The following is a 144,179-nucleotide window of genomic DNA, read 5'->3' on the forward strand; positions in this document are numbered from 1 at the left end:
ACCTAGTCGGGTAAGCATCTGACTCTTGACTTTGATTTAGGTCATGATCTCAGGGTTGTGAGATCAAGCCTGGCCTCAGCTTGAGGTTTAGTTTGCTTAAAGATTCTCCCTCTCCCTCTACCGCTCTCCCATCCTTGCTCATACTCCCACTCTTGCTCTCTCTTTCTCTCTCAAAACAAAACAAAGCAAAACAAAACTCATGGCAAGTACTATTTTTTCCCCATTTCACAGGTGAAGTAACTGAGACTCAGACAAATTAAGTTGCATGGTTTCACAGAAAGTAAATAACTGCCAGCTTTTGAAGCCCAGGCTGAACTATTTCCCCAACACTATACAGTAGCTAGGGCAGCATCAGCTGTGTGGACAGTAACAGCCCAGTTTGGGGCCATGGTTGTGTTTGCTGCAGACCTCCCAGCAAGAGTGTCAGGTTGGAACAGGATTCAGCTGGGGTTCAGCCAGGTTTTTTGGATCCCTGGGGAATCATAAAGTAAATCATAAAGTAAAATGGAGAAGCCCATCATGTAAAGTGGATGTGGATGAAAGGGTGCATGTAGCTCACTGGGATAAGAAAACCCAGGACCCACTTACAGGCAGGAGGAAATGTGGGTGTTAAGGCAGCCAAGTGAATTCAAGACTGGACATACTGATAGAATGAGGCAGTGATGTCCTTGCTCCAGTCAAGAGTAATGTGGCAATGCCCAGAGCTGATTGCAAGTCATGATCTTAAAGAGTCACAGCCAGAAAAGGCTGAGGCGGCTGCAGGATCTGACAGGTACCACTTTAGAAGCTCTATCTTGCATTGCCACAACCACACCTCCAGTCATGTCTTTCTAGAAGGCAGATGCAATCATCTTCTGCTCTATTAACAGACTGGCTTGTAGAGAGATAAAATGATCCACAGTACAAAACCAGGTTTGAGGCCAAATAAATCTGGGTTCAGAACACAGTGCTGTCACTGTTTCTGGGCAAGTAACTCCCCTCGATATGTGTTGCTAAAGTTACCACCTTCCATAGTTGCTTGAAGATTAGTATGACTGCTAACTCTGGGAAACGAACTAGGGGTGGTAGAAGGGGAGGAGGGCGGGGGGTGGGAGTGAATGGGTGACGGGCACTGGGGGTTATTCTGTATGTTAGTAAATTGAACACCAATAAAAAATAAATTAAAAAAAAGAAGATTAGTATGAGTATAAAATAAATATTTGACACACTGTAAGTTCTCAATAAATAGTGATGATAATTTTTATTGTTGTTCACATTCCAGTATGATTTCTACTTGCCTTGAAGCTTCAGGCCTAATATTATTCATTTCAGATATGGTCTGCAGGAATGTGCCTTCACAGTGGCCCACTTCTGACCTCAGACAGACTGCTCCGTTAGCCTAGCTGTCAATTCAGAATATTTGACTGTAACACACAGACACAATACTACTCAATGAATTATTGTTCCAGCTTTTAATTTTGTGGTTTCAAAATAATTGTGCTTTTTGCTCTTACCCATTTCTACCTCCCATTTCATGAGCTATTCTGGACCATCTTGCCCTGGTGGCTCACTTCCATCAGCCTAAACACTTTGAACAGCTACAGCTCATTGGGCCAGGATGCTCCTTAAACTTCTTGAGTTTCCAGGCCATTGGCTGGTACTACTCCCTCCACTTTATTATACTGATGGTATTATTATTATTATGTTTTCTTCTCAACCACAATTCTGCTGATGGCATTCCATCCTGTTCTATACCATCTAGGGAATGAGAGTATGCTCTGAATGCCAGCCCTCCACCATCAGGGGATATAGACACCCAGGCTCCAACAGGAAACTGTGATCACATTGTTGCACGTTAGCTCTTTAGATGTGGCTGGATAAACATGCTTGTCTTAATCCAGGCTTTGTTTCCCAACCCTGGTCAGTCTTGAGACCAAAAACAAAACAAAACAAAACAAAACAAAACCCAGTATAAGAAACTAGGTTTGGAAGAAACTCAGATTCTCAGATTCCCTGACTTCTAATCAAGTACTACTCATGAATTCTTCATTCTTCTTACCTGTTGACAAGGAAACAGCCTTCATCTAGGAACAACATAGTCTTTTATAAATCATCCGTATTTCTAGAAAAAAAAAAAAAATGGCAGCCACTCTCATGGGTCCCTATTTTAGGGTAAAGTGCTTATTCATCAATTTCATTGATTTCTTTGGGCCCTCTGTTGCTTTTATCTTTCAAGTTTACCTCCATTGCTCTTTCCATGGCCCTTTTGATGGATAAAACAAGACATCAACGCAGCTGGGAAATCACCCTCTGACCTAGCTAACCCATTTCTCTGAAAAAACTTTATAATCCACCAGGACTCCACCTGAGGCTTACATTGCCTATCTGAGGCTTATATTGACTCTACTCTCCACCAACTCAGTCTCCCTTGTCTCACTCCTGATTCCAAGCTTCCTACTGCCTCCCCATCAAACACCTTCTCTCACCAGCAGAACCCAAAATATTGGGTCCTACAAGGTAGCAAGAAGCAGGAACATCATGAGGATGGGCTGAATCCATTCCTGGGCCTCTCCTTCTGATCCTGAGGATTCCTTATTAGAGTCTGAATGCTGTCTTCTTTTCTCTTCTCCCTGGGCTTATAGTCTCTCACTGGCCCACTGACAGGTACCACTTTAGAAGCTCTATCTTGCATTGCCACAACCACACCTGTCTCTGTCCCCACAGAGAAAGAGAAGAAGGAGGAGTGATAAGGTTGATTCTGCCTCAGTGAAAAATAAACAGAATTACCTTCTCTCAGGAAAGACCAAAACTATCAGTCATGTAGACTGGCCAGCACAAATTTGACCAGAGGCTCAAATCGTACAATGTAAACTAAAAGTTTCCAAATCCAATCATTCAAAAATTGGAGGTTCTGGAGACAATAAACCCACAGTCTCATATGCCCATACATGTCCTGAGCTTGAGTCGTGGACAAGATGAGATTGTACCCTTGGGCAGAACTACTATGTCATGGATGGCATGGAGCCTTGGGGGAGGGCTCAAGTTCAATGCACTGGTTCTCCATAGGCAAGACTGGTGAACAGGCTTCTTGCATGGAGGGGTCCAGATTGTGTCAAATCTAGCATATGTACCCACATCCCTGATTCAGAATCAAGTTTTCCAGTTTTAGTAGTGTAATGGGTATTCATTGCCCATGAGGAATATGGAGCAGACCAAGAATCTCTTGGTCTTAGAAAAAGATACTACGGGAGGCTTGTTATTGCCAGTTGAGCCCACGACTTCTCCGTTCTCGACTGGGAATTAATACTCGAACAGATAAAAAGACACAGATTTTATTAAAATGTCACAACAAGGGGGATCTCTGGGTGGCTCAGTGGTTTAGCGCCTGCCTTTGGCCCAGGGCACGATCCTGGAGTCCCGGGATCCTTTAGACAAGAGTCCCATGTCAGGCTCCCTGCATGGAGCCTGCGTCTCCCTCTGCCTGTGTCTCTGCCTCTCTCTCTCTCTGTGTCTATCGTGAATAAATAAATAAATAAAATCTTAAAAATAAAATAAAATAAATAAAATAAATAAATAAAATAAAATAAAATAAAATAAAATAAAATAAAATAAAATAAAATAATAAAAAATGTCACAACAAGGGCAGCCCCAGTGGCTCAGCAGTTTAGCACCGCCCTCAGTCCAGGGCATGATCCTGGAGACCTGGGATCGAGTCCCACGTCAGGCTCCCTGCATGGAGCCTGCTTCTCCCTCTGCCTGTGTCTCTGCCTCTCTCTCTCTCTCTCTCTCTGTGTCTCATGAATAAATAATAAAATAAAATCTTAAAAAAAAAGTCACAACAACAACAAAGCAAATTCTATGATGACTACCATTTATATCATGGGAAATTAAGCTCAAAAACAATAACAAACCGGCCTTAGGTCATACAACCATAAATAATGCGACTAGGAATATAGCAGAAGTCTGTCTTTCCCAAAGTACAGGGTGATGACCACTGTTTCACTGTCTAGTAAACTATATCCTGGGTAATTTGGATATTGTGCTTAACAAAAGAGTTATGATCAAGAAAATAGAAGGAAGCTGAATATCTTATCACCTCTGTATTTCGAGAAGACCAATTATGATATCAGGGAGGCCAGTGGTCCGTGAGACATAGTTTGGGAAATCCTGTCCTTCAAAATACCAATTCCATATAATTAGGCTACCAGGAAGGGGTGCTAAGTAAGGTCTGTGTCTACTCTGAATACGGAACAGGTTGATGGGGAGGAATATAGTGTTAATGAGAGCAACTACCATGTATTCCCTCTCCACTCTGTGTAGGTGGCATGTTATAAATATTAACTTATTTAGTTTTCACAATTACTATAGATCAAACATCAGTATTCCCATTTGCAGATAAGAAATGGAGGATAACTCAAGAATTTAGGTAACATGCTGAGCATCACAGATAAATAAAGAGTAGGGCTTATACATTAACACCTTCCTTGCATCCCCCTCAGCCTATCCCCAGCCCACAGATTCCTACTGCTTTCCCATCAGGATTTTCCTTCACCCTGGTTAGTTTGCTGGATAGAGTTCTAGAAGATCTGGTGCATCTAAATAGATGCTCATACTCTGAAGCATGGCCCTAGAACCTGCAAACGGGGATTCTAAGATAGGAGATCTTGGTGACAGAAGGCCACACAAGGTCAGAAGGAAAATAACGAAATCCCCCCAAATATTACTATACCTGTCCCTGACCTCTGTTTTGTTCTTGATGGCTTTTATAAAGCAGCAAACCATCCCAAACAGAAATATTTTTATAAAATGAGATTCCCATGCTTCAGAAATAAGTAAATCATTTCAAGTACTCTTTAATTCCTGTGCTGATCCTTTAGACAAGCTTTTATAACATTGGGAAGTGTAATTACTAAGATCTGTCATAAAATGCATTAAAGGCACCACTAGTGACATTATTTCCCATTTCCTAGCTTTGGTCTCTTTCTCCACTTTCTTTCTCATTTGCCAGCACCCCCACCTAGCACTTTAATTTCTTCACTTTTATTTCAACTCTTTCTGAATTTCCATAGGCTCTCCTCTGGTGGAGTCTGAGCAGCAGGTCCATCCCATCCTACAATCATGAATGGTGTGTGTAGGAAACAGGCAAAGTGTGAGGCACTCAGAGGCGGGACCATTCTGGGCCCACCAGAAAAAGACAAACCAGAACTGATTACACACACTGACAATGAGAAATCTCAGAAGCCCACCAGAGACTGGAGGCAGCACAGAGTTTAGACAAGTGGGAACTGTGACCACCTAAGGCTGCAGGGACAGAGGTTATGTCACAGAGCCCAGAGGCTAAGATCACCAGATAGAAGTTAGAACCACAATAGGCCTGTTCATTGGGCACTGAAGCCACTGCCAGAAATGCCATCAAAGGCAAACAGAGAGAGAGGAGGAGAAATACCTTGGCTTCTTCCTTCTTCCCAAACCCCACTTCCCCCAAGCCTCCCATTGTCTGAAGCCAGTTAAATGCCAGCTGCCATGGGACCTAGGAAATGCAGCCAACATTGTATTTCTGTTTTTTTTTTTTTTTAAGCTCCTCTTTTATATTCTGAGAGGCTCATTTCCTTGAAAACTAGAATTTTCCAGCAGTAACATTTTAATTTAAATAATCTCCCCTTGGATGACAGCAAGCCGTAGGGACACAATGTTTTATTCGAGCTCAGTGGGGCTTAGCAAGGGGATCAAGTTTGTACAGAGAACCACTGAAGACCATACAGAGCCCCCAGCATCTCAGCCTGGGGGATGTAAGTGTGAAGGATCAGGGATGGGGCCGAACCGCTCTAGTATCTACATCTACTCCACTTTCTTTTCCTCTTTGCTTTGTCTGTCCTCCTATCAAGTAAGTACAGTGGGAAAAGCAGGACAGCATGCTCATGTCCTAGCACCAGGTTTATCATATTCTACTATTCACCTCTTCATAATAATACTAATAGCTACCAATTATTGGGAACATTCTGTGTAAATTTCACTGTAGGAGGAAGGCACTGCTATCATCTTCCACTTACTAATGAGGAAACTGAAGCCCTGGGTGATTACGTTGCTTTCCTGGCCTGAGGACCTTGTAAGTGGTGAAAGCAGGCTGTATTTGAGCCCATTCCTCCCTGACTCCAAAGCGCAACCAATAAGCTCTACTGCTTCCTCCTCCCCATGCGACAGGAGGCGAGGTGCTTACAACGTCTGAGTTTGCGTTAAATGAGGACGATCCATATTGACCTTGCTGGCTTTCACCAAATGGCTGGGATTCCCAAAGTAGATAATGTAAGTGAAAATGTTTTGAAAACTCTTAAGATTCCCTTGCTTTACATCCTATTATTTCCACTTCTGCTTCTAGCAGGCACTGTCTGGTTCCTTAAGTCTCTCCATGTGGGGCTCAGCTACTATTTTTGGCCTGCCAAGCTGTTTTCGTTTTTCACCAGAATGCATGCTCCATTTGGGTAATGGGAACAGATGTGACAATGGGAACAAAACTCCTACCAGCCACGTTCTAACCCAAACATCCCAGAAGCGGCTTCCAGAACTCATCTCCTCACGTCTGCTCCTGGACAGGGAAATGTGAGAACACAAAGCTCTGCTTCACTGTCTTTTACTAGCCTTGATCATTTCTGATAAGTGCTCCTGGTAATCACTTTTCCTTTCCACAGCTTTGAGTTCTGGTGTGTTGTCCATATTATATTAATAAAGGTCCACAGGGAAAGGGTGATTTGTCGGAGGTTAAGAAATAATTGTAAGAAAATGTTTTGACATTATGTTAATGCCTGTCAGTGTATTATCCCCAATTTAAAGTTAATCACCAAAATTATATTGCAATTTCAAAAATGTAATGAAATAAGATTTGTTGAGGTGTGAATAATAAAGAAACCAAGAGCCTAGAGCTAAAATAGAAGTAAACTTCTCGTTTAACTCTTTTGTGGTTTCCTGCCAAGGGGCAAAGAAATGGTGATTTGGGGCCTGTGGATCTTGGCAAAAAAAATGGATTCACAATCCAGAAAAAAACAAGAGGTCTTTGTCTACAAGGCAATACAACCAAGTATTGAAATAGAAAATTGAAATTTAAATCTGGGTCAAAAGGGTTCCAAAAATCTGGATGTTTGTCATTATGTGGGCAAGATATTTAGACACTTGATAAATTATTCAATTTTCTTATAAAATGCTGGTATCTTGCCCGGTCTCTGACTTTATGCTTACAATGGCCTGTCAAACTTTTCTGCTTGGGTACCCGGCCACCACCTTGAAATCAAACCAACCTTCTCACATTTCTCCTAAAACCAAAGCTCCTACTTATCTGTGAGTCGTAGCAGGATTTTCTCAGGCTCTGATACTTGGAACTCTGGAGTCATCTTTGACCCCTTCAATATTTATGCAATCTATTCATATCCAGGCCTTAACATTCTTTTGAGCTGTCCTTTAAAAATAAACATGAGAACAATAGCATCCATTTGCACACGCTTGCCACAAGACAGGCTTTCACTGTGAGATGCGTTTTAAAAATTATCCTTCTCCCTCCAAACAACTCTGTAAGATGGACAGCATTAACCCATTTTTAAAATGAGCAAACTGAGATTTGGAGTGGTCACTGACCTAGTTGTTTGCTCAGTAAGTGCTGGAGTGGGTCTGTCTGCCTCAAAGCAAGCAGACCATCCGAGAGCTGGTCTCTTAGTGCTATCATGAAGACCCACCAAGCCACAGCAAGCCCTCAGAAGGCACTGGTGGTACTTAACGCTACTCCTTCTTTCATGCCACACCCGCCACACCCGCCTTGGTCCTTGCTGCCACTATGCTTATCCTGCCACTCAGAACTCCTTGCTGGGACAGTCGCCCACCCTGGATCCCATCTCCTTCCTTCACCCTGAATGCAACTGCTGGATGAATCTTCCCATACACACTTTTTGAGTTTTGAAACTCAAAAATGCCCATTCTAATTCACAACTCTTTGAGGCTCCTCAAATTCTTTTGGAAAAAGTTCAAAATAAGCCAGCCCTTCAAAGCGCTTTGTTACCTGCCATCTTCCATCCCCACCACCATCACCCTATTGGAACCCTCTACTCCAACAAGGCAGGTATGCTTCCCAGGCTCCAGGTGCCCTATGAAGTGCTCACACAGTTTCTCCTACTATGACTACCCCTTGACTTCCACTTTTGTCTTCTACTTCGCTCAGATCCCATTCATGTGCCCTCCCCCCTCTTTCCAGGAAGCTTTTCCAGGACCACCTGGCCCATTCTAGTTAGCTTTCCCCTGCCCAGACATCTCATAGTGCTTCTTATCTGCCTCAAACATGTGGCATTAATCAAAGTGGCTTGGACCGTGAGCAGCTCTTGCCCTCAGCTAAAAGCAGTGCAGTCTGGTGGGGGGAAACATATACTTCCAATGATGAAGAATGGGTGGTTGCGTCCCAAATCTGCCACTAATTACCCATTTGATTTGTCAAGCCACTAGTGGGTTAATGCCCATATTTTTAGTAATAGCTTTGGTAATGGCTTTTATTTGCCAAACACTGTCTGGGTGGCTAAATGCTTTACAGGTGTTATCTAAAAAAGAGGTGATCATATTTTCCCCATTTTAAGGACAAAGAAAGTGAGCTTCAGAGAAGTCATTAGGTAATTTACTTTAGACAAAAAGCCCATAAGTATGACTGGGATTACCCTGGGATCCAAAAAGAGGCTTTAATTTATCTCAAAGAGCTTTTAATTTATATCTTGAAACACATTGCATCCTGTTAGCATTTCAGACTTTTGCAATCAAATGTTATGAAGACTTCCTCCACTACCCCACCTGCCCTAAAGACTCTGCCCTTCAGTCCCTCTGTTCTCAACCTGCCTATTCCCATCCTTTCCTGGTAGAAACAGTGGAGGAGGGAAGGGAGCTGCCCACAGCATCTTCACAGGGCCTCCTTGAGTTCACACCAGGTAGATGCAGATAATCAAGGACCTTCAGGGCTGGAAGAACCTCTCCACGCCACAGATGCAGAACTTGTGGCTCAGATGGGAGCAGCAGCTAGGCCAAAGATACTCACCTAAGTGAGGATGGGGACAATGCTTCTTCCTGACAAGAACTTGCCCTAAGGGATCCCTGGGTGGCGCAGAGGTTTGGGGCCTGCCTTTGGCCCAGGGTGCAATCCTGGAGACCCGGGATCGAATCCCACATCGGGCTCCCGGTGCATGGAGCCTGCTTCTCCCTCTGCCTGTGTCTTTGTCTCTCTCTCTCTCTCTCTCTGTGACTATCATAAATAAATAAATAAATAAATAAATAAATAAATAAATAATCTTAAAAAAAAAAAAAAAAAAAAAGAACTTGCCCTAAACATCCTATGCCCTTCTGCATGTGCCAGGTGCTGAAGACCAGGTGCCTGCACACCAAGACAAATGTCCTGTCATCCATCTCAAATCTGTTGCCATTTAGTTCGATGAGGCTGGATAAATAGGAACACCCACTTGGCCTTTGGGGAGCCCTTCATTTCTTCACATACCTCTGCCTGTGCTCTCAGGGCTCCATGCATCTCTGTAATATAGAGCTCTGATCATCCAAGTTTCCCTTCTCTGCACTGCCTCTCACTCCTGATGCCTCTAATCAGCCACACTGCCCTTTGCTGGCCTTTCAACCTTTCATTTATGTCCTCATTGAGATAAGACAGCTGGCCTTGGCTGCTGCATTCAGAGTGAGGATGCACCACTGATTTATTGAATGGCATAATATTTCTGCATCTCATTCCCCAACTCCTTCACACAGTCATGTGTCTTGTCGCAGATCTGATGGCCACTGGGCATGGAGCAGATGTCTTCATCGAGCAGCTCATAATGACACTGGCTATTAGATCTCTCTCTCTCTTTCTCTCTTTCTTTTTTCCTTTCTTTCTTTCTTTCCCTCTTTCTCCTTTGAACACAGACATTGCAGTTGATTCAGAGGCCACTGATGTGTGCATAGAGTTTAAATCACTGCCTTTCAGTAAGCATTAGCTAACCCTGGTGTGCAATGTGATAACTGCCTGTCAGAGAAATTCCTTAAAACAGCTCTGCTCCCCACGGTACTTGAACCCAAGTTTAAGGGTAAATGTTTGCTATGAGAGGCCACTCTGCCACCTGAGAAGCTCCTGGACTTCTAGGGCAATAAAGGAAAGGCAGTTTTCCAAGATGAGCATGCATTGATTTGCTGAGCAATGGAGATGAGAGTATGGGGAACTTTCTCTTCTCTTTCAAGGGTATAATTGATGCCACCAAGATCAGGTCAAGTTGGTGATAGCACTTGGTCCTCTCAATATCTGCAACTGAGTCATAATGCTAACGCCTATATTTTCAGAGGTTTTAGCAAAGAACTCCAGTACATTGTTGGAATGGTCATTTTTCTGTATTCATGTGTCCCTCATGGAGTCTGAACCAGTCAGGGTTCTTCACAGAAACAGAACCAGTAGGGTATATGTGTGCACACACCCATACATGTGCTTGTGTGTGCATGTGCACATGTACACACATGTATGTATAAGAATTTATTTCAAGGAATAGGCTTACACAATTGTGAGACCGGCAAGCCTGAAATCTATGGGGCAGACTGAAAGGCTAGGAACTCTGAGCCACATGTCCTGAACAGACATGAAATGATGCTGTAGTCTAAAGGCAAAATTTCTCATTCCTCATTCCTCAATTTTGCTCATAAGGCCTTTTAACCGATTGGAGGAGGTCCATGTATGTTATCAAGAATAATCTCTTTTGTATGAAGTCAGTTAAGTGTAGATGTTAACCACATCTACAAAATGCCTTCATAGCAACATCTAGATTATGGTTTGATTGAATAACTGGATACTATAGCCCAGCCAAGCCAACAAATTAATCATCTCAGAGTCAAAGGCAACAAACTGTAGCATAGGGGCTTCCTTTTTAAATCTCTACCAGCCCAAATGAGCCTCCTCACTGCACAGCAAATGTTAGCCCCAGCTGGGGACTTTCAAAACTAGCTGGCCCTGAGCTAGTCACAATGCTGGTTCTAGGTATTTTCCTAGGACCACCTGAAACTTATTCTTTACCCCTCTGCACCTTAAATTTCCTAATATTTTAGTGACACATTCAGGCCCTTCTCACCAGATTCTGGGATTGTTTTCCCCTGTGACTCTCAATATCACATGTACCCCTATTTTGGAGTCCATTTCACTTAACTTCTGGGTCTTCTTCTATCAGCTCCAACTATGTAGATTGCTCCATTGATTGGTCAAATGTCATCTGGGAGAGGAGGGAGACTCAGACAAAGAAGAGTGATTTATGAATGAGCAGGGAAGAGTAGGAATCAAGTAGGGCTCTAGCTACTCAGATGGATGAAGGCTACATGGAAGGGAAAGGAGGTAAGGGGCCAAACATCCAGATTAAAAACCTTGACACTTCTGCCTACTTGCTGTGACTTTGGGCACCTTGTTTAACCTCTTCAAGTTTGTGTTTTCCAAAATGCCGAGGAGGTGCATAAACCTACATCATAAGTATGGGGAGATAATAATATATGCTAAGCAAAGTTATGGTTTCTTCTTTCAGAAGAACTACTCTTCCAGCCCCCTTTTAATTAGAGAGCCAAATGGTGGATTCCTGCCTGTTAAGAGTGGCATTCTAGGTATCTATTGCTATGTGAAAAAATATCCCCCAAAATTTGTAACTTAAAACAATTAATAATCATTTACTATGTTCATGAACCTGCAATTTGGGCAGAGCTGGGGGATAAATTGCCTCTTTTCCATGTGGCATCCAGTGGGACAGCTTGACAGCAGCCAGATAAATTTCCAAGATTACACCCTGGCTGATGGCTGATGAGTTGATGCCTCTGTTTCTCTCACATGAGCTTTTCTAAGGGGTGATGGGCTTCCTTGCACCCCCATGACAGGATTCTAAGAGAAAAGAAGATGAAGCTGCCAGTCTCTTGAAGTCTCCACTAGAAGCTGCAGTGTTACTTGTGCTATATTCTCTTGACCAGCCACATGGCCTGCCTATATGTAAGGGGAGTAGACATAAACTATACTTCTCAATGAGAAGAGTGTCAAAGAATTTTGGCCCCTGCTCAATCCACCACAACATTCAGTCAACATTGAGAAATAGGACCAGATTAACCTCTTACCTGAAATAATTGAAAACTGAACAAAATATACAAGCCAACATTATTCAAGACATGGACATAAGCAATGAAAGCTAACAATTCCTAAGGATAGGAAACAAAAAGGTGAGCCCTAAGACTGTCCCAGTTTATGGCCTGGAGAAAGTTTCCAAGCCACAGAACAGGGAGAGAAACCCAATAGGAGTCTCATATTTCTCTGTTAGTTGAAGAGACAGAGTCTGAAAAAGCTAAGGATGCTAGAGAGTATGTGGAAGAATACAGGAAAAGAGAAAGCTACAGAGAGAGAGAGACAGAGACAGAGACAGAGACAGAGAGCACTCTAGATATCCACAGGAAGTCCCCATCACACACTCAGTTGCATACTGAGCAGAACAAGTATGTGAAAACAAAACAAAACAAAGGAACTGTCTGACCCCAAAGAAAGAATCACCTGAAAGGATTACCAGGGACAGAGCCTGGAGGTCATGGAGAACCAGGAATAGTGCCAGTTCCCATATGTCAACGTGAAAAACCTCATAATTTAAAGGGCTAAGAATATCTTGCCTCAGGAGTTAGGGAAAATTAGCCTTATGCTAAGTGCCACTCTGGTCCTACCCAACAAAATTTAAAAGAAACACTTGAAAGTATCCAAGTGTCTCCACTTTAGCCATGTCCTAGAACTAAACTAAAATATCTTTATAGGAATTCAAAAATATCCCACAACCAAGAAGGCAATGGCATTAATGATGTGTAGCATCTAACCAAGAATCACCAGGCATGCAAATAAGCAGGAAAATACAACTCCAAATGAGAAAAACTGACCCAAAAATTTCACAGATAATTGAGTTAGTAGACAAGGACATTAAAATAGTTATAACTACTGTATTCCATAGATTCAAGAAGCTGCAGGAAAGATGGAACATATTAATCAGATACAAGAAAAATATTTTTTAAAATGCAACAAGATCAAACTTCTAGAGATGAAAAGTACAGTATCTGAGATGAAAAAGACACCTAGATAGGATTTACAGCAGATAAGATGAACTCTCAGAGAAAAATATTAGTGAAATTGTAGACATAGCAATAGCAACTATTCAAAACTCAACACACGGTAGAAAAAAAGTAAAACAAAGCTTCTGTGAATGGTGGGACAACCATAAGCAGCCAAATTTGAATAAAACAATAAACCCACATATCCAAAAATCTCAATGAACCTCAAACAGAAGAATCAGAAAACTACTCTAACGCACATCATCATCAAATTGCTTAAAACCAGTGATAAAAAGAAAAACTTAAAAGCAGCCAAAGAAAGACACATCATGAACAAAAGGGAAGGGAAGGGAAGGGAAGGGAAGGGAAGGGAAGGGAAGGGAAGGGAAGGGAAGGGAAGGGAAGGGAAAGGAAGGGAAGCATTTGGACTAGCACTAATGCTAAGTGCCACTCTGGTCCCACCCAACAAAGTTTAAAAGAAACACTTGAAAGTATCCAAGTGTCTCCACTTTAACCATGTCCTAGAACTAAACTAAGATGTCTTTATAGGAATTTTTGGACTAGCACTTATGCTAAGTGCCACTCTGGTCCCACCCAAAAATAAGGAAGACACTAGTTTTCTCACTGGAAATGACAAGAAGACAACAAAGCAACATTTCTAAAGTGCTGAAAGCATCCCTGGTGAGGAAGCCTTCCACATACTCTCTTACTTCGTATTGGTTTCCTAAGGCTACTCTAAAATTTGCCACAGACTAAGTAGCTTAAAACAACTAAAATTTATTCTGTCATAGTTCTGGAGACCAGAAGTCTGAAATCAAGGTGACAGTAGGGTTGATTCCATCTGGAATTCTTGAGAATCTGCTCCAGCCTTCTCCCCTAGCATTTGGTGGTTGCCAGCAACCCTTGGCTTACAGATGTATCACTCTAGTCTCTGTCTCCATCACCATATGGTATTCTTCCCTGGGTCTTTAAATGTTTCTTTATTCACAAAGACATGAGTCATTGGGTTTAGTCATTGGGTTAGGATCTGCTTTACTCCAGAGTAAATCTTAACTTATGTCTTCATTATATCTACAAAAACCCTATTTCCAAATAGAGTCACATGCATAGGTACAGGGAGTGGAGACTTGAACAGGCCTTGTTGAAGGTCATAGTTCATCCCATTACATTAATCTCCAGTTTCTCAGAGGATGGAGAGGGTCTAGTGGAGCATTCCAATGCACAGGAGAAGGCCAAAATCATCAAACGGATGAAACCTGGATCCCTAAATCACAATGTGGAAGACCACTCCAGAAGCATGTGACTGTGCTGTGACATGAATGAAAACATAAAGCAGAAGTGTGATAAGCCACCGAGACTCATGAAGACCATTAATGGGCCACTATTATGGAAGTAAAGTGAGATCATGCATGTAAAGGACCTGACACATGAAAGGTGCTAAATAATTGGAAGCATAATTAGGATATTAATAAAGAGAAGAGAGTTATGAGTCTACATTAAGTCTCAGGTTGGGCTCCCTGTGACCGACTTCTAGCGGATTATCAAAAGACTTTGATCCCAATAGGAATAAATGACCCACTAAAAAAGGCAAAGAAAGTTCCTAGGTCCCTGCAAAGCATGGCATTGCTCTTGTCATATTACCATTCTCTTCCCATTCCAAAAAGTACAATAGAGTGAGCCAGTTTATTTAAGTAATCACAAGGCAGAGCAGACAGGTGATTCAAACTAAATGTTTGACCCAGTTAACTGGCAGATTCCGTCACAACAAAACCCCAGTACATAAAATATCAGTTTCTGGTTAAGCCAGAAAGGAAATCTGATCTTCTGCTATTTCCAAGCAAGATCAGTTTACAAAATTACTTTGTTTCCCATACATCTTCTGAAATGACTATAGACCAAATAATCAATTGATTTGAAGCCATTTTTTACTCTCATCCAAAACAGAGAGACATTTTTCAGTCCTATCCAAAAGGGAAAATGTTAAATCACATGTGAATTGCAGATATAAGCATTTAAAGACTGTTTTCCTGTTTTGTTTGTGAATAATTTTTCATTTTATGAAGGAACCAAATATCTCAGTAGGTAAAATCAATAGCAACCACCAGAGCGGATGGAAAATTCTCCAGGCTTAATATGGTTTCATGCATGGCTGTCAAAGCTGAATGTCTTAAGGGAACAAATAGTGAATTCCCTGCCTTGGAGGAGATGTATGAATTAGAGTCTTTTCTTTTTAAAACTAATCTGTTGTATAATGGTTCATTCATTCAACAAATATTTATTAAGCACTTATTGTGTGCTACATACTACATCAAATGTTTGAAATACACAAAAAATAAAATTGGGGACCCACTCCAGAGGGAAGAAAGTCTAGTGGAATAATAACTATGATTTAGAGAGCTTGTTAAATTTCAAGTACCATTCTTAGCACTCTGTATGTGTTAATTCATATACCCTTCATGACACCTCTGTGAGGTGATATTAATATCTCTATTTTACAGATAAGGGAACTGAGGCACAGAAAGTTTAGAGTGTTCACAGTCCCAGATGTAGAGCCAGGATATGAGCCCAGACAGCCAAGTTTCAGAGACTATGCTTTCCTTATGCACAAAGCTGATATGCAAGCACATCATCTCACCAATGTGACAATTGTGAGACAGACTGTAAGAATCTTGATGGGAAGATTCTATGTCTATGTCTCATTTTATTATTGTTTTTCCCAATTCTTAGAAGAGTTCTTGGTCTGCAGTATTCTTTTATTTTTTTTTTCAATTGTTAAATTAAGTAATCAAATAGAGTAACAGAAAGTAATCTGGTAGACCCAAACAAGCAGCTCCCATATTTGTCTGGGGAAAGCATAGAAGGCTTCCCAGAGGAGGTGATTTTAAGCTGGTTCTTCTGAAAAGGTAAGTTAGGCATTTGATAAGTCATCCAGGGAAGGAAAAACATTCTGGGAAGCAGGAGTTCAAAAACACACAGGCAAAGGCACCAGGGCAGGTAAAGGATAAATTCTTTTCAATTAAGAAAAGAAAGAAAGAAAGAAAGACAGACAGAAAGAAAGAAAGAAAGAAAGAAAGAAAGAAGAAAGAAGAAAGAAAGAAAGAAAGAAAGAAAGAAAGAAAGAAAGAAAGAAAGAAGGAAGAAAGAAAGAAAGAAAGAAAGAAAGAAAGAAAGAAAAGAAAGAAAGAAAGAAGAAAGAAAGAAAGAAAGAAAGAAAGAAAGAAAGAAAGAAAGAAAGAAAGAAAGAAAGAAAAATTACAATCTTACAATGGTTGGTAAGAAGGGTAATTGATTATTTGTGCAGTGTTAATCTTTGTCCCGAGCAAGCAGTGCTTCTCAGATGGTCTCCTGGAGCCCTGAAAAAGAAAATTGTTTGGTACTTTTCTTCCTCATTTTTGAAAAAAGACATCAGAAGGCTCTTTGGGATTATGGTTTCCTGAGGATGTTTCTCCTAAACAAAACCTTTAGATAAGTGCTTCCTAACATGACCCTGGAGACTAGTCGAGGCGCTCCAGCACCTTCAGAACTGAGAGTTGGCATCTTGGTGCACCAGGAATTCTGAGCCAAGTTATCAATTGGGAAGCTCTTTCTTAAGTGGAAAAAGTCAGTAGAACTTTGGCAAAAGTTGTTACAGGTATGGAATTCCATATATCGAATTGTCAAAAAGAAACAAAAGACAGGCCATTGTGTCGCTTTCTGGAGTCCAAGATTGTTTCTGAACTTGAAAAGCACCTAAAGAGGTGAGCTGAGAAAAGCAGGAAACATGTGGTGATGCGAGAGATCCTTAAAAAAAAAAAAAAAAAGCAATAGAAATAGGAAAAGGTTTAGATACTGGTCAAAGTGGACAAGAATGAGCCAAACCTCAAACAGAAGTTTCTGCCACTATCCCCCAATTCATGCACAAAATAAAGAATGTAAAGACCCTTACTGACTCACCAGTGGCCTTAGCCTTTTCACAAAGAACTGTCCTTTCTTAATTGCTTTTCTTCTAACTTTCTTAACTGACTGCTTCGGTGCTGACCAGAGAGTCTATGGTTACCTGATGGATTCTGTGCTCTGTTCATGTAAGCCATGCTGTGCTCAACTAGCCTCATAGTTTTTGTTCTCACCAGTTCTGACCATTTGGGTTCCAGAACCTGACTTCTGGTTACATTGTTTTTTCCCTCTTATGGCATCCAACCATCCCCAAATTTCAGCTAGAGTGTGAAAAACATTAAAGACAAAATATCTGAGCATGGAACCCTGCAAGCACCATGAGATAATGCCCACAAGATGGATATTAAAAGGATATTTCCAAAATGAATACCCAAGGCACCAAGGATTTGCTAATAATCTGAGTTTCAATAGTGATTCAAATCCCTATGTTCCATGAACATTCCCAGTGAATCATCCAGTCAGAGTATTTATCAAGCATCTATGACCTTCCAGGTTCAGAGCATCAGCCTAAGTACTGTGGTAATATGAATAGTTATGCTATATTATTAACTCCTTCCAATAACTTATGTTCAGTGTGGGGGTGATTTCTTTCAGAGTGATTATTCAGTATCTCAGCTTCTCCAAAACTTGTTTCTTTTTATCAAAACAGGAAAATTATTCTTGATATGTTTCTTTCTGCCTTATGTGGTCTTATGTTCCCAGATTGTTGTGATGTCCATTAATGTTTCTTGCTTCCTAAAGAATCCATGGACCTCATGGAAACATCCTTGCCCTACTCCTAGAATCTGTCAATAGCCCGAAGAACCTACCTGCTGCTTCTTCCATGACTGCCCCATGTTCTGTGGACAGCCTACCATCACCAGACCTCCCTTCCTTGGGCAAAGCTAAGGCATCAGCAAGACCTAGAAGAACCCAGTACCTTTTCATGTCACCAGCAGGAAGAAGCTTGACCCACCATTACTTGGAGCCACTTGCTCAATCTCTGCTCACCTATAGTGATCAGGGAAGTCTACTTTTGAGCTTCCGGATGCTCCTTCCATCATCCCTATATATCTATGGGAAGCCCTATGTCCCAAGTCACCAATAAGGAGCCATAATCCTGCTCTAGGTGGGGGCAGGTGTTTCCCCACAGACAGTGTCTCCTCTCTGGCTGATCCCATGGTCCTAGAGTCCACTGGGTTTCAGTGTCTGCTCTTTCAACAAAACCTGTCTCATTCTCACCAACAGATTTGCTTTCTACTAAGGGGAGATGCTTTAAATAGAAAGAAGTTCTAGAAGGCTCCATGTGGTAAATGGCAAACCAGTAGAAGAGTCAAAGAGTATAAGATCTTTAGGAGTTTAGATATGGAGGAATCACTGTGAAGGCAGATGCCCTGAACTGTGGGGCTCAACCTCGATCATGAAGGATGAGTAACTCTCAGATAAATGCATAAAAAGAGGAAGGATATTTTAGAAGGTGTCGGCACTGCCAGCAATATCAGGGGAAAAAGAGCAGAGGAGAACACCAATATAAACCAAGCAATCTGCTCTGGATGTTTGCAGGAAAATGTAAGAGGCCTCCATTTCTGGAAGCAGGACCCATTCTTTATTTTATTCTTCAGGGCATTCATCCAATGCCATGTTCTCTTGGAAGCCTTTCCTGGAACTGCCAAACACATGGATACTGTTAATGTGCAACCTCTTTAGTTCACCTAGGCATGCATTCAATGCATTTTAATTTGTGAGCATATTTCTCAACTCTTCTTAGGCCATTGCAAGCTTCTTTAGGTGATATCATATTTTAGGCTTTGTGGAAGTATTAATAACTGAGACCTATAATGTATGCATATTATTTAGCACACAGCTAGGGCAGCCCTATAATTTATCTTCCAAACTAGGGCACTTTAGGGAATAAAAGGGAATCAACCAAAAATTACTCTAAGACAACAGGCAGTAACCAATATGGCCTCAGGCTACCAGGATGTATAACCACCCTACCCATAATAAATTTCTTTCTGTGAAATTAAAGGCTGATGATCAATTAAGGAATGCCAAAATGGTCTTCTGGTGAAGTTGATTAACCGTGTTATCTTGTGCTAGCTCAGTGTTTCTACCCAAAGCAGCCACTCTCCACTGAGTGTACAAGCTTTCTACTCTCAGAGAGAAGATTGCTCTTTAAATGGCATATTTATTTTATAAACATAGAATAACTGCATTTTTCCTAAATGCCAGATACTGTGCAATATTCAGGTAATATATGAGTGAAAGAGTCCATGTGTTCACTCACTCACTCACTCACTCACTCACTCATTCATTCATTCAATCATTCATTCATATATTCAACAAATATTTATTAAGAGCTTATCATCCATCAGGCCAGGTGGTGGTGAACAATCGCCCCAGTCTTTACCCCAATGGAGCTCCCAGATTATACTCCAGGCAGCAGGTGAGAATAGGCCATTAATAAAGGTATTTATGAGCTTTAATGTTGGCTTAAAGGGAAATAGCGCTTTTGCGAGGATGAGTTAGTGGGACTTTACAGAGAAGAAAAGGAAGACATAATCACCAAGTAAAAGAGGAGGGATAGATAGTTCAGACAGAAAATAGCACAAGGAAAGGTTTGGAGACAGGAAACAACAAGATGAGAGATGAGAGTGTAGGATTAGTGGGTTGGATCACACTGGGGCCCAGCGGCCAATCTGAGGACTTTAAATGTGAACACATTAGTCAACCAGGGGGTATTGAAGCTCAGCATCAGGCTCATCCACGATCAGGTATAAATTTTATAAAGATTATTGTTTTTGAGAGACCTATAGCAAATCCTCTAGGAGCTAATTTGCAGAAAGTCAGTATGGACATTAGCCCATGACATATGCTACCTCCCCTTCCTTGCTTATTCTAGGTTCCTAGAGGTCAGTGTCGGGTCCACAGACTGTCCTTGTACTTGAAGAAACATAATTATTTTACAAAATGCTTTCTCCTAGATAGAGGGGCATATTCCTACAAATAATTGTCCTATTGTCATCAGAGCCCTAAGGTGTACAATGAATTCTGTGCTACCTTAGAATTGTTGATAGTTGAATTGTTATGTAGATGTGAGTTCTATGACTGGGGACTATACAGCCTCATAAAAATAACATCATTATAAGACCTGGCTTTATTTCTATGTCCATTTTCCAGTCACCTGGAGAGACATCCTCAACATCAAATGATCGGCCAGCTGCCCCTGGTCCTGTCCCCTTATCCCTATGTCCTCCTAGTGGCTTCAGACTGTTCTCATTTCCTCTCTTGGGAGGCAGCTTATCCTGTGCAGTCTGCTTATTCAACACAAACTAACTTTTGATCTTAGACCTAAGGCTCTGAATTTTTGAATATACATGGCTTTTGCTTAATTCATAAGGACTATGAGAAGAATAAGAATTAGGCTATTTCCCCTGCACTCCAAAACAACCCTATTGCCTCCCACAATAGCAAGATACTCTGGACAAGTTTCTTAGAGGCTGTAAATTCAGTTCCCTAATATTTTCACAATGGATTAAAATTTGTTGGAGGCTTCAGTTAATCTGCCAGAAACTATCTATGTCTCTTTAGTTCACTTTCTACGTATCAATAGAGACCACAATCTTGGCCTTCAAATGCATATTTGGCAAAAATTTCAACTTCTTTTCCTCTAGCTTAATGAATCTGTTTCAAGAGCATCCCATTCTGCTTCCTAACAAAAAGATTTAAACTTTGATAATTTAAGGTAAACTGAATTCAATGAGTCCTTTAAGAGGTTATGCTTTTGTTTTTGTTTTTCAGTTTAGTCATAGAATAATGTCTCTTTTTCTCCTTGGATTTGGATCTAATTTTCGTATGTTTGCACAGAGCCAGACCAGCTACATTGTTTGCAGTGCCCAATGCCAAAGGAAGATGTGGAATCTCTTCTTCGAAAAATTATTAAGAATTTCAAGACAGCATTAAACCAAGCACAAGGCCCTTCTGAGCACAATGCTGTGTGATTGCATAGATCACATATCCAAGAGGCAGGTTGTGCATATTAGCTTGATACTGGGCTGGGAAAAAGGCATCTGCTGTATGTTTAGATCTACTAAGAAGGCCTTAGTCCCTCCAGGATACAAATCATTGGTCCAACCTGACATCTAAAAGAACATTCTCTACTTTCCAACACCAAGACCACTGTCAAGCTGCTTTTTGATGCATGGTGACCCATTGATCCTTGACCATTGCCATGTAGGCATAAGTAGAACTTCTGTGAGGATGACTAGACTCCTTAACACACTATCCAATCTCCATCTTCATTGCTTCTTTACCAAGCTTGGCATATCCTCAGCTCTCCAAGTACAGATGAGACAGAGAAACTGGTTTTCTCTATTCTTAGATTCCCCAAAGCTCTCTCTAGATTTCTACTCTGGCCATGCTCACTTCAAAAGAAGCAGGGAGCAAAGCCTCTTCACAGAGATTATAACAGTATTAAATGTATGATTCTTAGGTGCCCACTCTACTTTTAATAAAATTTTGTAATTATTCTTTTAAAAATGGAGACATCATGGCAGCAGAGATATCACTCTGTCTTAGGAAAGGGAATATTATCTTTAAAATCATTTAATTCACTTATCTTGTTATATAAGTTCCCGTGTGTTTCCCATTACATGAGGTAGTGGATTCATTAATTCATTCATTCATACATTTATTCAAAAATAAATGTATTGAATGCTACTAGATGCTAAGCACTGATTTTCAATGCTGGGTATATTGTAGGAGACAAGAAAGACAATGGTTTCATGAGACTTATTTTCTAGATCAGGTGTCAGCAAACTATGGCCTGCAGACCAAAGCTAGCCCACTACCTATTTTCAGTAAATACAGTTTTAGTGAAACTTAGCCACATCCATTTAATGTTCAAATTGTGTATGGTGCCACAATGGCAGAGCTAAGTAATTGTAACAGAGATTGTATCATCTGCAAGGCCCGAAGGGCCTATTTGACCCTTTCAGGAAAAATCGGACAAGCCTGTACTAGCAGATGAGTGAGACAGGTAGTAAACAGGTAAAAAATATATATGTAATATGTAAGATCAAGTAGTCCTGAAGCCTATACAACAAAGTTGGGGAATTCAGAATTATGAGATAGCTGACCTGGAGAAAACCATTTTAGATAAGCTAGTTAGAGAAATATTCTCCGAGTAGGTGGCATAAAGGCCAAGAAAGACATCCCATTCCCCAAGGGACAGAGAGTGTAAATGCCCTGAGCAACAGAGTAGATTATTTTATTTGGAAATTGTAGTTAGCAAAGTCTAGTTGGAATGAAGGAGGCCAATGAATAAGACAAAGTATGCATAATATTTTATTTATCAAAACTGTATTGCATTGTATAGTTTTCCTTTTTCTGGCCTTGATAATGATAGACACTAGAGGAAGGGAAGAGCCCAGAAATCAATTCTCAGAAATTCTTGAACTTTCATTGCTTCCTTTCCCATAGCCTCTATTTATAGGTAGTTTCTTCTTGTCTTCTTACCTTTATATAAACTACAAAGGATGGAAAATGCTACAAAGAAGCACTAGGTGGACAACATTTCCATCATGGTCATGATAAACTGACTCATAAATGGAAGACATGTCATCCAGTTCCTCAACTCCAAAGGATAGAGAACACTAGAGACAAGCACTAGGTGAACAACACTTCCATAATGTCCATGACAAACTGACTCATAAATAGAAGATGTGTCACCCCAGTTCCTCTACCCAACATCAACATGACTTAAAATATAAGATGCTTCTAATGTGTTGTAATGTAATGATGGTGGATTTCAGTGTTACCGAGATGCTTTCCAGGCTCACAAGCAATTTACCTTCTCTGAGTCACAATTTTCTAATCTAGAAATTGCAGTTAACAATGCCAGCCTTTGAGGATTTTTATAGAGAATAAATGATATAATGAATCGACAGTGACTGGCTGGGTTCCTGGGTGCTTACTGCATGTGATTTTACTACTCTCACCCTTCTTCTCTTTCTCATTCACCAGTGGCGCAGCACAGTTTGCGTTGATTCATGACCTAACTGTGGCTCTTTCTGATCCTTTATCAGTCTGTCTAGCATCCCCAGAGGCAGTGTTGCCTGCCCTCAGTGTAAGGGGAGTGTTGACATGAGAGATGAGCTGTACCCGCTCACACATCTTGCTGATGCCCTGGAGTAGGCAATGGATTAGCCTTTGAGTACAAACATTTCACTTCTCTCTCCAGAGGCTTCCCTGTCTTCGCCCACCCAGCCTGCTTTTAGACAATGCTAAAATTGCTGGCCAATTAGGTTAAGTTGGGAAAAGCAGTCTTTTGACTGAAATTGATTAATTATTTAATATTATCCAGGCCTTGGTGGATCTTCGGCCATCAGCAGCAACACCTAAAAGCTTGTTAGAAATAAAGAATCTCAGGTCACACCCCTGACCCACTGACTCAGAATCTTCATGTAAACAAGATCTTCATGTGATCTACATGCACATTAAAGTTTGAAGACCACTGGGGTTCTTAATACAGCTCTTATACAAGTGTCTTGACCCCAGTCCCAGAGGTATTTCACTTGAGCTGGTATTTTCTGAAAATTTTGTGGATGATTCTCATGTTCAGCAAGGTGAAGAACTGCTGGTCGATGAACTACTTCTCTGGGTTGATGTTCCCATAGGCCTCAGTAGTAGTAAGAGTCAGGCCCCAAATCACATAGTAAATGCCTAATATAGATGGGATTAGAAATATAGTCTCTGAATGCCCACCCTATATTCACTACTCTGTATCCTGTTACCTTTCCTGGGCAGATGGGTAAGGATGTATGTTCACCCTTATAATGATCTGTACATCAATCATAGCACACAGTTTAAGAATTCCTAATTCTTAAAAAAAAAAAAAAAAAAAGAATTCCTAATTCTAATCCATTGAACCTACCCAAATAAAACTCTCAAAAAAGCTGTCCTACAAAATGTTTATTCAGATTTATAATGAGGGCAAGATGATTTCATGAAATACCTTCACTGTACCTTTCCCTCTGAATATATTTTGATGCTCAGTACTTCTCCTACAGTATTGTGTGTATTAAACTAATACTGAGACACCTGGGTGGCTCAGTGGTTGAGTGTCTGCCTTTGGCTCAGGGCATGATCCCAGGGTCCCGGTATCGAGTTCCACATCGGGCTTCCTGCATGGAGTCTGCTTCTCCCTCTGCCTATGTCTCTACCTCTCTCTGTGTATGTGTCTCTCATAAATAAATAAATAAAATCTTTATAAATAAATAAACTAATACTTTCCTTTCTTTGAAATCCATCTTTCTCTACTGATTTTTTTTAAAGATTTTATTTATTTATTCATTTATAGAGACGCAGAGAGAGAATGAGAGGCAGAGACGCAGGCAGAGTGAGAAGCAGGCAGAGTGAGAAACAGGCTCCACGCAGAGAGCCCGACAAGGGACTCCATCCAGGGTCCCCAGGATCACGCCCCGAGCTGCAGGCGGCACCAAACCGCTGCACCACCGGGGCTGCCCTTCCTCTACTGATTTAATCGTTATATACAATCTATCTTCTAAGCCCCGAACCAAAAACAGACTTTCTTTTTCACTTATTCCATGGTTCCTCTAAAAATTGACTTTTTCTTCCTTTAAAAATCCCTGTTGGGTCATGTGAAATTCTCTGAAGGTGAGTGGCAGAGATAGTGCTCTGAAAATATTCCGTGTGCCTTCATCTCTACATTCTTCAGCTTCCTTACAATTAGATAGGAGTTGTGTGAACAGTTCATGCCAACAGACCGTGAGCAGAAGTTCTCTGTGTCACTTCTTGACTAAGGCATTTAAGAGATCACATGCTAGTTCCATTTCTTTCTTTGGGTGAAAAATTTAGATGCCACTTGTTTATATGGTAGTGTCACAAAGTGAAGAGAACCTGGGTCCTTGTGTCACCAGATGGAGACAGCCTCTACCCACCCATATTGAACATACTATGAGTGAAAAATGAAAGTGTCATGCTAAGCTGCTATGATTAGGGTAGAGGGTTCTGGGTAGCAGTTGGCATTATGTGGCCTAACAAGAAGTCCATAACATTAGTGTTTATCAAATTTTAATGTGAATATGAAACACCTGAGGATATTGTTACAATTGCAAAACTCAACAGATCTCTCTGAGATTTATATTCTTTATAAAGATTCTGAGATTCTGAATTCTTTGTAAGCTTCTATTTTTTTTTAAGATTTTATTTATTTACTCATGAGAGACACAGAGAGAGAGAGAGGCAGACACATAGGCAGAGGAGAAAGCAGGCTCCATACAGGAAGCCTGATGTGGGACTCGATCCCAGGTCTCCAGGATCACACCCCAGGCTGCAGGTGGCTAAACCGCTGCGCCACCACCGGGGCTGCCCTCTTTGTAAGCTTCTGATGATATCAGTGATACTGGTCCTTGGACAACAATTCAGTAGGAAGGCACTAAAACATTCTCCACTGATATTTAATACTCAAACATATTATTTCTCTTTCCAACTAGACCATAAGCTCCCATTGGCATGTTTCAATGTTCATGCCACAAATATATTCAAGAAAGTTGAGAACATCAGCAAAACTTGTGGAATATAGCTCTCTGAAAATTCTCTCCTCCATAAAAGCAATGAGAAAAAAAAATCCACTTTTCCAGAACTCTAAAATATAATCAAAGGCTTAATGCAATCTGGGGAACATATATGCAAGATAATTTTCTTTACAAAGCATAATCTCATGGGTGCTTGGGTGGCTCAGTTGGTTAAGCATCCGATTCTTGATGTCAGCTGAGGTCTTGATCTCAGGATCCTGAGTTCAAGCCCCACATCGGTCTCCATGCTGGGCATGGAGCCTACTTAAAAGAGGGGGAAAAAAGGCATAATCTTGCTAATGACATTGAGACGACAGCATTTTTTTCTGTTCTGGTCTACTCTCATCACCTTCTTTCCAGCTCTGGATTTACTTGAATAATAACTGACTAGAGACAAGTGAAAACCTGAAGCCTAGCAGCCACTGTGGGGAGCAAAATGTGAGGAGCAAAAGGATCTCTAGCTTTTTCAAAGCCTCATTCTCAGAGTCCAGTTATTATATGATCTGTATAGTAATTTTTCTTAAAAACCTCACTTACAAAGATGTCTGTATTTGATGTGATACAGAGATCTAAGATTGTGAAGACTCTTTTCCCCAGGGGAGATTATAAAAAATAATTATAAGCAAGTGCTTAACCTTCAGGCTGCCTGAGGCAGTGGAAAACAGGGCAAGCAACAAATGAACCAAAGCACTTAAAAGGAAAATTTCAAAAATAAAATGTCCATAGGGCTTTGAAAAGGTCTGATACAGTCCTTGGAATCCAGAGGCCATGTGCATGTCCAGGGAAGTACATATGCCCAGAGCAATACACTTGATCAAGATCTGAGAACAACATATGCTCTCACCTCTGACTGAACTTGAGACTTTGCCCAAGTAAGAAGTGAAGGCTGACACAGAGTTTTAAGCTATCGGGCTGAGTGTTGAAGGCATGCCCCCCACCCCACCCCTACTATGCACACAGATCTATGATGCAAAAATTGAGATACTTCTTGGTTACCAGCATTTAAGGAAATCTCTGTCCAATCATTAGCTGACCACTAAAATAACCAAACAAATATCTAAGTGTCCACACATGACAAAGAATACAGATTTTATGGAATTAGTTCAGCAGATTCACTAAACAAAGAAGCAATAGCAACTACAAAAAGCAGCAATGGGGGACCCCTGGGTGGCACAGCAGCTTAGCGCCTGCCTTTGGCCCGGGGAGCGATCCTGGAGACCCGGGATCGAGTCCCACGTTGGGCTTCCGGTGCATGGAGCCTGCTTCTCCCTCTGCCTGTGTCTCTGCCTCTCTCTCTCTCTCTGTGTGACTATCATAAATAAATTTAAAAAAAAAATTTTTTTTAAAAAGCAGCAATGGGAGACCTGGGTGGCTCAGTCAGTTAATCATCTAATTCTTGATCTCAGCTCAGGTCCTGATCTCAGGGTCATGAGATTGAGCCCCACATCCAGCTCTACACTTGGTGCAGAGACTACATGAGATTCTCTCTCTTGCTCTCCCTCTGCTTCTCCCCCCATTCAAACACTCTCTAAATAAATCCACAAACAAACAAACAAACAATTTTCTCAAAAACAGCAACAAACCAGTGGTAGAGTAGTGAACTGATTTCAGTTATATATTCAGTTAATATATTATATATATTATGTATATAAAATGTCCAGTTTTCAATAAAAAAAATATGAGAGAGGGAAAAAACATGCAAGTATATACTTGTACTGGGGGGCAAAGAAATCAATAGAAACTCAAAGTTTCTCAGGAACTAAGGAAGCCCATTGAACTTGCTAGATGAAGACTGCAAATCAGCTATTGTAAATATTTTTAAAGAGTTAAAAGATGCCAAATATAAAGAACTAAAAGATAATATAAGAACAACATTTCATCTAACAGAATATCAGTAAGGACGTGACAATTACAGGAAGAAAAGAGAGAGAAGTTCTGGAGTTGAAAAGTACAATAACTGAAATAAAAATACATACTACAAGTTTCAACAACAGATTTTATCTGGCAGAAGAAAGAACATAAGACTTGAAAATAGGTTGATTGAGATTATTCAATCTGAAAAATAGAGAAAAAAATGAAGAAAATTAACAGTGTTTCAAAGACAATTAATACATCAAAACATGAATAATGGGAGTCCCAAAAAGACAGGAGAGAAATGAGCAGAAAGAATATTTGAAGAAATAATGCATTTAGGCTTATGAAATTTGATGAAAAATTTTAATCTACATATCCCAGAAGCTCAAGTAACTCCATGTACAATAAACTCAGAGATCCAACCATAGATACATGATAATCAAATACAAAAAAAAAAAAAAGAAAGAAAAGAAAAAGACAATGAGCAAATTTTGAAAGCCACAATAAGACTAATCCTCAATAAAAAAGTACACAATTTCTTGTCAGAAACCATGGAGGCCAGAAAACAGTAAGACAACATTCAAAGTACTGAAATTAGAAAAAGTCAACCAGGAATTCTATATCCAGCAAAACTATTCTACAAAAAATGATGTATAAATTAAGACATTACTGGATAAACAAAGACTGAGAATTTGCCACTAATAGGTCTGACTTATGAGGAATATTAGAGAGAAGCCTTCAAATTGAAATGAAAAGACACTACACAGTGTTTATAATTCTTTTTTCCTCTATCTAATTCAAAAGATGACTATAAAAAGCTATAATAGTTATTAGTGAGCACAAAATGTTGAGGACAAAAATCAGTTTCATTTCTAAATACTAGTAATGAAAAATCTGAAAATGAAATTAAGAAAGTATTTCCAAATGCAGCATCACCAAAAAGAACAGCTAAGGAGTTAGTTAAACAAAATAAGTAAAAAACTTGTAAACTGATAACTAGAGAAATATAGGGAAAGAAATTAAAGAAGATGTAAATAAATGGAGAGGTATCCTATTATCATGGATCAGGAGATTTAATATTGTTAGAATGGCACTATTCACCAAATTGAGATACAATTTTAATACAAGATCTATCAAAATCCCAAATGACTTTTTTTTTACAGAATGGACAAGCTTATTCCAAAATGGATACAGAATTGTAAAAGATCCAGAATAATCAAAACAATCTAGGAAAAGAACAAAGCAATAGGACACACACTTCCTGATTTCAAAGCTTATTATAGGAATAAAAACAATGTGATAGTGACATAAGATAAACATTAGATTAATGGAATATAATTGGTAGTCCATAAATAAACCCAGACATCTATGGTTATTGATTTTTAATAAGTCTTTCAAGACAATTCAATGAGGAAAGACTAGTCTTTTCAACAAATCATGTTAAGACTAATGGATATACATATGCAAAAGTATGAACTTGGATCTTGATCTCAAAGCATATATAAAAATTAACTCAAAATTGATCAAAGATTTAAGAGCTACAACTGTAAAACTTATAAAAGAAAACATAGGAGTAAATCATTGAAACCTTCCATTAGACAATGTTTTCTTAGCTATGACACCAAAAGCACACAGAACAAAAGAAAAAAACAGAGAAATTGAATTTGACCAAAATTAAAAACTATTTTGCATAAGGACACAGTAAGGAAGTGAAAAGACAATCTGCAGAATGATAGAAAGATTTGCATCACATATGTATACAAAGGTCTAGTATCTGGAGTTTAAAGATATTTTAAATTCAGCAATAAAGAGACAAATACCCCCTTTTTTATTGGAAAAGAGTCCAAATAAACATTTGTCCAAAGGAGATATAAAAAAAGGCCAAAAAGTACATCAAAAGATGGTCGACATCACTAGTCATTAAGGACATGCAAATCAAAACCACAATGAGATCCTACTTCATATCCACCAGGATGAATATAATAAAAAAGATATTCAATAATAATAAGTCTTGGCAGGTATCTTGAGAAATTGGAACTCTTGTGCACTGCTGATGGGAATGTAAATTGTACAGCCACTGTGGAAAGAAGCTTGGCAGTTCCTCAGTAAATTAAACTAGGATTACCAGATGACACAGCAATTCCACTCCTGGACACATACTTCAAATAATTGAAAACATAGGACTACACAGAAACCTGTACATAAATATACAGAGCAGCATTATTCACAATAGCCAAAATTGGACACTCACCCAATGTCCATCAACCAATGCTGGGTAAACAAAATGTGGTACATCTGTAAAATGAAATATTATTCAGTCATGCTAAAACTTGCATGAGCCTTGTAAAGAAGTCCACATAATAGGTCACATATTCTATCATTCAGTTTACATGAAACATCTACTATAGGCAAATCCAGAGAGAGAAAGTAGATCACTAGCTGCCAACAAGAGGAGTGGGGAATCGATAGTCCCTGGTAGCAGGTCCATGGCTTGTCTTTGAAATGTGAAAATATTCCAGAATAAGAAAGTGGTGGTGTCTACATCATCTTGTGAATGTACTGAAAATGACTGAATTCTACATCGTGAAAGGGAGAGACACGGTATGTGAATTCTATTTCTATAAAAACATAAAAAGGAATTAAATAGAAATTCTTGAGTTACAAAGTACAATAACCGAATGAAATGAAAACAAAATACAAATAAACAAAAAGAAAGTTGACTAGGAGGGCAGGAGGAAAGAAGGAAGCTTAGAAGCATAGAAATATTTTGTATTTGATTAGGAACACTACTGCCCTTCTACAAGTTCCCTACATAAGCTTTGTTTCTCAGACTTTTTATATACTATTTCCTCTCCCAAGGAAATTCTTTCCACTCTGGTATGCCCTGAGAAAACATAACTCCTTGAGCTCAAAATCCACTCCAGTATTCAGCATTCCTACCTCCAAGCATTTAGTCCCTCATTTTCCTCCATAATCATAGCACTTAGTCCCAGCTCTTGTGGCAGTGGATCTGTATTTTCCCTTTTTAGGTATTAATTAAGGCATAATCAATATACAGTAAAGCACGCAAATCTTAAGTGTGAAGTTCAATTAATTTTTTATATTTTGTAAAAATATGTGTGTGTGTATTGTCATAGTCATGTGACTACACGCAGCTCAAGACATAGAAGATTCTTAGCCTCCCAGAAGTCAGCCTTGTGCCCCTCCCAGCTAATCAAGATAATCACTATTCTGACTTCTATCTGAATAGATCAGTTATGTCTGTTTCTTGGAATTCATATCCATGGAATGAAATCATTCAGTAGGGATGTTTTCAATCTGACGTTTTTATTCAACATTAGGTTTGTGAAATTCCCTCTTGTATTTGTGTGTAGCAGAGATGTGTTCTTTTTTCATTGCCACCTAGTATTCCATCACATGACTACACCACAATGTATTTACCTGCTTAAATGGTGATGAACACATAGTGTCGTGAATAAAGTTTGGAGGCTGTTGTGAATAAAGTTTCGCTATTTATTTATTTATTTATTTATTTATTTACTTATTTACTTATTTACTTATTTATTTGAGAGAGAGAGAGAGAGAAAACAAGCAAGGGAAGGGGCAGAGGGAAAAGCAGTTACTCCACTGAGCCCCAGACATGGGGCTCCATCCCAGCACCATGAGATCATGACTTGAGCAGAAGTCAGATGCCTAACTGACTGAGCTCCCCAGGTGCCCCACGTCATGAATAGTGTCAAGGAAACTTCCCACATATGCTTTTTGGTAGACATAATGTATAACTTCATAGACACGAGCACTGTGTGTAAACTCATGAGTGGCAGTGTTGTGTTATAGTACATAAATATGTCTAGCTTCAGTAGATAGAGACACTATCCCAACTTAGCTGTCCTGTTCCACAACACAGGGAAGTTGTGTGAGAGCATGGAGCTATGTTTTAATCTCCTATGCACACACCTGTCTCCCTCCTACCCTGTTGGCACCCTGAGCATGTGGATTTACATTCTTTTACCTTTGAGTCCTAAGTATACCCTCTGACAGGGAGGAGCTAGGATATAATGCCTGCAAGGCCCCATTCCAGAGACCAACAGACCTCTTCTGTAAAGAGCCAGAAAGTAAATATTTTAGGCTTTGCAGGCCATGTCACCACTCTGTCACCCCTACTGAACTCCACCACTGCAGCCCTAAGGCAGCCATAAAGAACATGTTTTTAAAAATGGGCATGGCTGTGTTCTCCTGAATAAGTGCTAGGTCATATTTGGCAGTGGTCCATAATTTACCAATCCCTGCACCTTATAACCCTCAGCCCCATACGTGTCACTTCTCTGGCCTCATCTCCTATCACCAGCATCCTTGTTCACTCTAGTACAGCCATGCTGGCCCCCAGAAGTCTCCCAACCCAGGGCCTCCTCATCACTGTACCCTCTGCTTACATTGCTCTTTTCAGTAATATGGCTTTTCCAGTAATGCCTCCTCAACCACTTTCCCTAGTTAAATGTTTTCCCTAGCATTTTCTGCCATTTAACAAAGTATATATTCTACTTATGATTTTGTGTCTGATCAGACTCCCCATATCACTCTTCCCCATCCCCACATGTATCCATAAGAAAGAGGATTTCTGACTATCTTTTTTCCCCCAGTGTTGCATCCTCACCGCCTGGAACAGTGTCTAGCACACAGAAGTGTCCTATGTCTTCGTTGAATGCTTGCAAGTGCAGAAAGCTCCTGACCATAGGGCCCACGGTTATAAAGCTTGCTCTAATCCATGTGCATGGTATAGATCCCAGCCATTCCTGACACAGTCGTGGGGCATGGGGCATCCAGGCAGCAGCAGTGGCACCAGCAGCACAGGAACTGAGAAACGATCCCCACCAGAGTTTGGGCTGAACAGGGGGGCGGGATGACAAGAGGCAAGTCGGCCACCGCAATTAAATGCAGATTTCTGTGGGTTGTTATACAATGATATTATACTTATATCCAAATGGAATGGCCATGTGACTTGCCAGGCAAAGCCTAAATAATTATGCCTTTATGCTGTAATTATACAGTACCACCAAATTACAGAAATTAGAGGTAGAAAACAATAATGTTGCTAATGAAACCTTGTTTTCATCTGAGGTCTTTTTTTCCAAATAGGTCAGAGGGGTTTTAGACTATTTCACAATGTCACTTTCCCAGAGGGAAAGAGGATACGGCAAGTTTAATCCCCATTTAGTAGAAAGGCAAACTGAGTTCCAGAGTTCACATAACTCCTTTCAGACCACATTATATCACTGATGGAAGGAAGTCAGGAATAAAATGCTAGTCAATTATTCCTTCCACCTCATCCCTGGGCTGTTCTGGCCCTGCACACTCCTCCTGGGAAAATCCTTTGTTCTAACCCTCCAGGGCTCTGGAAAGAAAGGTCCCAGGCTCTGAAACCCACTCCATGGTGTCTTTTTAATTATTTTTTTATAGAATAAGCAATCAGTTGAGAAAGCTCTTAGATGGCATCTTTCATTACCCCTGGGTTTTAAAGATACAAACATATCTCGGAGGAGGTTTCTCCTATACCCAAACTTAGGCCTTCACGCAAACTTAGATAACTTCATGCAATAGTTCTTTTATTTTTCTTTTGAGATTGTTTGTTTTTTTCATTTTGGAGAGAGAGAGACAGTGCATGAGCAGGGAGGCAGAGGTTGGGGGGCATGGGCAGGGGCAAGGAGAAGGAGAAAGAATCCGAAGCAGACTACACCCTGAGCATGGAGCCCTAGGTGAGACTGGATCCCACAACCTGGGAGATCGTGACCTGATTGAAAACCAAGAGTTGGCTGCTCAAGCGACTGCACCACCCAGGGGCGCCCACTTCCCCTCTCACCCTCCCCATGCGATAGTTCTTATCTGCACTACTCAGGGTAGAAGAGCTGGGGGAGCTTTTCTGAAACAAAAGATGGAAAGACCATTTACTGTGCAGATATAATACTCGGGCTTTTTGTTTAAACACTTGTTAAGTATATCCCTTGGTTTAGCATTGTTCAGACAGTATTGTTGTCCTTGTTTGTGGAAAGCAGGAAAATTGAGATGTAGAGAGGCTCAAATATTGTCTGATATCACCCAGCTGGAGAGTAGCAGAGTAAAGATTCAAACCTAGGTCTTTTTAATCTAGAACACCACAGTTGCCATGTACTCTTGGCAGTGTGCAGAAATAATTCCAGGCAAAGCACTGACTTCTTTGGAAAAGAAAGACACTTCACTCCAGAACCACATAAATTCGAAGACAACTGTATGAAAAATAAGGACATTAATCATCATTATCTTAATACACACCGATTTTTAATAGTTTCAATGAGATACAATTCCCATGCCATACAGTTCACCCATTTAAAGCATACACATCAGTGTTTTTTAGTACATCCATGGAGTTTCGCAACCATGACCACAATCTACATTTAGAATATTTTTATCACCCGCAAGAAACTTCGAACCCATGAGCGGTCACTTCGCATTTTAATCTATTATCTGGTTTTATAGATGTACCTATTATGACCATTTCATATAAATGCTATGATATGTCATCTTTTGTGACTGGATCTTTGACTTAGCATAATAATTTTCAAGACTCACTCACATTGCAGCAGTATCAGAACGTCACTACTTTTTATTGCCAAATAATATTCACATTTTGGATATAGCACATTTTGTTTATGTATTCATCTGTAAACGGACATTTGGGTTATTACCACTTTTGGCCATTGTGAATAATGCTGCTATGAACACTTATAAATTTTTTTATGTGGACATATGTTTTCATTTCTCTTGAATACCTTGGAGTGGATTTGGGGATCATATAGTAACACTGTTTCAATTTTTGAGAAACTGCCAAAGTATTTTCCAAAGAGGCTGTAACCATTTTACATTCCCACCAGCACTGTTATGAGGGTTCCCATTTCCCGTATCCTCAACAACACTTTGTCTTTTTATTATAGCCATCCTAATGAATGTAAAGTAGAATCTCATTATGGTTTTGATTTGCATTTCCCTATTGAATAATCATAGTGATATCTTTTGATGTGCTTATTGACCATTTATATCTCTTCTTTTGAGAACGCCTATTCAGACCCTTTGCCCATTTTGAGTCAGATTACCTTTTATTATTGAATTATAATATATTTTTTATTTATATATATTTTTTACTGAACATAAGCTTCTTATCAGATCTTTGGCTTGCAAATATTTTAGCCCATCCTGCAGGCTGTTTAGTCTTGACAGTATTGTTTCATACAAAATCTTTTAATCTTGATGAAATTCAGTTTGGGTTTTTTTTTTGTTGTTTTTGTTTTTGTTTTTGCTGTTTATACTTTGCTGCCTAATCCAAGGCTCTAAGATTTGCTCTGTGTTTTTTTCTGACATTTGTATAGGTTTAACTCTTATACTTATTTTTTTATATACTTTGAGTTAATTTTCTTGTATCACGTGAGGTGTGGGTCCGTGGTGATTCTTTCATGTGTGGATATCAGACTGTCTCAACACCATTTGTTGAAAAGACAATTCTTTCACCCACTGAATTGTCTTGGCAGCCTTGTAAAAAAATCAATGGCCATAGATGTATGGGTTTATTTCTAGACTATCAATTCTATTTTATTGATTTTTATGTCACTATCACACTGTTTTTATTCCTGTAATAAGTTTTGAAATCAGGAAGTGTGAGCCCTACAGCGCTTTTCTTTTTCTAGATTGTTTTGGCTACTCTGGGTCCCAGGCAAACCCATATAAATCTTAGAATCAGCTTACCAATTTCTTCCAAAAAAAGTCAGTTGAAATTTTGATAGAGAGTGTTGAAATGTAGATCAGTTTTGGAAATAATGCCATCTTAACAATATTAAATCTTATGATCCGTGAGCATAGGATGTCTTTCCATTTATTTATATCATCTTTAATTTCTTTTCATAGTGTTTTATAGTCTTCAGTATATGTCTTACACCACTTTTGTTTAATTTATTACTAAATATTTTATCTTATTTAATGACATTGTAAATGGAACTGTTTCTTTAACCTCACTTTTTATTTTCTCATTGTTAGTATATAGAAATACAATTGATTTTAGTATATTGATCTTGATCTCACAATCTTGCTAAACTTATTTATTAGATCTCATACTTTGTATTGATTTTTCTTTAAAAATTACATTAGCATTCTTTACCTCATTTGAAGTTAGAGCTGAGGAGAAAAGCATACATCAACCACCAAGCTCTTATATTTCAAAGGAAGAGTCTGAGACTCAAAGAGGAAAGTAACTATTCCAAAGACACACAATGACAGAGCAGAGATTTAACAGTCTGTCATAGAAACAAAAGTTGAAGCCATGGGAACTAATGACCTTGCCCAGAAAGAAGAATCTAAGGACAAAATCCAGGAGCAAAAAAAAAAAAAAAAAAAGAGAGAGAGAGAGAGAGAGAGAGAAGAAATCCAAGCAATGGGCAAAGATAAGTCACAATCTGAGAAGTAGGAGAAAAACCAGAATTGAGCAAGCACTGTAGGGAAATGGTGGGGGAGTAAAATTTGGGATCAAAATAGCCAAGCTTATGGTGATACCCTAGGTACCTTGTTATCTATCCTCTTGCAGAATTAATATTTCCACCAACCCCTAATAAGATTTATACTCTTTACTTTAAAAGGACATCATGAATGGGGAAGCACTGTGTGTACATCAAAGGGTTCAACAAATTCCGATCATTATTATTTGATTATTATATCATTAGCCAATAGTCTGTCCACTGAGGAAAGGCACTGGAAGTAAATATTATAACTGTGGTGCACAGAGGTCCCTCAGAGAACAGGTTTGAAACAGTGGTAGGGCAACAGCCAGAAAGGGGTTCATGAACACATGGGCAATATTTACATTAGAGCTGAACTCACTTTTCCTTTGAGAAGTTTGAGAGTTATGGTAAAGGGAAAAAACAAATAGAAGCTTAAGGATTTTCCCTTGTTGAGGGAAGTTGGACCTTCCTTTTTCTATTTGGGATATGGGGACATGGGCAGATTTGGAAGTAAATTAGGAGGCAAGCAAGAGAGGGAGAAATGGGTGGGAGGGAAGAGGAAAAAGAACTTCAGAGAAGACTAAGCTCTAGCAAAGGAGGAGGGACCCATCTCCCTGAGAAGCCAACCCAGAAGAGAGGAAAGATGAAGAGATGGAGCAATACCGACATGGATAGATAAGAAACATATTTATCAAAAGCATACTAACTGCCTGCACCCTGCTAAGATAGTTCATGTTGATGAATATGCTACAACACATGTGCAATCCCTAACACAGAGACAGGCAGCAGAGGGAGGGCGATGAAGCTTTGAGGAAACAGACACGTTCTGGGGAACCAGAATGATGGTGTAATAGCTGTCTGGTTTGATCGTGGTCTATAAACGAGGCTAGTCCACCCACTGCCGCTTAGCTGGCCACTGAAGAAAACCCTTCACAGACCAACCCCAGCCCATTGCCTCTACTACAAGTGTTTTAAACCCATTCTGCTAGGTCTTTCCCATAGAACAGTACTCATTTCCTTCCAGCTGTTGATTTTTTTCATTGTCTCTCATTTCCTTGGCTTCTGTGGTTCTTCTCCAGAACTCTCCAGGATGTGACTTATATTCATCTTTGGCCTTTCCCTCTTTCCACTGCTCTGAAAAACCATCCTACACTGCTTTGGTCCCCAGGACCTGACATTCCTGCTCAGAGATGGGAGTTTTGACATCAGAAAAGCAATAAGGAAAAAACATAAGATAGCTAAGCCCTCACCTGGAATATGGGTCTAATTCTAACTTGTAAAATAAGTATCCTTAAAGCATGGGTCATAAACTCAAATAGTAAGTAACTTAAGTGTAAGAAGCAAGTCACATGGAGGTTATGACAAATGGTAGCACTCATGCTTTGCTCACCTATCGAGGGTAGGCTCCACTCATCTCCAACCAAATTCTGCCATGGGGAAATATGAGGGATCCTCCCACAAGGGAAGATCTTCCAATATTTCCTAAAATGCAAATATTTCAGATTTTTTACATGAATTCTCTCAATCTTTAACTGGAAATAGCTATCCTGGAATCTTAAGCACTATAGGAATCAGATAAATCATGTCTGTAAACCATACTCCACTCAGTTTGTACTCTATACCCCAGGTCTTATAAGAACACTATCCTGAAGGATTTCAAGAGAAAATGCCTCTCAAACAGTGTTGTTCTTCCTAGGTGTCTCCCTTCATCTGGCATTCCCTCTGAAGCAGGGTCAGCAAAACATAGCTTATAGACCCCATACAGCCCATGGACGAAATCCATCCTGTGGTCTATTTTTATAAAATTTTATTAGAACATCATCTATGCTCATTCATTTCCCTATTGTCTATGGCTGCTTTCCCATCTCTATCAGAGATGAGTAGTTGTCATGGAGATCATAAATTAGTTTTCAAAGCCTAAACTATTCACTACATGGACCTTTACAAAGAAAGTTTGCTGGCTCTGCTCCAAAACAAAGAAAGTTCATAACACATGCTAGGGTCGTACCTTGTTATTCAGGGAAGAGACCTCCTGGTGTCGCACGATGTGGTAGCCCTGGTTAATAACCAAGACTGCTGCTCCACCCCATTTTCTGGGGCTCTTCAACAAATGAGGAAGAGAGGCTTGGAAAGCAGCTCCTTATAGCAGAAATTTGGGTTTGGAAATAAGAGACTCCATTAGCAATTTTGTGACTCAGGCAAGTCACCTAGCTCTCTGAGTTCCTGGATGAGAATCTCTGCAGTTAGGAAGGAATTCTGACCTTCAGGATTGCCTTGAGTATTAAATTGGGCTTGTATACAGATGTGCTCACACAAATCCTGGCACATATTACCTGCCCAATTAGCAGCAGTTGCCTTGAAAAGCACTTTGAGCACAGCAACATCAAGGATCCATCAGGAAGCCAGCATGGACATGAAAGCATTTTGAACACTGCAGAATTTAGGACTAGACCAAGAAATTTGTTCCACCTGTGGAAATGAATTGTGCGAAAGTGCTCCTCAAGCTCAGGACAGTGCTAATGGTGCTCTCTGCATATATCTTGGTTGGCCAATCGGCACTCTGCCCCGAGTCTGTTCTATTTACTAGCCCATCCTGAGGTATCTTACCAGAAGTCAAGAGTCTACTCTAAACATTTCAGATCATCTCTCTCTCCACCATACCTCATCCCCAGCTTCTTTTTCTCTCTCTCTCCCAGTATCATGAAAATTGGCCAAATTCATAATTTTGAAAATGAGCGTGTGGTCATCCATCATCCTCCCTGTCACAGCCAAAGGGCATGATGCACATTCCCTGAAACTTAATCAACTAAGATCATGGAGAAGATACGTTCCTAATCTGGGCCAGCGCTGAGTGTGAGCCATGCAAGATGGTGAGATAATCACAGATGGGTGATCAATCCAAGGAGCAAATGGCTGAAGGCCACAACAAGGTCACCCAGCTGCTCAGAACCCCATCCTCAGCCTCCCTAATAGGGAGCCTCCCATCTCTCCCATGGCAGTTTCTGACCTCATGCAGAGGGCTGCGGGCAGCATGGCCAGGACCCAGCTATCGTCAGTCCTAGGCCTCATGAGGATCACATCATCAGAGTTTTCTAAGAGATTATTCCTATGAGAAAGAGACTTAGAACCAGAGAGCACCCTGCAAAAAAGGTAACTGAGCTTCTCTGAGCTCTCTATGACTCTCACTTCCTCTTTAACTGATTTCCTCCCAGCATTTGGTGACACCATATAAATAGGTTGCTCTCACTTTACATCTGATCTTGCTCAAGGACTCAGGGGGTTTCAACCTAATTAAAACCCAAACTGATTTATGCAACCTCTTCAGTGGTCCTCAATCTCAGCTCAGAACCCATTCATTGCTCCCACTGTTTGCATTAATGCAAGCAAAGAGGCCCCTGAACACTGCAAAGATATCGAGCCCTCCAACACTGGCCCCTATTCACTGGCCTCCACACATGGCCACATTCACCTTTCCTCAGCCCTGCTCAGACCATGTCTTTCCCTTCACTGACATGCACGCTGATTCTCCTTCGCCTACTGAAAAGTGCTCCCATGCTTCAATATGATCTTCAAAACCCTTCCCTGCCTGGCCTGCTTTTACAAATTTCTTTCTTAAGATTCATCACCAGATCCCCAAATACACCAGCATCTCCCACCACCTACCTTTCCTTCAAGGTTCCCCTGACCTGGAATTCGTAGCACCTCTCCTCACTATTTCTACCCCCACAAAATTCTATCGGCCCCAAAACTAGCTCAAATGCTCCTTCATAAGCATCCTCATTATACCCCTGAGTAAATGATTTCCCCCACCCCGATCTGAGTTTGCCCAGCATTCTGTCCTCATGGTAGGGTTTTCTTCACATTTGATCATTTTCTATAATTATTTGCTTGTATTTGTTCCCTCCCTTGCTAGTGAGCAAGCAGCTCCATGACAGAGTTGATACTGTGACTATCTTCGTGTAGCTAAATATGGTGATGGTGCCCAGCAACGGAACAAGCAAGGCTTTGGCATACAACAGACCTAATTCTACCACTGTCTTGTTCCAGAATCTTGGAGAGGTTATTTGCCTGTCTGAGCCTATTCCCTGATCAACAAAATGAGAATATGAATATCTAATTCACCGTGTAGTTTTCTTTTTATTATAGTTGACATATGCAATGTTATATGGGTTTCAGGTGTACAACACAGTGATTTGACAAGTCTATATGTTATGTTGTGTTCACCACAAGTGTAGCCACCATCTGTGCTATGTAGTTGTTTAATTAAAGTCCCATGCTAGGCATGAAGTATATATTTAACAATTTCCTCTCTCCTCTTCCTCCTCTGTCTCTAATGCTTCTTATTTAGTGTGAATTCTCTAGGTGTTCTTTTTGTTCTGCTCTTTCCTCAGGCACTGCATTTCCCTTGACATCCAGGGTAATGCCCTCTGTGGCCTCCTAAACACCCCTCCTCCAACCTGTATGAAGGTCCTGGGTGTCTTTCAAATTGCTCTAGACAATAGACTTCTTGGGGGCCTGATGAGTGGGCAGTAGTGGCAGGACTGGGAAAATCTATCTGGAGGCAATGTTTATTTTCAAAACTTTGCTCTACAGGGTCCAGATGAGAATTTTACTTTTAGAGAAAAACAAAAAAATCACCACTGAGGACAAGTACTTATGGTTTTACTTTCAAAGATTTCCCCTCTCATCAGTTCCCTTCTGTAGCCCAAACCTTACATGACTCACTTTGCTCATGGACATGCACACTCCTCAGGCTCCCACCCAAGGCTCTCCACACTAGGGCCTCACCCACCAATGGTGGAAACACCATTATCTCTACTGTTACCCCAAAGCCAGGCTGGTCTAAGTGTTTTCACTGAAATGCCCTGCTGGTTTAAGGCTGGTGACATTCCAACAGGCCAGGAAGAAGAAGAGCAAGGTGTTCACTAAGGAGAGGAAATCATATGAATAAAGACCTGGGTGTCCATGGGTGCCAGATGGCTGCATTCCAATCTCTTTTCTTTTTCCTGCTGAGTTCAGAAAGGTCATCCATCTAACTAGGAGGAGAATAAACAGGAGGGATCTTCTCGTTCTTGTATTCAGCAGACAGGTCAAGAGGACCTACTTTGGATTGGGCACTACATAAACCCTGGGGCTTCACAGAGAGAAAACAACTATCTAGAACTTCCCCCAGCTTCTGAAAGCAGCCAATATAGCAGCGAAGACTGACACAGAGAGCAGCCTGAGTGGATGGATGGATGGATGGATGGATGGATGAATGGATGCAACACTGCAGATGTAGCAGCAAAGCTCTATAGAGGCAGAAACAGAATTATTTAGTCTAGGGTCTGTGATCTCCCATCAAGAAGGGGTCCAGGTAGCAGATTCTCCAACTGATCCTTGAGGGAAGGTCTCTACCATTGCTCTTGAACTGCTGAGAAGTCCCCAGTCTGTTCCACCTTGTCAGAGTCTTCCACATTTAAGGCACCACCAGCATCTACAAGCAGTTTCTTTCATTGACCATATCTGGAGGCTGAATACATCCAGTCGATCATTGTCCCTGGACCAACAGCATCAGCATCATTTGGGAATTTTCTAAACATGTAAATACTAGGGCACACTCTAGACCCACTGAATCAGAAATTCTGGGGGTGGAGCCCAGCAATCTGTGTTTTAACAAATCTTCCAGGTGATTCTGGTGCATGCCCTAGACTTTGAGAAGTACAGTTCTAGATGGTGGGCTCCAAAGGGGCCTGAGTGTCCAGAGATGGGAGCAGATGGTCTTAACTGCCTCTTTCTTTCTGTATTGATCATTAAGATCCTCACAGAGACCCTAATGTCTTTCAATGCTCGTGTCCATTCCCAACCACCATCTCATCAGTGAGCTGTGGCATTTCATCAAGCACACTGTCTAGGATTTTCTCAAATGTATTTGACAACTTTTATTGTATGTGTGTATCCAGACAGGGTAAGCAGGTATGGAGGCTGGCACAGGTTACAACAGGAAAATGATTATTTTCTCCACAGAGAACATTTCAGCAAGTTCTCAGACATGTCACAGGCTGCAGCACCTGAGGACCACAGCACTGAGCCATCCTTAAATAAGAATGGCCAAACGTGTGACATCCAGCCATCTGTGAGTCTGCTTATGTGTCTAAAGCCCTCATTATCCTCTTGTACACAGGAAGGGGTAGGGATTAGCCTACTCTGAGGAGAAGTCTGGGGTAGATTTATTGCCATACAGGAGTCAGTTTCAGAAGTGATCCTTGCCAGTGCCCCCAGCCATTACTGCCGTCTAGCCTGGCTGACTTGCCATGGCTCCTGCCCAAAGGGTATTTATCTAAGCATGTAGCACACAAAAGTGCCATGTGGGATGAGGATGGAGTGATGGCTTCCCCTTCTGGGCAGCATAGTAAGAAGGATACTTGACAAAGCTTCCCTGAGAAAGCATGGCCTGGAATCCTATATGCCAGGTTCTGTTTGTGCCTAGAAATGCAAGAACACAGAGACTGGCTTTCTTCAGAGGAAGTGGGGAGACAGAGAGAGGGGTAAGTGGGATTATAATGAAACAGCTTCCTCCCTACCTTTTAGCAGCTTACAGAGAGGGAAACAGGAAACGTGTGAATGGCAGGATGAATGAGAAGTCAGTTCTGCTCTAGATCCACTTCTCTGACAAGAGATAAATGGAACGCAAAGTACTCTGTGTCTGGATATTTGGGGTCCTCCAGGAGCCTCTTCACCGAATAGATGGCAGCACTAGAGCCCTGGTACAGGAAGCATGCACTGGGGAGGGAGGGATAGTAATAACAGAGATAATGATGTTGGGGATGCTGATGCCAGCATCTGACACTCAGTGCTGCCCTGCAGAGTGTATGCTAAAAGCTTCATAAGCATTAGCTCATTTAACCTTTACAAGAGCCCCCAAGAGAGAGTTGCTAAGTTTATCTCTATCCTATAGATAGTAAACTAAGGCTCAGAGAGCTTGAGTAACTTGTTCAACATCTATGTTGGAACTGGGATTTGAACTTACACAGTGCCTAGACACTCAAGAAATCCCTACTGAAGGAATGCCTGGATGGCTCAGTTGGTTGGGCATCTGCCTACAGGTAGGGTCATGATCCCAGGATCCTGGGATCAAGCACCGCATTCCACTCCCTGCTCAGCAGGGATTCTGTTTCTCCCTCTCCCTCTGCCCCTCCTGTTGCTTGTGCGCTCTCTCTCTCTCTCTCTCTTTCTCTCTCAATTAAATAAATAAAATCTTTAAAAAAATCCCACTGAATGCCTGAATGGATGAATGAATGAATGAGTTCTATCTTACAGAGATTCACCCATTCAGGCATTCATCCATCCATAGATCCACTGATCTGTGCTTTGACCTTAGACAAACTATTTACATTTTTTTCAAATTTTTCCATCTATAGTCATTTTCACATTACATATTATGGAAAGTTATTCTGAGAATCAAAGTTTCTTAACAAATGGCTACCCTTCCCATGCCTTTCCATGGCTGCTTCTGTTGGCCTGGATCAGCCCTAAATACTCTCTATGATTCAGCTCACCTTTCTTTCTCCTGGGAAGCCCACCTGGCCCCCTCCATGGCAACAATGCTCTCCCCTTAGTTTGGCTATTCCACCTATCTCATTGCATTGTGATCTTTAAGTTACTTGCTGGTCCCCCCACTAACCTCTTTGATGGCAGAGACTATCTTATTCATTTTTGTATTCTCAGAGCCTGGTCCTATTCTTAGTACAAGTAGTTCTCGCGAAATGATTGCTGAATTAATATATATATATATTAAATGCAAGCATGCATTTAGTGTGTGTGTGTGTGTGTGCCAAAAAAATTCCTTGGCCTGAATGTAATGGTGTGAATTAGGGAACAGAGTGCATGATGAGTTCTAAAAACTCACAAATAAGTCCATAGTCTTTGAAGTTAGGCATTGACTAACTTTCAGTGGAAAGTAAAAAAAGCTAGTTGAGCCTGAGAAAGAAAGCTTCCCTTGCTTTACAGTTACAAGGTTCACCTGCTTCTTCCTCCAGGTCGAGGTTTCTCACACTCAGCATTACTGAGATTTGGGGCTAGCTAATTCTTTGTCCTGTGCATTGTAGAATGGTTAGCAGCATCCCTGTCCTGGCCTTTATATTCACTAGATGCCAGCAGCAATTCCTTTCCGTTGTTGTAAAAAATGAAAACATCTGCAGACACGGCTAAATGTTCCCTGGGGTCAACATCACCCCCGGCTGAGAATATGATGCCTTAGGGGCTGTTATTAGTGACTTGGCATGGTATTTGGGTTTTGAGGTCTTTAGGTTAGATCTGTGCTTTGAGGACAGCAGAGACAGATTTGAAGAGTGGCCTACAAGCCATTATATGAGAAGCCTTCCTCCAACATCCAGGCAGATCTGAAAGACTGGGAAAATATTAGGGACCTTAAGAACTTGATGAGTTATGGCTTATTTGAGGGACAACAAATTTGAGACTTAACATTAGAAGAGAGCCCCGTGGAAATGATCCCAGACTAAAGAATCAAACATAGGTCAAGAATCAAGGTTTTGACTAAGTAGTCTCCAGAGAAACTGATTGCAGTAGAGACAGATACCTAGCCTCCGAAATCAGGCTCCAAGGACACTGCTAGGGATTTGAAGGCAGAAATCTTGCCCTAGAAGAGGCAGAGGCCCCAGGCAGGGATTCAGGCAGGGAAGAGAAGGCAGGAACACTGTGGTTGGGAATATGCATCTCAAGGCCCCGTGACTGGCTGTCAACATGATAAACCACCGGCTCCTTCTATTCTCCGGCCCAAGAAACACAGTTCACTCCCCAGGGGTGATGAAGTGGTCCCCACTGGGGAAATGATTAGGCTTTCTCTGCTAGATCTCCCAATCCAGGAGATGGCCCCCCCTCCCTCAATAATTCATTCTTTAAGTTCAAGCACTGACTTTCCCGGAAATTAAGGATGCTTTATTTTTGTCATTCTTATTTGCAGCCATGTAACTCAGCCCGTTCAGCAAGTGCCCCACCCTGGAAACAAGAGTTTGTTTCATAACACAGTCTGGGGCTTGTCCAGCAACTTGCCGCTGAGGCCCATGATGCTCCTTCCAGGGCTAACCTTGCTAACACGTCAGCACTGCAAGGTTCAGTTCCTAGGAGGAAGCACCAAAGCAGTGCCTATACCAACGCCAAGCCTACAGATGAAAAGCAGAAGGGCAAAAGAGCCGTGTAGGGATCCAAGAGTTCCAGTCACAGATTTTAAACCTCCAGATGTTTGGAACTTTCTGGTCAGATTGGCTGCAAAGATGGCTGATTTTATGCAGATGTGGGCATTGGTTAGGGTCAGTTCCAGTCACCAAGTGGGGACACACATATGGTATGCACACACATACACAAACACACACACAGAGTGAAGGCAAATATTTCAGAACATACTTATCTTAACCTACTACATAGTGACAACCTCTGAACACGCAAAGGAGGTGTCCTGGACTGTTCTCAGAACTCCAAAATTACCCCAGTCTGAAAACATAGGTCTCTACCTCTGCCATTTTTGACATTCTGCTTTGAGAAGAGAGAATGATCGAATTCCTTGAAAACTTCGGCGATGTTTGGTCAGAATTGATGCCGAATGGAAACCGGGAAAAGAAAGGAAATTGAAAATAAGGCATATTTTATTTTTTTATTTTAAGAGATTTTATTTATTTATTCATGAGAGACACAGAGAGGAGAGAGAGAGGGAGGTAGAGACACAGGCAGAGGGAGAAGCAGGCTCCATGCAGGGAGCCTGATGTGGGACTCGATCCCGGGTCTCCAGGATCACACCCTGGGCTGAAGGCGGCGCTAAACCGCTGAGCCACCAGGGCTACCCAATAAGGCATATTTTAGAAGCTAGAGCTTTAAGTACAACATGACATTTGTGGTGTGTTTGGATTTGAACACTAAGTAGCTCTGCCTGCTACACATAAACTAATGCGTAAGGAGGAAGGATCTGTAAACAGCGTGTGAGCAAAATACAGTGAGGGGCAGCACATTTGAAGAAAATGTTCTTCTTTGTCCAAAACTCTTTAGCAAAAAGTAAAGTCCAAAAAACAGAGCCAAGGTTTCCCTCCTTTCAAAAGGAAATGAGCGAGTGCATTGGCTACTGGAGACCCACCAGCCCAGGTAACGAAGAGGGAAGGAGAAGATCGAAGGACAGAGGACAAGAATAAATGCTGAGTTAGGGACCTCACATTCTATATTTGTCTTTAACAAGAAGAGATAAAGACAAGAAATAGAAGCAATTAGAAAGATATGAAATCTTTACCCAAATTGCTGTTGTCAGAAACTAGATAAGAAAATGTGTGGGGAATACGAACATACACAAATCAGCAGATCTTGGTGGCATGGCTGCTGGAGAATTAAGGGAATCGACTAATGTGCCGAACCACTTACAGTGATCAGACTTACAAATTATTGAGAAACCATGAAGACTGGGGAAGCTACCTGGAGGCAGGGGGAAGGCAGTGGTGGAGAATTTAGCTTGGAAGAATCCACTGACATTAAATGTTAAGGAGGCCATTGCTGAAATCGTTTGCCAGAGTTTCTCACAGCCATATTTCAGTTTTATGTCATCATTTTTTGCAAAGAGAATTCAGCCTAAAGTAGATAGGAAGATGAGATGCAAATATATATCGTCATGGGAATTTCAACAATTAATAGCAGGGGGTTCTATTCTCCCTCCCCCCATCCTCCTATCACTGGGGACTTTGATAAGTAGGCCAGTGAGACTTCTGTTTGCAACTTTATAGGTAATTGCTGTATGTTTACATTAGCAATATGACCTCCAAAGATTTGAGGACACTGGGAAAAAGGCAAATGCAACCGTGGAAATGACATAAGGCAGACTCGACAGCACAACTTCTCAGAATGTACAACTAGAATAGCGAGCTCAGATCAGGCTACCTCATTCCCCGAAGGAGGAAGGTTTTATCATAGTCACAACTCAAACAAGACAAGTGGAAGAAGGTTTGGCCAATATCCAGAGACAGTAAAGTGCTTAAAAGAGGTGCTCAGGTTTCATGGGAATCCAGAAAGTATTGCGGGGTCATTCTGCGAGCAATGGCGCAGGCCCCCAGTGTGCTTGGCTGACAGCATGCTGAAAGCCTGCCTGTGTGTGGCACAATTTGTGTGGCCCCAGTGGCGACAGGACCGCTGTGTTACACCGTTCCCAACCATGCAGTGCAGAACTGCACCAGAAACATGTGGGGCACTCATAGCAACAGGGGCGTTCCAGGAGTTCCAGAGCAAACAGCATCTATGATGAAATCCTAGCTCTCCTTCCTAAATTAGCTCCTCAGAGACTCAAGTTTCTCACCTGTAAAATGGGACTACTAACACCTATCCCTCAGGAGAGCTGAAAGTAGAGGTAATACAGTGAATGCACTTAATAGGTACCCAATAGACATGAGGTCTCCTGGATTGCATTGCTGATTTTCCAGAAGTCTGATATGGTAAACTATTGTTCTTTGTCGTTGTCTGTAGAAAGTGGGGTAAGGTAACATAATTAACTTAAGCACTGATTTATAATATCAATCTGCTTGAAGTAGGTAGAATGATCTATGAAGACCTAAAGATTTCTCAAAGTCAAAGGCAACTGAATACAGATCTCAGAATCTGAAAGAGAAGGAAGTGGAGGAGTCCTCATTGTGAAGGTCCTTTCAATAGTCAATGCTTCTGAAAGTCAAAGGAATGGTCCAGACCAGGCTCAAGAGAAATGAGTGAGAGAGAGCGAGAGAGCAGTAGAGTCCAGAGCTGTAAAGAGTGGGATCATTTTCAGGTAGATCTGGAAGTAGGCAAGGAGGGAAGCCCTCTGGGCACTGGTCTGACATCATTTACCTGGTCCCCATCCTTTCAATCAACCAGTGGTCCTTTGAAGACTCATCCAAAGGCCATACCTCAGAGGCACAATGTTCAGGAAGGAGGCTGTCTTGAACAACCGCACTCTCCTTTCCTTCTGTGCATCTGTCACAAAGCTAGCACTGGAAATGACCCAGGCATCAGCATCAGCATTGCTTCCCATGGTTAATGTGCAGCAGTGACCATCCCTTTGGTCCTAGAGATTCAAATCTGCAGAGAACAGAATGTGCCATCCTGTATTCCCTCATGAAGTGGAAATCTAGAAAGCACTGCTGTCTCTCTTAGGAAACACTCCCAATCCTTCCTTTCAGTCCATTTTCATGTGGTTAGCCCATGTGCTCCTGATCCAGGCCAACATTACCATAAGTAGATCTAATTTCATTTTTGTTACCTGTTCTTGTTTTTGTTGTTTTTCTCTGAAAGGGTAAAAATCCCCAAGGGTAGTGATGCAGGAGGTCAGCAAGCTCACCTTCAACTGTCAAACTCAACCAAGTTATAAATCTGCCTGCCATGGAATTCGTAGAGTGTTTTTATTCCCCTGCAGGTAATTCCTAAACCCTGTGTCCTGCAGAGTGTGTTTCCTGTCCCCAAATCTGGAACCATCCAGTGATAAAGATGAGGGGCCTTCCCAATCTAAGAAAGTTTCACTGCTCTTCAGGAGTGGGAAGCCTAGAGAGACAACTTCAGGAAGACTAAGGGCTTGGGTACAATCAGGCAGTACTTGACAGGGAAAGACAGTGAGTATTTACACTTTACAGTTTTAATGCCAACATCCTAAAATATGTAGAGACATAAAACTAAGTATATATTCCTTATTCTTTTAATTCTTATACAACTATAAAATCAAAACAAAGTCACAAATCAAATGCAAACAAAGCCAATAATATTTAAATTAACAACATTAATTTAATGTGATGGATATGGTTCTTTTGCTAAAACTAAATTTCAGCTCCCCATGTGAATATCATACTGAATGCTGTGGAATAAATTATTTTGAATTTAGCATGCTAATACTAATGTGGGCTCCATGATGACTCAATTTTTCGATTTTTTTTCTTGCAAACTACTGCAAAACCATCCCTGGTTCAGGATGCAGTGACATCACTCGGATACAAAGCATCCTTTATGTTCTAATCCACCTCTGTCTTTTCTTCCTTTGCCTGAATGATTGGAATAATACTAGGTGGTTTTGATATTATTCTAAGCAAACTATAAAGGTAGTCACTGAAATGGTGGCAGTATTTTTTTTTTAATTTCATGCTAAGCTCTAGAGAGCCTACAGCACATAATTTGGCATAAATATAAAAACACAGATTTTAAATATCATGATAGAGAACTCCCAGAGCTCTCAAGAATTTGTCTGTGGACCACCCCTCCCTTACTCAAGGTTTTTAAACATCCATTAAAAAATAACACTGGTGGGGCACTTGGGTGGCTCAGTGGTTAAGCATCTGCCTTTGGCTCAGGTCGGGATCCCAGGATCCCGGGATCTAGTCCCACATCAGGCTCCCTACAGGGAGCCTGCTTCTCCCTCTTCCTATGTCTCTGTCTCACTCTGTGTGTCTCTCATGAATAAATAAATAAAAGATCTTAAAAAAAACTGGTGATGAAAGAAGCAGAAGGATCATACCAAAGTGAAAGAACTGTAGTATGTTCATATCAAACCACCCATTGGTTTTGCATTTTCATGGTTCTCATCTTGGGTTCCTAGTTTAGGGAAGGACCCTGGAAGTTTAGTACAATGAAGCATGGTGAAAAGGGACAGAATGGGTCAGGATAGAACAGGATAAATCAGGGCAGAAGAGACTAATAAGATGATCTGAGCCCAGAAGGAATTAAGGACAGAGAGTCACTTAATTTATATTAAAGCAAATGAAGACCATAGATCCATGTGAGAAAGAATAATTCCAGACTCTCAGCAGTTGGCAAAAGTGGGCTTAGTGAGTGGGGCAAAGAAAGACACTTAATAATTTTTTAATGAATGAATATACAAAAATGACTGATAAATGAAATAATCATTTATTTATTCATTCATCTGAGCATACGTGTACATTGAATATATTTACTAGGTCCTATACTAGCTGGATGTTCTATAAACCAAGCAGACATGGTTCCTCTGCCTAACAGCAGAAACAGCCAAAGTTTTGAACACCAAGGCAAGGATAGAAGCTATTTGCTTACTGCCTTATTTGGAGCCTCCTTCTTTGGAACCAGTTTCGCAGTTGAATCCTTCTGGAAGAGACAGAGACTTCAGTCAGAGGCTTTCTTGCTGTTCCCCCTTCAGGGAGCTGGTACATAACCCCTATCAACTTTCGGTCAGACTTCTGTTAGGAGCTATTGCTATAATTATAGAGCTATGCTTTCATTAACCTCAGAAAGGTAAAAGTATACTTTAACAAAACATAGCCATGATTTTATATAAAGATTCTCGGTAGATATATGTGAGCCCAACATCTTGTAGCAGCCTCTAGCCACAAGTACAAGAAAAACTATGGTAATTCTCCTAGGTCCTGATGGAAGGCATCCTGGGACTTCAAACATGAGCCAGGAGGTAGAACACGGAAAAAGAATGTAATGGGGGAAAGAAGTGAACACACTGAGCCTGAACTTGACCAGCTGTGGTCTGCTTCTAAGACCATGGGCAATAGTAAAAAAACAAACAAACAAAAAAAAAACACATTGGAAGCTATGCTGACCTTTAAGAAATCCATTATGATGGGCACAGGCAGGGTTTCAGGAGTCTCTGGGTTCTAGTCCTGGAATTCCAAGTATATTCTGAGTTGAAGCAGGATCCCATCTAACAGCTGAAAGGCAGAGTCTGATTTACCAAGGGAGAGCATTTTTTATGTATACAGCACCTGGCATAGAGCCTGGCAAAGGTTCATGAAGAGAAACAAAAAGATGAATGGATGGGATCTTAAGACTAATGGATCATTTGAAGCACAGTAGGTTCTAGATTTCAGGAGGCAAGATGATCCCAGATTCCATCTACTAGTGAGCTAGACTCCTGATAGCAGGGGCTGTCAGGCTCAATAATCATAGGCTTAGGGACTGGGCAAAGCTAGTTCTGTGGCCTAAAGATATCTCATACAGGAATGGGCAGAGATGGAGCAGGGAGAGCAGGTTAGGCTTAGCCTGGTTCTGTGAAGCAGCCCATTCAGCTTTTCTCTCTCATTACTGGGATCAGCACACACACAGTGATAAGTATAATTTTAGGATGATCCCCGATGAGTCACACTTTTGTCTCATCTCTTCCCCTTGAGTGCAAGTAGGACCTGCAACTTGCTTCTAGGCAGCAGAATATGAAGATAATGAAGTCATTGTTCCCGTTGATTATGTTACGTTATGTAAGACTCCATCTTAGCAGACTGGAGGGAGAGATTCCCTGACTGGTCTGAAAGAAGAAGCTTCCAGGCTCTGAAGAGAGACTACTGATGGGACCCTAGGGAAATGACCTGAGGGTGGTCTCTCTAGGAGTTGAGAGTGGTTACCAGCCAACAACCAGGAAGGAAACAAAGACTTCAGTCATATAGTCACAACGAAATGAATTCTACAACAACCATAATAAACTTGGAAATGTTTTTTTCCCCAGTCAAACATCCAGATGAGAATGTAGCCCAGTTAACATCTTGATTGCAGCCCTGTAAGACCCTGAACAGCTGTGTTGTGCCATGCCATGCCATGTCCAGAATTATGACTCATAAAACTGTAAGATTATAAGTCTGTGTTGTTTTAAAGCAAAATGGTGGTAATTTGTAATGCAGTAATCAATAACTAGTACACTATCTAGAAAGAAACACCAGCTCTATCACTCACTAATTGTATGTTAAAGTTACTTAATTTTTGTGTCTCAATTTCCTCATCTGCAAGAAGAGGAAGATGATGAAAGTTGTGCCTGCCCCTTAGAGTCCTTACAAGAATAAAATAAATAATTTAACATAAATCTCTTCATAATTAAGGGCAAAACCACTATTTTAGGCATCTTCCTCTTTCAAGACTGGGACTCAATACAAGGGCAGATTTGTCCAAGATCCAAAGCTCGTATTCAGGTTATGTTATATATGGACATATTTGTCTTTTCCTGACTCATAGAGTATTTGATTTCTCTTTCCAGATCCCATTCTTTTCTGTTCCTCATACTGGCTTCAGATGTTTCCTTCCTTGATGCTCAGAGACCCTCACACATTGTTGGGCCCGGAATGGCAAGCCCCAGTTTAGCAATCAGAATCTGAACCCCTAACCACTCTGATCAGTCTGCCTTCTTCACATTGAGAATTTACAAGGATAAGGATGGTTTAAGAGGGACCTAGGTTTCAATCAAGTTGGTCATGGGTGATAACTCCTCAAACCTGTCCCCAGTGTGTGTCACCATTTAGAGCACATTGTTGGTGCCATCAATGATGTTGACTTAAACCAAATGGGTCCAACCAATCACATGTTCTCTCTTAGACCAAGTTGTTCATCTGTAAAATGAGGTTGATAATCTCTAGATAATAGGATTGCTATGAGTACTAATGATAATATGCAAGTGTCTAACATGGAAGTAAGCCCATGGTAGGTGTTTCATGGTAGATTATCAGAAAATAATAGCTATTTTATTAGAGGGAGCTGAAGGGAAGTCTTTCCTGACTCAAGACTCTAGGTCACTACTATCCAATAGAAGTAAATATGGTATGAGCCACAAATGTCAGGCACATATGTAATTTTAAATTTTCTAGCAGTCGCATTAAAAAGGTAAAAAGACTTGCAGCTTTTATAGGAAAGGGGAAAAGGAAGAAAAAAAAAAGGAGAGAGAGAAACAAGCCATAAAGCCATAAGAGCCTGAGGGTTGAGGGAAGGAGGTGGGGTGGGGGGGGATGGACTAGATGAGTGATGGGGATTCGAGAAGGCACTTGTTAGGATGAGTACTAGGCATTGCATGTAAGTGAAGAATAATCACTGAATTCTATCCAGAAACCAATATTGCACTATATGTTAACTACCTAAAATTTAAGTTAAAAAGAAATTTAAAAAAATAAAAGTTTTGTCAATTTTGACAGTTAAAAACAGGCAAATCACTATTTCTTTTGTATTTCTGTGACTCGGGGCACCTGGGTCTCTGCCCCTCTCTCTCTCTGTCTCTCATGAATAAATTAATAAAATATTTTTTTAAATTATACATGTATTTCTGTGAATCTAGGTGAAGACAAACATCTCATATAGTTGTTGGCTACTTGAATCACCTCTTCTATGAAATGCCTATTCATCTATTTGCTTGTTTTGAGTTGTTTATATTTCCTTAATAATTAATAGGAGATTCTCATATATTAGAAATGTCACTTTTTTCTTGTCATGTGTATTGCAAATACATTCTATCTATTGTTTTTAAGTTTGGCTTTGTTTTATGAGGTCTTTGCTATAAAACAAACTTTTGTGCGTGTGTAGACAAAAACACAAAGGTAAAAAGAAACGTGAAATCTGGTCTACATTTTACATTGATAGTACATCTCAATTCAGACCAACTGCATTTAAATTGGCTGCTATATTGGCCAGTGCAGCTCCACATAGTGAATCACCAGTCAGCCAGTGAATTGAATGAAGTGGTCTGTGAGGGTATTAATACCTATACTGCTATCTTTTCAAGTCCTGCACTATGGACTAGAAGTGAAGAAGAAACTACTGCAAGCCATCATGAGAGCCAACAGAGGTAGATTCAGAATTGTGTAGATTCTTGAAGGCAGTGAATTTCACAGACAGTTCCAGCATCTCTACCAGTTCATTACTAACAAGAGAAACTGTAGCTCTGCCAGAATAGTCTACAGTTAAAGAAAGGGTCTTCATCCTGCCCTCAATCGACAAGCTATAACCATGACATCATTCTGAGACTCACCTTCTTCTATGCACTAGGGAGACTGGGGAAGCAATCCTGCTAATTAGATCTCTATTCACACAGCAGGATTTTTTACCCTCTCCTGAGTTTTCAGCACCTCATCCAATGGGCTGTTCATTGTTTCAGATGGAAAGCCATGCTGCAGGTTCCTCCATCACCCTCCTATGCTCCCCCTCTTCCTTATACAGGCCAACCAGAATACTCCTAAATGGACAAAGTTTGTGGAAAAGCACTCGTGCCTGCAGGGACACCTTGGCAGAGAGCTATTTGTGTGAATATTAATTAGCACAGCAGCTAGTTCTGGACAATTGATTCCAAACTCCAGATGTTCCCATTCTAACTAAGAGTCATGTGGAAAGAAAAAAAAAATAATTGGCTAGTATGTTGTTCATTTTTAGTGTCATGTAGTGAAATAATCCAGGACTGCTGAGCTTATGGGATTTTGCCTAGTTCCTCTGGACTTTTCAATAATATCTTAATGTACTAACTCATTCTGTCCCTCTTCTGCCTGTAGGGTATTTATTTCCTTATGTGTCCTTCAGATGCAACCATGCTCTATTCCTCTTTGACATAATGTTTGTCCTAATAGAGGGAAATGTGGAAAATATGGTGGAATAAAAGGATGTCATGTTTGTAAGCCTCAAGGTGAGCAGGAAAGAATTAAAATCTTCATCTGGGCCATTTACGGGATTTTTCTGAACTTTTTTGTAAAGACTAGACAGCAAAGCTGAGACCTATCCTTAGTTTCCCTGGGTGCAATTTATTATCATATTTAGCGTTTGACATTTTCTAAGAACTTGGCAATCATTGTCATTGCGTCAATCATGACAGCTAGCCCAATTATTCAAAATTAATGAGAAAAGAGAGAGGACAGAGAAATGGTGTTCATAGGTCTTCCAGAGAACATGTCCCCATACAATCTTGACAATAGCCTCATAATTTTAGTTTCATAACATTTCTTTGTTTTCAGTTGAGGTTCTGTAAGCATTGGAATGATTGACCAGGACCTTGACCTAAAGAATAATAATAATTTTTAAAAATCCAGAAAGATGGGTGGATAAAAAAACTGAATTTTTGAAAGTGCTTACATGAATATTGATCAGAGCCTAAGGTCCAGCCATCCTAATTAACAAGGCTAAGACTCACAATAGGCTCGGGAGGAATGGCCCATTTAGAAGATTCGGGAAGGTCAGGACTAGTTGTACTCCTAGAAAAAAACAAAGTCAAGAGGGAGTCACAACTGGATCACTTATCGGGAGATATAGATACTCACTGGGGTGGTACAAAAGGATGAATAGGGAAGGAGAAAAGGAGGATAGTTTGTCCTGAGCCTCCCAAGAGGATAAGTGACCACAGGCCTCATACCAAGAAATACAGAAGTGGAGGAATTCATATAGGAGACAGAAGGACCCAATACCCTCATATGAGGTCCATTCTGTTTTCCCAAGAAAGAACCAATGGGAACAGTAATAAGCTACACTATTCAATTGGTTCAGCCAAGCTACAAAACTCAATATGACTAAAACAAAACTCCTCCACCTTACCCCAATCCTTCTTTCTGCAGAAATGCCTGTATCAGTAAATATTGCCTCCATCTACCCTGTGTGCATAATGGAAACTCTCCACAAAATAGTCTTGGAGCTCTTTTTTTTTTTTTAAGATTTTATTTATTTATTTATTTAGAGGGATCACATGAGTAGGGTTGGAGGGGGAGCAGAGAGAGATTCTCCAGCAGACTCTGAGCTGAGCATGAGCCCAACACAGGGTTTGATTCCATGACCTTGAGAAATAACTTGAGCTGAAATCTAGAGTCAGACACTTAACAAACTGAGCCACCCAGGTACCCAAAATTCTGTCTTTTTTTGCCTCTCATGTTTCTTGTCTCCATTTCTCTTTTCCCCCACCACCACCCTACTCAAAGTACTGCTGGGGGCACTGAATAACATCCAAATGACCCTCCTCATAGCCCTCTTATCCCCTCTCATTCATTCTGTCACAGTAGTTGGAGAAAGGCTTGAGAAATGGAAATCCAATCATTTCACTCACCCAAGTAAATTCTACCAGTGGTTTCCTGTTGCTCTGGGGAGAGAATGGTCCCAATCTTTACCTTGGCCAACAAGGCACAAATGCCTCTTCAGCTCAGTTTTCCATCCAATCCTTCAGACTCACTCAGATCCAGAGCCCCGGCTTTCCTTCAGTTCCTAAGTGCACATGCTCCTGCCTACTCAGAGCCTTCACACATTCTGTTTCCTCCAATTCTTTCCCTCCTTCAACAATTTTTACCCATTCATCCTTCAGTGCAAGCCTCAAAGTTTAATTACTTGGCAAGGCTTTTCTCACCCTTCCTCACGCATGGATGAGGGAATGTCTCCTTGCTATTCCTGGTAGGAACACCCTCACCTTCTCTGGGGTCCTTATAAGGAAGTGTATTTAAATAATTAGTTGTACAAGTGTATCTCTATTCTCCCCATAGGTGGTAAATTCCTGTTGTGTGGCTCCCTTAGGACAATACCTTCTGTCACATTGGATACATAGTAGATGCTAGGGAAATGTTGATGGAATAAATGAGTGAATGAATGAAAGCGTGAATGAATGAATGAAGGCAGTGAAGTAGAAGCTATTGTTCCTACAGTGCCAGCTCTTTAGAAAGCTCTCAGGCCAGCATAATATTCAGCTATAGGCTCAAAGGCAAATGAGAGGCTTCTTACCAGTGAAATGGCTATTGGAAGAGGATTAGGATAGAATTTATGCTAATAATCTATGATTTCTGATTGTGGAAAGGAGTTATTCCAACTTTAGAAATAATAATTAAAAGACAAAAATTAAATGCAGACCTGTATCTTTGATGTTTCAGTCAGGGATTTTGATGGCAAGCAACAGAAGGTACTTCTTTTGAACTTAAGCAAGCACTAAATTTGTTGGAAGGATGTCAGCAGAGAATCAGTGGAAAAGCTGTCCCAGACAATGGGCAGAAATCAAGAGAGGCTGGGCCCAAGAATCAGAGCCACAGTCTGGTGAAGGAAGAGTCTCTTTAGAATCAGCTTCTGGCACTGTCCCTAATGGATTTCCACTGAATCCCCACTAGAGCCTTACTAATGGCCCTATGCCTTTGCCTCATTTCTCTAAATTCAGAGTATAGAGTGAGATTGTCTAATTCTCCTTTCCTGGCACACATGCCAGAGTCCTAGCTATCCTCTATCAAAATGCAGGCCACGAGAAAGTTCTTAGCTGTAGGGACAGTGTTTGAAATATCAGCTCACTAAAAAGTTGTGATACAGGCACTTAATATCTAGAAGTAAAAAAGCACCGTGAACAAACCTTACAGATAAAAATGTTTTTGGTTGTTCTTTTGTTTTGTTGTTGTTGTTGTTTATGTCCAGAAACAAAACATAATCACAGTTAGGCTTTTCCTCCTCCATACCACATTCTCAACTCTGATTTTTCCCACGAGGCTGATACTGAACCTATAAAAGTTTGCCAAAGTTTAAAAAATGGTGAGGGGGTGGGAGAGTTGTGTGAACACAAATCGTATACATTCTGGAAAAGGCTTGAGTTTCTTCCGATGTAAATAAACCCTCGCTTTATTCATAGGGAAGCTGAGGCTGATATAAGTGAGGCTTTCTTAGAGTCTCACTCCAAGTGAATGAACGAAGAAAAGAATCCAGTTTCCCTGACAACCAGTTTTATGCTTGTTTTCATGGTAACAGGCTCGGTCCAGTTTTCAATCCATGACCAAACTTTGCCAAAGTGCCAGATCTGTTTTTAATCACAGCGCTTGACAGAACTTAACCAAAGGTTTAGACCACAACTTGGCAAACTAGGGCCTAGGGGCCAGATCCGGTTTCCACCTGTTTTTGTAAGTGAAGTGTGATTGTTTTTTGTGGTTTTTGTTTTTGTGTTGTGTGTGGCTGCTTTTGTGAATCAACAGCAGAGCAGAGTATTGGCAACAGAGACCTCCTGTCCTGCAAAGTCAAAAATATGTACTATCTGAGCCTTTAAGGAAAAGGTTTGTTGACTTTTGGTTTAGAGTCAAGAAAAATTATGATCCTTCCTTGTCCACATGATTTTTAGCGCTTCAAAGGACTCCAGCACAGAGGAGAGCATCTGTGCGTCTGTGAGCATGTGACTAATGGGATGACATTAACGTTCATTCATTCACTGAGCGAGTCCTAAGAGCGCTCCTGCCATGTTCAAGCTATCCTACCACAGCTGGAGGTGGCTTTGTGTGATGAGAGCACATGAAACATTACTTCATGTAATGTAAGCATCGATCTGTATTCCAGTGTCACATATCAATGAAATATACATGAAACTTGAAACAATTTTTATCATTCTCTTAAATAGTCTATTTTTTCCCCATCCATTGGTACAGAAAACAGTGCTGAGTGCAATAGCATAAACAGCCTTGGGTTTTGTATGTAAAAATTGAGGTAAATAGCAGATCACTTCTTACTAGACAAAATCTGTGTATTTTCCAATCTTTAGATAACTTACAGGGTCAGTTTTGCCTCCACCACATGCTCCCCGAGCCATACACACATATTCATCCAGAGTCGTGCTCCATAAGTGAAGGAGATGGGATTAAATTTTAATCACAGCAAAGGAGGAGACTAGCTGGTGGCCAAGCATGGTTTCCTAATACTTAGCTGCTCATAAAGCAGGCAGCTGAGTCAGACACTAGGGGGCAAGACCTCATCTCACATTTTATGGCTACACTCACTTCTCTCAACCCTATGCCTTTGGACAGAAGCTCGTCAAGGATCCTTTGCTTTGTCACAATGTCCCAAGAAGAGAGAAATAAGCCTTCTCTTACTGGGATAGCTGGATGAGGCCAGATGCTGGGAATAGTTGGTCTTAAGGAACTTAATACTCCCTATCCAAGTTTCTCTTTTGACAAATGATGAAATTCACATCCGAACAGTAGGCTCAAGCTGTGGGGAAAGTCTATGAGGCTGAGGACAGCAGGTGAGCCATCCTGAGAAAAAGAAGAAACCAGAAACTCCTTTGGCCTACAAGAAGCTCCGGCATAACTGTGACTTCTATTCAGAGAATGAAAAGCCCGTGCAGCAGCAGGGATGGTGGCTGAGAAAAGGGAAGTGGGGGGATGGTGTTACCATGCATGGAAAAGTGACCCTTTCTTCCCCCTTGGTAGACCCTGTATAATAAGATTACTGTGTAATCCCTGTTGCTGGTCCTAGAAGCATCCTTATCCTCTGTCCCTAGAAGGGACAGAGAGGCATTTTATATTTGGATCTACTATATATGTATGATCTCTCAGCTGCTCCTTCTAATTTCATTTTCAGACACAGGGATTTGAAGCTGACTGAAGAGAATGGAAATGCAGGGCCAGCCCCTAGGGCCTCCGGGCACCAACAGAATGCACAAGACCTGCCAAGCACGGAGACATGGCCCCCTCACACCGTACCTGTTGTCCCAGGCCCTAAAGAACTTTGAAGTTCGTGAGGACGCAGGGGACGCCCAGGTCACTGCTGGGGCCGCCTGTCAGCCTCCTCGTGCCTGCTTGGAGTCAGCACTGGTCACTCATGGCACTGTCTGATGTAGCCCCAGGGACTGGAAGATGAGAGTTTAGCCAAATCTCAGCTCTGTGGGGCCAACATCAAGTGTCCTTTGCAGTCAGAAGCCCTTGTCAGTACACAGGTGTGAGAGGCAGTGCGACAGTTCTGGGCCACCAGGCACCTTCCACCATAATAATTTTCTCTTGACCACAGTTAGCAGGAGAAATGAAGAACATTTGCCAACCTTGTCTAACAGGGTGGCCAATAAAGGACAAGAGGAGAGGTAATAAAGTACAGAAGTGAAACATACAACAGGAAACAAGAGTCATCTCTGGGCTCATTTCTCTGATTCAGGCATCTGAAGAAAGGGCTGAGTGAACCCCGCTATCAACAACCACCCCAACCTGAGCCAATGACCCCTGAGCGGTGAAGACCAGAGAGGGGAACCTGTAACCCCATGAAGTCATCCAGAGGGCATCAGTGCCATGCGCATGAATTCCAGGTCCTCAACAGTTTAGCCTCCTATGAAGAGAGCCCCGACCTAGAAAAGGCTGGGCTCGCATCCCACTCCGGGCCCTTCTCCTTTGATGACCTTGACAGTCACTTCTCACCGTCACCATGAGAGTTCCCATCTGTACAATGACAGTCAATAGATTAGAAGTCATGAACCCAAATGCCAGTTGGGACCATGCAGATATGGAGATGAACTAAAGAGGTGAGTGTGGTGCTCTGGGGAGTGGTGAGGACTATATGGACAGAAGCTTGGGTCAATGCAAAGGTACAGCCACTACCCTACTTATCCTGTTGCCGCCATGATGAAATGTAAACCAGCATTCCCAGATTTATGACTTTGCAAGGGAACGGACAACTCTAGGCTTCAAGTGTTGGTATATCATTCATTTAAAAAAAAAAAAGTGTGCACATACGCACATACACACACACACACACACATACACAAACACACAATATGGTGGGTCAGATTTGCCATGGGCTGCAAGTTTTTCATTTCTAGAGATGATTGCTGAGATACTTTTTTTGCTCTCATAGTCTGTGATTCTGTCTTCTGCTCCAACAGACACTCAGAAAATGAGAGAATTCTAAAGCCTTCTGAAACAAAAATAGGGTTGGATCTCAGAGCATGCAAAGTACTAGAGCTCTGGGAACTTTCTGGAACCAGAGGTCTGCAAGGCAGCTCCAGGCAGAGCTTCTAAGTCTGTCCCTGCCTCAGATATGACACTTCCACAGTTTAAATTATTTTACAAAGTGAAGTACAAAGGGAAGGGAAGTTGGCTTGGGAAGGCATGAAGCAAGCTGAGAATAAATCAGGGGCCAGTGGGAAGAAAGACTTCTGGCTCCTTGCTTTAAGAGCACCCACAGAAGGAAGGTCTATGGGTGCACTCAGCAGAGGTTCTGCAGAGACTGGACTCCCACCCAGTTCAGCTCCCTCTTTCCTCTCCCCCGTCCTGAGCCTTTTTCTGTCAAGAGCCTGCCCTGGGTCATCCATACTGTGTCTAGAAGGCAACATTTACAGGAATGATTTCAGAGGGAGAACTTGCACTGGAAACCACAGATCTTGACATGATAGAAACTTCTTTCTGGATCCACCTACCTGGACTTCCTGTTGGCCATTCAAAGTCACCTTGGTAATAACCCATCTACTGATTGCTGAGCCCATTTCTCCATGGGCATTATTTTTCAGTCCCAACTCTTTGAAGAAAGCACTGCTATTTTTCTAGTTTCACAGTTGACAAAACTGAAGCTGATGGAGAAATGCTAAGCACTTTGGCCTGAGTTCACAGCCAGAAGGGGAAGAAGTAGGTTTGGAGCCTGGGACAGGAGCCACAAGCCCACAGAACTTGTCCCAGGCTGAGAGACACCTAGAGCCTTGGATCTTCCCCTTTGGCTATCCCTGCTCCAACCTCCGCCTCAAATACACACATCCTCAGTCAATGCCCTTCTTATCTGGAACTGGAGCTGGGAGGGCAGGCCACTGAGGAAGAGAAATTTGGAGGAGTTCTCCCACCAGAAGCGAGGAGAGAGTTGGAGGTCACCAGATAAAAATGCAGACATCCTCCTGACCCTGAAAACTGCCATAGGTCCGGGGTGAGCAGCCTTCTCTGGCAGGCAGTTCAGCCAGAGGCCATTGAAATCAGCCCAGGGCTGGATCTGCAACCAAATTCTGTGTTAGGGTGAGGCCACCTTTTCTCTTAAATAATAAGATGAAATGATTTTCAGGGGATTTGGGAAATCTGTTTGTTTATTTGTTTCCCTCTGCTTGGCACATCTCCACACCAAGAGCCCGCATTTACTGCAGATACAATGTGCCAGCCCCTGTACTAAGTACCTTGCACGCTTCATCTCATTTTCTCCCCACAGCGATCCTACAGATAAATGGCATCATTGTCCCCATCGCACTGATAAGGAAACTGACCTCAGAGAGCAGAAATGACTTTGAAAATGGCCCAACTATTAAATGGCAGAGTTTCAAACGCAGACAGTCTGCTGCCAGAGAGCACAGTCTTACCTACAACACCATCCTGCCTCCCAGAATAATAAAGCCAATATTTACGAAGTGCATACCCCATGCAAGCACAGCGCCATGTCCTTTTCTTACAGGGTGCCCTTTGATCCAAACGATGACCTAGGAGATAGATACAACCATTATCAGCCTTAGTCCGCAGATGTGCAAAACAGGGCTGCAGAAGTTAAGGTGACTTGCTCAGAGATACAAGTTTGGAAAGTAAGAGAGCCAGGAATGGAACATAGACAATTTAAGTTCAAACATCCTCCTCTCCTAGTCCTATTTATTCCCTAAAATGCCAAGTGACACTCCAGGGCCAGGTGAGTTGGAGGAGGGCAGATAAGAGGGAGAGTAGGGGGATGGAGAGAGGGAAGGGAAGGAAGGAAAGGTAGGTGCCAGGTAGAGAGGGGAGAAGGAGGGGAATATTATAGCTACTAATAGATAAGCCAAAGGGAGGATGGGGGGATTGTGTTACAAATGCCACATTCTTTTGATGACCCAGATAAAACCCTCTCATTCTGAAGACAGTGCCCCCTCCACTGTGGGCAGGGGCAGTGGGGAATTGCATGAAGATGGCTGGGGGCAGGGGGGCAGCAGGGAGGGATGTGCATGGCTGTGTGTGTCTGCTTGGAACCTTTTCTGAATCCCTTTTTGCACTTTTCAATAAGATTCAAAACCATAAATTATGTAAAGCCGAAAGCTAAAAGGGCAGACCCTTTCTGGAGTTCATTTCAAGTCTGAAGTTCAGAACGCTTTTAATGACATAATTGCAAAAGGCAAAAATCTGTTGGAGTGCAAACTTCTCTTTGAACAAGGAGTGAATTCTCAGACAGTGGCACAGTGTTCCTCTCTCTGTGTCCCTGGGGAGGGGGCGGGGGTAGGAGCATGGGGCAAGAGACACCACAGCCAGGGGTCGGGGAGAGGCCTGGGTTTTGCCAAGAGCAGTGGGCTCTGTTCACCATCCTAGAAGTGGTTTTAACTTTTTCTTTGGATCTAGAGCCGATGGGTTATAAAAAGAGTAGGTAAGGATATCAAAATTAGAATGATCTTAGGATCTCAGTGCCTTTAAAAACTATATATGCATGGGGCCCCTGGCTGGGTCAGTCTGCAGAACATGTAACTTTTGATCTCAGGGTTCTGAGTTCAAGTCCCACACTGAGGGGTAGAGCTTACTTTAAAAAATAAAATATAAACAAAAATAAAAGCTATGTATTTTTGCTTTCAAATACATACTGTCTACACACGATTGGTGAAGACATACACTGGAATCAAATATTTCTTCCAAGTGTGAACCCAATTTTCAATTCTCCTGTCCAGAGGCTCCTATTCCTGCCAGAACTCTGTGTTTTTTCCCAAAGAAATTCTATACTTCAGTGAGCTCCCACATCTATGCACTACTATGAAATCACCAAGGTCGTGGGTGCTTGCTCCAGCTGGTCCTACTCAAGTCACCTTCGTCAGCCTCCCTAGTCTCTCTGTGTCTCATTGTGATGGTTGGTTAATCAGGGATCATTCTGGGAAGCACCGGAGAGGGCCGGTTGTAAGGATTAAATGAGTTAATAATTGTAGAGTTTTAGAACACCAAATGGCCCTTAAGGCCAATCTATGTTACCTGCTACTACATAAGGATATTATTTTTTATGTACAAATGGCCAAATACTATACATCTCTACTGAACCCTGCCTTTTTCACCCAACCTTTCAACCAACTCTGTATAATTTACAGAGCTGCCTTGTAATGGCAGGATAATATTCCACTGTATGAATGTGCCATTCAGATTGAAACCGCCTCCCACAGATGGACATTTAGGGAGTTCGCATTTTCTTGCTGTCACAAGGCTGCAGCAGTTGCCAACCTGGAATATGCCTCTTTGGTCACAAGTGCAGGCGTATCAAAGGATGGTGTCAGTCAGCCTCAGCTAACTAGACTGTGGCAACACATAATTTCAACATCTCGGTGACTTAATACAACAAAAGATTTATTTCTTTGTTTCCCATTCCAGTGCTAATTAGGTCTCACTCCTTGGCAACTCTCCTCCTCCAATGTTGACTGGGGGATCCCAGATCCCAGCAACTTCCAAATTGCAACTCCACATTTTAGAGTTCTTTACAGCCAGCCTGTGAACCAGGTAAGAGACCACCTGCAGACCTGCTCATGTAGCTAAGAAGGGAAGTCACACATCACGTGGGTTCACTTTCCCTTTGGCCCCAGCCTAAACCCAAGTGTAGTCAGGAAATCCAATCTTCTAGGTTATCCAGAGGTGTGGGGAGGTTCTTTGGGTCAAGGATAAATTCTGGATATTGACTTATGCAGCAGGATGTATTTTGAACTCATAATATTTTTTATGGATTCGATATCAATTAAAAAATTCAGTTAATAGGACTGCAACCCGTAATGATGGAAAGTTCCTATGCATTTAATGGTGCTTTTAAAGAATATGTATGTTTTATTAATCACAACTCTGTTTGCATTGAGAAAAAATAAATGATAAATAATGTAAGGTGGAGACATATTGCTTATTCTATCAATAATTATCGGTGTGCATAGAGATTCCAAGACTTTGTGAAGTGATTCCACTGTCCCAGGGAGTCTGCAGACAAAGGTCAAGCCATTGATCCTCTGTGAAAGTGCTCAAAGGTAGCCATAATCTTTATCAGGGTAGCTCATGAACAGATTTACTCAAGTCTATCTTAATTCTATATTGCTTGAGCTACTGAAGAATGTAAGGTTTCACTCCTACCTTGCTGACCCCTCAACCACCCATTCCCAATATGGCCTTCAGTGATCTTTGACAAATGCAGACCACGTCATGTCACTCCCATCAGGGGTTCCCATGGCTCCTAAAATAAAATAAGCTTGACTATAACCTCTAAGGCCAGGAATAATCTTACTCCTTCCCACTACTCCAACTTCATTCATTTTACACAAATCTTCTCTTTACTTGCAGTCAGTCAGATTGATCTCCTTTCTGTTCCTTTTATATGCCACACGATCTTTTCCTTTGGACCTGCTTTGTTCTCTGTCTAGAACACTCTCCCCATATCCAGCTTGCTGTCATCATCCTTCTAGACTGGGCTCAGATGCCACCTCCTCAGAGAGGCTCCCCCCACATCATCCCATCTATTTCCTCCAGATAACTTTCTCAGTGTAAATATCAAGTGTATTATTAATATGCTCATTCTCCTGTTGCCCCCACCAGAATATAAGTTTCATGAGGGCAAGAATAATAAATATCTTGTTTATGATACTGTGCACTCAGCAGGGCTGTGGTGATGAATAATTTCACAGGACATTATTTATCATATATTCTGTTGAATGACTTACTGAAACCAGATATTCCCAGCTAGAGATGATTTCCTTTGGCTGAACATGTTACTCTTATTTACCCAACTCATACTAGGAATAGTAAGTGGTATAATTTATTTTAGCTTCTGTTGGAAGTGTTTTGGGGAGACAAGGTGTGAAGAGGGAAAGGAGGAGAGAGGGTGTCGCTTAGGAGTGAAGAATATGTGAGGAAACCAGACAGTTCAAGAAGAAGAAAGAGTATGACCAGGAAAGATTTGGAGAGTTAATTTTCTGAATTTGAACAAAGCTAGTGGCAAGTGCAGAAAGCAAGAGATAGGATTTCTCAAGAAGAGGCCCTGAGAAAGGCAAGGTGGGTATCACATTCTCCACACTGGGACATCATTCATTCCCAACTCATCTGCAAAAGTAAACTGTTTAAAATATCCAGAATCATGACAGTGCTAAGGACAGTTGACATGCTGGGATAAGAGTGTGGCGCAGACCTGCGATTGCCTTCTATGGCTGCAATGTTCAGGCACCTTGCTGGAGGCACAAACGAATATGATGTTGCCCCTGGGGGCCTCTCAGTAGAGGAGAGAAACCAGGGAAAATGTCTTTGCTTAAGGCTGGGCAAAAGTAACCATGGGTGCTTTGGAGGTACAAAGAAAGAGCAACAGGCTGAGTTGGGAAGTAAGGAAGGAAGGCTTCCTGGAGGTAGTAGTACCTGAGCTGAGTCTTTTTTTTTTTTTTAAACATTTTTTTTATTTAATTTTTATTTATTTATGATAGTCACAGAGAGAGAGAGAGAGAGAGAGAGAGAGAGGCAGAGACATAGGCAGAGGGAGAAGCAGGCTCCATGCACCGGGAGCCCGACGTGGGATTTGATCCCGGGTCTCCAGGATCGCGCCCTGGGCCAAAGGCAGGCGCCAAACCGCTGCGCCACCCAGGGATCCCACCTGAGCTGAGTCTTAAGGAGTTTGAGCTGGGCAAATAAAGCACCTTGACAGCATTCTCCCGGAGAGGTGACATCCAGGTCTGGGGACAATGGAGCGGGCACACCTGAATTGCTAGCTTGCATAGCCCTAAGAATGGAGACTGATTTATTGGCCCCCAAGCTGAACTGTGCCTTGGATACACCACTTGGAGAGATGTCTTCATGTGTAAACTCTCCTGGGGTTTTCACATACCTGGCAAACCCATTAGGGCCAGCCCACGCATTAGAAATCCACCCCAATAAAAAAATAAATTAATTAATAAAATAAAATTAATAAAATAAAATAAATAAATAAAATAAAATAAAATAAAATAAAATAAAATAAAAACCCTATTTTAAGCCTACATGGGGCATTTCTCATTCAGAGACAATTAAGATTTACTGATCACCTTGTCTAGTTACTTGCTGTTAAGTTATACCAAACTTACAGAAACCTCTAAACTGGTAGATAATAGCAACTCTTTTTTTTACAAGTTAGAGACCTGATAAAGGTAAATCCCTCCCTCTGAGGACCCAAGATGGTTCCAGCTCTAGGCAATATCCTTTGCATTAATCTATTTAGCTTCACAATGGCCATGCAGGGTAGGTCTCTTGGTTTCCTCTTGACTGTCAGCTTTTACAGGTCAAGATTATGAAGTTTAGAAAAGGCAGGTAACCTGCTCTATATCACCAGGTGCAATGCAGCGTACTTGGGGCCCACTTTTTTCCACCACACTTCTCATAATTCTTAGAGCAGCACATCCCAAAGACTAATGTGTACATGAGTTACCTGATGACCTTCTTAAATTTGGATTCAGTAAGTCTAGGGAGCAGCTTGAGACAATCTTCCAGACACACTAGCTCAAGGACTACATGTTGAGTAGTGAGGTGCTAATCTAGATAAATGTTACTTTGCCAGGTGGGCAGTTCTACTTAAAGAACGTATTACAGAATTCTGTTTCCTTCCTCTAGGCAGGGAAACCAGGGTTTGAACTGTTCAGATGCCTTAACCATACCAGTAGATATTTGCCAAGGGCAAACATCAGATGCTGCGGGCCAGGGAGCCATGCTGTGTATGTGCTAACTTCTATGAATGTTCTTCTCAAATCAGCAAGGGGGTCTCACCAAACCAAAAGCTATGACTATACAAGATAGACTTTAATGAGAGAAGTAACTTCAGCCATTGACACTGATGCTGAAAGTTGGGGGTCAGATCTGGAGGTTTGCAGAGCTTGAACCAGGGTTTCTACATTCAATAAATACATTGAGTCTTGTTCCGTTGTCATCTCAGACATAGAGATAATTCAGTGGAGACCCCCATACTACTCACACGCCTTTCCAAAAAGCTGCAAACATTGAGAGACTCAGACAGACAGCTGGCGGGATAGCCAAGCCATATGAAAGACATCTGTAAGGCCGACCTTCAAAGATCCCTAACCACGTGCCCTACATTCACCTCGGGAATATAGCATGCAGTTGGTGAAATTTATATAGTAGAGAGGAAGCAGAGGAGGCACATCCATCCCATGTGTCCAAGGAATATTGAAGCGAGATGAAGAGTCAATCCACAGAACCCAAGTGTAGCCCATGCCCAAATCCTCCAGCCAAGAGATCACTTTCCACGAGTAGAGGCAGAAAGATCATTACCGCCTGAGAAATGAAATGGAGATGTGATTGGAAATGTCACGCCTTGGGTGCATGAGCATTATTCCAATAATCAATCACCCAAATTGAATTGCTTATTTGTACATCTGATTGTCTTTGCATTATTTAGAAGCTATTTAATGGCAGCCAGGCTGACAGTATGCATCTAACACATGCCAGATAGATTTAGGAGACTCGGAAACATCTCTTTCTAATTGTTTAGACAGGCATATTGATTGCTATTTCCTCTTCCAGGGTTCTCTGAAGCACATTATGCCCTCTGTATGCGCAACACACGTACACAGGCGTGCGCACATGTGGAGAATAAAGAATACCCAATGCAGAGGTGGGACTTGCAAAAGGCATCTCCATCTCCCCTAAATGGGGGGAATGGTATATCTAGAGCCAAGAAGGCAGGTCACAAGGCCCTAAATCATCATAGCAATGAGGCCCAGAGTCCTACCCAGGGACTGAGGAGAACTGCACTCTCCAGGATGGGTAAAAGTCTAACGATTATTTTGTATATTCTCTGGGTCTAGAAAGCATGGCAGCATTCTCAGAGAAACTCTGTTTGGCTGTGCTCTGATTGTCTGACACGCTCCCCAGGAAACTGAAGGAATTGGCCTGGAGTTAGGGCAGAGGGTGAGATTGGAGCTCGCTTTTTTTCATTTGTGCAAAACCACAAGCAGGTGCTGAAGACTCTGCCCTTCGGTGTGTGTCTGTGATTGGGAGACAGAGCATCGCTGTCTGTGATTAAGAAATGTTGTCCCTCTAGTCTTTCCCTCACTCTGGCGTTTCCATAGTGCAGCTTTATGACAGGGAGGGCTTTCCTTGGATGCTGCATGTGAGAAATTAAAAGGTAACAACATTAATATCCTGGCAGATCATGGATGTTTGAGTGTAAGCCTGTCTCAAAAACAGAACAAAACACAACAATTTTGATATGAGAGGTACTCTTCTCCATAGAAATTACCCTTTTTTTTCTTCTTTCACTGTTTCAAAGTTTATTTTTTTGCCTTTTATTTCTCTCCCTGCCTGCCCTAGAAGGAAATTTGCATGACAAATGCCCTGGTGGCAGCATTCCTGGAAGCCTGAGGTTTGGTCAAGAGGATACCTCTGCCTCAGGAATTCTGAGCCCCCAATGCAGGCCCCAAATCCCAGCATCCCTTTGTGTTTACATTTGGCAGAGGAAGACCTCCTGCTCAAAGCAGAGGAACTTGGAGAGACTCAAAGCTAGCAAATAGCTTTTGCAGAATGACATTTTGATGAGTATATTAATCTGAAAGGCACTGACTTAATTCTGTAGATGTTTCCAAGGTAAAGCTCAGGATAAGAGTGGGACAGCCATTTTTCAAGCCAGGAAGTCCTTTGTCAATAGTCTACTGGTATTTTGAAGCACTCACGGGTCTCCTTGGTGTCAGGCCCACCCATAGCTAAATAAGAACATAAACCCGATGTGCCACAGATGCTGTCTACAGTCTCCCCTCAGGATCTCAGCTCCCTGGCTTCTCTAACCACAGCCTAGCATTTGAGCTCCCCTTAGGAGCACTATATAGGATGCTGGGGAAGAGCAATAAGAAAAGACATGTGGTCCATGCCCCCAAATGCTCAAGGTTTAGTAGCAAGCCAAAAGACAAAACATTGTAAGAATCAGTATTGAATTAGCAGAGGAGAGATAGTTCAGCTTAGACTCTAGAATTGGTGAAGAAGAGTCAGAGGAAGTGACACCTGCATAGGGTCTCAAAGAAGGAATAGGAATCTTGCAGTGAGAGAGCAGCCTACATGTATTCATGGAAGCATGAAACAGCTGGCACCGTCAGACAACTGACTCATGGGTGAGTTGGTATGTCCAATGCCCTCCCTCAGACTCCAAATTTCAATTCACCAAACCTGCTTGAGTGAATCTTTAAGTACATCCACACATCCTTTGCCGGTTGCACTAGAGAGGAGACTTCTCAGCCCATAAGAAGAGTAGAAAGGGTGTCCTGGCCACACTGGGTCTGGAACATGTGGGGAGAGGTAAGGCTGAAGAAGACTTTCCTCTGGGACAGTCGCCTGCCTCTCCATCCTATGCACAAGGCTTTTTGATTATATTTCATATAGCCCTTAGGCAGAGGAAGAGAATGGGGTGCTAGCTGCTGGGTGGGGAGTCAAGGAGGGAACTGAAGACTCACACTCCTCACCCCGCACCAAGACTCATTTTCCAACAGCATCTGCACCCCCAGAAAAGGAACAGTCCCCTCACCCTCCAAGTGGGAATGTTCCTTATCACAAAAACTTCCCCAGGGCTCCAGGAGATGTCAGCTGTTCACTGAGATCTTTCACAATGTAAAAGGTCTTTAAATATCAGCCTAGCGTCCAAGGATCCAAAGCCCCAAGTCCCTCTTCGCCCCCACCCGCCTTCCAGCTCCATCTCTTCCATCCTGTCCTCCCCAGCCCTGTTTATTTTTAGTGGCGATAAAGCCAGCTCCTAATCTTGAGAGTTGATCTTTTTGAGTAAATTTAATTAACTACATTTTTAACTCCACTCTCCTCGGCCTTGGCAGGCGAGAGTCATTTGTCTCACAGATGACTGGTCTGATGGAGAGGGAGAAGGAAGAGGGGAAAGGCAATGCCAGAGCCAAAAACCCCCTCCTTCCCCCACTTTGTCAAAAGACATCAGTTAATGATGTGACTCTGGGCCATGGAAGTTGCTGTAGATGGCCAGACTGGGGACCCAAAGGCCGGGATTGGTAGGGAGGAAGGAGGAGGCTCTGAACCTGACATTGGCCAAGTGAGAGATCAAGTGCAGTTCATGTAAGCATGTGTGTGCACGTGACTGTGTGTCATTGTCCCAGGGCTGACCACTCTGCTACTACTGCTGGCAGTTTTTATGGCCTCCTGCCAGGGAGGGAAAGGGGCAAAGCAGTCTGCTTTTGCGGCCTGTATTTTCCCCCTCTTTGTTTTTATTAAACGCTGATTATTAATATTAGAAATGGAACACTGCCACGAGAAGCCATTTGCAGTTAATAAGGCTGTTGCTGCCGCCTGGGGAGTTAATAGAAGCCTGAGGAAGCCATGTGAGAACCACTTAATAGCAGCACTAAACAAGTGGGTCAAAAGCACATGGTGCAGCCTGCCCTGGCGCCCTGGTGAGATGGGTCAGTTCTGGGCCAGGCTTACTGGCTGAGGCTCCCCCTATCCCTGTGGGGACTGGGGTAATGCCTGGGTGTGTGCAGCTGCTGGGTCGCAGGCCAACTGTGTGCAAGAGGCTTGGGGAGCAGCCTCCCAGCCCACAGCTGTGAAAACATTGACTGGGCTTCCGGGTAGGCCAGGCAGGTCTATCCCAGAATGGGGAGGGGTATGGCCCCCAGATGGGGCCTCCCCCCTTTCCTGGAACAGCCAGTTTCAGGGTACTGGTTCCCCACTTCATCCTGGGTCATGACCAGCCTCAGAATGGGAAACATGGCCAATGTGAAATTAACAGGAGGCAGCTCTTTGAAATTTTGGAGTTGCTTGACACCTAGAGGAAGAGAAAATTCTAAAGCCAACTGTTAATAGGTTGATTTACTTACTTGTAAAAGGTAAGAGCTAGGGAATAGGACAAGCGCCCCACTGCTGTGGGTCCTGGTAAAAGTAGTTCCCTGTGGATGATGAGAGAAAGAGGACAGGTGGCTGAGCCCCAGTGTCTGTTTCCCCCTCCCATAGGTATCCCTACACCTGAAGGAAATACATTCTTTTTTTCAAAATAAGAGCAACTACCACGACAAAATAATAAGCAGCCATCTTGTTGGTGAATGGTAGAGACATGTGTTTGAGGGATTTCTTTCAATCACTGTTCTGAACTTACTGCATCTTACCAGCCATAGAAATACTGGAAGAAATAATAACCAAGAAATTAGATACCTAGGAATAAATTTAACCAAGAAAGTGAAAGATCTATACTCAGAAAATTGTAAAACATTGATGAGAGAAGTTGAAGATGACATAAATAAATGGAAAGATATTCTGTGCCAATGGATTGCGAGAATTAATATTGTTAAAATATCTATGCTATTTACTTATTTTATCCATGCATTCTACAGATTCAATGCAATCCTCATCAAAATCCCAATGACATTTTTCACAGAAATAGAACAAAGAATCCCAAAATTTGTATGGAACCACAGAAGATCCCCAGTAGCCAAAACAATCCTGAGAAAGAAAAACAAAGCTGGAGGCATCATGCTCCCTGATTTCAACTGATATTACAAAGGTATAGTTAAAAAAAAAACAAACAAACAGTGTGGTATTGGCATTAAAACAGACACATAGATCAATGGAACAGAATAGAGACCCCAGAAATAAATGCATGCATATATGGTCAACTAATTTACAACAAAGGAGGCAAAAATATACAATAGAGAAAGGAGAGTATCTTCAAAAAATGGTGTTAGGAAAACTTGACAGTCATGTACAAAAGAATAAAACTTGACTACTATCTTACAGAATACACTAAAATTAATTAAAAATGGATTTTAAATACTTGAATGTAACACCTGAACCCATAAAACTCCTAGAAGAAATCAGGAAGTATGCTCCTTGCAATCTGTCTTTTCGATGGTTTTTTGGATCTGATTCCAAAAACAAGGACAACAAAAGTAAAAAAGTGGAAGAAAGAATCATCAAACTAAGAATCTTTTGCACAGCAAAGGAAACCATCAACAAAATGAAAAGACAACCTACTGAATGGGAGAAGATATTTTCAAATCACATATCTGGTAAGGAATTAATATCTATAATATATAAAGAACTCATGCAACTCAATACTAACAACAATGACCAAAAAAAGCTGCTTTAAAAATTGGCAGAGGGGCACCTGGGTGGCTCCGCGGTTGAGTGTCTGCCTTAGGCTCAGGTTATGATCCCGAAGTCCTGGGACTGAATCCCACATCAGGCTCCCACAGGGAGCCTACTTCTCCCTCTGCCTATATCTCTGCCTCTCTCTGCATCTCTCATGAATACATAAATAAAATCTTTTTAAAAAATGGGCAAATGATCTGACAAACATTTCTCCAAAGAAGACATATAGATGGCCAGCAGATTCATGAAAAGATACTTAATGTCATTCATCATCAAGGAAATGCAAATCAAAGCCACAATGAGAGATCATCTCTCACTGTTAGAATGACTTATCAAAAAGACAAGAAATTAAAGTAATCACAAGGATATGGAGGGGAAAAAAATCATATTGGTGGCAACATAAATTGGAGCAGCAACCACTATGGAAAATAGAATGGATGTTATTCAAAAAAGTTAAAAATAGAACTACCCTATGATCCAGCAATTCCACTTCTTGGTATTTATCTATTTGAAGAAAATGAAAAGACTAGTTTGAAAAGATGTATGTACCACTCTGTTCATTGCAGCATTATTTACAACAGCCAAGATATGGAAATGACCTAAGTGTCCATAAATAGAGGAAGGCATAAAGAAAATGTGGGAAATTTTCATGTATATGATGGAATACTAGTCAACCATTTAAAAGAATGAAATCTTCCTATTTGTGACAACATGGATAGACTCTGAAAGTAATATGCTAAGTGAAATAAGCCAGACAGAGAAAGACAAATGCTGTATGATTTCACTTATATGTGGAATCTAAAACATAGAACAAATGAACAGAGAGAATAAAATTCATAGACACAGAGAACTGATTTGTTTGTTGTCAGAGGGAAGAGGAGTTTGGGGGTGGGTAAAATGGGTGTAGGGGTCAAGAAATACAGACTTTCAGTCATGGGGAGTTAGTGTACAGCATGATGACTATAGTCAATAATATTATGCTGTGTAACTGATAATTGCTGAGAGAATGTATCTTGAAAGTTCTCATCATAAGAAAAAATTTTGCTATTTTGTATGGTGACAGATGGTAACTAGACTTATTATGGTGATCACTTCTCAATGTATACAAATATCAAATCATTATGTTATACAAATGAAACTAATATAATGTTATATGTTAATTATACTTCAATAAATAAATGACCGAGGGCAGCTGGGTGCACTATTATGCATCGCAAATCTGTGTTTGTAGTGCATGTTTGTGTCGATGTATGTGTCACTGTAGGAATCAAAGGTTTACTCATCAATCTTTGTGTGAATTTAAATAGTGTATTTTAAATTTTAAAACTTTTTTTTAATTTTAAAACTTTTAAATAAAAGTTAAATAGTGTAGTTTTCCAGGCTTGTGTATAAACACATCTGGGGCAGATACCCTTCTCATTCCCTTTCCCTGACCCATGCTCCCTCCTTCTTGGACGAAAATACAGCCTAAAATCTTCTGTGGTGAAATCCATTGGGAGTGCTTCATAGCTAAAGAGTTATGCAGGATGAGGAAGAGAAAAGGGAATCAGATCTGAGGAATGTGAATAAAATAATAATCATCCTGACAACAGCACTTGGAAAACTCCAGGGAACCTGGAAGTTCTCAGGTTCTTTCTCTCATTTGAGACACAGCTTATCAATTCTAGAGAACACAGCTCATTTCCCTTTACCCCTGAACAGAGTCAAGTTCTGCCTACCTTGTAATATCATCAAAAATTTGTTAAGCCCCAATTATTTGCAACTATTTTCGTGGTCAAACAAAAGTGGTTGAGTCACACTGCCACTAAAAGTGTATCCCACCTACCTAGAAAAGTGTCAGTATTCCCCAGAGTCCATAAATATTTGTTGAATGACAGGATGAAGAACTTGCATGAAAAGACTAATAAGTATATTCTGTCTTGGGCACCTGGGTGGCTCAGTGGTTGAACGTCTGCCTTTGGCTCAGGGGGTGATCCCAGAGTCCTGGGGTCGAGTCCTGCATCAGGCTCCCCATGGGGATACTGCTTCTGCCTCTGCCTGTGTCTCTGCCTCTCTCTGTGTCTCTCATGAATAAATAAATAAAATATTTAAAATAAAAAAAGTATATTCTGTCTTCTGTCTCTTCCCCCACCCCACATGCTTTTTTAACATATGGATAGAACAAAGTTCAAAATGCTTTAAATCTGTCTCTTTGGACAGGTTCACCTAGTCAAACTCCCATGAAGCTTCAGGCAACAAAGATACATAGAGAAGAGGGTGTTTGGGATGTAGTTAAATATATATGTTAAAAAAACAAAGGGGGGGGGTTTCAACATGGTGGTGGATGGTGGTTCCAAGAATGGGCTCAAGAGTTCCGAGTTCAAAGGTTGTCTCTCGCACGCCTAAGCCCTACAATCTTAGAAAAGGACCTTATCACTCTGTGGTTTAGCCTTTTCATTCATAAAATGGGAATTCCTTATAGGGCTGTTGTGAGGAATAAGTCAAATAATGCATCTTAGCACTTTAGAACATGACCTGACACACATAAAATTATTGATAAAGATTAGCTAGTTACTATCTCTAATGCAGGTGACCTGGAAAGGAATGATCAAGGTTTCCCTGGAACATCTTAAGGGAGTAGAATAAGGGCAGATGGAGTTGTTTTCCTGCAGAGAGTCAATGCCTTGCATAATAAGTAGAAACAGAGCATTCTTCTTTGAGAAGAAAGGATCTGCCATATTCCATATTTCAGACAAAGGGAAAAGCATGTGACCATACTAACAACATGAAGCACTGTAGATCTTTCTTGTACTGTTTCAGCTGGAGATAACCCCTAACATTCAAGATCCATTCATGCCAGCATTCACTAAGAGATACTTGTGATGAGAAAGCTTGAACTGGGTCTTCAGGAGGGAAAACGCAGGTGATGCTGATCACCTTTCAAAATGATCTCTGCTTGAGAGCTCCTAGGTGACTCAGGTGGTTAAGCATCTGCCTTTGGCTCAGGTCATGATCCCAGGATCCTGGGATTGAGCCCTGCATCAGGCTCCCTGCTTAGCAATGGGGGTTTGCTTCTCCTTCTGCTCATACTCTCTCTCTCTTTCTCTCTCTCTCTCTCTCAAATAAATAAAATATTCTTTAAAAAATATTTAAAAATGATCTCTGCTTGAATCACAAGTTGAATAGTTGAAAAGGAGTCCCTGGCCATTTGAGAATCTGAGGAGCACAATTTGAGAGATGGCAGCCTGAAGCTTTAAGCAGCGGTGCCAGTAGCCGACTGGTTCAATATCTGCAGGGGCTCACCCACCAATCAAAATGTGTTATGGCGGGGCCAAGAGAAAAATGAAAGGAGCTGTCTACACTTGTCCAAATAGCTCACTTGACTGATGTGCATTAGTTGACTTCCTGAATTGCCTTTCTTTTTCTCATGCACAAAATCTTGGTCTTCCCAGGAAGATGTTGACTATATATTATCTGATGGTCATATCAACCTGGAGACGGTATAAAAAGGTTTGGTGCCAGGTAGGTGCTGGAGAAAAAAGATCGGGAAACATAGCAGCCTGGATGCTGAAGACATCCAGTATGGTCATGGTCCCATGGGGGCCATGGGACCAGGGCCTGTGGGCAAGCCCGGTAAATTTTATTCAGTAATGAAGGGGAAAAAAATTCATTATTTCAAGGAATAAATGGGTTTCAAAATGGATAGATAGGGATCCCTGGGTGGCGCAGCGGTTTGGCGCCTGCCTTTGGCCCAGGGCACGATCCTGGAGACCCGGGATCGAATCCCACGTCGGGCTCCTGGTGCATGGAGGCTGCTTCTCCCTCTGCCTGTGTCTCTCTGCCTTTCTCTCTCTCTCTGTGTGACTATCATAAAAAAAAATGGATAGATATTTCAACAATCAGAAGACAAAGCCATGTTCTTCAGTTTTGTAACAAATTTTCCCAGTTGGCAATCAGGGCTTGGAAAAGAAGCCATTATAGACACGTGGGGTAAGGAACCACATATGACAGAAATTGGAGAGTTCTCTTGAAAATGCACTTTTATCAGGGATTAGAAGCCTAAACTCCTAGACCAAGAATGAGGGAGCCATAAGCAATTGGCCACGTTCCTTAGTATGGTGATGGGATATGAGAGACAGCATCTCCAAATGTCTAAGAGTTTGGGCAGGATTGAACCTGCAAATGACTGTTCCTTCCACAGAACACCTGTGACTAGCTACAATCTTTAATTGGGGCCTGTCATGACTTCTATAACCAGGACAGTCATGGTCACAGAATGGGATCAGCCAATCCTGCCTCTGAAAAAGAATGAACTTCAGGCCCTTCCAAGCCCTGGCCCCAGTGCAGATCTGCTAGGCTGGAGACAGCCCACAATCAAGTAGAGAGCAATTGGAAAAATTATGATGCTTTCTCTGGTTCGAAGTTCATCCAAGCATGGCCTCTGGTTTCCAAAAGCAAACAATCCAGGGAAATGATTCTTAAACATGTTCCACTGCAAAGCACCTGGAATGTGCTTTTAGAAACATTTTTTAAACACTAATATGTGAAACTTGTAGCAACCAAACAAATATTTTCCAGGCAAATTAAGTTATAACCCCCTTATACTAGATACTAGTTGAAACACACAGTAGAAAGTATCATGGTTTTAAGATAAAATGTGGGTATTTAAATTTTTATCTAGTCAATTCATTTGTTTCTTGTACTTGGAAAGCACACAGGTGTATTTCATTTTAGTGGGGGAGCTCCTCAGCCTGGCTTCCAGCATCTCAGGATCTGAGGGTCACTATCCCAAGATAGCATACATAAACATCAAGAACTAGATCATTGTCAAGACAGGATCACCAGGGTGAAGTGGAAAGTAAAGAAATAGGGCAGCCCGGGTGGCTCAGTGGTTTAGCGTCGCCGTCAGCCCAGGATGTGGTCCTGGAGTCCTGGGATCAAGTCCCACACTGGGCTCCCTGCATGGAGCCTGCTTCTCCCTTTGCCTGTGTCTCTGCCTCTCTCTGTGTCTCTCATAAACAAACAAATTAAAAAAATTCTTAAAAAAAAAAAAGTAAAGAAATAAAGAAGCCTCTGATATCTCCGGAATGATTCTGGAGCCAGAACTCAGAGGCCATTTTGAGACACTGAATGAGTTTTTTTTCTCAAATAGCTAGAACATTGGCAAATAAACAAAATATGGGCACAAGAAATGGGGATTCGCACTTCCAAATGATAGACCGCAGAAAGTGATGGAAGAAGCACTGAGTTAATTTAGTTGAGACTTTAGAAACTGAGTTCACTTTGCACCAACTCTATTGATTAGTAGCCGCTTCCTGCAGCTCTGGGCTGGGAAAGATTTTAAGGCTATCGGACACCCCAGAAAAGCAGGGAGTGACCCATGACGTCTACGCAGGCAAACCCCAATCTACCCCCAGCCCTTATAGGAGACATGAAGGAGCACAGTTCCAGAAAGAGATTGGACAATTTAGATTGGACAATTTAGGTAGGGCAGCAGTAAAACTTTGACTTTCTGAATATTGATTTATACAACAGAATTACATTCAAATCAATATATATGGTGTTAGTATATGTTTTACACTATGGTAGGCTTTGGGAATACATAAACTCCTCATATTAAATAACATATATCCTGGGTTAACCACTGTTTATGGTTAGCATAGGTTCTTCCACTATTTTTCCATTTCTGGTCATTGTTTTAAATCTGAGCAGCAGAAGTACATCTAATGTTCAAAAGAAATTCCAACGGCCTTGCCCATATATGTCGATCTCTGCCAGGAATCTTCTCTGACTCAGGCTGCTTCTTTAAGCTTTGAGTATAATTCTTTTTGTCCCACCCTAGGGTCACCATGCTGTGTGCAACACATCCACTCTAAAATAGTCATGCGGGATTCTGATTTGGTGTACTCTACGTACATCAGAGGGTCAAACACCTTTAGGCCATGTAAGTGGAACATTTATTTCTCCCATACAGAGATATTTGGGTTGTAATAAAGCAAAAGGTACCTACATTCTCTATCAAATGCAGAAAATGCAGGGTTGTGTCTAATGCCACCAACAGCACTGCAACAGAATTCTGGAAATGGCATCATGAAATCCCATGGCTGGAGATTCAGTGGTTTAGCCAGTGGTTTCTCAACTGGCCACAGTTTTTTTTTTCTTCCCTATTTACCCCAGCTAAGAGCATGGCTTGTTCAGAAAGGTGTTGATGAATGACAAACTTAGATACAGAAACTTTTAATAGAAATGCATTTTTTTTTAATAAAAGGACAGACATAGAGGCAAATGAGTGACTCTGGAGAATCATCTGAAAAAGTACAGGAAGAATGCCAGTGTGGAGTGGGCCTGGTTCAGAGGGAGACTCATCTGGAGACCTGAAACCCATTTGGGTTCCCAAGAGCCCCATCAGAGAGGACCACACTGAACACAGAGTCAGTTTAATCTTATAATAGCTTTTCAAAGGGAATGTGAGGTATGTGCTTCTGCATGCAGCCCAGGAGGCTTGCAGAAGGCACTCACTCTGGGAACTGCTACAACTCCCACTTGGTTGGGGAGAGTCACAGAGGCAGGGGCACACTTAAGGCAGAAGTCCTCCCAAACACCCAACACTAGAACCCTCTCAACTCCCACAACATCACCTTCCAACTCCACAACCAACATTTATGTGGCAAGTCAAAGGACTGGGTAAATAAGCCAGGCTGAGCCTCGGTGCGGAATACTGCACAGCTGTTCAAAGAGCAGTCTCTGGGGCACCTGGGCGGCTCAGTGGTTGAGCATCTGCCTTTGGCTCAGGGCGTGATCCTGGGGTCTTGGGATCGGGTCCTGCATCAGGCTCCCTGCAGGGAGCCTGCTTCTCCTTCTGCCTATGTCTCTGCCTCTCTCTGTGTCTTTTTTGAATAAATAAATAAAATCTTTAAAAAAAAAAAAAAAAGTGAGTCTGCAACAGCATTTATAAAGACAGGAAGTTCCCATGACACTCTGCTAAATTAAAATACAAATAACGGAGGTAGACAAATCTCTGTGCTAGGGGGTTCCCTGGAGGAGCATCTGTATGTTGGTGGAAGGAGGTCTGTATCAGCATGTACTTTAGCTCTCCGCTATTGACACTTTCTGTACTTCTCAAAGCTTTGAAAGTAATCATGTACCTATTATAACTGAAAGAACTTCCACAGGTGGTTATCTGCCTCTTGACTCCACAGTCAGGGACCTATTTAGAGATTCAAGTTTTTTAATTTTTTAAATTTCCAATTAAATTTCTATGTTCTAGTGTTGGATTTAATGATTCCAAAGTTCATCCTTATGCCAATTGACCTTTGTCTTGCTACAACTTACATTATGTTTTACTTTATCTTCCAATTAGGTGAATATAAGCCTCCCAGGAATTCCTAAATCTCTTCTTAGCCTTCTGCCTTTAAACTAAGTAAACTCCCTGGGGTCCCTGGATGTCTCAGTTGGTTTAGCATCTGCCTTTGGCTCAGGTCATGATCTCAGGGTCCTGGGATTGAACCCCAAGTAGGGCTCCGTGCTCCGCGGGAAGTCTGCTTCTCCCTCTCCCTCTGTGTGTACTCTCTCTCTCAAGTAAATAAATAAAATCTTTAAAAATAAATAAATAAACCAAATAAACTCTCTTTGTTTTCCTTTCTGGAGGAGCCCTATTTTCAATATCAAATCATTTCTCTTTTTCCTCCTAATGCCTTCCATTGCCTTTTCTTTTTCATTCTCTTTTATAAAAGACTGAGGCTAGAACTGGAGGCCATGTTCTTGAAAGGTAGCTTGTTTACACACATGCACACACACAGAGGCATGCATGCACACACACCTGTACACAAGTTTCCATTTGTATAAAGAGAAACCTGGTAATTTTTCCCAACAGGAAGTGTTCAACCTGTAACAAAATTCCTTCATCTACTTAGTATCTACTAATTTCTGTCACAGTACTCCTTCCCTACTGTGAATTGTCATTATGTGAAATTCTAATATATGTGACTTTAATTCTATATACTTTTTTCATTGCATTGCAGTTTGAGTATGTCAGAGCTGCAAGTTATTCTGAAAAATTAAATAAAAATGCATTGAAATAAACATGGTAAAATAACATCTAATAACATGGAAATGTGTCACAATATGTTATTGAGTTGGGTTAAATAGAAGATTACCAAAACAGCATATCAAATATAATTAAAAAAATTACGATCGATATGACCTGGTGGCAGTATTGTACCTCGTCCAGTGGACTAGACATGATATGCAAAGATGGGTCAGATACTGGTTTTGATTGAATGTCATTAAATGTGTTGAATATTGCTTCCAAAAGTAGCAAATTGGGCAAATCTTTAGTCTCTCTAAATCTTATTTTGTTTATCTATGCCAGTGGTATGAGGTGAGGGGAAGGATTTAATTTTTCCTACTCTGGCTTAGGACTAATTGTTAAATGCCCTGCATAGACAGCCAACACACAATAAATGCCTATCAGTATATTAAAAACACATTCTGTGAGAGTCCAGGCTACAAACCATTGCATGTCTTTCTATCATGTATGCCAAGCAAGATGCCATGGATAGTCTTCAGGGAAGATGCTAAGTCTCCATTCCCCTTCATCCCACTTACAGGAGCCGCATACTCTTTTTTTTTTTTTTTTAATTTTTTTTTATTTATTTATGATAGTCATACAGAGAGAGAGAGAGAGAGAGAGAGGCAGAGACACAGGCAGAGGGAGAAGCAGGCTCCATGCACAGGGAGCCCGACGTGGGATTTGATCCCGGGTCTCCAGGATCGCGCCCTGGGCCAAAGGCAGACGCCAAACCGCTGCCCCACCCAGGGATCCCCAGGAGCCGCATACTCTTATCGACCACACTGCATGCAGTGATTCCTGATTTCTCAGCACATCCTACCTCTCCACAGCACTGCCCCATATTTACCACTCAGTTTACAAAAATAAATAAATAATTGAGTCTTTAAGAAACTGAGCATGAATGTATGTACATGAAAAAAAGGAGGGAGTAGAAGGACATAAACCGACATGAATAACCTGAAGTATCTCTGTATGGTGGTCATATAAGCCATTTCTATCTACCAATGTACGTAGTCTCTACACATCTCTGTGGGAATGCGTATTGCAGTATCTACAAGAATAAGTAAAATACTTTTTTAAATACGAGAGGAAGTGTTGTGAAAATTTGGATATAGAACCAGGCACATAAATTAATGTCTCTTACCTTGTAGAATATCTAAAATGTGCTTTTAAAAAGATAACAAGCAAGCACCTCATTAAATTTGCAAAGAATGGAAGTCTTAAAAAGTTTCTAGGTAACAAAGGAGTATAAAGGAAAATTGACTGTCTTCTATTCCTTGTTAATAGTGTAAACTGATGGTCTCTTTACTCAGTGCTTTTGACTTTATTGCTTTATTTTCAAGGATTGAAAACTGTTTGTATCCTGTTAATAGTTCACTCACGATTACAGGCCTCAAGCATTATTTCTTTGAAAAGGTCTTAAAGTCTTTAAACACAAATGACCCTACCACGGATTTTTCGCATACAAGATTTTAACTATGGCATTTATGAGCAAGGAGGCTGTCCTATAAAAATTTTATTTCTTTGCATATGTCCTTATTGATCCTCAACAAATTTGGGGGGGGGGAGTTTGAAGTAAAATCACATTAAGTCTATGTATCCTACATCAACATTTATTATAAATAAATGTAAGATTTAACTATAATAAGCAGAACTATAAAAATTCTAGGGGAAAAACCCGTAAGTGATTATTTCAAAATTACTTGATAATTTTAAAAGGAGATTGTCAAAGGCTACCATCAAAAAACAAATGGGTGGTAGTTTTTAAAGTATTAAAACATCTGCAGCGATTCTCACACAGACAAAACTGAATGGTGAACAACTCACAGGGAAGAATATCTGTCTGTGGCAGGTATGATTGGCTGATTTACTGTATTGATAAAGGAAAATGCTCTTCCTCATCAATACAAAAAATGAGGGGAGAGGCGGATAGTTTTAGCAGGTGGCAGATGACCTGAGTGACCTATATGTATCGCGTGAGTCTCCAGGCTTCTAGAGGGCCCAGCGCGTCTGAGAAGCTCTGGTAAAAATACTGTATTTCTCTTCAGACTTGAACTATGGGGAAAGACTCTAAAACTGCTTTAAAAGGGAAAGATATGTGACATTTCCTGCACCTGAACGCCTTTCAAGAGTACACCTCCCTCTTTGCCTACATTTTCTGAAAAACAAAAGATCATACCTTAAGGGAATTTTATTTTATGCTCTTTCTAAGGGAATCTTGCTAAAAACTTTTACACATCTTGAAAAGTAGACAAAAAAATTTAAAAAAAATAAAACAAAATGGGGAAAGTTTACAGTGAGATTTCATGAGATACAAAGTGCTAGGGATGGCTCCTGGCGTGGCTCAGTGCTGGACCCTGGTGCTAGCTACCCCCACCATAGAACACACTTCCTCCACACCTGCCCAGACTTGCCCAGACTTGAATTCATTCAATTCATTACCCAAAGCTGTCTCGTCAGATAAGCCTTCCTTGACTACGCTTATCTGAATAGACCTACATCTCTTTCTCCATCTCTGTCTGGGATTCTACTAAACATTCATTCACTTAATTATTTCCTTTCTGCCTGCTGCACTGATTTCCTCCATCTCCACCAAGTCAAGGACTTTGTTTTGCCACTATTTTATTCCCAGGGCCCAGAGGGACGCCTGATACCTAGTAAATCCTCAATAAAATATTTGTTGATTGAATACATAGTAAACATTAAGGAATGTTCATTATCATTAGAGGAATGATGATCGATCTTTATAGTGGTGGCTCATAGCATCAGTGTTAACTTTGGGCAGACAGTCTACAGTAAAGATTATGTAGTGGACCTGGGGAGTCAGACAAACATAGATTCCCCCCCCCCAAGTTTTATTCTTGAAAAACCCAAACCTACAGAAAAGGTACAAGAAAAAAAAGAAAAAAAGAAAAGAAAAGAAAAGGTACAAGAGTAGTGCAATGAACACTCACCTGAAGTCACCAATTTTCTTAAAATTCTGCCACATTGCTTCCTTTCTCTCTTTCTTTCTCTCTCCATGAACATAGATGTGAGTATAGGTATAGATATATGTACATATATTTATGTATGCACACATACACATATATACACATACACGTACTTTTCTTTCTTTCTTTCTTTGCTAAACCATGTAAGAGGTGGTTGTGGACATCATGAATGACACTCAACTCCTGAATGCATAAGTACCTACAAAGTACAAGAACATTTTCTCATAAAACCACAATATAGCCATTGCACTTGGGGAAATGTAATACTAATACTACACTATGATCTGATAAACTCTTTTTAAAAAATTTTATTTATTTATTTGAGAAAGAGAGAAAGAACACAAGCAGTGGGGAGGGGAGAAGCAGGCTCTCCACTGAGCAGGGAGCCGGGGATCATGACCCGAGTTGAAGGCAAAGGCCTAACCAACCAAGCCACCCAGGCACCCCTGATAAATTCTTATTATTTAAATTTCCCTAATGGCCCCAATGCTGTCCTAGCTGTATGAGCTATCTTTAAATCTAGGCTCAGTCCAGAACAGCTATGCATTTGGCCAACATGTGTTTGCTCCCTCTCACCCCAGAACCCCCAGACCTCTTTGTTGTTTATGACATTGACACTGTTAAAAAGCCTGGTCCATCCAAGCTTGGATGATAACACATACCCTGCTTTGGCTTTAGGCTCCATCATTTTATTTACCATGTAAGTTCTGGCAGTTTTCATTGCCTCTCTGAACCTTGACTTCCAAATTTAGAAAAGAAGGATAATAATAATGTTTCTCTGAAGAGATGTTTAAATTAAAGAATGTTTGAAAAGTTTTTAGCATAAAGCCTAATTCTGGTGGTATCATTTACCAGCTGTGTGACCTTGGACAAGTTTCTTAACCTCCCTGAGACTTAAAGTCTTTACTTGTAGAATGGAATCATACTAATGAACTCTTAGGGTTTTCTTAAGATTCACATTACACATGCAAAGCACTGGCTAGTATATAATAAATTTCCAATAAATATTAACAATCTCGTAGTTATTGACAAATGCTGCATGATGTCACACAGCAATACCATCATAGCTTTGAAGTGTAGGCCTGCTTGTTTCTTCTCCACATCCTGGGAGAGCTTTGTAGGAATATATATATTCCTTTTATAGCTTTTTTCTATCTTCTGTCAGGTTAAGCACTTAGACTTTTGCTCAGGCCATAGGACAACCCATCCTTACTTTTCAAATTTGTGGCTAATAACCAGCCTTTGGCAGTGGAAGCCAGATGACTATATTTGATAAAATGGAGTATAAGTAGGTAAGAAATTGAGTCCACACTAGTCCTTTCTCGCCTCCTTTTATTTTGCTCACTTAATTTAATGCTAAGCTTCTGGGTAAACACTCACCCAAAGCACAATGAACTGAAGTACCTGTCATCTAGTTTAAACAGCATAATACCCCTTAGAGTGGATCTGTAAGGCCAATGTGATTTAATGTCTTCATCAAGAGTCTGCCAGAGAATTAAGAGCATGGCCATCAATCTGCCAGACATCAGGCAGCATCTTTTAATTCAAAGCTGGACCTTGTACCCCAGAGCCTGTGGTCCTGAAAAGCGTGTTGGGGCCTGGGCTCTGTCCCTGAAGAAATTCTGGTCCTGTGTCTTAGTGCAACATGCTCCTCCCCTGTCACTGCTTCTGACCCAAGACTCATGTCTGACTGCTTCTCTGGGGATGACTCTGCCCTCAGTCTTCCATTTCATCTGTATTTGGTCACCCCATGTGACCACCTCACTCTCCCCAGTATTCTCTGAGCCAGCCACCTCTCCAGCCTGCCCTGCCTCTCAGGAGAGAGAACTGACCAGCATCAGAGTCAAGCCAGCTCCCTCTGGTTGAACTCCAAAACAGATGTCAGGCTTAATCCAATATCCAGCCCAACTCTTTCTTGGCACTGGGCAGAGATGACTATCACCCAATTTATCTATTTTGAAACAACCTATGTTGTCTAATTGAGACATACCTATAATGCCAACTATAATCTTACATGGTAGGTAGATAGACAGACAGCTAGACAGATAGATAGATAAGCAGGTTTTGATTCAGTGTTAGACCTTTCAGCTTCATTTTTTCCAAAATTTGGAGATACAGTAATGCAGGATTTTAAGTGTATGTTTCAGAAGTAGCTGATCGGAGATTTTCCTTCTTAAAGAAATCACAGATAAAATACCTTCCCCTCTTTATTTCACATATGGCCTCCACTTTTGTTACTTGAACAAAGCTGAACTCCTTCCTAAAAGCAATTTTTTTAAAAATGAAAGCCCTTTGGTTTTTCCAAGTGCTCTATAATGAGTTGCCCTTCCTGCTGGGGACAGACATTTCATTAACTTTTCCTTTCTGGCCTTCCTAATACACGAGTCTCATCTCTCTCATGTTTAGAAAAATAATAAGAACTTTCTCTGCCTCCTTTTACCTTACAGGCGAGAACCAACATTTCAGAAGCCTGTGTCTAATAAACAACGGGGAATGCTATACACAACATGAATCTGATAAGAAGGCTAGAGGAGAAATACAAAAAGTAATGTGAAATGGTGGGTTTCCAGCAGGATAACTAAATCGAGGAAACAAATGCCATGTACATAGAAAAGGCAACAGGAAAGTCTTTTCTAATTGTAAAAGCCCAAATTCTATTTAATTCTGCCTTTTATGTGCCAGACATTTGCTAGAGGCTGGAAGATCGAAAGATAAGTAAGACAGTTTCTGCACACTGACTAGCAAGGGACAGGCAGATGTTAAAAATTTGAAAGGATATTTTCATAGTACTCATCACTGATTTATTTCCGGGCCCAATGGAGACCCACAACACTACTGAGCCGGGCATTGAAGGGTGAGTAGGAGTTTGTAGCATGCATGTGAGCAGTAAAGACAATCTGAACAGCAAAAAGCATTCTGTGGCTACTTCACAGCTCATTTGCTGAGACATGCTGAGATATGGGGTCAGAATGCAAAGGGTGAGCAAGGCTGGAAAGGATGGTATGCACTAAGAAGTAGAAATTTGATTCATACCTTCCATTCCCAGCCATTGGAAACTACTGACAATCTTCTTAACGTAACTGGCTTTTTCATGCATTTTGTCTTTGCACATCATGTTTTCTCTGCCTCATCCTGAGCTCATCCTGTTCATCTTGACAGCACTTAATCTTCCTTCAGCACTTTATTCCGGCTTCTTCTTCTTGATGAGGGCTTCACTGAAAACCATCCGGCAGCTCCCACCCTCCACTGTACTATGGCAGTATAAAAGAAATTCAAATACACAGTTCAGGAACAATTAATAAAACTATTCCAAGCTAAAAGATAGCCAGATTTGAAATCTAATTATACCCCAGCAAACACTGGAGAATCAATTTAAAAGCTCTTAGAATTTATTAGCGTTCCATAAATGGCCATATGCAATGTAAAAATATGAAAAATGTGAACAAAAATCAGATTTCCTATATGCCAGCAATAATAATTTCAGATGTAATGGAAATAAAATTACATTTACAGAAGCAAGCAAAAAACATCAACTACCTACCAAAAAAAGGCTAAGAAGATGTGGTAGGTCTCTATATAAAGGAAGCTATAAAATTAGGGATAGATCTAAAAATTGAGTAAACAATGCTCCTGGATGAGAAGATAGAATTTTTCAAGTATGATCATATATCATAAATGTAAGGAATAAGATTTAAACAATCTAAATTGAAATTTCAAAAGTCAACCAAAATTTCATTCTGATATTTTGAATATTTGCCAAAATGATTTTTAAAGTGTCCTAGACAGAAACAGAAAAGAAAACAGGGGAAAGGGACGAGGTAATAATTTGCTATAAGAGATACTAAAATATGTTAAAAAGCTGTGGTGATTTAATAAGTATGACATTGACCAAATAATCAAAAGACAGCCATGTACAACTGACTGGATAATTTAAAAAGATGCAGTGAGTTACTAATTGCTAAAGACAAAGCAGAAAGTTTTTTTATTAGTCACCAAGACATGCAGCAAAAATGTTAAACTGTTTGAAAAACAAATGAAGGGACATCTCGGTGGCTCAGCAGTTGAACACCTGCCTTCTGCCCAGGGCATGATCCTGGAGTCCGGGATCTAGTCCCACATTGGACTCCTTCCATGGAGCCTACTTCTCTTTCTGCCTGTGTCTCTACCTCTCTCTCTATCTCTCTCTGTCGCTCATGGATAAATAAATAAAATTTTTAAAAAAAGATAAATGAATGAAATTTTAATAGACACTCCCACTGAAATAAATTCCAGGTTTATTTAAGAATGAAATATAAAGGCAATTAGAGGATGTAGATGAATATCTTCAGGCTGTCTGAATGTAAACAATATCTCCCAAACAAAAAAAAAAGCAATAGAAGACAGGAAATATTAATAAATGTAGCTCTATAAAACATGTAAATTTATACATACTAAAAATAACAATAGGTAAAATGAAAACATAAGGAAGAAATTAAAAATATTTGGGAAATTTGAAGAAGACTAATGACACTAATATGTAAATAGTTCTTAAAAACCAATAAGAAAATATTGAAGATAAAAATAATTTTTAAAAATGATGAGCAGGGCAGCCTCAGTGGCTCAGCGGTTTAGAGCCACCTTCGACCCAGGACATGATCCTGGAGACCCGGGATTGAGTCCCCCATTGGGCTCCCTGCACGGAGCCTGCTTCTCCCTCTGCCTGTGTCTCTACCTCTGTGTGTGTGTGTGTCTCTCATGAATAAATAAATAAAAATTTTTAAAAAAACCTGAAAATTAAAAAAAATGATGAGCAAATGAAACAAAAATAAAATTCACAAAAGAAGAAATACAAAAGGCTTATAATGACACTTTTTTAATGTTTAAACCCCACCAGTAGTAATAAAAGAAAAAAAATTAAAGGAAGCAAGCTTAGTCTACAAATGTTAAGTGATAACATTAAATGTTATCAGCATTAAGACCAACATGTTAATACACAGTTGCTGAAAGTGTGAAAAGATCTAACCTATATTGAAAGGAATTTATAATATATAAACACAACATTACGAATATATCAAAATCCTAGTTTTTAGGAGTGAATAAAAGGCATTTTTGTCTGTTAGCCTCTCAAAAGTAACCATAAAAATGCATGAAGGAAGTGATACGGGACCAAAATCTCCATTTTCCATGAAAGCAGAGAATGTCCTTAAATGTAAACATAATACATGAAATTAAAATGCAAGTAGAAAAATAAGAACTGACTAGCAGAGTGTGAGGAAGACAAAGTTAAGTTGGGTGGTTGGCAAAGTTCCATGGAAAGCAAAGACTCAGATTTCTTGTTTTTCTGCTCTGCCATCTTTAGAGTAACAAATCAATCTTCCAGCTTGTTTCCTGGTCACAAGATAACTATTGAAGCACCAACCATTACACCTGTGTTCCAAACAGGAAGAAGAAGGAAAAGGAGAAAGCCAAAATTCATCTACCTGCCCACTAAGCCGGTTCCCTTTGAAGAGCTTTTTCCCTTTAAATAATTACTGCCTGTAAATCATCAGCCACCCTATCTATAAGGGAAGCAGGAAAACACAGCTCTCTAGCACAAAACATCATCACCTACTATGTAGGGTTCTGTTGCTAAGCAAGAAAAGGAGAATCAATTTAATCTGGAAAACTCACCATTTTTACTTCAGAAATCTTTCAAATAATACATAAAAATGAAGAACCAAAGAACAGCAATGCATGCACGTTATTTAGAAATATGGAACAAAACCCAGAAGAAACAATCATAAAATTTGAAAGGCTTTGCCTTTTGGAAGGAAAACAACAGAAAAAAAAAAAAAGAAAGAAAAGAAAGAAAGAAAGAGAGAGAGAGAGAGAGAGAGAGAGAAAGAAAAGAAAGAAAGAAAGAAAGAAAGAAAGAAAGAAAGAAAGAAAGAAAGAGAAAGAAAGAAAGAAAGAAAGAAAGGAGAAAGAGAGAGAGAGAGAGAAAGAAAGAAGAAAGAAAGAAAGAAAGAAAGAAAGAAAGAAAGAAAGAAAGAAAGAAAAGAAAGAAAGAGAAAGAAAGAAAGAAAGAAAGAAAGAAAGAAAGAAAGAAAAAATAAGGAAGCAGAAGGCTGATGTGTTCTTTTTATTTTAACCATTTCAGCACTTTTTTTAAAAAAATATACTATAACATACCCTCATTTATCAAAACAAAATATAATTTAAAAGTTCTGCTTCAGGACATCTGGGTGCTCAGTGGTTGAGTGTCTGCCTTCAATTCAGGACATGATCCCAGAGTTTGGGGATCGAGTCCCACATGGGGCTCCCTGCATGGAGCCTGCTTCTCCCTCTGCCTATGTCTCTGCCTCTGTCTGTGTGTCTCTCATGGATAAATAAATAAAATCTTTTTTAAAAAGTTCAGCTTCAAGAGCTCTTGACAATTGCAAAGCTGCTCAATGTTATTAGTAACCAAATTAAAGGGTAAATTAAAAAAACAATGAGATCTCACTTTCACTCATCAGTTGATAAAATATTAAAATCATAATAATAGCAAGCATTGGCTCAGGTGTGCAGAAACAGGTCCTCAAATGCTGTTGATAGGAGTGTAAATTGGTACAGTGTTTTTAGAGATAAGTTTGGCAGTTTCTATTAAAATTTAAAATATGCATATCCTTCAACTCAGAAATTTCACTTCTAGATACCTACTCTAGAAAAAAAAATGCAGCTACTTGTCATAGATGTAAAATGGCACAGACAAGGATTTTCCATTGCATAATTAGAGTGGGAAAAAGTTAAAATATCATAAATGTCCATCAATAAGAAAATGACTTGATAATATGGTCTATTTATTCCATGGAACTCAATGTACTGCTTTATTGTGGGAGGGGTGGGTTCCTTGTTTTTTTCTTTTTTTAAAGGAAGTGAGCCTTATATGTTTTATCACAGAAAGAACTCCTACATATATCATTAAATGAAAAAAATAAGTAAGGCGTGGATTACATAAAACTTAAAAAAAACCATACAGCATATTTAATATTTATATATTAAAAAGTATGAAAGGATCATCTTTAAACTGAATATAGTGGTTCCCTCTATTGAGTGGAAACTGGAGAAAAAAAGTAAAGTAATGGAAAATAAGACACATTACAGACTTAATCTAGTAGTACAACTTTATTCTTAAAATATCTTAGATTTGTAAACATATTACAAACTTAAGAACAACATTGGGGAAACACTCTCCTGAAAGACAGAGTGTGTGGGTCCTAGTATTGAAGAATCTATGAACCCTGAAACCACCCGGTGGGGATGCAACTGGTCTGTGCTTCCTTGGTTTCTGGGGAACCTTCCATCTTAAGGAAGGAGGTCACCATTGTTATTCACTGAAACAATCTAGGGTAGAATTGAAAGCAACCTATTTTTCACTTTACCTATTTATGAAATGTGTGTTTTAATTGGGTGATTAGCCAGTTTTGTTCAGGATGTGATTACAGACATATATTATCCTTTGAAACCACTACTTGAAAAAAAAACCCACAAATGTAAACAAATCCAAACATAAAAAAACAATTCAAATCCAACTGTGCTGATATTTTAAGAACAAGATGTAGTCGGTCAAACACAAACACGGTTAACCCTTTATCTACCTGAATTCTCTCTTTTTTCCAGCCCTATCTGCACTTGACTTTGGAAATCACCATTGTTACATCTGGACCAAGTTGTAATTTCAACAAGTACGTTCAGGTCCTGATTGGGAGCCTGGACTTCAGGCATGCAAGGTGTATTATAACTCATCTCCGTTCAGGGAGCAGGTAACTCAGACACAGAAGATGCCCTAATCTTTGCAGGGTTGAGAGGAGACTGCCATTAGAGCAGAAACCCACCACATTTCCCTTCTGTCCTGCACGAGGCTCCAGTCAGGAAGACAGAACCGCATTATCCATGCCAAGTGCAAGAGCAGGGTAGCTTTCAGGAGGTCAGGATATAATTACATGGTCAGGAATTTCCCTCCTTCGAACCCTGGGGGAATAAAACACCCCACTTGTATTATTTCATAACGAATATTTGAAATATCTTGGATGGGATCCAGGAGCCCGTCTGAGATCCTCTCTATTCCCTCTTTCAGCTCTGGTTAGGAAATTTCATGAGCTGAGCTCTATGTGTGTGGAATTCTAGAGCAAGGTATCTGCAGCGTTTGCACATCGGACTGGAGTTACTTTTTGCTACCTAGGCAGAGTTTGCGGATGAGAGAAAAGTAACTGCTCCCTTTTAAAATAAAATGCTCATCCATTGCAAATTGCCCCCAAAATATCACAAGAGGGGAAAAAAAAACCGACCTCCCCATTTTTATTGTCCTTGGCAACAAGTTCAAGTGCTCAAAATTAATTTTGCAAATAATTGTTGTGCCTTCTAAACGGCTTCTCTATAAACTGAACTGGAACCTCCAACACAGCAAGAAAAGCTTGTGAGAACCTTCGTGATGATAATAAGCCCCAGCTCCGCGGCTGCTTCAGTGTGTTCTATGAGAGACGTTCACACCCTCGTTTGGGGTCTTCTCAAAGGGAAGTAACATGTATGCCCTGCTTTTTTTATATGCCTGGTTGTGTTTTTTGTATTGAATCACTACAGCAAGCACTGGGATGTATGTGTGCCAGAAAGGAAAACTGAGGCCCAGAATCAGACAGTCTACAGGAAGCAGAAACTGGATGCAAAACCCAGGTCTTAAGGATTCAGCCGGAATCCCATACACCAGAGTCAGGTCTCAAGTGCCCTCCACAGTGACATCTGGTCAGAAGAGCTGCAGGAAAGCTGCCACTGGGATGCTAATGAGAGGCTGGAGATCTGAGAAAAGGTTCCTCCATCCTTCTGGCAGCTCCAGAAGGACTCCACACTGGCCAAGGCCCTAAAGCAAGATGCCCTCCACCCACCCCCTTGCTGGGGGCTCTCACCTTCTTGAAACCAGGAATTCTTTCCAGCCCCAAGCCTGGCCCTTCTCCCTCAACCTTCAAAGCCAGTCCCACCAGTCTTTATCATCCGGACAACTGGGATTCAACTCTTCCTCAACACTCCCATCATTTTTGACTCTTTGTCTATGTGGCTCTCATGCTGATGGCCACACTCTTCCCAATGTTATGGTCTGCTATGAACATGAACATGTCTGTAACCCTCCATCCTCACCCCCTAAATAGTAAGTCTCTTAAGGGAAACACCAAGTCCTTCAAGCCTTTTCTAATTGGCATGTTTCACAGAAGTTAAAATGATTTGCGCATGTTGGGTCCTTACAATTTGAAGTTCACTGAATTGAGTTGCATTCCACTGGTAAAAGGAAATAGATAACAGCACGGTTTTATACGTTTGGTAATACTTATAAAACACATAAGCTAGGGGTGCCTGGTGGCTCCATCAGTGAAGCACCTGTCTTTGTTTCAGGTCATGATCCCAGGGTCCTGGGATAGAGCCCTGCATTGGGCTCTTTGCTCAGTGGGGAGCCTGCTTCTCCCTCTCTCTCTCCTTCTCCCCACTGTGCTCTCTCACTCTCGCTCTCTCTCAAATAGATAAATAAAATCTTTTTAAAAACCACTTAAGCTATGTACCTGCACTAGAAATAAATTTGCATCATTTAATCCTCACAACTACCTTGTAATATAGCCAGCAGAACTGCGTTATTTTGCTGTTTAGATGAACACCCCATGACTCACAAAGTTTAAGCCCCAGGCTATGGTGTGAATGAGGGACATAAGTCACATTCAAATCCAGGTCGGCCACCTCTGCATCCAACCAAGTCTCTTTATTTCCTAACTGCATTTAGTTCTTTCAAGGAAGCAGGCACTTTGACCTTGGCATTCCCCCACCTTGCCCCCTTTCACCTTCTTCAGCATGTGGCCTGCCATGAACACACCATGGACATCATGTGAGGTTCTCTCTGCACCCTTGTGCTGCCCTATGCACCTTTCAGCCACTCAGAGCCGGATTCCTCTTGCTGATGCTATCTATATTCATCCCAGGAAGAAACAAAGAATAGTTTATACAAAATATAAATGTATATTATATTGTGGATAACATCTTTCTCTCCCCTTCAGAACACAATACTGCCTTGTCCTTCCTGACATGTGCGTTTCTGGCGGTTCTTGATTTCACCATCTTGCCAGCTTCCCCTCCCTGTCTCTCTGTCTCTCCTTCTAATCAGGCTGGAAAGTGAAAGAAGGAAACTGGCCTCCCTGTGCACAGTCCTGGGGTCAGCAGAGGGGAGGCCTCCTTGCCCATCTCATGTCGGGGTCCCTAGGGCCGGCCGTGCCAGGACACCAGGACGGTGACAGAAGAGGCAGGTGCCACCAGTTCGGCCAATGTTTGGGCACGAGGTGACTCTTGTGTCCATCCTCCTTTTTCAAATAGGAAACTTGTTCTTGATGTAATTACGTTGATAATGCTGTGCAGCATGGCAGTTGTCCTCAACTGGCTGCTGTCTTGGCTGCCACCACTTCTGCTGCTCTCGCCATCACCCCAAGGCCAGGGGCACATCTGTGGCTTTCCTACCCCCTTCCAGAGCACAGGAAAGCATCATCGACTGGGCTGGTGATCAATCCTGTCATCTGTGGCTTCTTCTCCATCAGGCTTCAAATTCCACTGGGCTCCAGAAATTCTCCATCTACCTGGAACATTTCCCACCAAATCTTAGGATGGGACATCAGGCCAGAAAAGAGGATGCACAGTCTCTCTTTGATCTGACTGCCATAGTAGATCCTTCCTGCAAGGGCACAGTCATAAACTGTGGGATGTTGTGTGCAATGCAGGATCAAAGGGTGATCGGCCTCTGACCCTGACATGAATCACAGATGGTTCTGCTTCTCTGGGCCTCAGTTTTCTCATCTGTAAAAGGAGAAGTTTGGAATAATGGGCCTCCTCAGACCCCAGCCAGTCCCAACCTGTAATTTCAAGTTGTATATTTTTCTACTCTGAGTTGCTCACTTGTTAAATGGGAGTATTACTATCTGCCTACTTTATTCTCCAAGATCTTTGTAAGGATGAGTAGTGATAGATAAGAAAACTGTTTGGAGAGGTGGAGGCAAAGTGGATATTGTATCGGAGGCTGGAAAAGCTCTTACCATTAATCCCAGCAGCCTGGGATCCACTGTCACTGGCACGACCTCAAATGAAAGCTCCAGGCTGCTTGTATGAGCAAACCCAGCCCTCTCTGTCATCCTTTTGCCTTCTTTACCTGGATCACCTCCTACCCTCCAAGGTAGATCCTTATGAGGGAACAAGTCATGTTTGCTCAGTCAGAAAAAAATTTAAAAAGGCACAGTAAGTTACAATCATGAGACGTCTCTAACACTGTCTAGATATCTCAGTGCTATAGACAAGTATATTTGTCTTCCAGAATATTTGGCCTCAATTCACGTTTCTGTAGTGGCAGGGAGCTCACAACTTCACAAGGTAGCCCATCCAATCGTTGGGTCACTCAAATGAGTAGTAAGTCTTCCCTCAGTTGCACTAAAATCTGCCTTTCTAAGATATCCAAATATCCAAGCATTGGTAATAATGATGCCCCACATAGACCTTTTCATCCTGCCAAGCTCGGCACTCGAACCCACCCCATCCACCATATTCAGTCCTTCATGCCCTTGGCCGTTTGGCCCGCAACTACTGCTAGGCTTACCACCACATCTGAGGGCAGTGCCCTATGCACCCTCTCGCTTGGCCACATCCCTTGAAAAGTGTGTTGAAGGCTAGTTTGGGTCTAACTAGCATGGGATGATATGTCACCTCCCACACTCTGGACACTGTTATGAGAGTTCTAGGGCAAGTGTAGGGGAGACGTATTCAGAAATAATGTTTGCACAGTTTTTACCAATTAATAAAGTAATTGTATGCCAATGTTTTCATTCTTTCCTCACCTCTGCCATAGGAGATAAGTATAATTAATACCATTATTCAACTTAAAAAAGAACCAGAGAGGTGAGGAATCCTGCTTATGGGGACCCAACTCATAAGTGTAGATCCCTGTTCAAAATGCCTGAATGCTTCCTAAGTATTCCTGAATATTTCTGAAAGTTTCTTTTAGGTCAGCCCTAACCTATATCCTCTTTATCCTCATCCAAGCAATTTTTTCTTATAGTCTGAAGGGTGCATTAGTCCATAAACCCTGAGTACTCCAGATTCTAGACAGCTCTCCACTTGCCTCTTGCCTTCACATCCTAGACCACCAGCTGCTGGGATTCCTGTGTCTGTCTGCATCAACCCCTTAGCATTATTCCATTTCTAACTGGCACTTCCCCCCTTTCAGCCACTTGACACTTCTGCTCCTCATGGTCATCATCAACATCCTCTTGCTCTTCAGAAGAGGTGGGGAGTAATCTGCTTCATTTTTACTCTTGCCTTTAATGGCCTTACTCAGCAACTTCTTCCAAATAGCATCTGTAATATCTTATTTTCCACAGCCACATTTACCAGTCCAGTGTGATTCTGTAAATGAAAAAATCTGGTTATAGGGGACAAGTAGTGCATGAGCCCAACAACTATCAGGAAGAATTAGAAGCCTGGAGCCCCCAGAGTAGGAGAGGCTCTCAGGGAGGGGTGCTGCCCTCCAGAGGAATGCTTCTCAGGAGCTTCAAGGTCTCCTGGTTATTCCCTCCCTGAGATTTTGCTGTTGCTACTGCTTCCTGGCATTTCCACACTCTTAGTTCCAGGAATCAAACTGATAGTCCTTATGAAATGGTGAGCTCCTCTGGACTTGGCCATCCCCTTGTTTGACAGGAAGCTTAAAGCCAACATGCCCTGGGTTCATTTCCACCTCCTACACATCCAGCTGTGGCCCTAGGAACATTGCCCCATCTCCCTGACCTTGGCTTTTTTATCTAGAAAATAGGTATATTTATTTCTTTCAAGCAGACTACTCAGAGGATAGAGGGAGATATTTTCTATAGACTGCTTAGCACGTGGCAGGTAATCAGAAACTGTAGTTGCTAATTGGGAAACTTACAAATTCATTGTAACTCAAAACTTAGAAGCTGCTTAATAGATCAATCCAAAGGCGTAGGGGTTAAAAAGGCTTAAGAAGCATCTTTCCACATCTGAGTTCCTATTTCAGGTAGTTAGGTCATTAGAAAGCCAGGCTAGGATGGGACTCCCCAGGTCTCCTGTGCTTGCCCTTGAATCACTCCTGCCCTGTATTACAGGGGTGGGGGTCCCCACAAACAGCATGCCCCAGACTCCATCACCTTCTGGCTTCCATCAGCTTCCAGGATCAGTTGGCAGACAAGAGTCCAAAACAAGCCATTTCTGTTTCTCTCTGTCTTTCTGCTTCAAGTGACATTGTGATACTAGTTGTGTCCCCACGTGGCTCAAGCTCTGGCCAGTGTGTGTGTCCCCTCCCTCCATTGTCCCATCCTCTCCTAGAATCTCTGGATCTTTGCTCTGACAAAACCACCTTTTGCCACTGTCCCTACGGCTTGAGGATGGCAGTGAATTCCCACTTGGTGCTAATCATTGAGGTTTGTCACTGACCCATCTGGCTTTGCAGTGTTTCCAACACTTTGTAACTGGTTCCTTGTATCACGTTCCCTCTGCTGAACTACTTGGCGTGAGTTTCCTTACTATAACCTTGACTGATACACAACCCAGACTTAGAGGTACCTTGTTCTTCTACTTGCAATTGTAATTTCCTAAGAAGAATCTGGAAGACTAGATTTGCAGTAAAAGCTATTTGTTAGATGACACTTAAAAAGTTAATCTTACTAAAGTTAAAAATCAAAAGCTTCTTGATCATAGGTTGGGTTAGCTTTCCTTTAGAGATCAGCTATGTCTAAATCTTTCAGTATTTTTCCTGATGAAGAATCTAAGGCTCTGAGAGTTTGGAGGATTTGCCCAAGGTCATTTGGTTGGTGATCCCTTTTATTCTCTCAGTGGGCGTTACCCTGAGATTATTTGAATATCTACATCTCCATAACACAAAGACAAACATCATATATTTTTATTTCACGTGAAGGGGTTGGCCTATATTTACATAGATATTTCTTGAAGGGCAGGATGCAACTTTGCATCTTTGCATTGCAAATAAGTGTCAAATTCTACTAGGTCAAATATAAATAAGAGACAATGGTATGGCAAGGCTCTCGGATTACTAAATTCGCGCCATTGTATCTCTATACATACAAATATAGACGTAGACATACAGATTTAGATAAAGAGACACAGATACAGAGAAAGGAACAGTTACAGATATAGGTATAATGTTCTCCCCTTAGGTCATTACTTGGTTTTAAAAGGAATGAAAACAGCATGTTTTTCCACTCACCATGCATAAATCATCACTGAGAAGGAGCTCAGCAGCATCTTTGCAAACTTGTCTTGAAGAATTGAAATGCACAGAGGTTTCTTTCTTGATGACCCAAGCAAAAAAGTTCAAGGACAGAGTGCACTTGGCTGGAGTGGGGCTGGCAGGAAGAATGGCCTGGCTCACAAAGGTGTGTACACCAGGGGGAGACTTTTTAGCACAAGGCTGTAATTACAGGGGCTGCAGCTGGGCTGGGACAGAAGTGCTGGCTTTAGTGAAGAGCGCTCCTTCCCAAAACACAAAGTCTGAAGCTGGGGCCATGGTTTGGAGTCAGGAGCAGAAGCACAACAAGCAAACAGCATCAGAGGGTCACACAGGGGCTCTTCCAAATAGGAGACCTGTGGCAGTCAGCTGTGGGAGAAGAAGAAACTGGTGTAGAAATGTGACAAGAACCAAAGTGACAGAGATGAAGTTTGAAATAAGAGCCAAAACAAACCAAAAGTGGACATGCAGAAGATCTAACCATGCCTGGAGACCCACTGAATCCAAGTGAGGACAGCACCAATGAAAGAGGTTTTCATCCAATCACAACTCTTGGATTCACCCATTTGGTCCTTAATGGGGCCACATTCCACAGTTAGAGCGTCATGGTCTGGGCACAGCCCCAAGGAGGCCAAGATTGGAATTCCATCCTGCCAGTGCCAGGTGATGTGTCATCTGACCAGTAACCACGGACAAGACACCTCTCAGATGTTCCCAAGTGCACCTCCTGGACAAGAGGAAGCTCAGGCCTGCTGGGTGAGAAGCATAGCAAACCTGATCACTTCCCCTGGCGGAACATTCCGGAGCTCAGGAAACATAGGTCCCAGTGCTAAATCAAGAGCCTTCTGATTTGGCCTTATTTCTTAGTTATGTTTGCCACACTCCGACTCTCCAGGGAGTCACAGAACTCTCTTTTTCATTTTCCTCTCCCTCTTTTTAAATCTTGTTTGTGTTTCTGTCTCTGGTGCTCAATAAATATTTGTCAGATCTGAATTTGGAATTCTTTTTTTAAAAGATTATTTATTTATTTATTCATGAGAGACACAAAGAGAGAGGCAGAGACACAGGCAGAGGGAGAAGCAGGCTCCATGCAGGGAGCCCGATGTGGGACTCAATCCCAGGACTCCAGGATCACTCCTTGGGCCGAAGGCGGACGCTCAACTGCTGAGCCACCCAGGCGTCTCTGAATTTGGAATTCTAAAATGTATATAACATGGGACTCATCCTATCAGCTTTGCGCACTCAACAGAGTGTAGATCTATCATACATAGAGTTCTCCTCCCATGTCAGATTGCTTTTCCAGCTGAGACTGTGGAGTTGGCAAGAAGAGGTGATGGTGGACATCATTTGGGCAATGGAAGCAAAGAAGGCATCCGATCAGAATGAATGCACAGACTTTGAGGACCTGTGGTTGGTCTCATCCTCTATGGATCCAGCAGACAAGTTTGAGGACCCAGCTTGTGCAGATAGTGAACATGAGGAATCAGACATGCCATGCCCACTGTCTCATGCCTCCACTAGTCCAAAATCTACTTGCACTATAAATATGAGTCTAGCAAGCCTATACCAGGGGGAAGATCAGGTTTGGAGGGACAATATATATATGATATACATGAAAGTAATAGTATGCTTTCCTAAGGTTATTTTTAAAAATTAAATGAGATATTTTCAAAAGGAGCTTGGCTCATTTTTGCTCACCTTCCCTCATTGAAATGTATTATAAATGCCTTGTTACTAACTAAAGTAAAATGCTACTGAAGTTCCAAGAAGTGAGACATCTCTTTTGGCTTCAAGATCAAGAAAAATAACTTGGAGAAAATGCCAACAGAGCCTTGAGGTACTCGATGGATTGGTGGGAAGAAAAAAAGCCCAGAGGGCATTTCTCTGATGACAGGGTAACAGCAAGATTCCAGATACAGGAACAGTGATGCTTGGGGTGCTTGCCCCTTCTGCACATGCTCTGACTACAGAGCCCAGACCAACAACTCCTTTTACTGAACACTCTTTAACTCTCTTTATCCTTTGCATTTTATCGTAGAATAACTTTTTTTAAAGCACCATGCACTATGCAAGGCCCTAGACTTACAGTCACAAATAAGACAGGCATGGTCTCTGCCCTCCCCAGTTTGATCTTTTGCTCACCAACATTGTTTTCCCTAAAAGCCAGCTGAAGCAGGTACACTGCTTCAGACTTCTTTATCTCCCAGGATGCTGCCCACAACAAAGCAATAATAAATAAATAAAATAAAAGCTTATTGGTTAATTAATTGACTTCACTCCGCAAACTCTGCCCACCTCCAGCCTCAGATTTTACTTATAACCTCATTCGGTTTTCCTCCAAATATCTACTTTCAATCTTGAGTTATGGTGAGTTTCAAAGCAGCATGTGAGCCACTCTCAGGACAATGCAAGGAAAATCCAAAGTGTGCACCCAGTCAATGGTGAATGTGAAATGGTCTATAACGGGAGTGACATCCATATGCAAAAAAGTAAATAAAATAAGAATAAAATAAAATAATCTTCAGACCACTAGACTGCATCAAGTCTATCTAGACTTGATAGACACACAAAATACTTAATTAAGGATAAAAAAATTTTAATGCATACAGAGTCAACATACAGAACATTCAAACTAGCGATTAATGAAATAGCCTCTTTGTGTTTCTTTAATTGAATGAAATTTTGACAAAATATTTTTTTCCTTCACTCATTATCACTCAATGAATATATTTTCAAATTAGCTTTATTGCCTTTAAAGCGCTGACTTCAGGCATTTTGGTGCACTAAGCATCCATTCGGAGAATATTTTCTTAATTAACGTTTACTATTGCTCTGACACGGGTCTCACCTGCCTTTGTGAGTATGGAATCTAATTTTTTTCCTTGATTGGATTCCCCATTTACAGAACACATTCTAGAAGGAATCTCCTTTTAATATTCAGATTAGGCTCTCCCTGTGAGTCTGCCAGACTGTCTCTCCAAAAGCAAATGGAACACTCCAAGGGGTGCTTGGAATTAGGAAGCTCTTCCGCAAATGCAGCCCACTTTTCACTGACCAGGGTGTAGGCTTCACAGCAGTGAACACCCATGCCTAGAGTCACCACCCCCAGGCAGAGCCCATGTCCAACACATGATACCTCATCTAAAAACTTCCAGGGTAAGGGCTGACTCATGGAATAAAGAACCCAAAATGATGGAGATAGGAAAGGAAGTGACCTTGAGAGAAGGATAATTTGAAAAAAAATCTGGCTTATACGAATGCTACCATCCTCCAGGGATGAGGTAGTTCACGGAGGTCCGGAGAAGCCTAAGGACTCAGGACTAGTTAGAGAAAATGCCGGAAGAGGATCCCAGATGTGCTCAGTTTGAGCGGCCAAGGATGCTATGAGCTAGAGATATTAGTAGTTCAGGGAGTGTAAAACAACACAGGAAACCTGTTTTCTGTCTTCGTTTTCCGGTGCTCTCTTTGAGCACATATTACAGTGCAGAGCCTAAAAGCTGTCAGTCTTCTCTAGCACAGCCTGTAATCCTATTAAAAGGATTATTCCTTTGTCCTGGGCTATCAGATCTTGGTAAGAACTCATTTAGGTCAACCTTTTAGGAAATTTACACACACAGGGGGAAAAAATGTTAAATAAGCCCCTTGCAATATTTCTCAAAGACAACTGAGCCCAGCAGGCTTGAAGGAGTACAACCCTGTGGCTTTGGGTTTTTTCTCTTAAAGCCTCATGCAAATTCTGGCCCTGTAGCCTCTTTGGTCCTTAGTTCTAGCAGCAAATGGTGGTGGTGGAGGCGGGGGGGGGGGGGGGGGATGCCCTAGCAGGAGTCAGAGCCTGACAATTTCCAGGGAAAGGCCTGGAATGTTAAATCCACTTCAGTCCCGTTTGCTTGCTAGAAACCTCATCCTCATTCTTCCCCTCGTCAGCTCAAGCTCTGAGGGAGAGAGGAGACGGGGACAGTTGCACAGGATGAGTGCAGGTACCCAGTCTGGGGTTGAGAGGTCCTTTCTACAGCGTTTCTCAGTGTCTTGTGCCTCAAAATGATTTAGGTGCAGCCTGGCATTTAATGTCCTCTGCCTCACCCAGTGCCTCTACCTCCACTTAGAATATGCGCATTTCAAATCCTGGCTCCACCAATCATCTTTGTTCAAACTAAAGCTCCAAAAGTATCTTTTGCTCTTTCTTTATCCTCATAACCGACACCCCACCAGTGTTCTTCATATCAGTCCAGCACCCTCAATCTCTCCCAAAGCTTCTAACCTAGATCCCAGGGGTCCCCACATCCTTGTATCATCCACACCCCTGGAGTGTTGGCTGGACCTAGTGATTTCTAACCAATAGAATAGAGTGAAGATGATAGTGATGGGGGAAAACAGGGCTAGCTGAGGACAAGGCACGAGCCTAGGGCAGCACATTGACACATCCTTGAGACAGGCAAAGGGACATTCCTCTACGGACTCAACTGCCTGGATGTTCATACTTTGCTAAGAGCAAAACCCCCTGGATCCTATAAGCCTACTTTAACATATAAAAATTCCTTTAGAAATTTCCTTTATCTTTACCCCCCAAGATACTTATGGGCAATCATACCCCAAGCACATGGCCCACCAATACACATCTGAAGGGTCTCATGACTCAGGTTTTATTAGATGGTAATAAGTGACCTGTTCCCAACAATAGCTAGCCCCTCAAGGCCCTGGAAACCGTGCTTCCAAAATTCCTTACAGAGTATGCTACCCCCAAACCCCTACTAACTCCCAGATATATAATCAGCCACCCCCTTCACAGGCCTGTGGCTTCCTGCTCATGGGTTCTGTCCCTGTGCTTTAACAAAACCACCATTTTGCACCAAAGAGGTCTCAAGAATCTTTTCTTGGTCATCAGCTTCGGACCTCACCTATATTCCAAAGCTTCATCAATAGGAGATCACTTCTGTCATTAGGTTACTAAAGATCATGACTTCCATATTGCTCATTCTCTCTCTCTCTCTGGATCTTTTCACCTGCTTGTTCTGATGGAAAGAAGTATGGGGCAAGGAGCTAGTATGGACAAGTAGCTGAGGTCCTCAGTCCAATAGTTCAGGAGATATTGAATCCAACAATCAGCAGGAGACCTTGGAAGGGGAACCAACCCTTGTTGATCTCAAAAGGACAGTACTCACGTCAACACCTGAATTGCAGCTTATTGGAAACCCAGAAGCCATGCCCAGACTTCTGAGCCATACAAAGGATAAGACACTAAATGTGTATTATTTGAAACCACTAATTCTGGAGTAATTTTTATGCAACAATAGATAACTAATAGCCACACACACACACACACACACACACACACCACATTCCCTCCTCTAGAACTGCTCTCACTCTCCCTTGTCTAGAAAATTTTAGAACCACTTGACTGGTGTATCCCCAAGCTCATCTGTCATTTGCAATGTCATCAAGTGATCCTCCCAAACCACAGCAATGAGCATGTTGCCACAAAAGGATGAAGTCACCAACTCCCATTTCAACCAAATCAGTTTCAATTCCGTGTGTTTTATAGTGCATGCTTCTTCTTTTTTTTTTTTTTTTTGCCATTAGTAAGAATTTACTTGTTTTAAAAAAATCCAAATGCTAGTAGTGCATGCTTCTTGATTAAATTTCCTTTGTGGGGTAGGGGGATAAAATTATTATTTCACTTGAAATATAAACCTAGGAAAATTTGGCGGTGGAGTAGTCATGGGAGCATTTATGAATATTCTGATTCTCCATGACAGGACCATTTGTCTCTGCCTTCTTAAGTGTTTCCACGTGACTGATTGGGGCCAATGGGATGTAAATGGCACATGTCACTTTTAGGTAAAAGTATTTAGGTCCCATCACTTGCATGGACCCTGGAAGACTATGAAGAGCAGAGCCCACTCTACCCACCTCTGTTAAAGCAGTGCGGGAAATAAATCTTTGTTGTATAAATTCCCTTAGAATTGAGGGCTATTTGTTATAGCAGCACAACCCAGCTCACTCTGACTAATGTAAGGCACCAGTGAATTAGCCCCACCTTTAGTTTCATAGACATGAGAACTAGAGAGAGAAGAAGGAATTGTTCAAGGGTATCCAGCAGAACACCTGATCCCACACCCTCTCCAGGTTCAGTAGACCCCTTACTATGCTGACAAGCTCTAAAGAAATAATTGCCCAAGCTGCCTCGCAGATGCCAACATTTTCCTACAGAGGGACTGGGAAGGAGCTAGTACTTGTGATAGGAAAGAATAAAGGATGAGGGGATCTGAGTTGCTATAGGGTCTCAGAAATAGGGAGCCAAAATATCTCAGGGGTCTACAGCAATTTCCAGTGAGTTTCCAGAATTCAAAGCTTTTTTGCTGTGCTTTCAAGACATGAAGGTGGTCAGATATTTGGCCCAAATTCCTTCGAGCAAGTCATCCTGATTGCTGAATGGCCTTTAAAGTACTCTGAAATAGGTCCTTGGTAAGCTGAGGTGGGTTTTCAGCAGGGTGACCCGATGTCCTGGCTTGCCCAGAATAGTCTTGGTTTACACCTATTGCCCCGGAATAATTATTAATAGTGCTCGCTTTCTCTCTCAGATGTGTCCCAGTTTGGAAGATAAATTACACGGTCACTCTAGCTTTGAGCTGCAGTCATTTGCCAAGCTTCATTTCCCAGTTCACTCCCTACAGACCAATGACCACTGGCTGGTGGAGGAGAAAGACTCTTCACCAACTCCTAACTGCCAGAGAGAGAGTCGGCTTCAGGCAGCCATTAAGCTATAGGGATTCTGGGTTCTGGTCTCCTCGCTGCTACTATCTGGCTGTGTGATTTTGAAAAAGTTGGTTTCCCTCCTTTGACCTCAGCATTATGCAGTATAATGAAGCTAGATTGAATGATCCTTTGATTCCCTTCCAGTCTTTGAATCCATAAACCTTCTCTGCCAGAGAGGTTTCCAACAATGGAGGAATCCACATGGGTACCAATCATTGAATGCAGATGGAATCAATCATGCAGCCCATAGAAGTATTTACAACTGTTCCTTTCAAAGCTGTGTAGGTGCTGCTGTGATTGACGAAATGCAAAATCTCCTAACGGTATTATGGAATTCAGGGTCTCTGCGTGTCATTAGGTATTTTCTCAATCAACAAGGTGAAAACTTCCAGTACTTGTATGTTGAGGAAGGAGAGTAAAAAGCAAAACATACTGACATTAAATAAAAGATACCCATAGTGGAACATATTGAGAATCACTGGGCTACAAACAGTAAGCAATCAATAAAAGCAAAATTTTGCATCATCTGCATATTTCCTTTTTCTGGGGAAAGACACCAGGGGCGTTCATCAGCCTCTCCATAGAGTCTGTGACCCAGATAAGCCCTAAAACAATTATTTTAGAAAGATGAAGAGGTCAACAGTTTCTAGAAGCTGTGTTAAGTCCCATGCCTACCCCCAAATAAAGCAATATTATTTTCTATTTGTTTCATCCTTATTATGCCAGACATCCTGCTAAGTGCTTTGCATAGAGATACCAGTCCCCAAAAGAGATGAAATGAGAAATTGAAGGTACAAAGGAACGAAGTCATTTACTCTTACTGGACAGAGCCAGGGTTCAAACTCAAGTAACTATGACCAGCCACTATATTCTCCTGCTATGGCATGTTGCCCACCAAACCCACTGCCCACTGATGGCTAAAACCCAGTGTCTGTCTGTTTCAAACAGTGTGCTTTACTGAAGGAGGCAGCATGCAGTGGAGGGAGAGAAGAAGGAGGCCAGTGATATTAACAGCCATGACTGGAATGAAGTCAATTTCTCCTTAAGAAGAAAAAAAAATCCTAGATCAGTGAGAGAGATTCTTCATTTAAATTTTTTAAAGCATCTTTAGAAATTTTCATCAACAAAATTAGATGCTGAGCTAAATTCTCTCCTTTTGTAGTTAAGTGGTAATTAAAGAAAATGCTCTTTATTAATTTTCTTTCTTAGCATCTTCTGCAGTAAGGACCACAATATAAGGCACGTAAAAAAATAAATCCTCAGAGAAGACAGGTGAGCCAAGAGGGATCCAAGAGGTGACTCTCTGTTCTCAGAGGGGTATCCTGCACTATAAGCCATGTGCAAGAGGCTTCCAGGGAAGGGCTACACCAAACCTTGACCAGTTTCTTCCCTTTCTAAGTCACCAGGTAAGAAATCCTCCCCAGTGTTCCAATGCATTCCTGGACCACAACAGGCCTGTGCCAGGGAGTCCCTGCCAGTCCCTGGGATTCCCCAACACAATCCCTTATCATGCTCCTCCATCTGCCTTGCCCTCCTGTCTTATGGTTCCTGCCTCTTGTATCAGTTGGGTGTTGGTAGCTACCTGATGATTTAAGACACATCCTCCTGGGTCTATGGACACAGGACATTTCACTTAGATGAGCAACGTCCCCCATTCCACCAGCCTCATCTAGTACACCAACCTCAGCTCTGTGGGGTGGGAGACTCCAAGGAGCTTCACTTAGCTATCTTTTGAGCAATCAGAAGGATGAGGTAGGGAGTCTACCAGTGGCTACCTTTGCTCTATCACATTTGAATTCAAACAAAATAATCTTTCATCTTATATCTTGCTTTACTTTTAGATTCTCTTGGCCTTAAAATATTTATGTCAAGAGCCACTCTCATCACATGAACATTTTGGTATCCTAGAGAAGAGTATCTTTTTCTTTTTCCTCATCTACTGAAAAATATGTGGCAGGGAGAGGTGGTGTCCACCAAATAGCCATGCATTTCTCTGTGGCTCTTGTGGGGCTTCATGACCAGGCTGGCAAATGAGATGGGAAGTAATGTGACATGTGATAGGCTTCCTCCCTCACTCTCATTCCCCATGGAAGCAACTTTGGAGGCCACATGTTCCAGTTGGCATGGCCACTGTACAGAAGCTCCAGGACCTCTACGTCACTGTGCAGAGGTGGGCAGCTCTGAAGAACCACCCAACCATTGCACAAAGGGAATCCATCATGGACCTTCTCCTTCCACATCAAAGTGGCTCATCTGCACTCTGTGACTCTGTTCCAAATCTCAGGGTCTCAAGGCAGAGATCATCCAATTGGCCCCATTAGAGTAATCAGTCAGGGCATGAAGCTGAGCCATGGAGCATGGATAAGGCCACAAGGACCATACCTGTGAATTGAGGCTTTTCTAAGAGGAGGGCAGCCGACCGAGACAGGCTCACACCCAGCTCTCCTAATGCTTCCTGAAAGCCAAGTGCAATTAAAAACCAAAACAAGAGCATCCTTGGGTGGCTCAGCATTTAGTGCCTGTCTTCAGCCCGGGGCGTGATCCTGGAGTCCCGAGATTGAGTCCTACATCGGGCTCCTTGCATGGAGCCTGTTCCTCCCTCTGCCTGTGTCTCTGCCTCGCTCTCTCTCTCTCTCTCTCTCTCTCTGTGTGTGTGTGTGTGTGTGTGTGTGTCTCATGAGTAAATAAATAAAATATTTAAAAAAACAAAACAAAATAGTGCTGATATGTACACAAGGGTAAAGAGAAAGAGGATGACTGTGGTGGGTAGGAAAAGAAGGGATAAAGGGGAAGAACAGAGGTTTTAAAGAGACAAGACCAGGTGAAAGTGGAAGGCACAGTGGCCGAGGGTGGAGGAGAAGCCACATCATAGCATCAAGAAGAACGTGCAAAACATAAGAAACTCAACCAGAGCGCTACAAAATAAGTGTGATTTCTCAGGAAACTGTATCTCCTATTTTAGACTCACAAACTTAAAAAAATAATAATACTGTGCCATATATATATGAATGTAGGTACATCCACATATACATCTTGTAATAACCTCTTTCCAGAAGAACAGAGGGACAGCTCCCCAGCCCTACCCCATCCTGGGCTGTTCCCAACACCTGCCTGGGCCAAGGATCTGCAGCGAGTATCCCAGAAGCAGCAGGCTCTCCTGTGAGCAAAGCCATTCACTGAAAACTTCCAGCATCTTCCCCCTCTGCTTGTCTTCTTTGGGACTCCAGTTTACCTGGGGCCAGGAAATGACAAATTCACATTTATCACTTCACATTTCCATTTGTGCTCAAATTGCAATTGCTCCTAGCTCCCATCCCCCTGCCCAGATAGACATTTAACTTCCATCAGAGTGTCCGCTACCCCTGCAGAAGACTTTCACAGGTGCCCACAAAGTAGTCAGTGCCATCTTTACCACAAACTGTCTCTCTTGGTATTTCCCTACTCTACCAGTCAATTGGCAAGTTCCACAGCCCAAGAACTACCTGAGAACCCCACTGTGCCCTTTCTCCCCAAATTTACAATCTTAAGGGAGTCAGGACTGTCTCAACTTGCAAGTCCCTGAAGGAAAATCACAGCCTGCTCTCAACCCTGGGTAGCCTAGGACCCCATGGTCTCACATCAGCATATTGGGGCCCAGAGCTTCACATGGCATCTCCAGACAAGTTCTATCAGGGCATCCCAAGGGCAGATGGGAAAGACTCCCATCCCCAATCTCTCCTCCTCATCCTTTTGCCACCTTTACCCTTGATTAAAAGACCTCCCTCCTACCCTACCCACACCTCCCACGCACAAGTAACTCCTTGTTTATCAGTAGGCTGGGGGACAGAGTAATTAAGTTTGTCTCCACTGTTGGCCCCAGCTCAGCCAAATTAAAATGCTCTGATTGAGATACCCAAAATCCCAGCCTGCATATGGAATATACACAAGGTAAAGGTGACCCAGGCTGACCTCAAGAGACTTAAAGATTCTGCAAAGTTCATTACCATCAATACAAACTGGAAACAGTATTTGTCCTGATTCATGACAAGTTGCCTACAGTCTCCCAAAAGGGTCTGGTTCTTGATGTAAAGGGAAGAGGAGAGAATGTTTCAGGCCCAGGAGTAGTCCAATTAGAGGGACTCCACGTGTCTCATTCATTCTGTCTCCCTGTCCTCCTACCTGTGACAGCTACTCCACCTTCACCTGTAAGCCACTGTTTCTGGGACCTCAGAGAACATAACAGTTCACAGTTCTAGTGGCAGGTATGGTTCTCCCTCCCCCCGAACCACCCCAAACTGTACAAGGGAGCAAAAAAGAGATAAAATAGCCTACTTACTAGAAGTGCTTGCCAGTGTTCCCCCAAAAGATTTCCTAATCTAAGTTTAGGGTGGGAATGGGGGAGTAGGGAAGGCGGGAGTCAGATCCAAGAGGTAGGGGCTGAACTGTCCTCATCCAGAATCACCCATGACCACCCATCACACACACATGCACACATATGAGTGCACACACACATACATGGACATATATGCACACAGTAGCAAAGGTGATTGGGAAATAATCAAGGGGGAGCCAGATGCACCCTAAAATGATGAAGAGCCAGCAAAAGCCTCTCTTTCTTCAGGTGGATCCCGTCTCGGGTCAACAAAAGAGGGAAGCCTATCCTGACCCCACAGACCCAGAGAAGAGGATACATCATGGAAGTGGGGACCCCAAAGATCTGTTTCTTGATGCCTAGTTTCACTGGGAAGGACCCTGAGAGGGCAATAGGCTTATTCAGCCTCACCCTCCAGGGACCCAGGGGTTTAATCCCCTATGCAGGCAGCTGAGAAGGAGACTGTCATTAGGTCCCCACCAGAAGTCTTGAGCAGAGCCATCCCCATATTGCTGCCTCTGGGAATGAATATCCAGCCAAACCCCTCTGAGAACCATCACGTGTAGCCAACCACTTCTAGGCATTTCTGTGTTCTTCTGACTTCCCTGCATGATCCCTGAACTGGTAAATAGTCCTCACACTTAATCTTTCCTAATCCAAAAAGAAAAGAAGGAAGGAAGGAAGGAAGGAAGGAAGGAAGGAAGGAAGGAAGGAAGGAAGGAAGGAAGGAAGGAAGGAAGGAAGGAAGGAAGGAAGGAAGGAAGGAAGGAAGGAAGGAGGAAGGAAGGAAGAAAGAAGAAGAAGAAAGAAGAAAGAAAGAAAGAAAGAAGAAAGAAAGAAAGAAAGAAAGAAAGAAAGAAAGAAAGAGAAAGAAAGAAAGAAAGAAAGAAGAAAGAAGAAAGAAAGAAAGAAAGAAAGAAGAAAGAAAGAAAGAAAGAAAGAAAGAAAGAAAGAAAGAAAGAAAGAAAGAAAGAAAGAAAGAAAGAAAGAAAGAGAAAGAAAGAGTAAGAAAGAGACAATGGAAAGAAAAGAAAATACTGTAACTGGATCAAAGTGAGGAAAACTTAATGGCTGAGAAAAGAGGCAGAGACACGCACTGCTGACAGGGTGTTTGCAGCCAGATGAAAATAAAGTGAATTTCCTTGCCCCCAAGAGTGCAAGATTCTTCTTAAGAAAACACTACATCCTTTTGAGTTGTCCTTCAAGCCGATACCGAGCGCCCTCTCTTCTATCCTCTGTATGCCTCCCCTGCTTCTTCTCTGATTGGGTAATGAGAGCTTCTCTGCCAAAGGCAGGGATTTTATTTCCAAACTGCTTTGCTGCATTTTTCCCAAACACAAAAGATGAGTGTCCAGAGCACTTGCTGAAACAAGAAGCTGTTCACACTTAGCTCAATAGCACTAAAAATGCTGGGTGAGGACAGCAGGGTGCCATGCCTTTCCTGGAGCAGGGACCAGCCCTGACCACCGGCCCTGGCATTCCTGCATTGGATGGGAGACAGGAAGCCAATGTCATAGGGGACGTGGCACCTTGATGTCCTGCTGGTGATCCCCCACTTATAGTCCCTTTGTCCAACAGGGCCCGACAGAGCAGCCTGTCCAGGTGTCGAGGAGCCCTGCTCACTTCTGGAAGACCCCTACAGGCCTCTTGTCCATCTTAGCTAAAGGAAAGCCTGCCTGCAAAACACACAAGTCATCTGTTGATTTAGACTCAGAGCGAGGGGTCGAGCTGGGAGAGCCGATGGGAGAGATGATGTGGCTGTTTATGGCGCTGAATAAAAAGGAGCTTCCTAGTGCAGAATGAGAGGAGGCCCCAAAATGATCCTCTAGGCCCTTCATCCACCCACCAGAGATGAGTGCCGAAAGTTTCCTGCAAAGCCTGGCAATGGTCTGTTCCAAAAGCAATTTAAAGGGCCAAAGTAATTGACTTTCTATTAGCTTCCTTGAGGGATTGTTTCATCCCATCAACCTCTGGTCGTATGAAGACGTAATGTCCAACTTAGCGAGGCAGGAACAATTAGCAAGGTCCTGAATTGTGTCTCTCCTGCACCGTTTATTACAGTGACCCATGTTTGAAGTTAGGACAACTGCTTCCCAAAAGCTTTTAACAAGGGCTTGTGCTTCATAACCTTAAATTGGTCAAGAGAGACAGATCTGCAAACACACTTTTGGGTGCTAACAGCTGCAATGAAGAGGGTGCTGGTGTCCTAAATGGACCCTTGAAGACAAGGCTCTCTGAAAATACTTTTAGGAAGCCTTAAGAAAATCTTGTCTGCCTTTCAGACCCTGTTTTCATGGCAGTGGGGAAACCAGAGATAAATATGACATCTCTGGCTCTAGGGCTCATACTCTAGCAGACAAAAGGAGGCAGAAGGCAAATGGCTTTAATACAAGCAGATTACAAGAGATGCTGTTAAGGTAAAAAAGAGACTACGATGGCCACGTGGTTAAAATGGTTTTAAAAGGGGGTCCCTTGAGCTAAGCCTCAGACAAGTGAAGGTAGGAGAGACGAGAGGGGAAGTCCAAGATGAAAGCAAGGACCACATGCTGAGAACAACAGTATTCTCACTGCTAATGAGAAAAACTCACCACAAACTGGCTTAAACAAAGAAAATTATGAGTAAGGCATTAGCTCCCTGCAACTGAAAATTTCATAGCAAGGGGTAGCTTCAGGCATAGCTGGGTCTAGGGGCTTAACTAACATCAGCCCTTAGCTACTTTCTTTCTTCATTTCCAAGCTCCATTTCCTTTTCTGTTGGTTTCACCCTCAGAGAAGCTTTCTATATCTAGTACCCGAGGCATTTCAAACTTACAATACTACTGTAACCAAAAACCCCGGGGGGGGGGGGGGGAGCGGTGGGAGGTGTTTTCCTATATCTACAGTTCCAAAGAAGTCCCAGAACTGAGTTTCTTATGATCTGACATAGGTCAAGTGCCCATGCCTGGCCTAAGTGAGAGGATTGACTGTTCTTATTGACCAGGCTTAGATCATATACACACAATCTCCTGTATTCCTGGACTACAAACAGGGTGTGAATGAGTTCACCTCAACCTCTCAAAAAATAAAGCTTTGTTAAAACAAAAAATTTATAAATGTGTGGCAGATAAAGACAACAGAAGTAGATGCCAACCTGATCAAACAAGGTGCCGAGCAAGGAAATCTGGATGTCATTAACATGATTAACAAAAATTCACTAGATTCACTAGAAATCCTACTCAATGACCTGAGATTTTAGACCTAGAAGGCATTTATTTATAATATTGTTTCTTAAAATGTGTTCCTAAGGACACCAGAGCTACAAAGTTTTAAGGTGTTTCTGTAACAAAGAAGGGTTGGCTTATCACTGGATTATACTAAGTGAAACAGATGACTGTAGGACTTCTCAGAGACTTTTTAAATGCTAATGGACATTGTGAATCTTTAAGAGGGACATATAGTGCCCAGCATTTTTCAGTAGAAGCCCTCTGGCCCCTTCTCCTTCTTCTCTTCCCCTCCCTCTTCCCCCTCTTTCTCCTTCTATTCCTTAAAGCTCTTGTTCTGCAGAACATGCTTTGGAAGATGTACATTTGGGATAATTCACCTGGTGGAAAGTGTGCTTGGATTGGAAGAAGAATTGGAAAAGAAAGGACACTTGAGCTCTGGTTATCTTCAGCTTCTCCCTGCTGCTCTTGCCCTGAAGCTTCAGAACCTCCCTAATGCCTCTTTCCCCAGCACACACACATACACACACATGTGCACACACATACATACATTACCTGAGTCTGAAGGGACCAGGATGGAGTCAATATTAACAATAGCTCAGTGAGTCGCACTCTCTCCTGATAACCACAGGTTGGTCCAGCCTCATACTGGTGCTGCTGCTGCTGCTTCCCTGCCTGCACCCCAGCTCCCAGAAGAACATGTCCTCATGCACAGGTTGTTGAACCGAGGCCCCATGGAGGCACCACTAGTCCTACCCCAAGGGGCTGAATTCTACAACTTGCATTTCCACTCATTGAAGGGAAGGATCCATACTTGTTGCTAACCCTGGGGTATCCTGGCAGAAAGGAGAATGTGAGCCAGGATTAGCACAGAGACAGAACCTGGAGAAACTGACCCCCACCACAGGGTCATCAACACTATAAGCAAAGATAGCATGAGCTCTGGAACAGGACAACCTGGTATTTCACATTTGTGAGTCTCTGTTTACTCATCTGTAATAATAATTAAATAATAATAATAATAATAATAATAATAATAATAATAACTTCAGTGGATCTTCAATATAGCTAGTCATCACCTGGGGAATTTTTTAAAGAAAGTTGTTTTCTAGGTCTCACTAGAGATCTCCTGAATCAGAACCTCCAGGAGAAAGATGTGGCTGAGGGGGGAAGGGCATGAGCTAAGGAGGCCTTCAAGGATGAAAGCACTAATCTCAGGTCTCCCAAACCTGCCTGATCATAGGGATCTTCTGAGCACTTGATGAAAGTATGAACATTCTGGCATCTTTCCTAGAGAATTTGATTCCATGGATTTGGATGGGACCTGAGAATCTATATTTGTAATTAGTCCCCAGTGATTCTTATAATCAGGCAGAGTGTGGGAAAGACATCTATAAACTCTTTCAGTCAAGCCTGGCTGCATATTCAGATCACTGGAAGAGTTTTTAAAATGTCCAATTCCCAGACCTGACTAGAATAATCTCCAGGAATGCGGTCTAGGCATCAGTGTCCTGTGTGGTTTGAGTGAGCCACTGGTCTATCTCATAAGATTGGATAGAGCTTGAGATTGTATAGATAGAACAATTAGTGCAGTGCCTGACAAATACTAAATATCCAATAAATGTATAATCATTAATTCAGGTGATATGAAAAAAAGATCCTATATTTTTAAATTCAAAAGCTCTGGGGAAAAAAAAAAAAGCTCTGGGATTTTCTTTAATAATCCACATATACCAGAAGAGAGAGAGAGGAATATAACAAGTATCCATATACTCACTACCCAGAATTTTTAAAAATACTTATTTATTTATCTTAGAGAGAGAAAGAGCATGAGCAGGAGGGGCAGAGGGAGAGGGAGAGAGAATCTCAAGCAGATTCCACACTGAGCATTGAGGCTGATGCTGGCCTCAATCTCATGATCCAGAGATCACGACCTGAGCTGACACCAAGTTGGATTCTTAATCATCTATGCCACTCAGGTGCCCTCAGAATTTTTAAGTATCAAAGTTTTATCATATTTGCTCCAGATATTTTTTAGTTGAAATAAAAGCCGTAATGAATACAATTCAAATTTCCTATACCTTTCCTTCCCTTCCTAGACAACCTCTTTACTGAAATTTGTTTCCATTCTTTTGTTTCTTTATCACAAATACTTCTATACACATGTACCTACCCATAAACCCCGCAGAGTATCATGTTATATAAATGTACATAAAAGATAGTTTTAGGTATCATGCTGAAACTTTGAGTTAATATTTTTGTGAAGTTCATCCCTATGAAGCATATAAATCAACTTCATTTATTACAATCGATGTTAAATCTACCATGTGAATATTCCACAGTTTGTGTATCCATTTCCCCATTGGTGGAAACTGTTTCCAATTGTAAACTACTAAAAACATCTGCTACAATGGATACACATCCACCTGGGAATATAAAAGGGAAACTTTCTGACATATTCTTGGAAATGTAAAGTTAGGGTCATGGATACCAGCATCTTCACCTTCACTATGTATTGACACTTGGTTTCAAGAGGAGACCCAGCCTTCAAGAGAGGCTGTAGCAAATGTCCTATTCCCCAGCAATGTATGCCAGATCCATCTCCCCTAATCCTCACCAATATTTGGTATTGTTAATGCTATACTCAATAGAAACAACTCTAGTTGATCTTTAGGGAAAAAATTATGTAAAAGACTGTATAATTGTCAGAACCACCTACGGCAAGGGCTGGGATCCAGGTTCTCTGCTACTCAGTTCAGCATAACATTCAAAGTCCAGTCCTGTGAGGCTATTATTCTTGGGCTGCCATCAACTTCAAGTGCTGCTCATTGCAATGGTACCACTTATACTCCTAACACTGCACGCTAGAGCCCCCAGTCATCACCACCTCATGTGGACTCAGCACACTATTGTCCCATGATCGTCACTACCCCTTCAAAGACTTAGTTACAGTCAACAGCATCTGACTGGTGGAGCTCATGTCATATGTCCCATGCCCTACTTCAAGGGAAGCTAGGACCACTAACATTTAGCACTTTCAGCTTCCTGGAGGAAGGCTGGCCTTACCTCAAAAAGTGGGAAGAACTCCCAAGCACAGGAAGAAGGTTTAGATGCTAGATGGACAAGATGGACAAATACCCATGACACTGATGCTCTAACGAATGCAAAACTCATGTTGTTGATGGTTTAGTTTGCATTTCCTTATTACTATGGAGTTTGAACATCTTTTTCATATTTTTATTGATCTTTTGAGTTTCCTTTTCTGGAAAACATTCTTCATATTTTTTGTCCATATTTTTCACTGAGTTGTTTGTTATTTCATATTGATGCATAGTCATTTGCATATTCTGAATAATTATCTTTAGTCAGATGTGGCAAATATATTTTTCCATTGCTTGTATTTTCACCATATTCTATGGCACCTTTGTTATGCAGAAGTTTGTAATTTTAATATTATTAAATTTATTGATACATTATTTTAAGAGTTTTATTTTTTGTTCCTGCTTAAGTAATTTTTTTCATGTGTAGCCCGGGTGGCTCAGGGGTTTAGGACTGCCTTCAGCCCAGGGTGTGATCCTGGAGACCTGGGATCAAGTCCCACATCAGGCTCCCTGCATGGAGCCTGCTTCTCCCTCTGCCTGTGTCTATGCCTCTCTCATGAATAAATAAATAAAATCTTTAAAAAAAAGAAAAGAGATTTTTTTCATAAGTCAAGACTTGGAAGATCTTCTCCTTATATTATCTCTAAAATTTTTATTGAAGTTCTGATTTTTAGACTTAGGTCTTTAATTCATCTGAAATGTATTTGTACAAATGGGATAAGGTAGGAATTTAAATTCATAGTCATGTATATTTTTCCTATATATAGCCAATTTCCTTTTTCTCCACTGGTTTGTAATAGCACTTCTGTGTGATACCATGCTACCATATTTATTTTTGTCAGCTTGTAGTACCTTTATTATAGAGATATGCTGCCAAATACAGTAGCTGTGAACCACATATGGTTATTTAAATTTAAATGGATCGAAATTTAATAATATTAGTAATTTTATTTCTTGGTCTCTGAAGCCACATTTCAAGTGCTCAATAGCCACATGTGGCCTGTGGCTACTATTTTGGAGAGCTCAGAGTTTGAATATTTCTATCATTGTAGAATATTCTATTGGATTTGTGTATAATGTCCTTTTGCTCAATTTATATATTTAAAAAATTACTATGGCTTTACAAGTATTGATAGTAGATAGGGCAAACTCTCTTTCAAATCCTCCCTACTCATTATACTTCAAAATTGGCTTAGCTATTCTTAGACATATATACTTCCAAACAAATTTTAAAGTCAATTTATGAAATTCTATGTAAAATGTTAAGTGAATTTTGTTTAGAATTTATTGAATTCACAGGTTATATGAAAGAATTCACATCTTTATGATATTGTGCCTTTCCATTCATGGCCATGGTATATTTCTGGGTTTATTCAGGTTTTTATGTATTTTAATAAGGTTTCATAATTTTGTCCATATTTTTCCTGGATGTCTTTATTTATTCCTTTACCTTATAGTTCTTGTGGGTATTGTAAATGACTTTTTATAAAGTACATTATGTAATGGGTAGAGTATAGAATCTATTAGTTATTGCCTGCTGAGCTTTGTATCCATCATTTTTATATCTATTCTAATTTTTAATAGATTCTTTTATATCTTATGTAGACGTTCACTCATATATCTGCAAATAATAAAATTTTCCTTCTTTATAATCCTTATATCTCATTTCTTTAGTTTGTCTTTGAGCATTGGCTAGGCCCTTCAGTACATATCCAATACTAACACTGAGGAAAGAAGATCCTGGAATTGCCTCTGATGTTAATGGGCCCACTTTTAAGTATCATCAGTAAATAAATTTTTGGTAAGTTCTCTGTCATGGTAAAGAAGATTGTTTGCTATCTTAGTTAGCTATAATATCTTTCTAGTTATCAGTATATTTTCAAATTTCTCAAAAGGCTTTCTTCAGGAGACCCTGGCTTCAGCTCAGGTGGTGATCTCAGGGTTGTATGATAGAGCCCCACTTCAGGCTCTAGGCTCAGCATAGAGTCTGCTTGAGATTCTTCCCTCCTCCCTCTCCCTCCTTCTCTGCTCCTCCCCCCTCCCCTGCTCATGTGAACTTGCTTACTCTTTCTCTCTCTTTAAAGTAAATAAATAAATAAATAAATAAATAAATAAATAAATAAATTTTTAAAAATAGTTTTCTTCAGCATCTTTTTAGGTAATCATATGATACTTAGGTATTAATATGATAATATGGTAAATAGGTTAGCCGATTAATGGACTACATTAATAGAATTTCTAATGCTAAGCCAATTTTGTGCTCTTGGGATATGTTCCATGTTTGTTTTATTTTATTTTGCCACATTTTTAGATTTATTTGTCAATGTCTTTAGGACTCATTGCATCTGGGCTCTTACACACGATTGAGCAACAATTTTCTTATACAACCCCTGTTTGACTTTTTTATCTTCTAAAAATACAAAGTCTCTTTGAGTACTCTCCCCCTTATTTTCCCCTTGGAGAAATTTGCATAAGATAAAAATGGTCGCTTTCTTGATAACCTTAGTGACTATTGCTTAGTTCAGGTTTTTCTTTGTCCTCCTGAGTAAATTTTGAGAAATCAAAAGTTTTATTTGTCTGTTTTTTAAGATAAGGTAGTTTATCAGCAAAGAAGACAGAGTCTGTGGCTGCAGTTAATAGGTAAAATCTTCCAGGAGACTGATTTAGCTCCATACCTCCTTCTGAGATATGGGCGAGTTCCAGGACTCCCTTTCCCTCCTGTCCTCTGGTCCCCTAAGGCTTTCACTGCCCTCCTCCTGCTCCAGGGTCCAAATGCAGTCTCTCCATAGGGGTTCTTTGGCCAGACCCTGAGGCTTTCAGAGTGGTACATGGTATCCCCAATTTTCACTTCTTCCCAGCACTTAAGACAAGGCCATGAATCCTCTCTATTTAAAGGGTTTTATAGACCACTCACTTTATGAAATGACAGAGGAAGGGTACAGGGTCCCAGAATCTTATAAAACTGTTATAGACCTAGGCCTTTGTAAGTCTTGACTTCCTTGTGAAAAATGGTAACTAGTGGTCCTGTTGGGTCCCTGATCACTTTTATTCCTGGGGATAAGTTTCTCTCTCTCTCTCTCTCTCTCTCTCTCTCTCTCTCTCTCTTTTTAAAGAAAGGCTGCCATGTGCAGTGCCTCATTTGGATGTGTCTAGAGTCTTGAAAGCTTGGCTACCCCACATTGTCCTACAAATGGACCTTGAAAGTTTGTTTGGGGGTTTTAGCAGGGGAGCGCAGCTACTTATATATACCCTTGATCAAAAAAATATCCTCCTCTATCGGGGAAGGTCGTCCTCTTCCATGGATTGCAGAGCTTCAGGAGGGACACACATGGAGCAGTGAGGGAGGAAGGGGACACCCACCTAGCCAGCCGGGTCAGCCAAATCAACCGAGGTGATCAATGGGGTAACAAGTCACAGCCAGATAAGCCTCATATCCTGTTCCTGGGGATGAGTTTCATGAGAGCTTCCCTCTCCTTCCCCTCCAAAAAGCCATATTTAAAATGTCTGAAAAGGCCATCAGGACAGATTGATAGATGTCCCTGGGCGTGTAGGTAGGTAAATTGCTTCTTTGAGCCCTTCAGGTTGGATCACCACTTGTGTCTAGGCCTCTGCACCTCTTGTCATTTTGTCATACCTCTCTGGCATGTTAAAGAGGCTTCCTTGCCAGCTCTTGAGAAATGGAGAAGCAACAGCCACCCATGTGCCATAAGACTGGAAAATTTTCCACAGTTGATATAAAGGAAGGTCGAATAAAGGAAAACTACTGACTGCTCCTGTCCCTGAGCCAGATGACTCCAACTCCAGCCCTCCAGCCTGCGGGGTGAGCAAGAGCTGAAAAAGGCTCCCCTGAAAACACATCACAGCCATCCAGCAGAAACTGTACAGTGATATCTGCAAATAATTAAACATTGCATTTATGCATTATATTTTATTCTTGACAGGAAAGTGTTGGGGCTCCAGTGCTGAAGACAGCTTTGAGGCTCTGTCATCATGAGCCCATGACTTTTCTGGCTGGAATATGTGCTTCCACCAAAGTGCCTTCTCAGGGAAGTGAAAACTGGACTGAGTCAGGGCCTTGGGCTCTCTCTATCTCCAAAGACTGTCTGAATTTGTCCTTGGACTTAGAGTGGTTTCTTGTTTTCAAACAAAACTTGCTCTGGATCTTCAATATCCATTCCTCACTGTCTAGGAGTACTGATTTCTGGATTCTGAATCTGACCCCAAAAGGTCAGGAATGTCTACCTTTTGGCATATCCACTTGTACAGATTTCTCATGGACACAAGATCTAGACAAATCTAGTCTTTCCTGTAGACTAGATGAGAAACATGTAGATAAGTCAGCCTCGTCCCCTCCAGCATTAATTTTGAAGGACATATAAATCACCTAACCCTGCAAAAAACACATTATAGTTCTGATAATCCTTAGCTAGTCCTGTGATTTTTAACTACTAAAAACATCTCAACTGCACCTGGGGAGTTGTAGGTACTTAACTGGTGATGAAAGAAACAGCCCTTGCATATGGTGTCTGGTGAACTTATCTGGAAAGAGACATGCTCCCCATTTGGAAAAGACCCATCCACAATGGAGATAGAAATAAAAATAAAGAGCCTCCTATAAAATTATTACCTTGTCATTTAAGTCAACAGTGGCGATGCCATGATAGAAACCAGCGGTTGTGTCACATTGTTTTATCACTCTAATTACATCAAGAACACAGTAACTGTCTGGCAGAGATAAGATTAAGGGAAGCAGAGCCCTTCTGAAATTTCCAATAGACAGCACCTGGATTTATGGACTGATTTTGTGTTTGGACATTAAGTTCAATTACTTTTCTTTAGCTCTGAAGAGTTCTGTCGCCAGGGAAACGTCATCCAGTTGATTCCACACCACCACAGCCCTGCTCCCACCACCCTCTGCCTGGTCTGGTCTCTGATCTGCCCAGACAATGCAGGGTTTCACTCTGGGAGACAGAACCTGTCTGTTTTTTCCTCTTTTGCCTTCCCTTTTTCCATCCCCCTAGAGGCTGAGCGGGGAAAGTCACAGCTTTTCTTGCTGACTGACCTCTCAGGATCAAAAGAAAACAGAATCTTAGAATGTCGCTGGCAGGGAGGGTCCACTCAAGTCTAATATGGCCCTGTCGCTCTACAGTGGTGACAACTGGGGCTACAGGTAAGTGGTGGCCCAAGGGTACACAGCTGGAACCTACATGTCCAGGCTCTTGGAGAAATGTTAAGTTTAGTTTTGCTTCTCATATTAAGCCTCTACCCTTCCTGAGCTTACACTGGCATGAGTTCAGTCACCCTGCCTTAGAATTTGTGTCTGGCTTTAAAAGCTAAAAATACATGCAGAGGGAAGTATGGGTCTTGAACTTCCATTCTCTGCTCCTTTTTCCTCTCCTCCCTGTGGTCTTCTCTGTTCTTCTCTTTCTCCCCTTACTTTCTTTGAGGTGGACAAGGGCAAGGTGGTGAATTGGGGATACTATACTATACCCTTCTTCCAGGATCCCCATGAAGTTGGAGACCAGCCAGATTTTGGGGGCAGCCCAGGTGGCCCAGTATATGGCTTCTCTAACCTGATTACATAACTGAATTCCCTGATAACTCTTGAGTCTCTCCTGGACCCTCTAACTGGAATCACTGAGTATGAGTTGATAGATTTAGTATGTTTCCTATGAGCCTCCTAATGGCCATCCCAGAACTGATGAATAGACCACAGTTTGGAAACTGTGGAGTTTTGGAGTGGATAGGACAGAAGTTTTCAATTAAAAAAGATCTCAGCTCTAGCTCATGTACCTCATTGTGATTTTGGACAACTTACTTAACCTCCCTGAGACTCAGTTATCCCATATGGAAAAAATGGGCTAATAATAAAATGAAATATGTATACATATTATGTGCACATATTTGTTGCATAACACATATACAATTTACATATCTATATAATACCTATGAATAGTACATGTGCAACAAATGGCAGCAGGTGACATGTAGTACAACTTGTAGGCCTAGACTTAGGCCTTCAGGTTAGTCCTCCCAGGATCCCCATACTTCTAGTGCCCCCAGGATCTCTCCTTCATGGTCAGAATCCTGTTCCTTATGTTCTCTTTGTGTGGGCACTGGGCACTGGGGGTCCAGTTCCTAATTGTGTCTGCTGCCAGTAAAATCATAAATCAATAGGGAAAACGTGCTTCTGACCTTGAAGGCAGAATCTTTGTGACTGGTCTGTGAGGTGTACACAATTTCCTATTCTGTTCTGTAAGCACCTTATCTACTGTATACAAACAGGACCTTGAACATTATGGGTGGATTCCACCCCAGCTTAATTCCAGGCCAGGAGGAGCCCAGCTGGGGTATTATTCATTTGGAAGGCAGGCAAACAGAAAAGGGAGCTGGAGGGAAGGGAAGAGAAATCTTTGGTCCCAGCAGCAGAAGCACTACAGGGGTCTTCATGCCTTCTGACAACTTGTGTCTACGGTCCCCTCTCCCCTATTCCCCCGACCCATTCAGTGTATAATCTATAAAAGGAGTCACGGTTGCTCACTATTCATTCCTTCTTAACTCTTCACAATTTGCCTCCTGCAAGCATTAGATCACAGATGACCTCCTAATCACAAATTCAATGGCTTTACCATGATTTCATGGATATAAATTTGTTTCCCCAATCCTTGCAAAGAAAGGCACATTATTTTCTAAATTAATTTAACAAACACTTATATAAGGCTAACAATGTGTCAAGCAGTGTTCTGACTGTTTTTCAAATATTCACTTATTTAATCCACATCACAGTCCTATGAGGTAGCCCCATTTTATAGAGGACACCAAGGTTCAGAGATATTAAGTAACTTGCCCAAGGTTACCTCGCTAATAAAGTAGCCGGGTTGGAATTCAACTCTGGATATTAAATGATGTTATATTGTCTCTCAGAGCAAAGCCAACTCTGAACCCCCACTTGACAAGGCTACAGAGGCTAGCAAACTACAACATTACTGGGTTCTTTCTTTCCCTCCACTGGATCATAAAAGAATTCCTGAGCTTAAGTGTCTAAGAAAGAAGAAAGAAGGCCGATTCTTGGTCCATGGTGGTCACTATCACTATATTTGCTCCCTCTGGTACACAATGCCATCGTCAACACCATCCTCCTCTTATGCCAAGATGTCAGGTGCTCCTGTTCTGAAGCAGACTTCAAAGGTGTCCTTCACAATTCTCGTCTCTACTGACCACAAGGAACACCTCTGTGGGCAGCAAGGCTACAACATTTGATATAGAGTCTGCATGGGTATCAGAGGCAAACCCCTTTCAGGTGCTGTGTAGAAGCTAGGATCAGGTCACTGACACTCACAGAACTTCATCTTCTTCTGTCCCCTTTATCACAAAGGATCTGAGTCATCAAAGTTAGGTGCCTAATTTGTTCAAGTTTGCCTACGACTTTCCTGGTTTTAAAAATGAAAGTCCCACATTTCAGAAAACCCCTCAGTTCTGGGAAAACTAGACCAGTTGGCCATTCAAATCCCAAGAGCAGATCTGGGGATTGGTCTCCTTTAATAATCTTTGACAGATGCAAGTAAAGATGGGAATTATATATAATTACTTTTTGGCTGTTAGAGTATGTTTCTTTGCATGTCATAGCATGTAAAGACAGTCATATGTGGGCAAGAGATTTATTTGGGTTTCAGTGCACATTATCACTCTTTATCAAATGCTCCCCTACTTTGATTCCTGTCCATGCATTCTCCAAAATCCAGATCACTTCCCACCTCACATTCAATCTCTCCCTCAGCACTCGAATTGCTTCCCCTCTGAATTCTTTGGGAAAGTAGTATCCTTGCATGTCATTTGCCACTGACTCATATATAGTGTTATTGCTATCACTTTGATTGAAAGAATAAGCTAACATTTATATCTTCTATTGCTGTTTAATTTATACCCAGTTCACGTCTTAAATTGAAAAGAAAATTCCTTGATGGGAAGAAAACTATTATATTTGTATCTACTTTTAAAATTGCCCAGATCCCAATTTGTGGGAAGAACAGATTAGATTAGTCTGCCACCAACAAACAATTCTCTGAGTAGCAGTTGTGTGTGCTGCAATTCACCTCAATTCTGACACCATCTACCTGGAGACAGCATCAGATCTCACAGGGTAAAGGTTCAGTCCTACAAGACTAGCCCTGCCCCTTCAGATGCCCATTGGAACCCCAGGCTGTTATCTGTGCTTCTGACCGACCAGGTACAATCTGGAGGCTCAGTGACCCCTCCAATTCAGAATGCCATTGCAAGTCTAGTACTTCTATTAGACTGGCTATAAATCAAAGTTTCCAAAAACCTCCTCCCTGGGTTTAATCCATTTGCCAGAGTGGCTTAGAACTCAGGAAACCTATTCACTAGATTATCAGTTTATTATACAAAAATATAATTTAGGAACAGCCAGATGGGAGAGATGCACGGAGGTATGGAGAAAGGTGCCGAGTTTCCATGCCTTCCCCAGGGGCTCCACTATCCCCACACCTCCATGTGTTCACCAACCTGAAAGTTCTCAGAACCCCATCTTTTTGTTTTTTATGAAAGCTTCATTACATAGACATAATTGATGGAACCACTGGTCATTGGTGATCCATTCAACCTCCAGCCCCTCTCGCCTCCCTGGAGGTCAGAGGATGGGAGGGAAAGACTGATTCCATTGGCAACCTGCACCTAATAATCTCCACCTTAACATAACAAAAGACCCCTTTACCGTTCTCACCACTGAGGAAATTCCAAAGGTTTTAGGAGCTCTGTGCCAGAAATGAGACTAAGACCCATTTGTACTTATATATTTCTTATTATATTTTTCTTATTATAAATCACAATATCACAACCCCCAAGGCAGATAGAAAGCCTCACCCATAGTGATTATTGGGTCACAATTTGTTTGGTTGACTTCATTTCAGTTTGGCATAATTGTCTGTGCTTCTCTGTAAGGAAGCCGCTCTAAGATGGTTTGGTGCTGAACCAAAGAATCATCTGGAATACTTATTACAAATAAAAATTTGGAGCCATATCCCAGAGTTCCTAAACATAAGGTCTGATAACTAACTACCTTTGTAGAAGAATGATCCTGGAGTTTTAGTCCAATATATCTGGATTCTCATGCAAATTACCACTGCCTTTGAAATGTACCTTGGAGCCTATTCACTTCTCCAAGCTTTGGTTTACTCATCTGAAAGATAATAAAATAAAATATCGCAGTATTACTGTGAAAATTAATATTATAACACGGGGGAAAGAACACAGTACTTGCAATATATTAAGGGATCAATAAATATTACCTGCATATCCATATAACCCATGGACAGATTTCTCCTTCATATGAGACAGCACCTAGTCTCCATAATGTCACACACTAAATGAGATTTAAATTTTCCTCTCCTGGGATCACCGAGGCCCATGTGGGCTCCCCAGATCTTACTGAAACATCTCACCAAACAGAAATGTATTAGAATAATAAGATGTGTGATTTCCACAGTGGCCCTTTTTAGCAGTTGCCCTATGAGACCATGAACCCTAAAGAAAAAAATAAAAGAGAGTCAAACCACCTGACCAACAGGAAACAATGAATAGAAAGAATCTATACTTCAAACACTGAATAATTGCAGACATAGAGAAGGAAAGTTGGTTACATAAAGAATAAAAATAAGAAACAAACAGGTCTACATAGAATAGCCTCAGAGATCAAGACAAAGAAACAAGGAAATAAAGAAGAGGAAGAGGAGGAATAGGATGATTTGGATGAGAATTAGATATCATTTAAAGTAAGGTTTCCCCATTGGTGGGGTAAGCATGGCATCTTTAATTAATACCAGAGCTACATTTTAGGAGTTCTTGTACTTTACAGGTTGTGTGCTATACACATTTTTTGCTTATATTATGTTAATACATTTTCCTTATTCATTCTATCACATAGGGATTTTTCTCAGTTAATATTTTTGTTATCAAAGGGCCCCTTAGTTAACATAATCTGTCTGAATTATACTTTGTGTATGTTTCTGTTATTGACTCTTTTACACTGTCATTTATATTCAGAGCTATCTTCTCTTGGGAAAATCCAGAAGTTGCATTCGTCTTTGTGTCCTGAGAATTCAGCACAGGTCTTGGCACATAGTAGGTAGTTGATATTGTTGTGTTGGATTTACTTGAGTTGAAAAAGATGTCCGAACATTACAGTCACTTTTCCAGCACCTGGCATGGACACACAGGGTGATCTCGTGTGCAGATGAGGATCCAAACAGTCATGCCTTTCAAAAGGTGCCATAAAAAGACCAAAGAGAGATCAGCAAAGTTTACCGGTGATGTAAGTCCTCCCTGCAGTTCTAACCATGTGATTCAAGTGCTCTGAGGACCTATCCTCTCAGGGTGAGAAAAGCAATCAGGCGACCTTTAGTGGCCATAAGTTTCCAGCTTGTAGCCTCCCCTTGGGTTAACATCCTGGACATTGTACCTTCATCCATTATTTTAAAAGTCCCAGAACTAAAATCCCTGTGGATCCCAGAGGAAATCTTTGCATTTTACAAGTTTTGCAACCCTGGGCAGGTTATTTAATGTCTCAGCCAAAAGGGGATTATGATCTTATGTGTGTTGGGCAGAATCAAACAATAGAAAAAATGTGAGGATTTTGGCAGCCTGACACATAGTAAATGTTCAATTAATTCAAGAATTGCTGGAGGGGAGAAGAGGAAGAGAAAGAAGGTGGCTGGAAGGGTTAAATGAGACAGTTATAGATGTATCAGCCCACTTATGCTCTGGCCCATAGTAGGTCCTCAATAAATGTGCATTCCTGCCCACTCAGTGTGGACACTCAGTGAAGTATTGTTGAATTGCTGAGCTGTCATCCCTCAATCAATCAATAACTGAATTGATGAATATTTGACTTGGAATTAAGCAGTTCTATTTCAGACAGCTTTCTGAGTAAGCAAGTTTGGTCTCTCTCTCTTTTTTTTTTTTCTCCTTTAGTTCTTCAATGACCTTTTGACTTTATAGTGTGAAGCCTCCAGACCTCCTCAATGTTCCCTTGACAAGTCAGTCTCTCTGAAAGCTTTCTCTTTTGATACTTTCGGTTAGAAATTCAATCAGTGACACTGATATCTGTCATTGCCAGGTGGTCAGAATTTAGTCTGAGTAGACAGTATAAGCCCCTCCCCAGTTCCAGGAGGCAACCCTTCAGGGTCACAAGTTTGGTGGGAGCAAATATTCAGGAGGCAGGCTGGACAGTCCACCAAAGTGGTACTCAAGAAATAAGCCTAGGGAGGGAGGTGGCCACATTCTGCCTATATCCAGCCTAAAAAGTCAGAGTCTCCTTCCCTCTCCCCCTTCATTCTTCCCTGTATTCAGTGAATGTTTCCTTATTTTGTGTTTGGCCTTCAGGATCCAGTAGTGTCAAGACATGGCCCCTGTCCTATGCAGGCCTCTATGCTGCTGCCCTCATGTCGCTAACCCACAGTTAGCACCTCTGACTTCTGTTTTGTGCTCCATAAATGCTATTCAGACTACTACACCTACTTACAAACCTCTTCATTTTGAAATAAGTTGACTTACAGAAAAGTTACAAAAATTGTACGAATAATTGATGTATACTCTTCACTCTGATTCCCCCAATTTAAAATTTTTACCACATTGGCTTGATCATCTTCTCTGTCATATGCATGTTCTGAACCATTTTAGAAAGATTTGTAGACATGTGCCCCCTTTACAACTATACATTTCTTTGTGTACTTCATAAGAGCAAGAACATCTTTTTTTTTTTTTTTTTTTTTAAATATTTTATTTTATTTATTTATGATAGGCACACAGTGAGAGAGAGAGGCAGAGACATAGGCAGAGGGAGAAGCAGGCTCCATGCACTGGGAGCCCGACGTGGGATTCGATCCCGGGTCTCCAGGATCACGCCCTGGGCCAAAGGCAGGCGCTAAACCACTGCGCCACCCAGGGATCCCAAGAACATCTTTTTTAAAAAAGATTTTAGGGACGCCTGGGTAGCTTAGCAGTTGAGCGTCTGCCTTTGGCTCAGGGTGTGATCCCAGGTCCAGGGATTGAGCACCAACCATATAGGGCTCCCTGTGAAGACCCTGCTTCTCTCCCTCTGTCTATGTCTCTGTCTCTGTCTCTCTGTGTCTCTCATTAATAAATAAAATCTTTAAAATAAATAGATAACACAACAGTGATGCCTTATTCTCGGTGCATTATATCAGGTGGCACTTGGGATATCTTTGTCCCAGTGCTGGTGCTGTTCATTTGGATCCCTTGGTGTCCATCAGAACCACTGATGAGGCTGTAACAGTACCACTAGAAGGTATTATTTTTCTTTTCAAGTATGTAACTGCCTTGTGGAGAGGTACTCAGAGACTAAGTAGGTATCCTTTTCTTCATGAAAATTCTACCCATTAAATTTAGCATTCATTGATACTTCTTGCCTGAAAAAATTATTACTGAAGTGGTTGCCAAATGTAATTTTCAAACTGGACCATTCCCTCTTCATTTATTAGCTAGAATTTTACTATGGAGAAGAGCTTTTACTTCTCCATCATTTATGCATGTGTACTTGTATGCATGTAGGTACAGTGTGTGTGTGTGTGTGTGTGTGTGTGTGTGTATAGCAGGGTATTAGTTTCCTATTGCTGCTATAACAAATGACTACAAACTTAGTAACTTAAAACAATACCTGTTTATTTTCCTAAAGTCCTGGGGACCAAGTTCAAAATAGATCTTCTAAAGATAAAGTCAAGGTGTCAACAGGCCTGCATTCCTTATCTTTTTAAAAATTATTTGAGAGAGAGAGAGAGAGAGAGAGAGCATGCACGTGTGCAAGCAGCTTTGGGAGGGGGCGGGGGGGAGAGAGTTCCAAGCAGACTCTGCACAGAGCCTAATGCAGTGCTTGATCTCACAACCCTGAGATCACCACCTGAATGGAAACCAAGAGTCAGATGCTCAACCAGCTGCACCACCCAGGTTCCCAAGTTCTGATTTCTTTCCAAACGCTCTAGAGGATTTTCCTTTTCTGACTTTTCCAGCAACCAGAGGTTGTCCACACTCTTTGACACATGAGATCTTTCCAGAAATCACACCAGTCCCAACTCTGCTTCCATTATTACACCTCCTTCCCTGACCCCTCTGCTTCTCTTTTGGATTTATAAGGACCCCTGTGATTACACTGAGCCCTCCAGAGGAATCTTCCCAGCTCAAATTGCTTAATCACATGGGAAAAGTCTCTTTTGTTTCATAACATATTAAGGTAACATATTCACAGGTTCTGGGAATTGGGATGTGGACATCTTTGAGGACCATTATTCTGTCTACCATAATCAGAATGGATTCACAAATTCTTATTTTACTCTGTGGTTTATAATTTGTTGCGTTACTGACTTTGACTCTCAGATTGTCCAAATGTGGTCATTGGGAGCTGCTTTAATCTTGCTCCTGATCCTGCATCTTTTTGACCCATCCCCATTAATCTTTTAGTACTTTCATGCTTTCTGGAACAATATGTTCTAGGTTCAATTTATGCTTTTCCTGTTCCAATTCTGTCTGGAATCAGCCATTTCCTGAAAGGCTCTGCTTTCTTTTATTGAAGAATAGTATTTAGAAGCTAAATCTAATCATCTGGTATGTTCATTACTACTGTGTCCTCTCTTTTGGGCACAAACTCACTCACCTATTATCTATCTATATCTAGGTGTATGTATATATACTAAAATATATCACGCTGAGATCTCTAATTCCAATCCAAACCACAGAGTTTATTCTAGTCTTCCTTTTTCACATGCATAACTCCCTTCTCTGACACTGAGAACTCTAGCTTTCCTTTCCACAAAATATTTTACATATTTGCTCAACTCTAACTATACTTCGTTTTTGGGTTTGCTAACCCATATTCCTGTGGAAACAAACATACTAACTACAGTTCAGTATGAGGTTCTGTCTGTCTGTAGCCCAAGAATATATGGTTAGAATACAGTAGTCAAAGGTTACTTAGGTTAATTGTCCTCCTCTGCATTTACAGCTGTTACATCTCCATGTTTTTTTTTTTTAATCTGTTTCCCTCAACAGGAATGGCCACTTCACTTCACCAAACAAATGTTGATCAAAAACTACAAATCAACTGGGAGCCCTTCCTATTGAAAGAGTCAGTCCATTTGATAGCTCCGTTATAGCAATTTCTATTTTATCTTAAATTGTTTTCTTTTCTCTGGGTCTTTCCAATCAGAATGAATGTAATGTTAGGGTAGAAGAGTGACCTCTCCCCATTCTCATCTTCCATACAGCCTCCAGATAAAGGATATAAATCTTTGTGGAATCAATGAAAACAGCCTTCTGGCTAGAGAAAGTGGTACAGATGATTAAACGGATGAGAAAAAAAAAAAAAGAAGAAGAAGTAGAAGAAGCTGAGGCAATGCAATCGTGTCCCTTACAATTTCACCATTTTTGGTTCTTCCCGATCCTAGTAATACTTGACTTGTCTGTAATATCTAGAGCTCCAACTTGAAGTTCACAACATCTATCGGGCATAAGGAGGAGGATATTATTGGTTTCATTCTAATAAAGGAGAAAGTTGAGGTTCAAACATTAAATAACTAGCCCAAGCACCCTGATTAATACATGGTCAATCCCAGAACAGGAATCTCCTTATAATTTTTTAAGGAAAGAAATCCTGTCACAAATGCATCTGCTTATTGGAACAAATCAAATCATTTGGAGAGGCATGAAGAAAAGTTAATAGTCTCCCCTTCTCTTGTCCACATACCACTGATGTAAACCATGTGGCATGTGTCTTCCTACACTTTCATGTCTCAAAACTGTGGAATCTTGATACCCTCATGAATACCAGGATTCTAAGAGTGTAAGATCTCTGATCAATATGAGATGAGGGAACTGAAGCCAAAGACTCGCTTTGTGATGCCAGTCTAACTCTGACACACTAGTTGCCTCCCAGATCTGATAGAGACAGATTTCCAAATTATGGTTACTGCAGAGAGAGGAAGTTCCACCACCAGGAGTCCCCATGGTTCTTGGGGACATTCAAATGCCTTCTCTGTTACTTCTGAGGCTATAAAATGCAAGAAATGACTTGGTTGCACTTCAGAGTTTCTTTAGCTAGACAAACCCATGATTAATAATTTACTTCCTCACCCTTAACAGGAGAGTTCTGCATTCTTAATCTCTCCCTACGCTGGAGAAGCCATGGGTGGTTGCGGGAGAAGAGGGCAGCATGCAAAAAACTTTCCCTTCCTCTTGGGAAGCATTCACCTCCTTTGAAGAGATGAAGAAAAATGTTAACACCTTGAGTCTTAGCTAGACATCTTTCCTTAAGGATCTCAATTTTGTTTTCTGCCAGGTGCCTGCTTTAGCAGCCAGGACCCTCTTGGAAAGCTGGTGATGTCCAGTTCTGGCCCAAGTAACTCCAGCAAGTCACTGGGTGGGAGAGGTCTGTCTCCAGGGAAGACAGGTGGGTTCCTTCTCCACCTGTCTCATCTTCCACCTCCTGAATTTGAAAGTATGAACCAAGAACCAAGAACCAGAACTCTAAGGAGTCTGGAATATGTGTAATTCAAGACAAAGGGAGGAATTGCTCAAGGAAACTTTCAAATAATACATACAGTGGATAAAAAAACTCCTGTCCCATCTCCCCTTAGAGGAAATTTCCCAAGAACTAAGGAATGCCCAAGAGTGGGATTCTAGCACATTCTCTGTCATGATTCCTAGCTGTGTGTCTCTAGACAAGTCATCTCAGTCTCTGAGTCTCACACAAAGAAAATTGTTTTGAGTAGATGGATCTCTACATCTCTTCTAGCCCACATACACAAGATTTTAAATTGAAATTCAACAACCATTTAGACTTCACACAGCCTTGAAGGACCTTTCCCCTCACATCTTGACTGGAGCTCAGTCCTGGGCTGGGCCCCCAATTTCTTAATAATAATGGGGCTGCTCTTCACTAAGGGCCAGCAAGCCTCTGACCACCTTCTTTTGCTCTCCTGAGGTCAGGCAACCTATTCTTCCCCTCTTCATTATAATGTGCAGGATTCATAAGCCCTTAGCATCATAATAGACCTTGGTGAATAAATTACCATTCACTGTGGAGGCTTTAGACTTTACAAGTGAAATCCAGTACAGATTTTTCAGCCAGCCTAACTACCTCTCAGAAGCCACATAGGTTCTAAAATTAATCACATCCTTCTCTTCTCCCTATTCCTATTTTACACCGTTGCTCACCTTGGCAAAATGGTCAAAGGTTCAGTTCAGCGGTTCCCAACCTGGGGTCTCTAGACCTGTAGGGATCCACAAAAGGAGTAGTGGAGGTCTTTGAGCTATTTTCAATATTTCCAAAAGCCTGACAGAAATTGTATATTATTCGAGATAAGGCTGCATAGGCTAACTAAAATGTCAAGTTGCTGAGCTTGTTGGCTGTATCTCACCAGTTCAACGTGTAGCTTTCACTATCAGGTGTTGATCTCAAATTGGAATTTGGGAGACATGTGTACCTTTGATGAATAAGAAAGGAGAAACACCATTAGTTATACATACAGGTTGCTCATTAGACAAAGTATTTTAAGGCATGGGGTCTATGTGGGGAAAATAACAAAAAGAGCCCTGAAAGTAAGGAATTTGGAATCCCCTGAGCTTAACCCACAAACCACCCTCATATTACCATCTGAGCCTTGCCTAAGGAAGTGCCTCAGTGAAGTTGTCAACCACCATGGTCCCTTTGCCTTGGAATATATGAATCTACTGTGGAGAAAAGCCAGGCATCTGCCTAGTTAAGCATTTGCCAAATTAGAGAACCTGTAAAGAAATTCTAAGGGAGCTATGGAAATTAGAGTTAGAGAAGGAAGAACTGATGAGTCAGTCTCTGGACCTTGCTGACATGTCAGTGTTGGTATGTGTGCTTTGGGGTGTATGTGAATGTGTGTGTGTGTGTTTGCGTGTGTGTTGCGGCATTAGTAAGTTGAGGAAAAAACAAATGCAGTTTGTTTTTGTTCTTAATTTAGAGTTAGATAACATATAGTGTGGTATTGGTTTCAGGAGTAGAATTTAGTGATTCATCGCTTACATTTAACACCCAGTTCTTATCCCAACAAATGCCTTCCTCAATGCTCATCATGCCTCTAGCCCATGCTCCCACCCACCTCACTTTGTTCTCTATATTTAACAGTCTCTTATGGTTTGCCAAAACCAGATACATTTTATGTGATTGATGGATGGGTGTGATCTGCAGAGTGGAAGTGAGTTTATAGTGTTGTCTGAACTGTTGGTAAGCAAATGTCCATGGAGTGACGTGCGGTGTACGTGTAGGTAGGGGCTGCATATGGATCCTGTGGGGAACTGAGAGTGGGCAGGTGGGGAGGTGTCTGCTTGTGCATACTTGTGTGGGGGTGTGTAGGGAGTAAAGTGGAGCCCTGGAGCCTCCTTATATAAACATCCAAGAGGAACTCTCCCCTAGGCATCTGCTGAGTACAAATACAATAGAGTTTATGATTTCATCGATTCTAAATAAATGGAGGGTTAAATCAAGTTCATCTAAAAGGAAACAGCCAATGATAGAGGCCCTGGGGTTGCAGAATCTGGCAGGGGGCCTCTGGTCTTGTCTTCCTGACCCAGAGGCAGAGTTTGAGTGTTTAACCCCCAGGGATTTTGCAGCCCTGTCTCGGGGACTAGGGGTACCTGGGGGGAAGGGGGATTCATGAGAGGAATAAATGAATTGTGCTCCAGATGGTGGCCTGCAATGATCATGAGCAGACACTTGGGTGGCTTGGGGATCCTTACTGTGGGGATGAGAAGGCTGAGATGCAGCCAAAAGACCCCTTCTCAATTAGCGACTGTCACGGGGACTGTTCCCTGGTATTTTACAAGCTAGCGGCTGGTGGAACCCTGAGGATCTGTGGTTCAGGGAGTGAACCTCTTCCAAGCAGACGACTCTAATGCCTCATCTGCTCTCAGCCTTCCCTGTCCTCCTGACCTGCATTTGGGAGACTTTCTCTCAGGAACAAGGGGTTCCTTATCCTAGGAGCTGTGGGTTCACAACACAGCACCCATTCTCCTCACTGCAAGGTTTGGGGTCTTCTGTTGGTAGTTTTGATTTTCCTCCTATAGGACCCATCCCAAGATACATAGATTTCTTTTGCTGATGTCTTTTGCTCCAATCAATAATTTCTTCCAATCAATAATTTCTCAGTGCACATTCAGAGGCTTCAAAAGGCTAAAGCTGCCCAGTATAAGAGATGGGGCATTGATGGGAAACAGGTGCATCCTCATGGGTGTAACAGGCCAGGTCACGTCTCTCAAGACTCGGGTGCCCCATCCACCTCTGCCCTCCTCCTTGTCCCCAGCCCACTCTCCCCAACAGCCACAAAGCAGACTCACGTGGGCCACCCACTCCCAGACCCTGATCCCTAAACCAGCCCCAGCATCATTACACTAACACAGTTTCCAAGGCCTAGCTCCAATTCTCCTGTCTGCAACAGAAACACAAACATTCTTTACCTGATGTTCCAACCGTCCAGAGTGTCTTTACACACTAATATCCTGCCCCTGTCATTGCTGTTGCCATTAACAACATTGACAACATCCCTTCCTGCTCTGTCCAAACAAGTTTCTGAGCCCCACGTAAGGAAAGGCAAAAGAGAGAAGTACAGAGTAAACAGATGGGCCAAGGCATTCTTTTTCCACTGATTTAAACATGCCAAGGGGCAGGGCACCTGGGTGGCTCAGTTGGTTAAGCATCTGTCTTTGGCTCAGGTCATAATTTCAGGGTCTTGGGATTGAACCCTACCTCAAGCTTCCTGCTCAGCAGGGGATCTGCTTCTCTCTCTGCCCCTCCACCCTCCTCCACTCATGCTTTCTCTTTCTCTCTCTCTCTCTCTCTCTCTCTCTCTCTCTCAAATAAAAAAAAGGAAGAAAGAAAGAAAACCTTTAAAAAATGCCAAAGGCAGCCTGGGTGGCTCAGTCTGTTGAGGGTCTGACTCTTGGTTTCAGCTCAGGTCATGATCTCAGAGTAGTGAGATTGAACCCTGTGTCTGGCTCTGTTTTGGGCATGGAGCCTGCTTCAGATTCTTCCTCTCCCTCTCCCTTTGTCCTTCCCCCACTCTATTAAAAAAAAAAAAAAAAAAAAAAAAAACCTTTTTAAAAATGCCAAATGCATTTTGCCAAATGCAAAAAATATCCATATAGTCTTTTTTTTTTTTTTTAATTTATGATAGTCACAAAGAGAGAGGCAGAGACATAGGCAGAGGGAGAAGCAGGCTCCATGCACCGGGAGCCTGATGTGGGATTCGATCCCGGGTCTCCAGGATCGCGCCCTGGGCCAAAGGCAGGCACCAAACTGCTGTGCCACCCAGGGATCCCCATATAGTCTTTTAGAGGACTCACACCCCCTTATTCCATTGTTAAATTTACTCATGGTAATGTTTATCAAATTCTAGCCCAAGGATCCAGTCTGGCCCACCTCCTGATTTTGTACAACCCACAAGCAAAGAACTGTTTTACATTTTTAAATTGTTTTTTAAAGAATAATCAAAAGAATCAGTGCCTGGGTGGCTCACTGGGTTAAGCAGCTGACTCTTAATCTCTGCTCAGGTCTTGATCTCAGAGTCATGAGTTCAAGCCCTGTGTTGAGCTTCATGTTGCGCATGGAGCCTACTTGAAAACAAAATCAAAAGAAGACTATTTTTTGAATGTGAAAGATACATTAAATTAAAATTCTAGCATCGATAAACGAATTTTTATTGGAACACAGTCACCTTCATTTGTTTTATCTTAGCGTGGCAACTTTTATGAGGCAGGTTTGAGTAGTTGTGGCAGAAACCATATGACCCACAAACCTGAAAACATTCACTATTTTTACACACACAAAAAAAATATGCTTACCCCTGATCTAATCTAACACTGATATTGCATTGTTTAAATTACCCTAGTTTTATAATATGTTTTGATACCTACTAGCACGTGAGGATTTAAGTTTTTGGGGGGAGGATCTGACTCTTTCTTTTTTAAGATTTTATTTATTTATTCATGAGAGACACAGAGAGAGAGAAAAAAAAAAGAGAGACACAGAGAGAGAGAGAGACACAGGCAGAGGGAGAAGCTGGCTCCATGCAGGGAGCCCAACATGGGACTCAATCCAGGGTCTCCAGGAACATGCCCTGGGCTGAAGGCAGCGCCAAACCGCTGAGCCACCCGGGCTGCCTAGGTCTGACTCATATAATTTGGGGGAACTGCTTTAAAAAAAGAATACCAAATTACAGTTAAAATCAGATATAAGACTGAATATTTATTAAGAATGAAAAAAAGTCACAATAAATAGCACATTTTAAAAGTTTTCAAATGCTACACAAAATCCAGAAAAATAATATTGTCTATTTAATACATTATCTGCATTAACTTATTGACATGCCTCCCTGGTACTTTTTTCCTACATTTTTGGGGCTATATACTCTTTACAACCTTCTTCACCTAACAATACTTTTGTAGCATTTTCTGCAGGGAAAATAAAAAGTTATTCAAACTTTTCTCTAATATAGTTCATTATAGTTTAGGATTTTTTTTATTATCAAGTGCTTCAAAAAGTCTCTTAGAGCAATGTACCGTGTAGTTGGTAATGACAGGTAAAGATGAAGATTTCTGTCAATTTTGGAAAAACTTTTGCCTGACTTCATTTATACTTGAACTGTAAGGTTTCAGAGGATTTTAAGTTTTCTCGCACTGTGATAAATCTGAAAAACTCTTAATTGACAACATTCCTTAGCCAGTTTCATGCCAATATTCTTGTTGTAGTGGCAAATTATAAGTTTGTTATTTTTGTTGATAGAGACTTATTGTGTCAAATCAGCAATAAATGTAAATATTTTCCAGTGTTCCTATGATCCATTATCCTTATTACTTAGATCATCAAATAATCCTTGACCTTATTTGTAACTTCTATTTAAAACATATCTCTTTCTCTTGATATAATTATGACCTTTTTATAATTTGACAATTTTTTGCTACACTTTTATCCTCAGCGTCTGTACAATTCTGCTAATTTTGTAACTCAACTTTATTGCTTTGGTTTCCTGCTTCACTTTTTTCTCTGACTTCTTTATTCTGTAATAAATAAACATGACAAAAGAAGTTTACCTTTTATATCCACCCAAATCAGAAGTCTATAATTTCTCACTATTTTATTGAAATGTCCCAAAACTTCTTTCCAAATTACAGTTAGAAGAGTGTATTCAAGCTTTATCAACTTTACGAATATGTTTTTCATCTCATTTCCTTTCTGGTTTCTCTCTCCAAAATGAATTTTATAGCCCTGGAAATATCACTGCAACTATACTGCAAAGTTTGGGCACTAGGTTTGGGCTTCTGGCTGAGGGGAATTGAGTTTGGGATAAATGTATGGGGTTCGTTTTGCATATGGTTTGGTTATTGCAAAGCCATCCCCGTATAATAAAATTTTCCCAGCATAGTCGCTGTGCCCCTAATACCATCACAAACCTGTCCTGATCCAATACCACTAGACATAAGTTGAAACATGACAGAGGGAAAGGCAGAGCAAAGAGATATGTGGTTAGAAAATCTTAATTTGGTAATTTTCACAGAAACATAAGACTATATAAGTATGCAGCCAGGCTCCTCCCACTTCCTTGGGAGGAATAAGGAAAATGTCTTTCCTGAGGTTAAAGCTTCATTTGCTACATGACAAACACACCTCTGCCAGCAGGACATGTTTGCCCTCATTGTCCATTTTCAAAGCTGCATTGACTCTACAATCTTTTCTATACATTTGAGAGTCAGCTTGTTAACCTCCATGAAAACTCCTGTTAGGTTTTACTAAGATTGCATTTAAATTATAGATAACCTGAATCCAGTTCTCGTAACTTCCAATACTAAATACTTCCATCAGGAATGAGCTCCATCTGTTCATTCCTCCAGGCTTTTTTATGTCCTTCAGTAGAAGTATTGCTTTTCTCACAACGTATGCTTCACACTTCCTTGTCTTCAAAGCTACCTATTTTCCTTTGTTGACCTTGAATTGCATTCTAAATGTTCTTATTAGTTTAAATATTTGTCAGGAGTTTCAGTAGAAGATGGTGTTATCTGTAACAAAAAAAAGATATTTTTGTCCATGCTTTTCTGATATTTATAACCTTTTTTTTCTTATTTTGCTTCATTAAATAGGGCTCCAAGTACAGCGATACTTCCAGCAGATATCTTTATCCCAAAAGAAAGTTGATTTTTATTTCCGGTTTCCTAAGAGGTTTCTTTTGATTACTGGGTTTTTTTTTATTTGTTTGCTCGGTATGAATGTGGTATTATAACAGATACTTTTACATGGATGATTTGATAGTTATCTAGCTGTGTTCAAGGGACAAGGCAAGATCAGGGTCTCCCTACTACTCCTCCATCTTAACTCACATCCTTAGGTGAATTGGGATAAGCAAATAATTTTCCTTTCATCTATTAGTATAGTGATTTTTACTGATAATTTTCTAATATCTCTTTATCTTTTCTTTTTTTTTAAAAGATTTTATTTATTTATTTATTTATTTATTTATTTATTTATTTATTCATGAAAGACACAGAGAGAGAGAGAGAGAGAGACATAGGCAGAGGGAGAAGCAAGTTCCCCAAAAGGAGCCCAATGTGGGACTTGATCCCAGGACCCCTGGATCATGACCTGAGCCCAAGGTAGACACTCAACCACTGAGCCACCCAGGTATCCCATTTATTTATCTTTTCTTTCCTTTCTCCATTTGTAATTTTTAATTCATCAGTAGTTTGCCCCCCCCTTTTTAAATTTCTTTCTCTTTTTTTAGGGGGGGGGGTTGCAAATGGGAGAGAAAGAGAGAGATCTTTTTTTTTTTTTTTTTAATTTTTATTTATGTATGATAGTCACACAGAGAAAGAGAGAGGCAGAGACATAGGCAGAAGGAGAAGCAGGCTCCATGCACCAGGAGCTCGACGTGGGATTTGATCCCGGGTCTCCAGGATCACGCCCTGGGCCAAAGGCAGGCGCCAAACCGCTGTGCCACCCAGGGATCCCGAAAGAGAGGGATCTTAAGCAGGTTCCAGGCCCAGGGTTTATTAACATTTAATCTTTCTTATTGGCTAACATATGCACTTAAAGTTACAGATTCTCTTCTGGCACTTATTTAGCCACATGTTTTCTGCACAATACCCTTGTTGTGGTTCATTTCTAGCCTTCACAAAGAAATAATGCTTTTTAAACAAGATACAAACTATGAAAGGAATGACTGGTAAATTTGACTACATCCATATTAAAGTAGTCTAAATTTTAAAATGAAAAGAAAAAGCAGATTTGAAAAATATTTTCTTCCCATGGAAAATTTAACATCCATAATTTAGTAATGGTTGCCACAAATCAATAAAAAAATAACCCAATACAATACTAGGCAAAGTTTACACACACAATTTCACAGAAAAGAAAAGAAAACACGTGGCCAGTAAATATAAGAGAAAAATGTTAATGTCCCAAGTAATCAGTTAAATGAAAATGAAAACAAGGGCATGAAACTCTCTTGCTAAACAGACTGGCAAAGAGGGAACCCAGAATAGAGTGTAAGAGAGGTAAAGCCCCAAAGACCATGTATAAAGAAAACTCAACAGCCATTCACAACAAAACCTTGAGCAATCTAGGACTGAAAGCGAACTTCTTCAATCTGACAAAAGACATCTACAAACAACCAATAGCTAACATTATATTTAATGATGAAATAGTGAACACTTCCACCCTAAGATCAGAAACAAGGAAAGGGGGACCATTCACATTACTTCCATTGAACATTATACAGAACATCCTAACCATTGCTCTAAAACAAGAAAAGTAAATTAAAAGCATAAAAACCAAAATAATAATAATAATAATAAGTAGAAGTTCCACTGTTGCAGATGACATAATTGTTTAGATACAAAATCTCAAGGATTTTACAAACCAACTAGTAAGGATAATAAGTGCATTTAGAAAGATCACAGAATGAAAGATAATATACAAAAGTCAGGTGTATTTTTATATTCTAGTTGCAAATAGTTAGAATATGAAATAATGAAATTCCATTTACTAGTGCTTTGGAATATGTAAAATACTTAATGAAAATTTTTTACAAGATGTGGAAATGTTGTACATCAAAACTAAAAGGAAAAACCTAAGAAAAATTAAAGAATACAAATAAATGAAGGGATGTACCATATTCATGGATTAGTAAGCTCAATGTTATTAAGGTGTGAAGTCTACCCATAATGTTTTTTTTATGATTTTTTTATTTATTCATGAGACACACACACACACACACACACACACAGAGAGAGAGAGAGAGAAGCAGAGACACAGGCAGAGGGAGAAGCAGGCTCCATGCAGGGGCCTGACACAGGACTCGATCTCAGGTCTCCAGGATCACACCCCGGGGCTGAAGGCAGGCACTAAACCGCTGCACCACTGGGGCTGCCCAGTCTACCCATATTGATCTACAAATATAATTCCCAATCAAACTCCTAGTAGGCTTTTTTGGTACAAATTAACAAGCTTACTCCAGGTTTTAAATGAAAATGCAAAAGACCTAGAATATCCAAAGCAATTTTAGAGAAATAATTGATGTATTTATACTACCTGATTTCAAAACTTACTGCAAGGCTTCAGTTTTATAGACAGAGAGGTATTGGTTAAAGTATACAGACCTCCACATATATGGTAGGTTGATTTTTGATAAATATACAAAGGAATCAATAGAGAAAGCATAGTCTTTTCAGCAATGGGTGCTGGGACATTTGAATACATATATGCAAAAAATTAACCTCAATTCATACCTTATCAATTGGAAAGCCCAGAATAGAGAGCCCAAAATAGACCCACATTTTATAATCATTTGATTTTGGATAAAGACGTCAAAGCAATTCAACAGGGATACAAAAGTCTTTTTGACAAATGATTCTGAAATAACTAGATATCCACATGCAGACAAAAAAAGAAGAAAGAAAGAATAAGAAAGAACTTCTCAGCCCCTGCTTTACACCAAACACAAAAATTAATTCAAAATTGATCATAGACACAAATGTAAAAGATAAAACCATAAAGCTTTTAGGAGAAAACAGAGAAGATTTCAGAGTAGGCCAAAGTTCCTGAGTTCACAGAAAACAATTGACATAAAAGAAAAAAATAACTAACTTCATCAAAATTAAAAACACCAGTTTAGGGATCCCTAGGTGGCGCAGCGGTTTGGCGCCTGCCTTCGGCCTAGGGCGCGATCCTGGAGACCCGGGATCGAATCCCACATCGGGCTCCCAGTGCATGGAGCCTGCTTCTCCCTCTGCCTGTGTCTCTGCCTCTCTCTCTCTCTCTCTCTCTGTGACTATCATAAATAAAAAAAAAAAAAACAAAAAAAAAAAAACACCAGTTTATCACAAGATACTATTAAGGAAATGCTTAGGCAAAGCTCTAGATTGAGAGAAAGTATTTCTAAATCATGTCTGGCAAAGGATTGTGGGTATCTTGAATATGAAGAATCTCTTTAACTACTAATAAAAAGGCAAATAATTCATTAAAAAATTGATAAAAGATGTGTATAGGCATGTTACAAAATAAGACATACATGTAACCAAAAACAGATTAAAAAAAAAAACACTCAACATCATTGTGTATCAGAAAAAAGCAAATTTAAACCACAATTAGTGGCCACTGGCCCCTGAAAAGTCATGGAGAGAGAAAGCGAACAGAGCCTCCAGCACCTGCTACTGGACTCTCCCCACTGCTGCCCAGTGCAGTAGAGCAGCCTCCAGCCATGTGTGGCCCTTGAGCACTGGAGATGTGGTTGCTATGAATGGAGATGCCCCGTAGGTATAAAATACACCATGTTTTGGAGACTCCGTATAAGAAAAAAGAATGTGAAGTATCTCTTTAATAACTTTTATATTGATCACATGGATCTATTGAGCGAAGTGAACAATATTATTAAAATTAGTTTCATCTCTTTAAAAAATAAATAAATAAATAAATAAATAAATAAATAAATAAACCACAATTAGATACCTCTACATACTTGCCAGAATAATTATATATACTTAAAATCACTGACAGCACAGTATTTGCAAGATTGAGAAACAAGTGGAATTCTCATACAATTAGTGGGAATATAAAATGGCACAATCACTTTGGAAAAAGGTCTATTGGTTTCCTATAAACATATACCTGCTATAAACATATGCGCAGTAATTTCATTACCATGTACTAACACAAGAATTATAAAAGTATTTGTTCTCAACAAGACTTGTATGACAATATTCGTGGCAGCTTTATTTACAATATCCCTAAACTGGAAGCAGTCTGGGTGTTCATCAATAGGACGATGAGTCAAGACATGGAGATACATCCATACAATGAAGTAATGGTTACTGATACCCTTGACTTTGTGGATGAATCTCACAGACATTATTCCGAATGACAGAAATAAAACAAATAAATAAAATAAAACAAAAAAGCGCAAACTATAAGATCCCATTTATGTGAAATCCAAGAAGAGGCAAAATTAATCCATTGTAAACAATATCCCTTTGGTTATTTTTTATAGTCAGTCAACAATGACTGATGAGGGAACTTTCCGTGATGATGATTAAGTTCAGTGCCTTTATAAGAATTTGGGGAAATTGTTTACCCAAACTCATGCACATTCAAGAATCATGCATTTCGTTGTATGTAAATTTTACTTCAAAGGAAAAGAATCCCATAAACTAACATTTAACTATAGTTATGACAGAATGCTGAAATATTTTGGGGAGTGAAGCCTGATATTGCAATTTATTCTGAAATGCACCAAAAATGAGATAAATTAATGGATGAGCAGGATGGATGAGTAGATAGATATCTGACAAAGTAAATATAGCAAAAAATGTTCACTGTAGAAGCTGGATGGTAGGTATATGGGTATTCAGAGTAATATCCTTTAAACTTTTTTATATGTTTGAAATTTTGTATAAGAAAATTTTAAAAGAAACAATGAAAAGGAGATTCCCAACTCCATAAACACTTCAGCTTGACTACCAGAGGAGCCCTAGCAACAACCACCCCAGCAGGATTCCTCCTACAAAGGAAGGAGCAGGGCTCAGCTGGCTACCCAAGATGCTATCAATTCAGACAAAAGAGGCTCTTCCTTTCCATGGCCCTTTTCTTTTGTAAAATGTGTTAGAATACAATAGTTTCCTCTGATGTTTAAGCATTCATTTATGCCTTCAAATTCATTAGAGGGATAGTACAGAAAAGCTGAGAAACAAACGCATTTGGAATTTGACAAATGCCTTTCTGTGGACAATAAGGGAGAAGCCTGAAACATTGTGTGCTTTGACAGAACTAGTCAATTATGGTTTTCAGAAGAAATAACCTGTAGACATTAAAAATATATATCAGATGTGCATGGAAAGCTGGAGTTTACCTCCAATCCATCTGTGAATGCCTCCAGGCTGAACTGTCCGCTTCTGTGAGATAAAAGCCTTTTTTAAAGGATACTCCACAGGATGAGATCTGAAGATGCACAGGTGAGGGTTGCAGGTAGAAATCCAAAGAGGAAGAGAAATGTGACCTTGAGATGGGGGTTGAGAGCCAATGTGACTCAGGTCGCCACAAAGTTGGCTTCAAAGGCTCTCTAAATCTTGCATTTGTGTTGCATCGCAGTCCACCTGTCCCAGATTTTTCTGTTCACTTCCAGTGCTGGGCACTTTGCTCACTTGGTTGAAGGTGGCACCAACACGTACAACCACAGCTGTATTCCTCTAGAAGTGCCTGCTATAAGTCTTTCATAGTAAGACATGAATTAACACAAAAGAAGCTTTTGAGTAGGCTCCATGCAAATTTTCTTGTTTCAAAGACTATCATTAGCTATAGCAATAATAGGATCAGGAACTTTTTATTGAGGATCTACTGCATGCAACATGTTGCATCGCACACTATGCCTACAGTAATTTCCAACATCAAAACACACCCTGAATGTTAGCTTTTCTGTCCACCCAATGGAAAACTGAAGATTCAAGTGGTCTCATTGTTCAAAGCAACACCACTGCCAACTAATTCAGTCATAGTATTGAAGGCCACCTGAGGCCCCATACAGGCCAGGCTTGTGCCCCAGAAGGCAACCCTGGCCACAGGGCGAACTGAGGCCCCCTACGCCTACAAAATGCAAGATGCATCTTTTATCTTGAAGGCCTAAGGTGAGAGCTAAAGCAGGAGCTTCTTGGGTTTAATGTGCTTATTCCAGGAGGCTTCTATCAGTGAAATGAACCCAGTCCATGAAGCATTCCCTTCCCATACTGCTCACAGTTCCATGGTTTGCATGTATATTGAGATATAGGTGAAAGTCATGATCATCTGTCTACAGGGCTGGATTTTACCCCCCAAGCCAGTGGGTCATTAATTCAGGGAATTCCCAAGGCATATAACCTCACTTAACCTGACTTAACCACCTCAAATTTCACTGAATCTCCTCCCGTTATTAAGACTCTATGAGATTAGCAGTTTTCAGATCCACTTTGAAATAATAGTTTTTAGAAATCAATTCTTCTCAATTATTTTAGCAAATCCTTAGAAACACTAATTAAACAAGATTCATGTAGCACAGTATTGGGAACAAAGATGGTGGCATGCACCATATCCAGTAGAATGAATCCAGTTCCAAATTCAGCCCTTCAGGGTGAGTATTGTCCACATTTTACTATAAGGTAATTAAAACTCAGAAAATTTAACTTACCTAACTAATATGTGGCAAAATCCAGATTCAAATCTGGGCGTCATTCCAAGCCCAATGCTGTAACAACCATAAACTTTGCTTTTAGATCTGCAATATTTGAAACTCTTATTTAAAGGTTTTACTTCTCATGACCTGCATAAGGCAAGTGATTGAAGGCCAATCCAGTATGGTGGTGTTTCTTAACTGGAGGGACATGCTACTTCCCAGAGGACATTTGCCAATGTCTAGAATCATTTTTGATTGTCACTACTGAAGAAGTACTACTGGTATCTGGTG

The 144,179-nt window shown here is 41.2% G+C and overlaps 1 long non-coding RNA gene across 1 annotated transcript; it reads left to right on the top strand.

The window, feature by feature from the left end:
* Nucleotides 1–6,135: 6,135 nt before the first annotated feature.
* On the top strand, nucleotides 6,136–64,603 carry LOC112654047 (uncharacterized). Its single transcript, XR_003132676.3, has 3 exons — nucleotides 6,136–6,282; nucleotides 58,988–59,915; nucleotides 63,724–64,603. It is a non-coding gene; the product is annotated as an uncharacterized LOC112654047 (long non-coding RNA).
* Nucleotides 64,604–144,179: the final 79,576 nt, after the last annotated feature.

This window comes from Canis lupus, chromosome 3 (genome assembly GCF_003254725.2).
Source record: "Canis lupus dingo isolate Sandy chromosome 3, ASM325472v2, whole genome shotgun sequence".
In the NCBI taxonomy this organism is placed as follows: domain Eukaryota; kingdom Metazoa; phylum Chordata; class Mammalia; order Carnivora; family Canidae; genus Canis; species Canis lupus.